This window comes from Salminus brasiliensis, chromosome 22, assembly GCF_030463535.1.
Source record: "Salminus brasiliensis chromosome 22, fSalBra1.hap2, whole genome shotgun sequence".
NCBI classification, from domain to species: Eukaryota; Metazoa; Chordata; class Actinopteri; order Characiformes; family Bryconidae; genus Salminus; species Salminus brasiliensis.
In genome coordinates this window covers 17,748,639-17,875,213 of record NC_132899.1, presented here as the reverse complement: position 1 = coordinate 17,875,213, position 126,575 = coordinate 17,748,639, and the positions used below count along the sequence as shown (strand labels likewise).

Here is a 126,575-nt window from a genome sequence, read left to right as displayed (position 1 = left end):
GATTAATTAATTCAACTGTGACAGCCCTACCTAAGCAGTTAGTAAAGTTGGTTCTCAGCTCTTCACAGTCTTCGGTGTGGCATAGTTCTATGCAGCTCTAGTTCCCCTCCAGAGTTCTCAGAAGTGATAATAAGTGCCCAAATATTGTAAAATGTTCTGTCAATGTAAAGTTGATTGGCTAAGGCCAATGAGAATGTGTACTACTGCATGAAGAGATTGTTCACAGCTCACATTTGTACTTTACTAACCTTCTACCCATCAGCTCAGTTTGGAACTAAGCCAGCAGAGCACTGATTTAAGCGAACTACTCTGATATCCATTTCTGCTTGGTCATATCATTCTGGAGAGAAACGGCGGCACCACTGATCAAACACAGTAAAACCTGTCGGAAACTATGTGCTATTTTCCAACGTTACATTTTAGAACATTTAAGCTGACACTTAAATGGGACGTCATAAATGCTGTGTTGGTTTTAGTGACGTCCTATCACTTTGACAGATGACTCAAGTTCTCTCTCCTCCTCTGCAGCTGTAAAAAGCTTAAAGCACTGTTTGTTTTAGATGTGTCGACATAAGCGCTCTGTAAAACATGGAAATGTAGGTCACTTTGCACCATAAAAGATGCACTTAACCTTAACGGAGAAGCTCATGACATTCAAATGATTGGGGCAACGTGGTATCACAAACCAGCAGGAGCGTGAAATGTGGTTGTTTTTAGCAGTCGCACCTTAAGCCTTATCCGGAGCATTATTGAGCCTGGCCTTTCCAGACATATGGAGGCCAGAGCAGACATAGATTGAGTTTTCCAGTATTGCTGTCCTCTGTGCCTCAGGGCTGTGTTACCTGGGATGTCCACCTGCATCGTTGCCGATTGAGTGCTACCTCAGTGTCCGCTCTGCTTATCAGCCTGTATTAACTCGGGACTCCTAGCAGGCAGGATTAAGTGATAATAGGGGACACGGCATGATTGTCAGTCTGATCACATCAGTTCGTTCCACCGGGGACAATAACACACACAAGGACACGGCCCTGTCCCTGTCACGTACTCCGAACTCCAGACTGAGGCGTGGCGTTTTCCTTTTTTAACACCAGCCGGTAGCCGTTACCTCAGACATAATGATTGAGCATGTGTTCTCGACTGTGGTCAAGGATTTATCAAAGAGCCTACAGCATGGAAAACTACATTTCCCTATTTTTATTGTTTGATGTAGTGTGTAAACAAGGTTTTAGGTGGTCTGGGTGGCTGAAATGTTGGTCATCCATGCTGGTAAGCTTAGTTCTTGGTGATTTATTTGAAGTAGTTGATAGATTAGCTGGTTATTCATATTATCAATTTAACCAAGCTGGTCGTCAAACTGGTCACACGGGTTGACTACTTTGATCAAGCTGGTCATACTGGTGGACCAGCATGGTGATGCTGGTCGTGCTGGTTGACCAGTGTGGTGATGCTGGTCATACTAGTTGAATAGCTTGGTCACATTGGTCGTGCTGGCAGACCAACTGACCTATCAAGCTCAAATGAAAGCATAACTCATGCTGGTCAAGAGGTAAGCAAACCAGCTTAAGCTGACATTCACTCCTCAGGTCATACTGGACCTGGGTGATTACATCACAGTATGCTTTTCCCAGAACCCAGTCCACCGCCAATCAGATGGTCCACAATTTTGCTTTAACCCAGCTCCTAACACATCTGTACCAGGAGCTTTTTTATGGCTTGGCACTGAGATAGGACCATCTAAGGGTACAGAGGAGTGGACTAAGAAAAATGTTCTTGGACATTGACCAACTTTCTTCTTTGTTACAGAGGGTGTAAAATGAGTCCTAATTAACTGGATTTGGAGCAGTGTGGTAAAAAGTGTTGAATATCATTTGAACTCAGATAGATCGTAGTTATTCATAATAATAATTGTAATAATTTTATAGCGTGGCACCACTGTCTTTCTTGTCGTCCACTTCTAATGATCAGATATCAAAGAAATATCCTACATCTCGGAAATTATCATGGTGTTATATTCATCAACTATCGCCCAGCCTTAGTTCATTCTCTTAAAAATAAAGGTGCTACATTCTTTGAGAGATACCATAGAAGAACCAAAGTAAAACTGATGTGTGTGCCAAGAACCTTTTAAAGGCTTAAAGAAGTCTGTGTAAGGGTTCTTTACAACATTAAAGGTTCTTCACATTCACATCTCTTTTAAATGGCTCTTTTACACCACCACCTCTTTTTGAACTGCTGTTGATGCAGCATCACCGGGCACCCAACATGTTCGGAGGAAATCACTGGGTCCCCAGCTCAGACACATCAGATACCAGACAACTGTGCTGGCCAACATTACACGGGGAGGGATCTAGGGGGAGAGAGCTATCTACCCACCCAGACAGAATGTGCTCTCTCAGGCTCTGGCTGCTGATGGCAAGCAGCATGACCTGTGTCAGCGCCTTCGATTGCTGAACAAGCCCCTAGCACCTCTAGCATATGAAACCAAAGCTGCTAAAACTAGCCATGTTGTAACATATGTTAGGTATTGATCGGTTTAGCCCCACCCTTGTACAGTAACGCTATAAGGAGAACTTCAGTTCGGACTGCGTTGTGAAGAAAGCATAAGGTAGAGGAGCCAATCTGAATAGAGGAAAACTGTAATCTACACAAAACTTATTAGTAGGGAACTTGGGGAAAACAAATAAACCCAAAAACAGTACCTGGAAGATTAAAATGTGCATAAACGGGTTCTTCATATAGCAGGAACAAAAAGTGAGGAGAGATTTAATTTGATATCGGGGGTCTATTGTGAGGAATCCAAATGCTTCATTGTAAACGGCTTCACAGATCAGCATCACGCCATTATGAGCTGCAAAAGCCAATGAAAAGCAGAACGATATGGCAGCAAATAAATGAATAATGTTATGAGGAGGGTGTCCGTTCTGTTCACAGATAACCGCTCAATAAGGCAGCAACGTTGAGAGAGAGAAAATGAGTGAGAGAGACCCGCCATGAAATAATGACTTCCTCCAAATAAAGGAGAGGAGCCAAGGAGAAGAGACAATGTAATCAGAGCGCACTGTCTGCTATGAGAGAGGAAATTATATCTAATTACTTCACCTCTGAACCCGGCGCCTGACAACATCGCCCACTGTTTTTCACAGAAAGCTTTTTTTTTCCCTGTGGCCTCCGTCGCACCACTCACCTTTACCATTTCACAGAAAAGTGCCACTTCCAACATTATTACCTGGCTTTTTTATCTTATTGTGTGCAGTAAATGTCAGGGTGTGTGTATCTGGGCCCAAAGATCTGCAGAGAGTGACTGTGCGGAGATGATTTCCTCCAGTGCTGGAGAAGGGCACAGGTAATAAGCCGGGATAATGATTTGACTCACTGATAATGTTGACAATGTACGAGCCCTCTTCTCCTAACTCTAACTAGAAGGTGAGACAGGGTTTCACTCTTACTCTCTCCCTCTTTCTCCAGACACCAATGAAGAGAGGGCTTGAGAAACTGAGAGCGTGAGAGAGAGAGAGAAATAGGGATAGAGGGGAAGAGAGCATGAGTGAGGGGATAGAGGGAGACAGAAAAAGAAGGAAAGGAACAAGAGACAAGAAAGAGAGAAATAAGAAAGGGGAGAAAGACAATGTGTTAGAGAGGTTAGGTGGATAGGAAGAGAGAAAGAAACAAGGGGGTGAGAGAGGGGGAGGGTAGGTAGAGAGAAAGATTGAGAGAAAAGGAGAGGGAGCGGAAAGGGGGAGTGAGATTGAGAGGAAAGGGGGACAGAAGAGAGAGAGATTAAGAGAAAAGGAGAGAGTGGATTGGTAGAGAGAGATTAAGACAAAAGGAGAGAGCAGATAGGTAGAGAGAGATTGAGAGGAAAGGAGAAAAAGAGAAAAGAGGAGCAGAAGAGCGTGAGAGAGATTAAGAGAAAAGGAGAGAGATAGAAAAGGAGAGAGAGAGCAGAAAGGGAGAGTGAGATTGAGAGGAAAGGAGATTTAGGAAAGGGGGAGAGAGAAGAGCTTGATAAAGGAGAGAGTGGATATGTAGAGAGACATTGAGAGGAAAGAGGGGATAGTTAGCGAGAGGAGAGGTTGAGAGAAAAGGAGAGTGAGCGGAAAGGGAGAGTGAGATTGAGAAGAAAGGAGATTTAGGAAAGGGGGAGAGAGAAGAGCTTGATAAGAAAGAAGAGAGCGGATTGGTAGAGAGAGATTGAGAGGAAATGAGAAAGGAAAGGGGGAGAGAGGGAGAAGAAAGGAGAAAAGCAGGGGAAGGATGGTGAGAGCGCAAGAGTGAGAGGGATGTGGCCGACAGAATACAGGAGAGAGAGATTTGGAAAATGTGAAGAAAGGGGAGAAAGATACTGTTAGATAGAAATAGAAAAGGGTGAGAGAGAGAGAGAGAGAGAGAGAGAGAGAGAGAGAGAGTGATGAAGGGGATGGAAGGAAATGAGAGAGATTTTAAAAAAGGAAAGAGGAGAGAGTGGAATCAGGGAAGTGTGTGAGAGAGAGAGAGAGATGGGGAGAGGAGATATAGGCAGTGAGAGAGAGAGAAGAGAAAGAAGAGAGTCTGAGAGAGCGAGAGACAGAGAGATGTTTTCCAAAAAAAGAAAAACTGAAGCGATGCTCTGCAGGCGACTGAGACGGAGAAAAACAAAATTACTTGGAACACGAAGAAACAAAAAGAAGCGGGAGACAGTGTTTATATGACTCACAGAAAGCCTTTCATATGTGTGATAAGAGCAGCTGCTGCTGCTTCATGCGCTAAGCCACAGAAGATCAGGCGACAATTACTGAACACTCTCAGCAAAGAGACCAGAAGAAGGAAAGAGCCGAGAAAAAGCCCAGAAACAGAGTGCAATAATAACAGAGAGAAATGCAACTGACATGCCACAACTCTTCTGCAATCATCCGGACTGGAGCCATGATGAAATTCCCACTTCGCAAAGCTCTGACTGAAACTCAGACTGGAGGAAAATAGAAGAAGCAAAGTGATGCAGTTAAGAGGAGCTCATGGGTGGGTCGTGGATGGTGGTGAAACCAAGTGTTGCTTCACCTCTACAGGCTGCATTTCATCCTTTAAACTGCACCACGTCTGAGCATGGGTCCACAGCCCAAGTTAGGCTGATTCTAAGAGCCTGTGAGTGACGAGGCCCTAAAAATGCATTCAAACATTTTCCTTTTTTTTCCCTTTTCAATATTAAAGTATCAATCTTTTCTCATTTATAGAATATTTTATTTAAAATGTAAAAAAAAATCTTGTTTGGCTAAAAGTAAACACTCAGTGCCTCTGTAGTGCCTGATTTGCCCCCCCCCCCCTCCTTAAAACAGGTGTTAATTGTGCTTCTGAGAAGTGAAGTGCAAGTTGGGAGAGATGCAGTATGTGTTTTACGAAGAAAGGTGGGTGTAATCTCTAAGTGGTAAAAATTAGCCTGTTATCTTAGTCCACAGTGAAACAGGCTGACATTAGTTATTTAATATCTTCACAAAACAAAATGTGTATGTTTACAGTCATACTTTTAGCTGACATTTAATCAATGCAGGTAAAATTTCTTAGCAGCTATTCAAACTAAATGAGTTGTCCCTGCTTCTGCTCTATGCCAGGACAGCCAGAAGCAGCTTCAGGCTCAGCAGCCCTGCCTTTCCATCCCCAGATCACAGCCCTACTCCCAAATGAAGAAGTAGGTGAGCAGCACTGTGTTGAACTCCTTGTCAGTTGGAATAGTTTCTTTTATTGCTACTTAATACAATCTTTAATCTGTAAAATATGATTATTAGCACATTTCTTATGGAGGGTATCAGTCATGCATCAAATGTTACATTTTCGTTGTGCCTGGGCAGGTAGGGTGGTGGGGCACAGTGTAATATCTTTTCATGAGGCCCAAAATCTCTGGCAGCACCCCTGTAACCCACAACCCACAACCTTGTAATTATTAACTCAGCGCTCTAACCGCTGAGCCACCACTGCTGTTAGAATACCCAATGCAAGGCTATGTATCAGGCTGTAATGCTTGCATATTAGAAAACACCTAGTTTATCTAATCAGTCCTTCATTACAGTAAGGTGAGCTGCTGGTGGAACTGCACAAACCCATACAGTGACTGGAGTTCACACAGGCGTCAGCAACCATTTGTGTTTAAGGTCATTTGTTCTAATGTTATGTAGTGTTTAAGTTGTAAAGGCTGTGCTGAGAGAAATAGTTTAAACCATATTCATGTCTGTTTAACATCCTTCTAAAGAGCTCTTTTCCCTAATAGGAAGGGCAGTTTGTCAGCATTAGCTCTTGACAGTGATGGGAGTGATAGCAGTGAGTATTCAGTAATTACTACAAATTATTCCATAACTGCTCTGACAATAATGTGAGAGTGAGGAAGTCTGGACCCACATCCTCACCCCTGCAGTATACGGGTTTAACAAAGAGGACTAATTGGTTGTAGTATAGAAGGATCTGAGTGATATGACCATTATGTGACCCATCCAGACATACACTAAATGGACAAAATTAAATAGACATATACTTTATTGATCCCGAAGGAACTTATTTACTAACAAATGATTGGGACACCTGCTCATTTATTGATTCTCAAATCCAGGGTATTAAAAAAATTTATCCTGCTTTTGTTGGAGTAACTGTCCAGGTATGAATTTTTACAAAGTATTGGGGTTTTGCTGTGAGGACTTGATTGCATTCAGCAACAAGAGCTTTAGTGATGTCATGTTGGATGATCACCACCCCACCTCATCTCTAACTCTTCAGCTCTTCCCAAATGTATTGGATGGAGCACCATTGTTCCAGAGATCACAGTTTCACTACTCCACAGCTCAATGCTGGGGGACTTTAGGTAGTTGAAGTCTGTAGTGTCTGTAGTGACTGTGAGCTATGAAAGAAGTTAATTCACAGCTAGAAAACACCATCAACTCAAATCTACAGATCAGATCTACATCCACTGTAGGTAGACTCTCCTGGTGTCCCGCAAGGCTTGGTAATGGGTCCTCGTCTCTTTTCTCTTCATACCCTCTCTCTTGCTGATGTAATGTCTCTCATGGCTTTTCCTACCACTGTTATGCTGATAATGCTCCACTAATCTTTTCCTTCCCAACCTCTCACAGCTCAACATGTCTGTATGACACTTCTTCGTGGATGGCAGTCCCTTATCCAAAGCTGAATGTTAGCAAGACCAGGCTACAGTACATCCCTGCAACTACAGGTCCTCAATACAATGTTGCCAAGTCATTCAGGAACACCATGGTAATTCTATCTAAAGAGGCATGAAGCCTTGGTGTAATTCTTAATGACTAGTTATCGGTTTTATAGGTTGCAAGTCTGACTTGGCCATGCAGGTTTCTCATCTACATCTGGAGGATGTCTCTCTGGGAGCTGGTTCAGTCAATTGTCATCTCAAGGCTTAATTACGACAACTCTCTCCTGGCTGGTCTTCATATGCGTGCCATCAGGCCGTTGACGCTGACTAAGAATGTAGTACCATGAGTCGTCTTCAAGTTTGCCAAGTGTTCACTTCACTGGCTCCCTGTGGCTGCTTGCATCAGATTCACCTCACATCTCTCAGCTTGATGGGATTGGTCAAAGCTTGACCCACCATTGGTCCCTTGCTGTCTTTGCAAAAGTGAATCCTGCACAATGTCTTGTGTGACACTTAATGTAATGTCTTTTTTTGTACATCGTATCATTCTGTCTGTGCCTCAGCTCTGACTCTGTTCTGGCAGTGTCTCAGCTTAAGGGTATCTTGTATAAATGCTGTGAATGTAACATTGGCAGTGTCAGTGATAAACCTTACCTTAGTTTGCTCTACTTTTTTAACCATGATGGTGAGTGTCAGTTTTTCTGACAACACATGTGACTCTTTACCCACTGAGCCAGATGTAGGAACAGAAGTGCACTGACATGCCTAAAAGTCACGGGACAGTAACCAGTATCGTGAAGGAACCCACCTCAATGTGGCATCGATTCCACAAGAAGATGTCTGAAAGGGTGTTGAGCTATGCTGTGTGGACAGCCACCCACAGTTCTGTAATATTTGTAGGTGCACGATCTTGGGTAAAAATGGACCTCTCCGCAACATCCCATAAATGTGCATTTGGCCTGCTGAAATAACCCATCATTTTGGGGGTACATGACATCCATGAAGTGTTGCAAATGGTCACAAAGAAGTGACATGTTTAGGAGGACCAGTGGACTCATGCCATGGGAATACATACATGTTGACAACTGGGGTCCATGGCTTCATATGGGTCTGTGCCACACATGCACCCTATTACCAGCCAGAAACACCTGGTGCCATGACTTATCAGATCGCACAACATGTTGCCAGTCACTTTAGGGTCCAGTTAGCAACCTCACCAGCCTTTGAACTGTGTTTAGTGTTGTGGTGTTAACAGAAGCAGTCTGGTGGGTCTTCTCCTCCCATATCCCACGCTGCACTGACCTGTGGGGTTTGTATGTGGGGCCTCCTGCATTGAATATGGATGTGATTTCTACTAGAGCTGCTTGCCTGCTTGCACAGACAATTCTAGCCAGACACCGCTGGTCACAATAATTCCCAGATGACAGCACAAATTATACAGATATGGGCATTCTCAAGCCATTCCGTGAGGTAACACTTTATAAACAATTGACATACTGCTATCCAGTGTCTATTTCCGTCACACCTGTTTCCTGAGAGTTTCCTCTCATTGTCGCTGTTCTAATTATTTTCATTATTTAGACGTGATCTAACTAAGCCAAAAATACAGCAATTTTACTGTGTTTTGTCAGCAACTGCTGTTGTGGAAAACACAACACATATGCAGGAATGTTACCAGATACTAATGTATAGATACTTGGAGGAGGGTCTGGGGCAGGCTTCCCTCAGGATACATGAAAAGCCATTAACATGTCTATTTGTCATGATTTTTTAGAGTAGCAAAAATATGGCTATTCTGTGTAGTTGGCACACAGTAGATTAGTCCCTTCATAGTTAGTATTACTGCACAATTTTTCTAAATTAATTAACTATTTATTTAGGAAGAGGGAAGTATATTAGTTCATGCATAGTTCAAGGGCTTACACTTAGCTAGTTATCCTAACTAGACAGACGATATTGTGGTCACGTCTTAGTGTGGTGTTATGGTGTAGCAAACTCTACAAGGCCTCATTCATCTTAGATAAATAACAAGACAGAGCATGTAGCATCTTGTAATCCACTGCTCAAATAGCCACCAATCTGTAGAAAAGACGGAGCACTTGTGGCAGTAGTAGGACATTGTGCTGGGACAGGAGACATGACTCAGAGGACAGCTGAAGCTCACAGGGGACTCATTGTTCCTACAAATGAAAGTAATTGCTAGCCCTGAGAGTGGCTGAACACACAGTATTCTGCTGCACGGCCTGCATGCTCATTTTAGCCCATTTAAACTCGGAAGGACAAGCAAGGCCTTTGTGACCCAGGTTGGCTCAGTTTATGTCTTCTGCCGTCAGCAGACACGAAAATTTCCAGACATAAGAAAGAAATGACAGCAGGGGAATGACTGCCCAGATGCCTGGATCTGAATTCCCTGTGAGTTTGATGTGCTGGTAGAAGTTCAAATAAAAAGAACATAAAGTTAGCTGCTGGAAAACAAAACAGAACAAAGGACAAGTTAAGTACATATTCAATGTCCTCACCACAGAAAAAAGCTTCTAAAACCTGAGGGAGAGAGAAAATTCTTATGTAGGAGCCTTCCTGTGATTGACCACGAGTGCATTTCACTTCACAGGAACTACACGGCCTACAGGTAAAATACAGGTCCACACAAGATGATGGCATTTTCAATTGGATTCTTTAAAGGTACTTTAGTGAATGTTCTCTAGCTTACACGGCTTTTCTCAGCAATCTAACACACACTATGTGTACAGAAGTATCCAGACACCCGTTCCACTTGATAGGGTAATAGAGCTCCATTCAAAACCTCTGAGTGACTTTTAGTGGCTTTTGCAATGTAGAGCTGGTAATTCTGCATCAATACCTGACTTACACTACAGGTGTCCAGTCTTATGCATTGACCAGATGTGCCCCTGGTTGTTCGGATTGAAAGCCTGCAGCCATTGTCTAGACATTCGTGCTCATTCGTACAAACTCTTCTTGGTATAGAAGTGGCATTTGGAAATCGCAGGCCTCAAACTCTGTGTCTGAGAAGAGTGGTGTTAGCTGGTGTTAGCTATAATCTGTTAGACACTTAGAATGTGGATCAAAATGACCTGCTGCTGTGAGAATAGTCAAGTGTTTTTACTGTCCAACAGTTCTTTGTAAAGGGCTCCCACGATTTTATCAGTCACCGCCAGTGTTAGTGCAGCTAACCAGAATTACCTGTATTTCCCTGAATCTTTGCTTTACTCAGTATTCAGTTACAACTAATGAAGATCTGCCTACTCCATTTGCTATGTGAAGTCTGTTGCTCAAACAGTTCAACACGTTATACAAATTTACAGCATTTACAGGCCTGTAACATTGCAGGTTCTGCTTCTCCCTTCATCCCATTAATGTGCGATAATTATCTCCCTTTTGAATAAAATCATTTCTAGTCTAAACTCTTGTTTAGCATGTTTGAGCAGCACAGCGCTTTTTTTTTTTTTTTGGACCAACACTGATACAGGGTGCTTACCAGCATTTTCATGTGCGTTAGTCAAACAGACATAAATAAGGGTGGAATGATGAGGCACTACAGAGTGTTTCATACAGACAGATAAGAGATTAGTGTAAACACAGACAAGAAGCCAGCCCGAGGTCCTGTAAAAGACGTTTTCTCAAGTATCCAATGCACATGTGCTGCTACCATAATTTTTACATCATTACACCATAAGTATTAAATATTATTTATTATGTTCCAAGTTCTTTACCCATCAGTTATCCACTGTAGATATACATACATAATAGTAATAAGGGTTTTCACCTACACATTTTTGTGCGATTCTTTGCATGAGTAAAATGGCAAAATAAGATCATTCTGATTTACTTCTGTCTGCCATCTCAACCAAATAGCCATATATATTATAAAATCCATTGCTATCCATGGCTATTGCTAGTCTAGAATCCATTTAATGGCTATTGCGATCGCTGCACATTTAAAAAAAATCTTGTAGTGAAGGCTTAGCCCCCCTAGCCCGTTAATCTCCAGTGAGGCCCTGTTATACTACAGCTTGCCTCAAGATGATTCACTGGTTTGTTTTACACATAGGCAAATGATCCATTCCTTGAGAAACACCAGCGAGTTGGACATTCTAGACAGCGCAGGACAGGTATTCATGTTCCTGTGGGCTTCAAGCATCATAAGAATGAATGATAGATCTGTGCCATCACTCAATCTCTCGCTTACCCTCTGTATTACCAGTAAGCCACACACTCATTAATATCTCTTAATGTTAGCGGGTAGACACCTTGATTTACAGTGAGCTCCTCTTGCCCAGAGAAAGCGATAAAGAGACACGGGGCATCCCTCACTCCGATCCTCTGCTGACACATCCAGCCCAGATATACGGCAGCCCTGAACACACACCCACACTCGCCCTGAGTTACACCACTGCTACTGACAGATTCATACCAGTGCTGAAAGGGAGAGGGAGAGAGGGAGAGAGGGAGTGAGAGAGAGACAGAGAGAAAGTGAAGAGAAGGAGAGGGAGAGTCAGAGAGAAAGAGAAAGACACAGAGAAAGATGAAGATTATAAAAATACATAGAACAAAAGAAAATGAGCCTGAGAAAGAGACCAATACAAAAATGAAGTTTTAGAAGAAGAAAGACAAAGTGAAAGACACCAATACAAAAAGACACAGAGAAACAAAGACAAAGAGACCAAGGCTAAATGATTGAGACAATCACTAAAAGAAGGCTAAAAGACAAGGCTAAAAGAAAGAAACTAGGAGAAAGAGCCTATGACAAAAAGAAAGACAGAGACACAGAGAGAGACAAAGACAAAAAGAAAGGGAGAGAAAGAAAAACAAAAATACAGACAGAGAGAAAGACAACAAACAGAAAGACAGAAGAGAGAGAGAGAGAGAGAGAGAGACAAAACGGTCCAGAATCGCAGGACACCTCCAACTGCCCAACAGTAAAGAGGTGGAGTTCACTCTCCACCGTTCAGAGAGTGCAATAGGAACGCTGTGGTCTGCTGGAGAGTGGACAGCACATTAGAAAAGAGTCTGGATGAATAACTAGCTGCTCTTATTCATCAAACCCTCTGAAACTGAAACAGTGCACCACGATCCGGATGTCTCCTGTCATTCTCCACCAACAGCCAGCACACATCCTCACTCTCTCTCTCTCTCTCTCTCTCTCTCTCTCTTTCTCTCTCTTACACACACACACACACGCACAGATCTACATCGAGTTATTCACACTGCTCCCCAGAGTGTGTTTACAGACATTAGTCAGCTGTGACAGCTCGCTCTGTCTCTGTCATTCTGGGCAATGCGCATACCTGAGTGGACTGACTGACTAAGTAGAGGGTGTAGGCACACATGCAGCGAGGTGAACGGGTCAGAAAAGGTGGGGGAGAGAAAGAAAGACCCCGAACTCTCCTAGAAACTCAATTGACCTTCTCTTTAAAAACATGAAGAAAAATGGAAGGCCTTGATTACTTTCAGGCATAACCAGACGTTAAAGCCTGGTCTAATTTATAAATTTCTCCATGGCTTTACATGTAGTCGCTTAGTGTCTAAAAAGAGCCCGTTCTGCCCAGTCACTGACTGCCTCATGCCTGGAACCCCTGGACATCATCGAGTTTCCTCCCTTGAGATGCTGGTGTGGGTCTTTCTGCCTTCCGTTTTGTCTTCAGTAAGTGAAAAACATATTCCGCTGAGTTAAAGTGGGACTCCTTTTGAGAACATTACATTATTTGCTATAAAAGGCTGTGTTGCTTTTACAGTATGTACAGTTGCAATCAATCTCAGAATTACTTTGCATAGCCAGGCATCTACAGGCAATATGCAGAATGAAATCAGAATGAAAAAGTGTATCAAATCGAACGCTTATTGTCACGCCAAATTACACAGCTGTAGAGATGAGTGAACAGCGTGCATCGTTCCTCATGGTAGAAAAATAATATAATACAAAAAATAACACTATACATATACACATATTATACACACTATACACACTATACAGGTTGATATAATCTGAAGGTTTACATTATTTACATTATTTGCAGTATGACTGAGCATAGGAGTTCCAGTAGGGAAGTTCAGGGAGATGGAGGTGTAACTGTGGGCCGATACACTATATATATATATATATATATATATATATATATATATATATATATATATATATATATATATATATATATATATATATGCTACATATATATGTATATTGAATGCTCGAATACACACACACACACACATATATATATATATATATATATACAGTGTACCAGTCCACAGTATATATTTAGCCACCATATATAAACCAAATGAGTATTAAATAACTGCAAAGATTTTAAAAACATGCATTTAATTAATTATTAATTATGCATTTATTAATATTTTCAGTTATTTATTACTCATTTGGTTTGTATTTGTTGCTGGAAAATTTTGGTGGCTACTTTTGGCTCATTTTTACGGGTGGGCGGGTCTTAGGAGAAGGCGTTCACCTTGAATCTCTATTGGTCAACTGATCTTGTCTGAAACGTAGCCACGCCCACGGCGTCACCTTGAAGTGTTTTCTAACATGGCGGGACGAACCGATACACGGCAGCAGATAAACTGAATCTCTGCTTTTAAAGTTTGTGGTGAAGCAAAGGGTTTTTAAATGTAGTCTGTGATGAGGATGCACCTCCTAAACTAAGAAACGGGCAGGTTCGCACGCACTCATTAGAAACTTGGTCAGTGGAGGGGGGAAATGGACAACAAGGTAGGTGATAGTGCTAAACTGGTGCTGATGGTGTTTCTCATGACAAAACCTCCATCCAAAGAAGCTTTAAAAGTTTCCCCGTAAAACACTGTGCTGTTGTATGAAGAAGAAGCTTCTTGTACTCCAGGAGCTCAGAGAGCCGCTTTCCAGTGCTGCTCAGAAGGGTCTGCCAGGCTCGGGTCTCAGTGAAAAGGGGCCTCTAGTTGATTGTGGTGGGAATAAGAAAGCCTGGTGGGTTTTCACTTTCTCTGTGTTTCTCTTTAAGTGTATCTTTATGTCACACATCTGTAAAACAGCTGTAGATGAAGCAAGTCATAAATGGAACAGGTGAAGTGGCAGACTGCTGCTGTTCACTTGATGAGGTTGTCTTGTTGTCTAGTTATTTCTCATGATCTCTGATTTACTGGGAATCATTCCTCCATGTGCGGCGTTCAGATGTTCAGCTCGATCTGGTTCTTCACTGAACATCATTTTTTAAAGGAAGTCCTATTTTGACCAGTCATTAAAACACTGCTATGACTGTTATTATTAGTCATCTTTCAGTGATGATAAATGGATGCATGGGTACTAGAGCTGGGCAATATGACGATATTTTATTTGACCGTGATAAATGTATTTTATAGTGATGACTGCTTTTCTAAGCGTTTGGAGGAGGCTGTTTAGGATGCTGCTTAACAAACGCTGATCACTACAAACAGTGTAATTAGATGAAGAGCAGCAGATGTTGAGTAAACCACTGGATTCAGTACGGGAGAGGATCTGAATAGTAGTTTTTAGAATCTGTCGCTACTGATTGTATGTCATGTCTGTGCTTACATTTATTGTGATACATATTGTGATATCGCCCAGCCCTAACAGGGGTACTGCTAAAAACTACCACTACAAACATCATTATTTCATCATTAATACGTTTACTCTTCTCACACACACACACACACTTCCAGTTATGTTCAGACACACCTGACTGAAGGGGGTTTTAGGACCTACAGTGATGTAGATGTATGAATGACAGGACAGGACAGTTTCATGTCTCCCTCATATGATCATGCCCATTCCTTAACCGATAGTGTCTAGCCCAAGAAATATTCTCAGAATTTCAGAATGCTGTCATATAGACAGTTTATCGATCTTAACAATATTCTCTGGGAAATGTTTTGCTGATTGTTAATGCCAAACTCTTATAAGTACAGCTTAGAGGACTGTCCCTAATTTACTGTCAGCAGCACATCCAAGCCAAAACATCTCCATTCTGAGCAAAACTGGTGGTGATGGGTTAGACTCTCAGAGTTCCGGTCAGCGTGTTTGGAGATAAGAGTTCTGAGCAGTGTCTACAGGCAGTAGGGTTGTGTGAACGACGCGCCGGTCAGCCGATCAGGAGGTGACTCGATTGACCTCACCTGGTCTCCGTTGAAAACAGTGGGAGGACTGGGTCCAGTTTACATATGTTCATGCAGATCAGAATACGGCCATGTTTACACCTCAGTAGGAAAAGTGTAGTCCAGTTAAGACCACTCCGAATATAATTACTGTCTGATTGAACGAGGTGAGTAAAATCCCTCCAGTAATCTGTTAAACTGAAGAATGATGGGCATGTAATCATCTGTATCCGATTCCACTCCCAGTCAGAAAGCTACTGGACCAGGAGCTGCTGCGGTACGAGTCCACTGCACGCGGCGAGGCGCAGGTGAAGGAAGGGGGGAGGGAATCGGACAGCTCACGTGCCTCTTCCTCTCGCCCCCCTCCTTTAATAAGTGACTGAAGTACATTTTCCTGAGTCTGAGTCCAACAGCGACAACTCCAACCAACAACTCCTCTCCCTCTGATCGGACTGATTGGGTACTCTACACATGCCCCTGCTTTTGGGTCGGATTGCTTGTAGCGTGCATGTGACGGGAGATTTTCAACAGATCGTCGAGTAGAGTCTCCAAATCAGAGCGAATTCAGTCCGATTAGAGAAAATCTTTGCAGGTGAACGCAGACAATGATACGCCTGCTCCACTGACCGTTCTGGACTGGACTGGGTGTTTGCTAGAGTGCCATTAACCATCATATAAACTAAAATAATCCTTTATTAGTCCCACAGTGGGGAAATTCTCAGTGTCACAGCAGAAAGGGATAAATAAATAAATAAATTACACTATAAACACAATATAAATAAGAATGAAAAAAGCAATAGCAATATTATTTACAGATTATTGCAACTGACTCTTAATTGCACGTGGGGGGGGGGGGGGGGGGGATTGCACATAGTATTTTAACAAATATCTTTTATAAATAACCGATCAAAGAATTTAGAGATCTACTTTAGTTGTCAGTGGAGGTTCTTTTTTTTTAATGCACCGGGTTGTTGATTTGGACACTATAATTGGACACTCTCTCTGTGGTAAGTTTGTTTCGACCTTATGAAGAGTTCCCATGAACAGCTCTCAAATACAAATGTCACATTTGCAATTAAATCCAGAGCCTTTATGTCCATAATTCCTCATGATATAATGAATAAGGAGGGAACAGAGAACACCTAGACAAGAAAGCATTTACCTTCGACTATGTAAAAAAGGCTGGAATGGTTGAACTGTGAATATGTGCGATATTTGAATTAAAGCTGAAAGTCACTTTAATCACGTCTCAGTTTATCTGCTTCATGCTATCAGATTCAGCTAAGAAAGCCTTAAATAACTGAAGCACTGAGTGCTGTAGACTAGCACTGCTGTATGTTCTGAAACTGTGCTTAGTTGCTTCTGTATTCAAGCCCATTTAGACAAGATCCTCATTCATATACCACCTGCGTAGAAGTGCGTAAAAGTGCCCCAAGAAAGTTCACAAACAGCTCTCGTCCACTGGTGGCCGCTTTCCTCCGTTATAGAGCTTCTTAAAAAGGCACGGATGCACATAAACTCCTGTAGAAACGACACCCTTCCCATTCTGCTATGATTATGTTCAGGCTTTGGGGAAGGGTTAGGGTAAGGTTACCCTATGATCAGGTTAGAATTGGGTGTAGGTCAGTAGACTAAGTACAGGCTCAGGTAATAACGCTGCACTGGTTGCTTTCTAACACTCTCTGTTGAAATCATTACATTTCTGCATGTCTGACTTGGGTCGGTAATTGGTGCATGTGCACGATGGTCAAATATCCTAAGCCTTCTGAGGAGGAGGCGGCCCCAAGTGGTCCAGCGGGATAAGGCACCGAGGCCGCCACCACCACAGGGTCGTGAGATCGAACCCCGCACCAGCAGCTCCAGGACGGCGCCGGCCAGGCACGATGGGCCGCCTGGCTGGCTGGGTCCACAGCCCGGAACAGCGTCGTTGGTTGGGTGCGCAGCATCAAGCATGTTGGCCTCAACCGTCACCAATGTATTGCATGCGACAGGGTCAAGATGCACAAACAGGTCGGGAACTAGTAACTAGATTGTAGAAGATGGGTAAAATATTTTAAATTTAATTAGAAAACAGCAAAATATTTTGCAAGAAAGCAATCACACTCTCAGCCTGACCTGGATTCAAACCAGCAACCCTCTAATCACAGTGACAGCACCTTAGCCCACTGCACCAACCAGACCAGCTCCCTCTCAGCCCTCTCGTAAGAGGGATTTGTACATGTGACTACATGGTTTTAAACAAACTAGCAATGGTGCAAGACATGCAGCCAAAAAAGTCACTGAACTTGCACTTGCCAATCTGGGGTAGTGGTAAAGCACTGGGCTATTGACGACAAGGTCGTGGGTTCGATACCTGGGCTTGGCAAGCTGCCACTGTTGGGCCCTTGAACATGGCTTTTGCTGTTTTCACTGCACATATGGGTTAAACGCAGAGGCCAAATTTCATCTGTCCAACACAGTGAACATGGTTGTCTTGTCTTGGGCTTTAGCCTGACATTCTTCTTGTGTTATGAATAGCTACATATTACACCAATTTAGAGTTGTTTTTTTTAAGTCAGTCCAAAAAATTGTAAAATATCAAGGATCCCATGAATATTCAACCGTTTTATTTTTTGTCCATCTTTAAAATACAATGAAGATTAATGATATGCACTGAAGAATGAATGGGTCATTCTTCCTCTTCTCTATGACATTACAGTGAGAGATGATTCCTGTGTAATAAGACCGTACACCATAGTACTACTACTCTCATTCACAGGTGCTTTCAAAATGAAACATGATCAAAATGTAGTTCATATTTGTATGTGACTTGCAAATGTAACTACAAATGCCCAAAATACTCTACAGGTCCAGCTACAACAAAGTGCAGCTGTGTACACTGTAAGCAAACAAAAAAAGAAAAGAAAAAAGGAATAAAAATAAAAGGGTCACTGAAGCTAGCTACACAACTTCAATGACTAGAGTTATAATAACAGGTTTTACACAGGAATCAGTTATCAAAACAAAACATTTCTTTTTCACAAACATTGTAAAAGACATGGTTTTCTTCATCAGTATCATCATCATCATCGTAGGTATTATACACAGAATGGGCCCTAAATAAATGACCTTTTATATTCTTTATTAAAAACATCAAAGAAGTGAATAATAATAATAACAATAATAATAATAATAATAAAAATAAACATGAGGGAAACATTAAAATAGCTAGATGAAGAACAACCGAGTGATTCACATTTGATTCACATGTTCAGATCCATGTAACGCAAACACATGAAGGGAAGGGGGCGCTGTACACTTTCTCGCCACCATCCTGGAGACAAGGTCATTATCAAACAGTTCTCCTTCAGGTCCTGTAATGCTCCTGTGCTTCTCCCAGAATCGGATGAGCTCGCTCTCAGCCTCTGGGACAAAGTGCACTGGCTGGGTGGGCGCTGGGAACAGCTGAGAACAGCCGCTTGTGGTGGGACGTCTAGGACAGCCGTACAGGAGCAGAATGGGGCTGGAGGAAACTGGCTTTCAGTGGAAGAAAAGTGTCCTTGTCCAACCGTCCTCTTCTCCATTCACAATATGTGAAACTTAGGAGTCCAAAAGTACGTTCTAAAGAGGGAAACGCATCTCTCATTTGAATCGCTATCGGGCCTTTCCAGAACAAAGAAGAACGGAAACAAGAAAATATACCAAAAACAATGAAAGCTTTTCTAGTAGCCTAGACCTTAGCAGTATATAGCAAGAGTACTATACAACAAAGGCACTGAGCCCCTGTATTACATACAATTCTAAAAGTCTCCAGATTCATCGCATAACATTACTGTTTGGGTAACTGGTGTTCCAGTTCTTGGACCATTTACATCACACCCGTGGTCTTTTGCATAACCCTCTTCATTAAGATACTTTCTATACATTGTGTCGCTACTTGTGGTGGGCTGGGGGTGGCTGTACACTCGGATCCGTTCTGTGATACCCAGCTGAATAAAGACTCTTTGTGACTTACAACTTACAGACTGTTTAAAGCATCTAGTGTACAGTTCATGCAAAAACTGTGCCAGAATAGCAGACAGGTGAAACAAGATTTTGCTAGCAAATAATGGATTTTTTTTTTAATCAAACATTAGCAGTTTCTCCCAAATCGTATCCAACCAACAGTACACCTTATGCAACCTAATAGCTTTCCTGTGCTGTGTATGGCAGACTTTTCTCGTTGCTGGCTTTTACGTAAAACAGCCAAATGGCTAGAAATGCGTTTAATTGTGATTAAGAAGCTCCTTAACAAACACAGACTGTTTACCTAGCAAGCAAACAAATGGGATTTGCACCCATATACAACACCATCAATAGTCCATAAATTACCTGTAAAAAGCTCTACCGCTAGTAACGCAACATGTATCATACACCTCCTCTGCTCTGACACCCCAGTGTGGGGACATATTCATTCACTGAAAGTACAAACCAGGCCAGAGGCACATCAGTGCCTGACCGGTTACTGTGAATGGGAGGTGGGAGTCAGTGAACCAGACCCTTTTATTGACTGCAATTCAGCAAAAGAGGGCAGAAGTGCCGCTGGTAGTCACTGTGAGGTCTCACAACTAGGGCCTGCAGAGTGCAGTCTGGAGCCATCGAATTAGCTAGACCGGACTACGAAGGGGTTGGAAGGAAGTCCAGCTTTTGACAGAGGAGAGCGGCAGTGAGCATGTGGAGAAGTACTGCGCTGGGTGCTGAAAACGTAGCTGAGGCGGTGTTGAAAGACTGGAGTACTGCTGAGCGGCGTATTGGAGCACGGGTGAAGCTGCACATGGGACTGGATAAGCGTAGTGTTGCAGTGGCCTATAGTGTTACAGTGTGTGTTGGTGGAAGGGAAGGAGGAAAAGCACTCTGCTACTTTATTAAATCCCATCACTGGGGGCCTCTCTTCAGACACGGAAGCTGCCGGTGGTCTGCAGCTGTGGATCAGAGCAGGACGCTCTTGCAAAGGAGCGGCCTGGCAAGATGAGGCCACGGGTCTCTCACACACATGTGCCTTGGTGAGCCGTGGGCAGAGCTTTGCGGTTTTTCAAGCCCTGATTCTTCTCTTTAAAGTCCATAGGCTTCTGCTGAGAGGTGTCGATCAACGCGCTGGCAATGGCAATACCTGCAAAACACACACAAAAAAGCAAGAGAAGGCAAAGGTTAGTGCGTTGCAGGATGGCCATCATTAAATAAAAAAAATTAAGAATTTTTATCTTTAAAACTGTAAAACTAAAAAACTGTATTTTATTATTGAGTCAACAAGATTTTTTTACAAAGCGCTTTTGCCCCCCGGGATGCATGCACACTCAGTAATGTTTGCATACAGGAAACCTGTCTATGTTGTGGTAGCAAACATAGTAGAATAAGTAAAGGTATTAATAGTGGGGGGAAACATTTGTCTTGTGTTATGTATGAGAAATGAAAGTAAAGTAATAAGTAGTGTGACTATTTTTCCAGGAAGCAATAAGCAAAGTAATCCCTTTAGTCCTAGAGAAGTAATTTGTAACGGATTACTTTTTTTTGAGTAGCACCCCAACTCCAGCACAAAGACACGCAAGAAAAATCGGACTAATAGGGGGAAAAAGCTTCCCTTCATGTATACGCTAAAAGAAAAGAAATAATCACATAAGAACAGACGAACAATTCCATCAAGCAGTTCCTGAGCCCTCAGCCTTCGGTTGTGGTTTCTGTAAAGAGCAAGTCCCTCTCTGCATGTTTCCAGTCTTTTTGTGCCGGGTGGGACATCCCTCACTCACTATCTCAGTGGTGTAGGGAGTTTGGCCCAGAGCCTTGCGCTGTGCTCCATGCCAGCATTCTGTCAGAGGAGGCTGTGGCAAGAACCATGGCCACAGCCCCCCAGTCATTCTTTACAGCACCATCTCACAAATCATCCCCAAAAACAAAACAGGCACTTGTTTTCTGCACTGACCTGGCAGAGCTCCCTCCGTGCTATTGAAGCAATACAATTATTGGAGGAGAACAATTCATTACTTCGGGACAGGCCAGCCAAAAGGAATTGAATTTAGCATGTCAAGACGAAGCCACTGCTGCTCCAGGTGAACAGGATTTACATTCAAGAATGAGCTGACTCGCCGACAGCCACTCTGGCCTGTTCCGATTTATAAGCCATCACACCTGGGCCAGAGCGGAGGCGATGTCAACAACGTGGTTTGCCAAGAAGCACGAACTACAAGCACTCATGTCATCAACCATAACATTTTATAACACAGATTAGTGTGTGTTCCAGATGCCGTGAGAACCCCAAAATCTCAGAGAAACGGTGCAATTGAGCACCTGGGGCTGCTCCTTTTTCATTCATCATAAATACCCTATTTTGACAAAAGTATTGGGACACCTACTAACTTATTGTTTCTTCTGAAATCAAGGGTGTTAAAAAAGAATGTATCTACTGTCCAGTGAAAGCTTTCTACTAAAATTCTTGAGCATTGCGGGGAGGATTTGATTGCATTCAGTGAAAAAAGAATTACTGAAGTCAGGATATTGGATGAACTGCTGATTGAACACCATCAATCCAGAGAACACAGTTCCACTGTGGGGCTTTATACCCCTCTAGCCCATGCTTGGCATTAGACGTGGTGTCAATAGGTTCACGTTTATCTGCTTCTGAGAATGCTATTTTATAGGCAATAGTTCTCTACAGGGGCTATTTGCACATCCGTATCACCTTAAAATGGCAGAATGCATTCATTAGAAGGGGTGTCCACAAACATTAGGGTAGGTCTGGGACTAGGCTTAATCCTTGTCCGGGAAAAGGACCCACAGTGTATTTCCTTTCATGCTTTCTGTGATTTTCAATACATTTTTTAGTGGTTCCCAATAATGGGAGGCAAACTGATGATAATGCTATAGCCAAAGTCATTTATGGGCTTGCAATTAATGTTGCTAATGCTCTGTTTAATTCACAAGGTTTTTAAAACCTCATTTAAATGTAGCATTTTTGGATCTGACCTTTCCCCAGCGAGTGGCTGAGTGCAAAAAAAAAAAAAAAAAGGTAAAAGAGTACAGTTCATTTTTATGTAAAGTGCTTCTACATGCTGACACTTTCTCCACAAAGTCTCCACAGAAACCCTGCCATTTGCTGCTGTACCTGCAGCAGTTAGAGCCGATAGCATGGGTTTATTTCTTCAATGCCACTGATGTCAGTTTTGCGAACATGACTTCAGTGTTACTGGCATGAGCAAAAAGCTTTTCTTTTTTTTTTTTATAAATAAAATGTGCTACCGGTAAGTGATCCCGCTCCACTGTGCTTTTGACAGAATGTCTCCAGTGTTACAAAGGGTTGTTTTTCAGGTCTTCTTGCTCACTGACATCCTAATTGAGAGCTAGGTGTATCACTCATTCACTCATTACCTCACCCTGATGTAAAACTAAATCATGTTTCCTCATTTCCACCCCACACACCTTTCCACACCTTAGTTCAGCAGACAAACGGACACTACTCAAAAGCTGTGACCCACCCCACCACTAGCCATGCAACCAGATCAGTGCACTACGCTGACATTGTTGAACTGCTGTACGGTTAACAATCACACTTGATGCAAACTACACTTTTCGCAAGTTCTTTGCAGCGGTGAGTGGTCCTGACAGAGCGAAGAGGAATTCACTCGGCTCTAAATTAAAGAGTGCGAGGTTCATGATCACACATCACAGTAGGTAGTGAGAGATGTGCAGGAGCAGCATGGTGGCAGTAGACATCACTGACGACTCTGCACTCGACTCCAACATCACTCAGGCTCTGCACTTGCTCTGTGCAGGGGTCGCTCTGTTTTAGCCTGACAGACATTACACCCACCAAGCTCTATTGCTTTGTAAGTTCCAAAAAGCACAGCACCTGAACTAAAATGGGTCTCTTTCAACTGTGACAGGAAAGAGACATCTGCAAAGCACTCGCGCTATTTTACCGTGCTTTTTTTCTCTTCTTAAAATAGTCTTTGTTGAATGTAAGTAGGTCCTCTTACTCTCCACTGCTTACTCTCCGCTCTCTGAAGTGCCTTTCACCAGAACTTTCCACGACGAATCACAACACGACAACAAGCAACTGTTCTTGCTATCTTTCAATATTAAAAGCTCATATCCTTTATATACTCTGTGCTGCTGTGCTTGACAAGCACAACTATTAGAAGAGACACACTGAAACAGAAGATTTTCCAGATCAGTCAGTTTCTGATGAGGAAGCCGAGCTTAAAGGGCTGAGGTTCCATAAAAGAGTGCGTTGATTGACAGACCTGCTGTGGGAGGTAGGGGTTGATGGGCTTTTCTCTGGCATGCACTGTCACTCTGCTAGCTCTTAGCAGATAACTCTATGAAAGCAGACCTTCAAAACAGTACCTTAAAAGCACAACATCGTCCAAATAGTGCACGCGGAAAGGCGGCAGCCGGTTCCATAAGAAAATCTAAAAGTACCGCTTGTTAGATTGATGCTAACAGTCTTTTAACAGAAAAGGCCTTTGTTAAATGGACAGAGATGGAAGCTCTGGATTGTAGACGGTGCAATATGGCTGAAAGAGAGTAAAGATCTGAGCCCCAGACAGGAACCAAACACCTCTATCCTGTCATTGATTGTTCTGATCCCACTCTGTATGCTTGTAGAGGTTATTGCACTTGGGAACCCAAAAACCCTCCCCATCAAATTCAAGGACACAGGCAAGCGGTTACAATATCCGCTAATGTATCTCTCAATTTACATACAATAATTAGCCACAAAGGCCGGGAGAGCTGCTCCGACCCAGACAGAGACTAAGACGGAGATTAGTCGTTGCGGTGTAAGAGAATATGACTAACAGAGACAGATCAGCTACACCAAATCACCACAGGGACGTGTATCCACTGGTCTGACTTCCTGCCTGAGCTCATGTTTCCCAGGGTGGGAAGCACCATAAAGAGTCATACGCTTCTAGCAGAAATGCATTTATCACCCCCCAATTCTCTCACAGTACAGAAAGATATTTAATATCTGACCTTTTAATCAAGTGCCTACAAATGTGGTCCTTTGTAGTGACCGTTATCGAGGTTGGACAAGTTTAACAAAAATCCTATTCAACCTAATGAGTAATGAGAAATTTATTTGCCATATTTGAGACACTGTTACTGCTGTTACAAGTGCTGTAAAATTCCTAGCCAAAGACTAAACAAAAAAGAACAATTTGAATGACTGCATTAAACATGAAAACTACTGAATAATAAAGGTAATGCCCTTACTGAGCAAATCTGCTCTCAAAAGGAAAAAACTGACAAATATTTAAAAATACTTAAATATATATTACACTCAGATTGACTATGAAATCCCACAGAAAACAGTTGATCATTAGAGGAAATAAATTCTATTATGTTCGGATACTTTGCACTGTTGCTTGTGAACTATGTTCATCAAGTCAACCCTGTGGCTACATGCAGCGTGCTTGTGCTAGCAGGGATTTTTCTTTCCATTTCTGTTGTTTCGCTCTGCTTTCAAGTGCTATCAAACCTTGAGCAGTGTACCCTCTCTTAACATTCTGCATTAAAATCACTGTTTAATATTTCTTGTGGAAATAGTAAAATAGTAAAATAGGCTGGTGTCTTTCAATGTTTATTTTTAAATCATAATTATTTCCTTTTTTAGCCATTTTCCAGAGCTTTAATAAATAACAACAGCATAAACTGGCTGAATACATACATGGTTACTGGACGTACTGTTCGATTATATACTTCAAGAAATTGAGCATCTGTAGTTAAAACATGCCAATCTCAGTGGCACAATAGCTCAGCTTTCTAGGTTCTCTCTAATATTTACATGTTTAGCAATTTTTAATTTCCAAACTTCTAATGACTGTAAAAATTATTACATTTCCAGGCTTTCTAGATTTCCCACGATGTGTAGGAACCATGATTGTGTTATTTTTTCCTGTATCTTGACACTTTTCTGGCTTTCCCTTGGTCTAACAGACATTTCAAAAGTCCTATTGAGCATTGTAATGTAACCAAATGCTCATGAAGAAGAAAACAGCAAGATGACTGCAGAATGAGTCAAGATTACAGCAGTCTCCTTCATCTTTCACAGGAACTCAACCTGATGCAGTACATCAAGTAGGCACTTGCTGTTTTTAGACATCATTTGTGACTCAATTGTTGCTGATCTTTCAGTGATGAAAAGGTCTCAGTGTTTGCACTGAATAACCATGAGGTGCTGGCCATGCTTTTAGCACCTTCAAGTCTTTGTCAGTGTCAACAGAGCACATGGTGGGAGGACGGCTCAGAGTGTGCTACTCAATGAGGTCACCGCAACAACGCATTCAGACAGAAAGAGTATATAAAACACATGAAACCTACGACCTCCAGACCCTGCAGAGAACACTTGGATGAATGTAGGAGGAAGGGCACATATGCTCCTGTTTGGGCAAGTCCTGTCACCACCATTTGAACAAAGTGGTACAGCGCGATGTTGACAAAGGCAGACTGACTTTTCCTGAAATTTCCAGCTAAGTCTTCAGGGCACCACGACCAGTCGGCTTTCGTTTTACACTTCTTTGGCCTCACTGGAACAGAATGTCACCTTAAAATATGATTTATATTACATAGAATGGATACAGCAGATTCTACAATTTTAGCTGTTTGCATGTTGCATAAGTTTCATTTGGTGGATCATATCAAAATAACATTACACTTTCTACAGATACAGGGCTGCTAAATTCTTTAGAACACAGAAGGCAATAGAAAGTCTCAATAATCTCCCCTGTTCTACAGACCCAGCCAAAACAACTCCAAGGTCAACAGAGTCTTATTTACTGAAACCGCCGTAATTGCAGCTTTACAGTAATTGCAGCTTTAATCCCAGTGTTCAAAGTAGTGCAACATTTAGATACTCATACCTGACTGTCCAGGTGGTGGAACCCCTGATGGTCCTCGTGGGAGGCACAAGAGCACAGTCAGTACCGCAGCTTTTCCCCCTGAACAGGGCTCCATGGCAACAGGTTTGGGAGGGCCCTTTAGAAAGACCAAAGAAAGAAGAAATGCATAAATAAAGCAACTGTGTAACTTCACCCCACAGGGCAACCTGATTCAGCTTGCAGTCACATAACTAACGTCATCCTTGCCAATATGGACTGTGAAGTGTGATGCTTCACAACTTTATGGCGGCTGTGTCACACAAGTCAACAGGAAATCAACCACACGTCATCATGCTCACTAACAAATCATCCAAACATGGCCCAAATGACAGTCCAGCAAATGCAGTCTAAGACAGTACACACAAGGGAGGTCAGATATCTGGTGTTAACCACTCTCAGTGAGCTCAGAGATGTAGTCATTGATTCCATAAGCATCATTCCTGTACGGCACCATGGCTATGACACTTGTTCAACCTCTCAGGGTCAAGTCAGGGTGCTGAAGGAACGATGAACACTGAAGCATAAAAGATTATCATCTTTCTTCTTCTTCTTCTTTTTTTTTGTTTTTTTTTATAAATGATACAATGTCTTTTCTCTTTTTGTTTTAACAGGCCCTTCATAGAGTAATATATAGTAATAGCTTACTTTTGGGAGAACAAAAACCCAGATTCACACATGCTCACTTTACTTTCATATCAATGTGATTATCACAATCAATCATATACATGGATTAACATGATGCTATTTATAACACAAGCATAGTTTATGCAGTCATGCAGTTATTCAAGTGATCAAGTTCATTACTTTTAAGGTCTTGGAGCTGCTTCTGATGCCCATGCCCAACAATTAGTCCACAGACATCTTTTCAGTTGTAGAGACAAGTGAAATATCCCTTTGCTTATATGCATGGGTTCTTACTCAGGATCTTCAATCTTTTTATGTGCTTTTTTGGTCTCCATACTACTCTGGTCTTAATCATTTAATTTGTTTGTCGAATGTTTCCCTTTCAATTTTTCACTGCTAATGAACCCACCTGTATGTAACTCCTCCTAGCAATAGTAAAGCTCCCAACACTTGGAGGGTACGGACAGAACACGACTCCTTGGCCACATGCGAATCCAGTCTCTGTATCTTTTTTTCGACACCAATTTGAACGAAGATGGTGGTCATTCTAGCTCCTGTGTCTCATTTGTACTTAGTCAGACAGGCATAGTCAGACACCAATCAGCAATAAACATGATCACTGTTGAATTAGACTATCCTAATTCCTGATACAGACAGTGAAACTGCTTATATCTGTGAAACCTATTTGAAAATAAGGGAGATGTTATAACCATAGTAGTTTCTGGTTAATAGTACTGATTTTTTTCTCTGGAAAAAAGAAACAAACTGTATGAGACAAAACCAGACTACAGATCTACAGATCTATAGTCAATGCTTCACCATTAGTGTGGTGCCACTCAATACTTTTCAGTTAGGGTAAAAAGGGTGGCTAGGTCATCTATTCAAGACTATGGTCAGCCTGTTTTTGAGTTAACAAAAAACCAAACCAAAAAAAAACAACAAGTAACTCACAAACAGGTCCCCGTGTTTTATCGACTTAAATGAAGAGGAAGACCTACACAAGTGTCACCCCATTTATCCTGTTGTGGTTACGACCATCATTTGAAGACCCTCTCCACCCATTAAAAGACTCTCGTCTCTGGTACTCTGTGCACTTGCTCAGCTCAGCAGCTCAGCAGCTCAGCTCACTATTAATAGAGAAATATATTTTTTCCAAGATCCTTCCAGCGTATGATGAATGTGAATGCAACCATTTGCTTAGACGGATATATGTAAAATGGTATAAGAAGAGAAGAGCATTTACACCACAAGATGGCAAAAGTCAAGAACAACCTTCAGCCAACCTTTTCAAGATTCCTGCTCTCAACTACAGGTCTCTACAATCTGATCTGATCTACCCTGAATATAATCACCACAATTACCTCAGCACAAATCTGTCATCGTAATTAGCTCTCCCGCTCCGGAGTTTCTTGCTGATGACGGGAGTGCCATTAATGACATGTTTCAGGGCCTACGTAACACTGACCTCAGCAGGGTAATATTAGTGCAACACATCAAAATGGAACAATATGCTAATGATGTGCTATGTGAAATGATAAATGTAAAGTCCAGCAACTAAGTTCTGCAGTAAGGATTACATTTTCAGTGGCTACAATGGAGTACAGCAGAGTTTGGTTCTCTGTAGTAAACTACAGTAACCTGCATATCCAGTCTCCATAATTCTAAAAACTGTAGTACATACAATTTAGTGAAATATTCCATCAAATAGAGAGCTCTGCACAGTAGCAATAGTGTATTTAAACATTTAATTAAAAGAAAAATGATCAGTTTGAGAACATAAATGTTAAAGTTCTGACAAACATCAGTCTTTTCCGGCTATGCGCAGAAACGATCCGTCAATCATTGACAGGTACAGGCATGCCATGCGAAGCATCTTTTTAATCTTGGTGATTTTATTATATACAAAACTGCTGTACTGCTCACAAATATAACAAAGGACTATGAATAGAAAAACAAACCAAGATACTAAATCTACAACTACTGGTTTGAAAAATGTGTGAAATACATAATCTCATATAACAAGCCATTTCATAATCTCAAAAAATCATTCGCTCAGATATTTTTTTTTTACTTTCAGTGCCAAGTTGTTTTTGTTTACTGTGCATTAGGCAATAGAGAACACACCACATGAGCATGAATCATTTCTTCCATTTTCATCAATAGTAAATTAATGAGGTCACGAAAACTAATACTTATACTAATACTAATAGTGCTTACTTACAAAATTCTGAAAACGTGACGGCACTTGTTTTCTATAGTACAGAAGATACCAATACTATGATCTCTCTGAAACTGACAGAGGCAGTTAACATGCAACTACGTGTGTCGGTAAGGACAGGTGAAGCAACAGGTCTACACTCTATAAGCATCTAAGCACATCAAAAAGAGACCGCTCATAACCTGAAATGTTCCTGTTACTGTTGGTGAATTGAGTTTCAGAAAGGCAAACATTAGCTTGTTTAGGCTAACGCTGCGATGGCTCATAACCAGTGACATTAGCACACAGAGTGTGCAGCAACCTTCTGGGTTTTCTTAACACTAGAGTAAAAGCTAGTGGTCATGGGCAGAAGGAAGCTGATAGATTCAAAGCAACGTGGCATCAGCGTGTGCACAAGTGGGCATACCTCCATGCACTTCTGTTTCTCTCTCTCTTTCTGACAGACACTTTTGTAAGACTACTTATTCTGTTAGATGGCCCAGGCATGGAGGGGCTTGTGAAAGGTCAAATTAAGCCTGTGCTGACAGTGACGTCCATCAGGCCCAGCGGACAGAGGCTGTTATCAGAGCAATATCTGTCTCTTTGAGAGGAAAAGAGGCCACTTGCGCTGCACTTAAAAGTTCAAAGCCATTGTTTCGGAGAGATGGGGGGTGGCAGGGGGCGTCTGGCTTTCCTTTCAGCCTCTCCGCTGCTGTGTGTACAGAATCTCTCTCTATTTTCCTCTGTGAACTCTCATTCGCTCTTTATTGCAGTATGTAGCATTTGCAGAAAGAGACGTGATTTCCCTGACAAAAACCCACAGTCACTCAGTGGTCGTCCCTGGATATTCTTCCCGGTCCTGAAATTCCTGGGTAAGAGCCTTGCAGAGTACCCAGACGTAACAGACGCAACACCATCCCCACCATAGAGTAAGACTGGCTGTTTTTACTGTTGATAATGGCAGTTATGTGGTTCTGGGTTTGTGATAAAATCCTTGGTTGTGTCTTCTAGACTGTAGGGGGTCTGCCTCAACAGGCTCAAAAAAAAAGAAATCCAAATCTCAGTTCTAATAATAAATAACCTGCAAGGGCTTGAAAGGAGATGACAGCTTTGGCAGCTGTCAGTTCTGGAACCTGCTCTTTAGCCGGCTCCAGTGTAGATTCTCTTCCCTTTTAAACGAGGTGCCGTACCTCATTATTCCACTAAACGTACCCATCATGTAGGCTGTTTGAAATCTCCCGGCTAATTACCACAAATCTTCAAATCTACACTTGGATGTCAATTTCTGCCTGTCGCCTTTGTCTGAGCCCAGTAGGTATGCATAATTTAAAGATCTATTTAAATTTCATACCCTGACCAAATCTTTCAGAACGTACACTTGCATTGTTCAGAGAAGGGGGAGGGCATCCACTTCCAACAGACTAATGTACATTTTAATTGGAGTGGGAAAAAAAAAAAAAAAAAAAAAAAAAAAAAAAAAAAAAAACAGAACAACCTTAAATACAAAACTACTCATTTAAATGTTTCACCAGAAGCAGCTCCAAGACCTTAAAAGTAATGAACTTGATCACTTGAATAACTGCATGAACTGCATAAACTGTTATAAATTGAATCATGTTAATCCATGTATATGAATGTTTGTAATTATCACAATGATACGAATGAACTCTACAGTCTACAGTCTCTACAGTCTTATGAACGCTTATGTTTTTTAACAGACCAAAATGAGCATCCTCAATTTAAAGCAGCCTTGGAGAGCCAGTGGCACTCCCCTTTTCAACTGAGAGTGGGCATTAACAAAGATGTTTCCTTTGTCATCCAATTGAAATAATGTCCATTTGTAATGAATAAGTACACTGTTTTTCTAATAATCCAAAACAAAAGGTATATACATGTAAAAACGTTAAGGTTTAAAATGGCTTGATTTCAGGGGGGGTGGGACTGTTAAGTATAAATATGTAGGCTGTTGATACAAGCCCCTCTAATTTGGCTCTTATAAGGACAAGGACCCAGAAACTGCAATAATGAGCTTATAATATAAACACCAGATATGTGTAGATTGCACAGTCTGCACAGGCCAGATTCATTTGCATGAACAGTTCGATGCGCCGGAGCGATCATGTACCGACGGAACTTTCCATTAAAAACAAATGGGACATGAAATACCTGATGTCCGACACGAATACGTGGAAGTTACTGGCCTGGCTCTGCCACACTATTTAAATATATTTAACTTCATATATAAACAGTCATGTATTTAATTTACCAACAGTTTCAAACATGGACTTTCCCTCATATTTCCCTCACATTATTTTTAGTTTTCTTTCTGCAGAACTATACTGAAAATATTATCTGAAGCTTAAAAACTTTAATAAAGGTTCAGAATATGTACTTTCATCATTTTTTCCCCACATAAATTAGAAATAATAACTTTAATTTGTTGTAACTGGGAAGATCTTTGACTCTAAAGGGTTAACTGTGAGAGAAGCAGAATTCAATTCTGCCCTCCTGCAGCAGCTATGACAAAAAAAAAAAAAGGATCAATGAATTTCCTTTCTCAGACATATAAATCAATATGAAAATACACTTTTGGGTATTAGGTACACAATCACTCCCTCCCCCTCTCCCAGAAATACTATTTAATGGACTACGGAAAAGGTTATGGGCTATGACTACCTCAACGGCTCCGAAATTTGACATTTAATGTTGACGACATCTCTAAAAGTTTAAAATGGTTTGAAGCTGGAATCAACATCCTATGACAGAAGAGCAGCTAAACCTACGAGTGGAAAAATCATCTCAATAAATTCCCTCACACAATTTCCCTAAACAAATCTCATTATCTTGTTATGGGTTAGGAGTCATGGCTTCCCTGTAGAAACTAGTTAATGAGGCCGTTCAAATTGGATCCAACAAGTACATCCGCTTTTGTGCATTGGCTCATATCACTCGTGGTCTCAAATTCTATGTGATATTCCTCGCATTCACATTAGCCTAGCTCCATACAGACTAGGAGTAATCCAATTGGAGCCCATTTAAGGGAGCAATGCAATGACACAACTAATGAAGAGCGATAAAGACAAGGGAGAACATTACAAGCAGGGAAATGCATCATGTTTCAAACAAGGCTGTACGGACACAGGACACCTAGAATAAATGTGAATCATAGGAGAAGTGTGCAAAACCCTCACAGAGAGAGCTCTCTACCTTGTAGGTGATGTCAGCATTACTGCTATGGATTAGCTGTATTTACATTCGCATCTGGAAGGAAATGTCAGTTAGGGTTGATTTGTAAGAACTGTAAGTGTAGGAATTATTACAGTACATTACTGTACCAATATGACATTGTACACTGCATGTCCAAATGTTTGTGGACACCCCTTCTAATGAATGCATTCAGCTGCTTTAAGTTGCATCTATCCATGCTTAATGGATGTGCAAATCCATTCCCACAGCTTGTAGAGAAGAACTGCCAAAAGAATAGGGCTCTCTGGAGCAGATAAACATGAACCTATTGTCACCATGCTGCCTAATGCCAGGCATTGGCTAGAGGAGTATAAAGCCCCCCAAGCATTGAGCTGTGGAGCTGCGGAACAGTATTCTCTAGAATGATGGCGCTCTATCCAATACGTTTGGAATGGGTTGTGAATGAGGTAGGGTGGAGATCAGCTAACATCTAGATCTCACCAACGCTTTTGTCCTGGACAGTAGAGGCACTTTTTAATACCCTTGATTTTAAAATAAACAATGAACAAGCAAGTGTCCCAATACTTTTGTCTTTATGCCATATTTCTCCCACCATGTTCACTGCTCCTAGTGCATGACCTTACACTCTCTTTTCTTTTGTTTACCCACTTTCATCCTCCAGACGCCTCGTTTCTGTTTCTCATTCCTTCAGCTGCAGCTCTGCTTCCTTCACGTCCTTATTTTATTTGTCTTCTTATTACCCTTCTATTTGGTCTCCCTCTCTTGCCATTTCTACTGGCCAATTTGTCTCTCCCTCAACTCAAAATATGCACCTCTGTTACTGGTTACTGCTTAGATGATGCCAATAAGCTTCTGCTGGTATACGCGCTAAAGAGAGAAGGGAAATAGGAAAGCAAATAAAGTCATAAAGCAGTGGTAGGGCACATATATAGGCTGTATTTCCTAAGGCTTTTAAATAGCCATAGTGTTTCTCATTTACATGGCTAATAGGAGAAACCCACAGGGGAGGGAGCGGAGCGACGTGCCTCAGCTTTATATAAGCACTGCACTACAGATAAGGGTATACTACAAAACACACACACACATATTTTGATGGTCCTGGTGACAGCTTCCATCCATCACACTCCATGTCCGTTAGTAGCTCCATATGTTGTGTGCCGGTCATGGCGACGGAGCAACATCTGTGTCACCAGCACCATTCTCCAAATGCTTGCCTCTCTCTGGCTCGGTGCTGCATAGCTGCTGACCTCCACACATAAGTAGATTTACACACTACAGTTTTCATACAGAATGTGTCTAATTGATTAGACGTTCACAAGAATGCAGCACCAATCGTGAAGCATCATCTGGACAGTAGAAGACAGAACAACTCACTAGAGGTGCACATTCAGAATCGGCCAATATTTGTTCCCGGAACATATGATCAGCTATCGCCCAGTTTATTTTTATTCTGGTCTGTCTGTGAGCCCTGCACATCTGCGTATACGTTAGGCCTACCCAACAGTATATGCTTCATATCAGTAGATATATACGTTTCATATCAGTATGTTCACCCAGGTGTGAGGGAAAAGGAACAAAAAAATGATCATCTTTGGAGCCTGTTGCTTTAATAAAAAATGTCCGATTACAAAAACAAAACAAAACAAAAAATCTAAAGGCTCATCCTGTCCTGGACAGCAATTAAAAAACAGCTGCTTAAAAACTAAGCTTTTCAGCTCAACCGAAACACAAACAATCCATGACACAGCTGGCAGCATCTTATTCCGAGCTACAGTCTCAGTAATAGCTGAAAATAATGGCAGTGCATAGAGCTTAGTGTGCCTTGTATTGTCCTCTCTTTGATTAGCAAGTAATGGTAAACAGTTGAAGACCTCCAGATGCTGTCTCATTAACCTTTATAGAGCAGAATTACACTCATTTCCCATCTTTCACCTTCGGCTGCTGCCAGATCCAAGAAAACTGGGGCCAACAGCTGGATCTGCCTCCACAGCCCCCGGTGAATGCCAGCGCTGATTATTCTGGGTAAGACACCGGCTGGTAAAGCGGTTTAACTTAAGATATGACGATTCAAGCAGGTCTGGGTACGAGGGCACAGCCATCTACAGGCCATCTAAATATGCTCTGATGTAGCTGCAGCTCAAACAATGCCTCAGCACAAAGCAAATATTAAATGCTATGAACAATAATTGGTATAATGAGTAGAAAAGCTACAGGAATATGGAAATAATAAGCGGGTAGGGCAACCAGTCAGTAGAGGTAAGAAAGAAAGAAGATGGCGATGACCGCTAACGTAAGAACATTTTCTGCTTATTCATTTGCTGTGAATGGGTTTGCAGCTTGGCAACCTGACATGAAATTAACATGTTACAGTTAACAGGTTCACAACATAGTGTTACAATTTAACTTTCAACTAAGCTTTAAACAAAAAAAAAATAAAGACATAAAGACATACTGAAGATAATGTGAATCGCACACACACCCTACCATCCCAAGTCTGATCATTACTACATCTTCAAAGTAGAATGTATACTGTCTGTCCATTAGATCCTAGCACACACATTTTTTTCCACACAACAACAAACAGCAGAACGTTTTACACTCTGGAAGATGGTCTTGGTCTTTTTTGGCCTCCCACACAAAAAAAAAACGATAAGTACAGAAACTAGTCCCCCCCATCATTCTTTTACATGTAAAAAATCACAAAGACAAGTGACTGCAACATTAAAATGTTGGTGCTTTGTGATAATACAATATTTAATAATACAATACACAAGTATCTGCTGCATAATTTGCTATGCAAAATCAATTCATGCCAAAAATTCTTCTTTTAATGTAGTATAATTAAAGGCCACTCTAAAAGCACTCCCTATGGTGCCATAAGGGCACATAGCGCTTGGGCCCCATTGACTGCCACTTCGGATGTAATCGGAGGATGAACACTCAATTCTCATAGTGGTTACAAAAGTCCATAATACTGCATTTGTTTACACAAATTAACATCACTCGAAAGAGTGAATTTAACGGAAAGGCTACGACTGCATTTCTGATTACCGTTCTAAAACGTGGCTGCAGCACCTCTGTTTATTATACTTTTGTTTACTATTTTTGTCTTTGACATTGAATATATATTGAATATATACGGAATACCTGACAATGAGATACTGTTCAAAATATAAAGATCAGCCACTTTTAGGCTTGGGTTCTACAAAGTGAGCGCCTTTTTTAGGCCTAAACTTTTGGAACACCTTGAGACCTTGAGTCCCCCCCCCCTTCAGATATCTATGGGCATGCAAAAGTTCAGCCCATTTCGTCTATCTGGGGCCACACAGCTTCCTAACAACGAGATTCTTTTACTCTCTGATTTGTGAAATGAAAAGCTTGTTAATTACAAAAGCTTTTGTTACAGCAGAAACTAAACTGCACTGCTAGTGTCCTCCAGGATAGGAGCTGTAGACCCTCTGGATTCAATAAAACATGAGATGAACTTCATACTCCCCACTAAGGACAACTGATTAACACTCAGCCAACAAAGTAGCAAACCCATAGTGGACAGTGGCCGTCACAGTAACAGTCTTGTGAATTCTGAATTGGTATTAAGTGTATATGTGTGAATAGCTCATCAGCTATTCTCTGTGTGAGCTCTGTGTCTTGAACATTAGCGTGAAACACTGTGGTTTTCAAGCCGTTGATAGGACAGACGCCAGAGTTGAAAGTGTGGGCTTTGAAACATGTTTGTTTGCTGAGGGTCTCCTGAGCTGGGTCAGTTTGTCTGTGGCAGCAGCTGTTTGGCCAATTTGTGACGGTGGAAATAGAGCCTCTGAAACGCTGGTGAGGGAACGGTAGGAATCCAATCTCCCAAGAATTTTCTAGTTGGAAACATTTCCATATATGAAGGTGATAATGTTGAAGTTTTGAAACCGAATAACAGTGTTTCTGGCAGAGAAAATGTTTGAGCAACCTGTCTTCTTGGTTTACCCTAAAAGTTACCCAGGGGAATTGGGAAACCTCGTAAATCAGAACTCCTAAATCTGTCATTTTTTATATTATAATGAGTCGGCTGTGCTAAAACAATAGCACTAGTATGCTATGAGTGGGTAAAATCTGAGGTTAAAAATAGAAAATAGCTTTTTCACTGGTAACAGTCAGCTTTTAGGAATCATTTCATAGGTCTTAAGAGACTCTTCATGTAAGACTGTGGGTTCTGTTGCCTAAAAAGAGAGGCAGGGGCGGATGAGAGTGGAGCTGAAGTTTGTTTAAAGAGAGCTGTGTTTAACAGCATTCAGCTGAAGGCTTGAAGAGTATGTTGTTCGCTCCTCTCTTGTTCTCTGCCGTGCCCTCCACCAGCCCATAATGCATGCTGAGTGCCGCTGCACTTTCTGCTAATGGATTGAGAAGTGGTACTTCTTTAGCTGCTTGACGTGCATTTTCAACGTCTGTGCTGTGCAGCAGGTAAGCCTGCTCCCACAGATGTTTGTATTTGCGTGTTTGGCCGCTATATGAAGGAAAGTCCTGGAGCTTGTAGAACATGTACCTTATGGCAACGAGAGAGCAACACTGATGTTTATTCACATAAGGAGTGTTTTTTTGACAGCCTGCGGTGGGCATGGCATGAATTTATGTACACGGGTGTGAGCAAACTGGAGTGCAACAAGTGTGAAGTTTCAGACACAGGAATGCTTACCTCAATTCCACCCTGCAGCAGATCCACCTGGTCTCCCCCTACGTCCAGTGCCATAGCAACTGATGCAAAGGGGCGACTCGCCATTTGCTGTCTTTCTCTCATCAGTTGCTGAAGAATAGATGCAGGGGTGGGGGGGGAGAGAGAGAGAGACTTGGTTATTCCTAAATAAGTCTTGCTTTTAGTTAATTTGCTTTATTCTCTCAAAAAAGAAAAAGAAAAGAAAAAAAAAACAGACCTACAAACCAAGTCTAACATAGGAGAGAACAAAATGACATTGTCCTCCTAAAGTGCTGCAACTGATCATTTCAGTCAGGATGGAAAAATCAAAGCAGAGCCTCATGGTTGGAGGCACAGCGTGCTAGACACTGACAAAATGACGGATTTAAGCAAAGGGAGGAGATGTATGAGGACAGAGCGGGATAGAGGTGAAAGAAGCGAAAATAATAGAAAAGAGGAAATAGAAAGACAGTAGCAGGGCAAGGGACAGGTCACTGACAATAAAATTACCCCCCCCCCACACACACAGACAGAAACAGACAGTTGAATAATTAATTTCTCCCCCCCCCCCCCCCAAAAAAAAAAAAAATAGTTTAGAGGTCCTAGTCAAATGTCTGCAGAGCAGAGACTGGAACCAATTTTGCTTTGTCATAGCATGCAAGACAAGCAATCATTCCGCCATTGATTCTGTGGGCATCAGTATTCCTGTTTTGTGCTTTAATTAATGATGTATTTTGCTTAATTTCTCCATTTGAAGGATTTGCTAATGTCGTACCGGCACAGAACTCGCAGCTTTAACAGAAAACTGCGTCCATGTCTCATTAAACAGAACCACAATTTCTGTCTCTCACTGCTTTTGAGCCCTAAATCAAAATATCTGTGCTCAACAAAGCACACAGAACTGCAGAACAGAAGTCGAAAATCAATGACAAAGGATCATCTGCTTTAAGAACATAATGTGCCTGGAAGTAAGTGAGTGCTGCCATGTGTGTGTATGTGTAAGTATCTACAACAGATTTATGGTAAAAATTCCCCAATTTATATTTAAACAATAAATAAAAACTGGGGAAAGCTAGCTAAATCACAATCAATTACTACAAATTCACAAAATGCTCCCACATTATATTCAAATACAAAGAATAAGGTCAATACAATACTAAAACATTCATAATTTATAGAACATATATTTTATTATTTTATTAAGTGATGTTACATGGCACAGTACACTAAAGCTAAAAACTATTTTACACAATCACTAATGGGGGAAAAAAACAGTTTATCCAACAAGAACAAAATGCTGGATGCTGGTCAGGCTATATTTAGTGTGGGCCAACAATATTAGTTTCAGCTATATTAGCTTATTATATACAACTCAAACAATTATTATTATTTTTTATTCTTACAGAATACATAATTTGTGTTCTTAAAGAAAGGAGGAAAGGAGTCTCTATTTCTAGTCATGCTCCTGACGTTTTTGTTTTGTTGTTAGCTTGTTTGCTTTTTGCAAACAAACTGAATAAATTAACAAATATATATAAAAATATCATTTTTTTAATTTGGTAATTAATCCATATTAACTGGAAACTACTAGATTTTTTGCAGCCCTAATCACAACAAACAGATTCCATTATCATATTGCCTACCTCTGATTCAAATACTAAGGAAAAGCTTTAATCTTTAAAATCTTTAGATCGTCCTCACACATATAAGAGAAACACAGTGAATACACAGGCAGCCAGACAGTGACTCTGAAATTCCTTATAAAACAGCACTGTACTTAAGGAGATGTGGAGGAGACTTCCTCCATCGAGCTTTTCTCCTTTTGGCATGGTTGAGCTGCAGGTGATGCTTCCATCATCTTGTGGTTAATCGATGTGTACAACAGTGAAGTACAGAGTCATTGTTACTCACAGCCAATCAATATCTAAATGCAGGCTGATCTGGGAGCCAAGGACATGGATGATTGCTATTGGATTTGTGATGAGGAGGACTATGCCGCATTAAGCACTAATTGTTTCACAGATTAGCAACCAAAGCAAACTGTTGTGCTTCAGTCCCACCCCTGGTTTCGTACCAATCCCCCTGCTTGTAAACATACACACAAATGGTGATCCACACAACCGAGCTAAGTGCTGCAGAGAGAGTGGCGAAGAAAGTCATGAATTCCACAGACCGCTTCATTTCTGCATTAACAAAAAAAGGCAATCATGCCCATTCAGCCCGTGTGCCGCACATCAGACAAAGGGAAGTCAATAGCAAAGCCTTGTGCTGGCTGCTTAATAAGAAATTAAATACCAGCTGTTGGGGAGCATTTAGTTGCCCCCCCCCCCCCCCCCATCACTTCTACAAAGTAGTACCACAATGAAATATTACAGCTCAATGATGTGCACAAAGCACTTGATTGTTTGTAACAGCAATTTGCTTGGAGACAAATATGTTAAATCACCAAGTCCTTGTTGTGAAGGATGGAGGATGGCAGCCAGAAATCAATGCAAGCTCAAAGCAAGCCAATGTGATTTATCAGGCCTGCCTGAAGGTATCAATAGTTAAAGCATTAACACTCAGCAGTATCAATCATAGGACACCACATCTTAAACTGATGGGGAATGGGTTAAGACTGCATACAACAGTAGACAGACCCAACAGGCAGCATCACTCAACAAACACCAGCAAGTTCAACACCGCATTCCTAACTCAACCAACACCAGCAAGTTCAACAGCACATTCTCAACTCAACCAACACCAGCAAGTTCAACACCGCATTCCTAACTCAACCAACACCAGCAAGTTCAACAGCACATTCTCAACTCAACCAACACCAGCAAGTTCAACAGCACATTCCTAACTCAACCAACACCAGCAAGTTCAACAGCGCATTCCCAACTCAACCAACACCAGCAAGTTCAACAGCGCATTCCCAACTCAACCAACACCAGCAAGTTCAACAGCGCATTCCCAACTCAACCAACACCAGCAAGTTCAACAGCGCATTCCCAACTCAACCAACACCAGCAAGTTCAACAGCGCATTCCCAACTCAACCAACACCAGCAAGTTCAACAGCGCATTCCCAACTCAACCAACACCAGCAAGTTCAACAGCGCATTCCCAACTCAACCAACACCAGCAAGTTCAACAGCGCATTCTCAACTCAACCAACACCAGCAAGTTCAACAGCGCATTCCCAACTCAACCAACACCAGCAAGTTCAACAGCACATTCCTAACTCAACCAACACCAGCAAGTTCAACAGCGCATTCCCAACTCAACCAACACCAGCAAGTTCAACAGCGCATTCCCAACTCAACCAACACCAGCAAGTTCAACAGCGCATTCCCAACTCAACCAACACCAGCAAGTTCAACAGCGCATTCCCAACTCAACCAACACCAGCAAGTTCAACAGCGCATTCCCAACTCAACCAACACCAGCAAGTTCAACAGCGCATTCCCAACTCAACCAACACCAGCAAGTTCAACAGCGCATTCCCAACTCAACCAACACCAGCAAGTTCAACAGCGCATTCTCAACTCAACCAACACCAGCAAGTTCAACAGCGCATTCCCAACTCAACAAACACCAGCAAGTTCAACAGCACATTCCCAACTCAACCAACACCAGCAAGTTCAACAGCGCATTCCCAACTCAACCAACACCAGCAAGTTCAACAGCGCATTCCCAACTCAACCAACACCAGCAAGTTCAACAGCGCGTTCCCAACTCAACCAACACCAGCAAGTTCAACAGCGCATTCCCAACTCAACCAACACCAGCAAGTTCAACAGCGCATTCTCAACTCAACCAACACCAGCAAGTTCAACAGCGCATTCCCAACTCAACCAACACCAGCAAGTTCAACAGCGCATTCTCAACTCAACAAACACCAGCAAGTTCAACAGCACATTCCCAACTTAACCAACACCAGCAAGTTCAACAGCGCATTCTCAACTCAACCAACACCAGCAAGTTCAACAGCGCATTCCCAACTCAACCAACACCAGCAAGTTCAACAGCACATTCCCAACTCAACCAACACCAGCAAGTTCAACACTCTTTCAACATAATCCAAACCAGCAAATTCGCACAATCACACTGCAGACATAATGTTTTAGGTTGTGCAACAATGTGAATACAAAATTTTTTCTTCAGTAAAACTTCATTCACAATACTATCAGCACAATCAATCCATGTATCTAATCTTTCCTTACATTGGTAACTATGAGTCTTGCTAGTCACAGAGCAAGTGAAGAAAATTTAAATAAATGTAAATAGGAGGTTATGTCCTTCACCCTCTGCTTTTTAGCTACACACTGCCACCTATGAAAGCATCTTTTCCCCACAAAAGAAAGGAGTCTCCTCAATGACTTCAACTCAAAGGAATTCCATTTGCTTCCCAGTAATTAATCATCCATTATCTTTCTATTAATCACCACTGGGGGACTGCTACCGCTGATCCCACCGAGACCATATTCATTATGAAATTATCAAAGCTACACACACTGCGCATTTCACAGCTTCTCTTAAATAGTATGATCACAGCTGCTCAACATGAGGGATGCCTCCCCATGCAGTGTGTGTGTGAGCGAGTACAGAAGCAGAGGCCCTGAGCGATGCTGAAAGGCTTCTCAATCACAGGTCACCAGTCCATAACCTGACCAAACGTACAGATTGAGGTAGGGGTCCAGCTGCTGTGGCTTTAATGAACGGCCTGCCAGCTGTACCCCCTGGTTTAGAGCCAGAGAGGGGGTGACCATTCAGAAAACGAATGAGGCTGGACAGGAAGGCGTTATCGGTGACCCTGCAGAGCTGCTCGATATCATCATGACTGTGTGCACTCATCAAACACAGATGACATTTACACACAACAGAGCCCCTGCTGGGTGACCAAACCTGTGAAGATTTAAGAGTTCATCTCTAATACCACATCTGAAATTAGCTTTAAGCTTACCAATAAGCTTCACGCTTTCATTCATCAATATTGATCAGTGTGTGCATGCGTGTTTGTGTGCATGTTCACAGGTGAGAGTGAGAGATGGAGAGAGATGATGAGAGAGTGAGAGAGATAGAAAATGATAAAAACAAAGAAAGAGAGAGAGTGTGTGGTGGCACACACTCATTTGCGCTAATAGATAATCTCTCAGCAACAGCCTGGCTTTGTTGACAGCCAAAAAACACCATCTGCAATTTATCCATCTTTCTCCATCACCTGCCATTACTCATCAGGCCCATTGCCTTTAGCACATCAACCAGATCTTCATAACGGTCCGGACTCCGGACAAAGCTAGCCCAATCACTGCTGAAACTGCTGAGACACCTACGCTGCTCTCACCATGACATCCAGCTCCATCCTTACACAGACTGGAATTCTTTAGAGCAAAACTGGAGCCAAGAAGACATGCCTTGCAGTGACAAGTTTGTCACCCTTTTTTTTATTTTGGCTCAAACAGGCTGCGCTGTGAAAGGTTGCAATGGCAACACTTTCTCAATCACGCACACTGAAAAGCAAACGTGCAGACTAACAAACACTGTAGTTCAGACCAGGGTAGGGTTCAGGTCAAATCCGTGTTGTTATTTGTTTGTTGAATCACATTTAAAACCTTCCCTGAGGGCTGCAGTGTGAAAAACTTCACTGATGTGAAATTGAGATTGATCGTCCATCGATTTTTCTGCAGGCTTCATGTTAAGCCCACAAAAAGCTCTCCAGAATTAGAACTTTGCTGTTACACATTTGACAAGAACTATAAATCCAACGGATTTCTTGGCCACAAATGGTGAACCTTATTTAGACGCTTTGCCCTTTCCAAAAATGGGGAGAAACAGCATAGAATGTTTCAGTAATCTTAAAAATAAACAACCAAATACATATATAAAAATCAACCAACCAACCAACAAAAAAACAACCAAAGTTACCTTCTAATTACACAGGCAATACACATATACTGCATTATTCTACACGCATCTCGTAGCACAGGCTTGATCATGAATCAAAAGAAACAAAGAACCCACCCATGCACTGGACAAACTGCCTTATGAAAACTAAGCTTAAACAATTAAAAGTTTTTCCAACCGCACTCCACGCCAAGTTGGATCCTGGCCAAAGCATGAAAATGGATGTGCATGGAATGTGGCAACCAGACTTGATTAATTTGGTGTAAAAGTGAATTCCAGGATGGATGGAGGCGCTTTGTTAGCCAGAACAAGAGGCTTTAAATCGTAGTGTTCCTTGGAGAAGATCCCCCTTCTCAATCCAGCAATCACATTGCTATCTCACGCAGCACAGATGGGTAGAGAATATACACCTCTCTTTCCTGTAGCAGGACTCATTATCCAAGAGTGGAAACAAAATGGCAAGATTATGGACAGAGGCAGGAAAACCTAAACTGTGTCTCTTTGATGTGTCAAACTAGAAATTAATAATCGCTGCTAAATCGTTATAAATACGAAGCTCACTCTGATCGAAACATCAGGAAGCACAGGAGGAAAACACTAATGGACTAAAAGCCACCACAGAGGTTAAACTTTACCTCAGCAAAGTCAAGTATTCAGCTTATTAAATTGGATCTATTTTTTAGGCCCTACAGCTATTACAAATACAAGCCATGGTAAACATGCAATTATTTATGTTTTACTGACTCTCTTTTGTGCTTGGACCCCGGGAATCGCTATTTGCAATGTAATTTAGAGACAGTTACAACTGTCCACATGCTTCAACGTGTTCCACATTCACTTCAGATAAACACTAAATATTAGGGGGGGGGTTCTTGGTTGTTAACTATGTCAATTTCCATATTAACTGTTCTTTTTTTACTGAAAGCTTCAGAAGAATGAAATGTGATGCTTTTCCCATCTCTTTGGTCTGATCAGCTTAAAAAAATATATATATACAGTCATGCCCGAAAGTATTCATACCCCTGGCAAAGTTTGACTTAAATTTACTTTTATTTAACCAGAAGTTATATTTTTGCCTTGAAACGACACAGGCATCTCCCAGGAGATAACACGATGATGTACAAGAGGCATCATTGTGGGAAAAAGTATTTCTCAGCTTTTATACACATTTGAACAAAAAGTGGCATGTCCAAAATTATTCATACCCTTTGAAAACTGTCACAGTATATGGGAAAATCCAAAGTTCTATACCATTCCAAATAGTCCAAGCTGTTTTAAAGCATCCTAATTACCCTGATTCATTGGGAACAGCTGTTTTAATAAACTCAACAGGAGAAAAACAGCAGCTCTCTGCAGTTGGTTTGTGGACAGTCATGGCTAAGACAAAGGAGCTCACTAAGGACCTGCGGCTGTGCATTGTGGCCGCTCACAAGTCAGGAAAGGGCTACAAAGCCATATCAAAATGTTTTCAAGTTCCAGTGGCTACAGTGCAAAGTATTATTAAAAAATACAAGAAGTTCCGCACTGTGGAAAATCTCAGAAGATGTGGTCGGAAGCCAAAAGTGACACCTGTGCTGGCCAGGAGAATAGTGAGAGAGGTGAAGAAAAATCCAAGGATCACCACCAAGGCCATCCTGGTGAATCTGGACTCTGCTGGTGGCGACATCTCAAGGCAGACAGTTCAACGGACACTGCACACTGCTGGGTTCCACGGACGCAGGCCAAGGAGGACACCACTTCTCCAGAAAAGGCACACAAAAGCCCGCTTGACCTTTGCAAATGCTCATCTGGACAAAGAAGAAGACTTCTGGTGTTCTGTTTTATGGTCAGATGAAACAAAAATTGAATTGTTTGGCCACAATGATGTGTGCACCATTTGGCGTGAAAAAGGAGAAGCCTTCAACCCTAAGAACACCATTCCCACTGTCAAACATGGTGGTGGGAACCTAATGTTTTGGGGGTGTTTTTCAGCCAATGGACCAGGGAACTTGATCGCAGTAAATGGCACCATGAAAAAAGAGCAATACATCAAGATTCTCAACAACAACATCAGGCAGTCTGCAGAGAAACTTGGCCTTGGGAACCGGTGGACATTTCAGCACGACAACGACCCAAAACACACAGCCAAAGTGGTGAAGAAATGGTTAGCAGACAAAAACATTAATGTTTTGCAGTGGTCCAGCCAGAGTCCTGACTTGAATCCAATTGAGAATCTGTGGAGGGAGCTAAAGATCAGGGTGATGGCAAGGAGACCCTCGAACCTCAAAGAGTTGGAGCTCATCACTAAAGATGAATGGGCAAAAATACCAGTGGAGACATGCAAAAAGCTGGTCAGCAATTACAGGAAGCGTTTGATTGCTGTAATAGCCAATAAAGGCTTTTCTATTAATTATTGAGAAGGGTATGAATAATTTTGGACATGCCACTTTTTGTTCAAATGTGTATAAAAGCTGAGAAATATTTTTTCCCACAATGATGCCTCATCATCGTGTTATCTCCTGGGAGATGCCTGTGTCATTTCCAGGCAAAAATATAATTTCTGGTTAAATAAAAGTAAATTTAAGTCAAACTTTGACAGGGGTATGAATACTTTCGGGCATGACTGTATGTATATATATATATATATATATATATATATATATATATATATATAAATAATGGACTGAACTGTGCTGTGTTTGGTTTGCGGAATAGGATGCATTTACCAGCACACCCAACTCATCACATTTACACAGTTCACATGAATGGCATGTAAGTTAGCAAATTACACCAAAAGGCAACAGGTCGGCATGTATGTATACCGCTGCAAACGCCAAACAAGTCCTGGATTGACCCTGCAACTGTTACGCATTGCTACCACCAAAATCATCCTTTGCAATGACCTGAAAACGTTCATTACGTCAGATTTTTCCAAAGGAACGTCAGAAGTCAATGATATAATTAGCCATTCAACAGACTGATTACAAAATGGGCTTGGATGGTTATTTAACAAAGAACCGCTGACTGACTGTGGTGAAGTCAGAGAGGACAGGTCAATCTCATTGGCTCAGAATTGTATTTGTTATTGATCGGGTAGTAGTGTTACCACGTCCGTATGTATGCTCTGCATTGATTGGTCACACTATGCTGTACTGCAGCGCTCAGGATTTCGGAGTCTGTGTGGAACTGTGCATTAATGAACTGAATGAGTCAACCACAAGAGCCTTGGAGCAGAGTTTTAAAATCCAGCAAGAGCATTTGTCATAAATGTTCCCTGGCAAATGTGTGTTGAATGAACTGGATGAAGTGACTCAGTGTGTTCCGAGTACGTGGACACAGCCATATGTGAGATGCTCATTAGTGGCAGGAACAATTTATTTATTTATTTTTTTTTTTTTTACTAACAGATCAGATCAGCTCTACTGGACCACTGGAGATTGTGATGATGCATCTCTACAGCTTTGCTTCTACACCCTACCTTTACTGTGAAGGTCTTTTCTACAGTCTTCTGGAATCACATCGTAATAACCAACTGAAATAACAGTGCAATGGACAGGATCAGGACAAAGCTGAAATCTTAAGCTTCTGATAACATCAACAGTCCAAAACCAGTTGTGTCTGATATTAAAATATTAGTGAAGGATGACATGCTACATTGTTTTCTCCTGCACATACAAACTCAAACACAGCGAACTGACGCCAAGCAGACAGTACAGAGTTTACACAGGAAGCATAAACCATGAAGTCTAATTAATACTGAAAAGGATAGAGCGCTTTGCTCTCTTGGCCCGAGGTTTGCTGATGTCCTTGAGAGTAAAGCCTCTAATAACGTATGGTCCCATCACAGAGATAGGCTATTGCCCAGAAAACTTTATTTAACTGCTTCATTTTTCACAACAGCATCTTCTTGGAAAAAGGAAAAGCATGCCCTCAGCACCTTCCTTTTCTCACTGTTCAGTATCTAAGCAAACAAAGACAGAGGTTGGGGAGACTGAGATTTACTGCCACTTTTGAGCGTTTGTCCTAAACAATGTCACGATACATGGCTTAAAACTCAATATTCCCAATTTGTTTTGAATGAGGAAAAACGAAGACTGTGTCCATGAGTTTGATAACAAACTTGAGCTGGGAGGCAGGAGGTGGCGCAGTATTAAAGTGCTGGAGCAGTGTTAAGAGTGTGATGGATAACACTGAATTATACCCTGAATGGGGTGTGGGTTAAGTTCTGGAGTTCTGACTGCACTGACAGGCATAATTAATATTGAGTTTCCACTAATTTACCCATACTAGCCAAATATGTCACACCTAAAACACAAATTACTGACTTTGTTTTTACTTGTAATGGACAGACGTTTCTGAAAACATGTTCATATGGCAGTCTTTAGAGACAGCACCAACTTTACAGTCTACTCTTGCTCACTTCTATTACACAAACAGACAGGATTGTTCAATATGAACACAAAACATCATTATGGTTAAAATACCAAAGATATGTTAACGCTTCCCCTAAATGTACCCCTCAGAATGAAGGTAATATGAAAAAAATATGTACCTATGAAGAACATTTTGGTAAGCTGAACAGGAAGCATCACTGTGCTAAAAATTCAAATCTGCTGAAGAGAGAGAGTACCACGCTAGGCTAAAAGCTAAGCCGGCTAGTCTCTTTCCCTAGCTAACCGCACTGAAAAGACACAGAGCTGACAGCAACACTATCCGCACACTAGGACCTCGAAGAACCCACTGTAAAAGGAAAAATAACAGTAAGTCACATTTATGTACACGTTAAAAAAAAATCATGAAAAAATGCATTCCATGGCAACTTCTATTTTTAGCCATTTAAAATGATCCCTGTTGACATTATTACCAGTATTTGTAGCTCCTTACAGTTTGTACTGGTCACAAAATGTCAATACAGGTGGCCCTCTACTATAATCCATGTGTACATCAAGTTATCTCTGCGGACCTCTGTCAGAATTTTCTGCTTGGTAGCTGAAAGTTCATATTAAGTATTTCCACACTGATCTTGCTTTGAGGCTTCACATGTAGCTGTACCACCCCAGTTGCCCGGCACATCAAGTGAGGTGATGACACTGGCCTTTCACACATTCCAAACAGCCATTTCTCTGTTCGCTCTAAGCTCATCCTGCTCTCTCTGTGCCTCCTGAACCCACACAGCCGAGGAACGCCAGTGATTCCATACACATTCCTCTCATATGCAGAGCAATGACATTGTCCAGTACTCATGTATGTGCTTAATGCAACCTAATGTGAAGTGTTGGCGTGTCATACAGATCAGGCTTCGCACAGTAATGACAGAAATGTCAGCGTCCCTTCTAGCCGCTTCACCAAGTCATTCATCTGTGGTTGCTCTGTGGTGACATTTGATGTAGATGTCTTTCCTCCAGCCCACCCCTGAAAAAGCAGCATTACCCACCTATGCTCAAAGCAAAAACCCCCAACAGCTGGTTCAAAGAGGTCAGTTGTGGCCCCTGAACATGCACGCACATGCACGCACAGCATATTGCTGCCATAAACCATGAATATAGATGGAGCAATGGCTCAATTATACATCTGCCCAATGGACTGACACTTGCACTGAAAGCTGCAGCACAATTGAAGCAATTACGCTGGACAAAGCTTGTGTGGTTCGTAGGTCCTCACAATTTAAAACCTTGTCCTGGCAATGACATTGGGTAATTTTAAATAACCCTTAATTTACCTATTAGTTCCTCTACATTTCCTTTAACATGTCAAGAATAAGAAGCAGGTCTGAGACAATGCTATTTAATTCTTCTTAAATCCGTTAAATTTTAATCACTTCATCTTTTTGGGATTTCAGCAGGCTGAGAGACCATAGGGCAAAACAGCAGGAGCCCAGTCCTCTCAATTCAACCAATCAGCAAGTACAACAAAAGACAAGAGTAATGCTCCTAGCTAAAGATTTCCACGTCTGCTACTCCGTGGAGAACATAAAAGATAAAGGCTTTTAATTGCGCATGATTGCGGCTTTCTTTTCCTCTGCCTTTTATGTAGCTTTAACAAACCTGGCTGTTAAGATGTCACTTTCTATAAAAGAGAGATTAATATTTGACCAACAAAGACAACAGATGCGTCATTTATAAAGGATCGATTGATGGTTCAAAGCAGCAAAGTAATGATCTTTGGCAGAGAGATATGATTTGCCAGTCTGAATGAAAAATGATTTCATTAGCATCACAAAACCATTAAAACATTAAACCCAAAAAAAAAACAAAAAACAGGACACTGGAGGCCTGAAATGTGGAGGGTTTAAATATAGGCTGTATCTATATATTAAATTAAGCATTTTCCCCTATTATATATTGAAAGTGTGTTACAGATAAGTGTGCTACAGACTGGACAACTACTGTCATTATTTTTATATTATAGCATCTAGTTGTAGCATTGCTATTTACATAACTGAAACATAATTAATGAGGCTTCCCCAAAGACCTCAAAGATGCAGGTCATTAATTGGTAAATCGGTAAAAGCATTCCAGAGTCCCATCTGTAATGTATGGTCTTTGCTGCCTAGTAGTGGACAATGAGTGTGTGCACTGCAGCCATGCCCTGAGCTTCCTAAAACACATTAGCAGAGTTCTGAATACCTAAAAATCAAGATATACTATAGAACAATATTCCACAAGGACTAGAATAAATGTACATCCATTTTAAATAGGTGCTACTTTCTAAATTCCTGAATCTGGCACGAACAACACGTCTTGCTTGACAAAACGTTTCCTGAAATGTAAGAATATTGATATGGAAATGTATGCAGACACGCACAGCACTCAGTATGCTAAACCAAAGTGATGAACAGAACACCATTGTGTTCATGTGCTTCACAAATGTACATTCTTCTGTTCAATTAAGATCAGCAATAATGAATGCACTGCTTTATCGCAGAACTACACTTTATAAAGAAACCTGAATCTGACCTGAACCTGAACATTAAATCAATGTAAGCAGACAGAAAGGACATTATACATTGTGTAGACAATGAACAGGACTGGAATTATGCAACACTACACACATTTGGGCTATTTGTTGTGTTCTAAAAATAGAAAGTATCTTCAAGTAACTAAAGTAAATGAAAGGAAAATTGTGCTACACAAAACATGCACTGTCCACAGTTAACTGTACTACTCCTACTACTTACTGAAACAGGAGTACTAAAAGGTGTATTCTTTCTGTACTCCAAATCCATCCTTGATGAAAAACTTAAATGGGATAATTACCACTTACAAATCACATAATTAAATGATTAAAATGTACATTAGCAAGAACTGGATGTCCTCAGTGAGAGTAACAGGAATTGCTCCGATACATAAAAGCCAGCTAACCTGGAGCTGATGCTGCACTCAGTCTAATGTACCGCTCAACTAAACAGACGGCCAAATGATGTTGCTTTCTGAGTTTCCTAGAAAAGCATCTTCTGACAGTTCCGGAGTATTGTTGTGCATTCAGTTGCTTTCTAAAGTCTCCTCCGTTTGATCCTACAGCCTTAAACACTGTAGGGAAGAACCTTTGCATAATGGAAGTTCTAAACATATCTTTTCCTCCAGCTCGCATCTTTCATTACGTCAGCCAGGACAAACAGGGCACAGAGGATGCATCTGCAAGCCAAGAGGAAACCACTGAAAATTGCTGTGGCCAAGAACTAAATACCAAGTGCCATGCTAAGAACAAGACAATAAATAAGTGCTAGTTACCAGCAGAGGGAGGGAAAGAGGGGGAAAAAAAAAGTGAGTCAGTGAAAATAGGTCTTCACTAAAACACTGCCTCATTTCTCTACAGCAAACTCCTAAGGCCAAATCACCAACACAACCTTGACGAATGCTTTGTGGGGAAATGATAGGCACTTCATTCTACCTCCTTCTTGATCAAAACTTAGACAAACAGAAGGAAGAAAATAAATCTTTGGAAGCAATTATTTTCCTGGAGTGTCTCCCTTAAACTTTTCAATCATTGCAAATTAAAAGATAAAACTCCCCCCCCCACACACACACACACCACCACCACCCCGCTTTTTTCCCTGAGGGTGCTGGAGGGCAGAAACAAACAGATGATCTGAATTGGGGAAGTGGAGTGTTGAAGTGAGTGGAATGCTAATAGCTGAAGCCCATCTGCCCACATTAGGCCTTATTGGCTTTAATTCTTCAGATGAATATGGTTCTGGATCACTGCAGTCATCGCTCATGTTTATTTTCATATGTCAATTACCGGAAGAGCGACGAGATCAACCTCTCTGATTACCAATGTCAGCTCCCCCCTACCAAACGGACAAACACAGCACACAGGCTATGATACAGTTATTAACGAACTGGAGTTCATGACATTGACTACTGCAGCTGTAATTTACATTATTGGAGCTTGCGGCTGGTAACCACAGTACATCTGTTTGTCCCTGAAGGCCTCTTAAACCCAGACCCTTCGCTGAAGCCACCTTTATCGCACCAAGTAAAGTATTCCAGATAATGGAAAGCCTGTGATACATCAGAGTTCCAGTTTTCAGTGTGCAAAGAAAAAAGAGAAAACAAAACTGCAGACATCTGCTACTATTTTCCCTTTCCAGCCAACTCTGCTTTAGATAAGTACAGTCAAAGCTAATTGGTTCATAAGGATTTCTAATCAGGAAGATGAGAACTGCATTTTGAGGTCACAGGACTGTAGTTTTTTTTTTTTTTTTACTGCATGGCCAAGTTTAGAGAGGACAACCAAGTTCATACTAGGGATGTCTTGGTCCATTCCAGAGGAACCACGTCTGAGCCGACCAAGGTACATCTGACAGGACTGGGTCAGCTAGATTAAGCCCATATTCACACCACCTGTGGCAGCAAGGTAACATACCATGCTGTACACAAGGTGTGGCTCATCAAATCATGGACCTATAGGAAAGTGCTTGATTATCATTCAGTTCTTGCAGTGAGTGGCAAGTCACCTTATATTACAGCAACATAAATATCATAGCATAAAGTCGCTGTCATGCAAAAAAATTGCATCTCCAAAAGGGTAACTTTACAGGAACCATCTGAAACTAATGGAAGTTAGTGTAAAAAGGTTAAAATGTAAGGAGAAATGTGGCAAAATATGGTAGATGGCTCACTCTCCCCTCATTACCCTTAAATCCAGTGTTGGCCAGCATAAGCATCTGTTAGCTGGTGTAGTGGAGCTGCAGTGTTGGGACATCCCCAGCTGGTACCATAACTAACAAGATGTTTTGGAACGAGGACTCATTCCCCGCATTTGAGAGTTATTATGAAAGCGAAGAGGAAAAAAGGTAACCTACCTCCCGTCGTCTTGATGCCCAGCAGGTCTGTTTGATCTTCCACACCACTGCAGCTACCAGCAAGAGAGACAGGAAACAACTGTGGAAGAAAAAAAATAAAAAAGAAGGGCTCAGTCTTCACACAGGTACACTACAGATTTACAGTCCCTCTACATCAATGCAACATTCATCAAAACAGCCAGTGTGAAGCCAAACAAGGTTTTTCCACTCTTTACAAATCTTCCTACCAAGCCACTGCAACCTCACTGGTTTCTGCCACGTGACTCCAGTAAAAACGAGTTACTTTTTAAGACAATGGATTCACATCTGCCCTCTGCCTGTACGCTGGTGTACTTATCTCCGAAAAGAGCTGTGAAGAAAGTGTCGAGATGGCAATTCAACACGTAAAAAACAAATAACTCCGGGGCAGCCTTAATGAATAGCTTTTAATTTAAAGTGTTGTTTCACAATGGCCAGAAATCTCTCATAGCTATTCTATGTGATGATATGAAAAACACTGCATATTAATTAAAAAGAGTCAAAGAACATGTCTTATTTGCATTCGTTCAGCAAACTAATCAGTATTCATCCAACAATGATGATGGGCTTTGAGACTACACTTTACCGCTGTAGAGAGAGGGCTTGGGTTCATGGCAGCAATAAATATTCACATGTACTCAATCTGCATAGGGGGAGGGGAGGCATTCATCACAAGTGTAAGACCTTACATCAAACATGAAAGACTGTCTGTATTTATTTATTTTCTTTCTTTCTCTCTCTCCCTCTCTATGAACGATCACTCCGGATTCACCCTGATTCTTTTAATTAAGAAATGTGTCATGTCTGCTGGATGTCTAAACAGGGAGCTTTGCTGGGAGGGACACAGTGTCCCACGAAAAACAAATATGTCTGCATCATGTAAGATTCTTCAAAGTGCAAGACGAATGAAGCGTTTCGTATTTAATGTCATTTCCCCTCTTCCTTCTTACATTTGTCACACAGCTCTGGAAAGCTGAATGTTTTTCCTGAAGTGCAGTAGCTATTCTGCTAACTAATGGTGTGTTCAGCTGTAGTCCTTTATTAGGCATGCACAATTTGTTGCTAACAAAAGATGCAAAGCGTAGAGGAAATAAATGGAAATAAAGGAAATAAAACGCTGGATATTGATAAGCATCCGCTTCTTAAATTAAAAAAGATACATTTGCTTGTTTACAACACAGCAAGAAGCAGGTGCGCGACATGTTTTCCCTTTCCTTAAAAGCCATGCCTGCGATAACAATAAAAAAACTTAACAAAAAGTCAAAAACGCAACACAGGGCAAATTCATTAATATTTGAAGTGACCCAACAGTAAACTTGGACATTCACAGAGACTCCTGAAACTCTAGGAATTTCTGTGTGCCCAAGATCAAGCAAAGCAATCTATGGGTCTCGGTCAAGAGTCAAGCCAGGTGATGCACTTCAAAAAGCAACTCCTCAAAAGCATGCCAACAGTGAACTTGAGAACTGCAGGCAAATTGGTTTTTGGCATCTGTATTTGTGGAGATATGTGAGCATTCGTAAACATCTCGAAGTGAAATTAATTCATGGTTCACACAGGGGGGAAAAAAAAAAGAAAAAAGAAAAAAAAAAAAAAAAAAGCTGAATGATGAAATCCCTTTAATGCTTTCAAACGCACACCATCTTGGGCTCGTTTGAAGATAATGCCGAACTGGAGACGAAGGGGAGAAGAGAGAAAACTTGAATGGCTCGATTAAGTAGCAGTGCGAGAGAAATCCCGCTTCAGATCGGTCTCTTTCATCCCCAGCGTTTCAGACAGTAAACAGGATTTAATCCCCTCCACAGTTCCACCTGGAATCAGAATTAATAAGAGAAATAAAGCAATTAAAAGGTTCTCTCCCTTCTTGCTGCAGCGGTTGGGGAGAGTCAAGTAAATAAGTGTGGGGAATCGAGGAAATTAAACAAGGGGGAAAAGGTCCACGAGATTGCATGAAGCAAGGGAGCGTGCAATTTTGCTGGAATGAGCTTGGGGACATTAGGAGAAGATGACTACGAGCTGCCCGTTTGCCTGGGATAAAAGGTGGGAGTGAAACCTGGCTGCCTGCAGGTAAACAAGGCGTAAACAGTGTCCTATGTGCAGTTTAAGAATCATTTTTATTGATCCAGAAACAAACCAAGCGCTGGTGCCCAGCACTCTCACAAGGCATCCTCCACCCACCAATCACATCTGCTTCTGCACGGGCTTCGAGCCACAAACATGAATCTTGGAAAGAAGAGGAGCCGCAATGACTGGAGTAAAGTCAAGTGTTATTCCGCTAATTAGCAGCAATTAGGCAGATAAGCTGCTTTTCACTGAAGCCATTTCCTCACGCACTTAAAGGAACCTTTCAGGGCTCCAGGGCGAAAGGGAGGATTTCACACAGAGGAAATATTTACAAAGAGTTTTTTCACCATTTCTCTGGTACTTTTTTCCAATTATTTTTTTAATTCTACTCGTAGGAGAGGTCAATTTTCTATGAAGTGGAAAACTTATTGAATTTACACTTATATTATAAGGTTATAAGGGCCATAGAACATTGATGTTAGCATAGATATCAAATAAGACAAAAAAAGACATAAATAAAATGCTTTTTAGAAAAGAATCTGTTTAGCAACCCGCCACCTGCTAGCGGTTAATATTTGGCTGCCCTATACTAGATTTATTTGCAAGCCAGAAAAAGAATACCCACAAAAATGCACTTCAAGTTGTTTCCATGTACTGTACTACAACTCCTCTTTAACTAGATTCCTATGAGTGCTTTCCTCTCTGACTGCTCATAACAGGCCAAAGAGGCCAATTGATTCCAAAAGACTCCAGTAAGCTAGGCTGAGCCCACAGACTGTCACTCCAGTCCAGTCCAGTCCAGTCAAAATAATTACTCCCAACTAGTGAGTCATGGGAGTAGGACCACACTTCAAATATCATTTTAGCCTCATGGCTGGATCAGTGGGAGGGTGATCTCTGGATAGAAGCATTGGCCATGTATAAACGTTAAGGAAATGACAGGGAGGTTTCTATAAAGAGATGCAGAGCAACGCTGCTTAAAAGGACACCGCAAAAAAACCCTGTTTACCATGTCAGGAGAGTGCTCCTGTTGAGCTCTGAAGCCCTAATAGCACGAGCCAGACGGCAAACGCCGCAAATGGATTCCAGAAACCGAACCAAATGCATTTACTTGTAATAATGACAAAGTGACTGTTAAAAAGCCATTCAAGCCAGGAAACATGGAGTTAGCTCTCACTTCTGTTAAACGTTGGGCAATTTCAGGTTCTGCAATGTCTAATTCTTAATTAATGGCACATTTCCGTTGGAAATGATTTAAGGCTCAAGTGCAGCCCTTTACAGAGAGCAGTATGGCTAGATTTGAGATTTTAAATGACCTCTATCAAAACAAAGGTTTTGGTCATCTGCCAGGCTTAAAAAGGGCATCTTTTAATGTGATCTTTGGAGGCAGCATATTTATTACTATACTGTCAACTATTTCTGGCTGTGTTGACCTGGAGGGAAGAGAAATGTAGAGATCAGGTGCTGATGGTGAAGCAGAAAGGTGATGGCTGACAGAAACAAAGAATAATCCTGCTTGCTCATCACTACTGACATCACTTATTTCTTCCCTCTGCTAATATCATCTTCTGTGTTTAGGTAATGTGGAACTCCGGGGCAGCTGCAGGGAGAGATTTGACCATCGCAATAGATACATTGTTTCATTAATAACAATAACAGATGGACAACAATAACAGATGGACAAACAGTCAAACAGTGCCATCAGCCAAGCGCTTTCTACATGGTGAGGCTGCATTCAGATTGCACTTGCTCTAAAATCATATCAGAACAAGTCATTAATGTGGAACTCAAGACAGCTGGTTTCGTAACCAGTCGAAAGCTAACCGCTACACACACACACACAATCTTCATGCTGCAATGGGTACAAAGTGTAGAGGACGTCAATGCAAAAAACAAGGGTAGGACAGCAAAGACTTTTTTGTGCCTGCTTGCAATGTACAACATCACCTGTGAAATATGACACAAATAATGCTAACCGTGTGTGTGTTTGTGTGTATGTATGTGTGTGTGTGTATTTTGTATGGTTGTGGTATGCTGTAATCAATATTGCTGGGACTCTGGTTAAGAGGATGCACTGACTAATATTAGTCCATTTACTTTGCTGCCAAAGAAAGCCTCAGCACAAGCAAAGTATATTAACAAGGACTTTCCACCACTGATGATGCTACTGTGCTGGAATGCTCTGCCTGAATATGTCTGCCCAAGAAATAGTGATACAGAAGCTTTTACTATAAATGATGTCACTGCCTACATTTCTGTATTGTAAGCTTTTCTTCCACACTATTTTCTTCCACACTATTTCCACACTATTTATCCAAGGGGTCCATTTTCAGACTGATCATCCTCTGATCACAGTCACTACTGGGCTTGTCAGCTTTCAGAAGCATAATGAAACATAACGAGCAAAAGGTGCAAAAGGGACTCATCAGTCAAATCTGAAATAAACACATGTTTGACAGACCCTCTTAGCAATAAAATCAACAACAACAGAGATCAAGTATGTTTGAAAACAGCTGTAAGCCACGTGTTCAGCAAAATAATTGTTAAAACTGACTATTTTTTATTTATTTATTTATTTATTTTTTAAATAGGCATGTAGACATGCTGTCATAGACCAAGCAAGAGCAACTGACCCAGTTTACACCTGGTTACTTCATGTGGCTAATATTTGGATTGTATGCTGATAAGATTTTAGCCACACAAATTCACACTCTGTAGTTAAATGTATCTCCAGGTTGGTCAGACTGAAATTTGATTGGTTTGTGAGATGGAATATGTAAATTTGCTCATTGTGTGGCGGTTGTTACTGGTGTTTTGATTTGCTTGTGGAATGTGTCTTGGAGAGATGCATGCGTTTAGGCATCTGTTTTACTAGTTTTATTAGTCTTGGGTGTGTTTACACTTGCATTTTTATGCAGCTTGGCCTTATCCAGATATAACACTGACACTCAAGACACATGAAGTGACCAGGTTTAAACGGGTTCATTAACACAGGGAGGATAAAGAAAAACAAATCCAAGCTCATCCTGTAAGAAATTCAGCCTTAACTGCAGTACACAGCCGCAAAATGCAGATGTTTCGATGATGCAGAAGATATTAATGCACTTGTCTGCATGTGATTATTTGCTGAACCAGTGAGCTATATCATAGAAGAGGGGCTGCAACAACACACAGTATAGGGTCACATTTAGCAAGCAGAAGTCTGTATTCTATTCCACCTTAAATGTTACAGGTGCCAGAATGTAACTGCTGCACCATTAAGGTTCATAAGGTGAAACAGAAAGTTGGAATAAGAAGCTGATCAACAACCTGATTTCTACCCACATCTGTACGTTAGTGTTGATTGCATTTTGTCCGATTTTAACATTTAACAATTACTTTGTAGCATAGTTGACAGATGGCCGTGCAGGATCCGTGTCAGTCCCATGGTTGATTCACCTCAAGGTATTATGCAGTCTCTAGAAATTATAACTTTTTGACAGTGTTGGACACCCGTAGGCACAGTCAAGACACCCTTTGACAGTGACCACCACCACTGTAATAAAATAATCAGTGTTAAATGTTCTACATCAGTGGTTTTAATGTTATAGCTGAACGGTGACTACTAATGAACAGTGCGTAATGTTTCCTATTGATGAGGGGTAAGTGTTTGATAGTCCAGTTTACATTAATCCTGTTTATCAAACCCGGTTTCTGACTTGTCTGACCCAAATCAATAGTCGTATAAGCAACCTTTAGAGTATTGTAAACTGTAAGCTGTAAGCAAGTGCAGTGTAAAACTGCTGAATTATCTGCTAGAGCAGATGCCCTAGTTTGTATGTCACGGACACAACCGTATATTAGATTAGGAGAAATGGCTTGGTAGATTGTTGAGAACACCAGTCACAAGTCCCAGCCAAACGCCTCAGCACCTACTCGATAATCTGAGCAGACAAGTCATGTGACATATCAAGACTATGGGGAAATCGGTGAAGGCAGGCTGCTGATAACTCCTTTCACATTGATTTAACAAATCAACAGACCTTTAAGACTTGCCTTGCCTTCATCATTGACACAGGGAAGGACTGTTAGACAAGAGCAGGGGTGTCAAACTGGCTTCCGTCCGAGCCACAGCTCTGCAGAAATTAGCGTTTCTATTTTAATAACTTATGAATGCCCTGAATAAGTGTGTTCAATGAGGTTAAACTCCAGTGTTTGCAGTGGGCTGTTTTCTTGGGCTGGAGTCTTACATGTGGACAAGTGGTGAAAAAAATGGACTCACCTGAAAAACGTCACAAAGAACTGCACCAGGTCCATGATGCTGTTGTGCTGAGAGAAGGCAATCTGTAAGGGGATGTCAAAAGAAAGAAAGAACAACAACAAAAAAAGAGGATCAGGAGATGGAAGGAACATTTTTGGTCACTTGCATAATCATAGAAAAGCTATGATCCAGGACCTGACATCATTTTATGATTTCCTTAACCCACCACTGAATCCTGCTGTGTTTTTCTGCCCTATAGTATACCAACCTGATTTTCCTCAGGTAAATGACCTACATGTTAAAATGATTTCCAGTGGGCTTGTGGTCTACTCCCTCACTGCTCTGCACAGATCAGCTAGAGAATATGTGACACTGCAAGATAAAAAGCTCCCAATTCTGTTGGTTCTAATGGACTGGAATGTGTCAGTTCATGACTGGAAGGCAGATTTAAAATGACTGATGGCCTGGATTAGATTTCCATTGACTGCAGGAGTAAAGAACAAAAGTCCAAACCCCACATGTTATCTCCAGGTTATGTCTGGCAGCAATTTCTATGTTTGTGCGATGCTATTCGATCCATCCAGTGCAAACGGGTCAGTTAAAAGCAGCTTCGGGACGAGATTGCTTACTGGCTGAAATGATCCCTTCAGATGGCTTAGATGTTTTAGTGCACACGACACCAGAGGATCAACAATAAGCAGTGCAGAGTCATTAATTCCGCATCAGCACACTTAAAAGACGTCTGGCAAGCACCGTGTCAGAGTGCACTGTCACAGCATCCCGAGAGGCAGGCTACTGAATTGCCTGGGTAAATACCCAGCAAAAATAAATGGATTAATGTTCCAAATGTACGCGTCTGTAAGTCACCCTGAAGTAGTGAATGAATAATGCAACAATGGCACTGTGGGCAGACCTTCTGAAGAGACCATTCATTTCATTAGGTGCTTGGCTCCGTCACAGAAGCTGAGCCGAGGCAGATCCAGTGGGAGCGCTGAAGAAAGTTTTAACACTCCATTAGGGCTGAACCATCTCCCCAGCAAACAGACTTCTGCGAGAGGCAGAGCTTAAAAAGAGCAGCTATATTCCAGGCCCTCTATCACTCTGTAAGGACACAGTTCCCAAGGTGACTGTGGTCTGGTGGTGGTGGGGAACGTAACTGAGACAGTTTCTGCGTGTATGAGAATTCTCCTGCTCCATTAAACGTCATTTAAAGGTGCCTCTGGTGGAAACGGCCAAGTGACTGCTGTCATACTAACAATGAAGTACATGCTATCCGAAATGAATAAGAATGGTTTAACCATTCAATCCTACACCTGCTCTATTCACTTAGTCCTTTCCAGGACCTTTCATCAGTATGTTCTAAATAAATGGCAAGCAGTGGTTACAAGGAAGGTTATATGCATGAACATAGATCACAGGTTCTGAATTTAAAATGACACAATGTAGCCTATTACACTAAAATCTTCTCAACCTTTTTTGTCATAATTCCCAGTTCTACATAAGGGGCACAATGAAGGTACTGAGCCAGCAATGGAACAATAATGTACACACCACAGAAGAAGCAATGAGACAGTTATGTGTGGGAGGACTGTTCTGAAATACTCAATTCTACTACAAGCCCATTAATGTTCAATCTAAAAATGACACACCCTGTCTACAGCATTATTGGTCACATGGAGGCATGCTTCAGGGAGAGTACAGACAAATTTAAAGAATACCTAGCTTTATTATTCAGCTATTAGTCATAATCCATAGATAATTCTCTATTATTTGTTAACTTTTAGCACATTTTGTGGAGTCCCACAGGGTTCTGTTTTAGGGTTTGTCAAACTGATGCACATTTTGACGGTAAATGTAGTTATGAGAATGAAGAACTGAAGTAGGGGCGACTTAGAGGATTTAACAGCATATAGCAAAGAGATGAAAATGCCAGTTTTGGCTGAGGAGGAAAAACATACTGTGACGATCTGTTCAGCATCTGTCAACAATTAATCCATATTTGTTCACATATTAGAAATAATAGATGAAGGAACCTTCTTAAATTGTGCAAGCCAGTTTAAGATGCATTTTAAAAATAAGCAGAAAAGCCTATATGAAATATATTGTGCACAGCACAACGACAAAGGCTATGACCTAATGTATGCAATGATTTGCGTACAGCACAATTTACACATAGGTATATACAATACTGTGCAAACGTAGAGTTTAAGTAAGTGATTTTTTATTATGTTAAACACCAATATTAGAACAAACACTAAAGACATTATGCAAAAAGTAGTGATTTTAATGTACATAACTGTGTTTGACTTTTTGAAACCTCCCCTTGTAATAGCCTAGTGTTATCATCATGTGGTTTGGTAAATCAGTGTTTAAGTGATGTTAAATCAGGTGAGCTGGTGAGGGGAATTGAACAAATCCACACTCTGGCTGGGGGCATTCAAAAGAAATCCGAAACTAAACTGTGTTCTTCAAACTACTTCACATGATCTCAACTACTACTAACAAATTCTTGCTACTTTTACTGTAATGATGTTTACTTGCATCTGACCTAATGCAAGATTTACAAGCAGGAACTCACATTGCAGATATAAATGGTTGTTAACAATGTGCCTAAATCTTTTGCACAATATTGTAGGTAGTGCATATTTTATGCAGCGGAGACTGTAATTGCATTACAATCGAGTGAATTTTAACTTTAAATTGACTTTTCATTGAACTTTCTTTTTTTTCTGTTTCCTATTGAAGACATACTGATGGTAATTAGAACAATTATAATAATAATAATAATAATAATAATAATAATAATTATCTCATAATAAGCCAAAATAGCAGCAGTAAGCATTTTAGGGATTGGAGAGATTAACAAAAGGCTTTGTGTTCCACCTTTTTTTAAGGTTTCTGTTTAAACCTAAGGCAAACCTAAGGCTAAGGGCTCATTATAAAAGCCAGATCATCTGTTTATGTCAGTCAGTTTCAATTATATCTTCAGTGCACACTCTCGCGCTTGCTGAACCCTCACCAGTTCAACATTGTCCTAAACCCCTCCTGGGGAAAAGTTATTTTATGTAAAGCATTACTTGGAACAAAAACAGGACCTTTATCAAGACTTCTCATAATAATTTATGATTCATTTATCTTGCAAGGGCATTCAGATCTTAGCTTGAACACAAGGGGGTGGGGTGGAGGTCTTCCTAAACCTTAAAACCTGTTTTGTTTTCCTATTCTTATTAAACAACTCTGGCATTACAACATACTGGAAAAAGGCAAAATTTTCAACCTGAAGCAATCATACTGAAAAGATAAAATATTCCCAGAACCTAGCAACTACAGGTGGTATAGAGCGAGAGCATAATCATTAGCGCACAGGCTGACCTCATCTCAGCAGAATGAGCAGTGTTGAGCGGTAAGCGGTGGCTACAGTCTGCTCGCTGCAGTGTAGTAAATGCTTCGTCAGATTGGGTTTCCCGCACAACCCGGAGCACTCTGCCTCTCCAGATTCCATTTGGCATATTTTCTGTGAGGTCAGGTTCTCATACGTAAATGCCTGCGCTCATATTTGCGATCTCAATTTCCTCCCGTCAGCTAATAAATGCTGATCGGACACTGTGATCATAAACACACGCTCGGAACGAGCTCATAGTGTTACAGAGGCCATTTGATTTAACGATGCCCTTTTTCTCCATGGTAAATAAGCAACTCTGCTTTTGGAAAATCTAATAGAAAACTATTACTGGATGAATGGAGGGGAAAGCAGCAGAAATGAAGGGCTGAAAAGGGGTCTGTAAATAAATTAACCTTATCTCATACTCATCTCACATGGGCTACAGGCATGGAAACATGAATATTGATCAATATTAGTTTGTGGTTTCATTAGTGGAGAGTGTCTATAGTAACGTGCAGCGAATGACACAGACCTTTATAGAACACACCCTATTACCAGCAAAGCTCCAAAAGCAAATGTTCTGAAGAATCATGAAGGGAATCTTCAAAAAATACAGCACTAACTAGACAGAATCCTCCTATTTATGATTGTGTGCTTTACAAAACAGCTGTACAACAGTAATTTGCTCAACAGTAATTTAAGCTACTTGAGTTTAAGGATGAACATTTATGATCTTCCATGTGAGAGACACATAAATCTCTTCTTCTCTTTATGCAACAAATAAAACAAAGAAGCAGGAAAAAGAAGGTTTTAATACTTGGCTGATCCAGTGTGCTCATTATAGTGGGTTCTAAGGCAAATTTGTTTAATATTGTTAAGCTACTGACACAATGTTGGGCTTATTGAGCACAAAGCCTTAGATTAGTCAAAACAGGGTGCTGAAGAAAGAATTAAACAGATGACAAATCATGTGCACTCGAAATTACAATAGTAGCTTGTAACAGTCAGGACTTCCTTGTATGTAAATGCAGTCCTTTAAAAGATCATGACCTCCTGGCCTGCCTAACCACATGCTTTCATTAAGGGCCGAAAATGTGTCAACAAAGAAGAGCATGAAACGCATGCAAAATAGCTGCGTAATGCTAGCCAGCGACCCAAATGAGCTGCTACAAAATTTTAAACAGTATAAGTGGACGAGTTCTGGACACCAATGTCTGGCCTCCTTGTAGCAACAACAGATACAACTAATGAACCTCTCTTAATGAATTAAAGGGCTGCTGAAGTTAATAAATTATTGAAAATGGTCATTTTATAGAACTCATGATTACAACTTGGATATTAAGTTAATCAAATCCCTAATCTATAGGCATGAACTAACTGCACTTTACCAATTCCATTACACCAAGTTCAGGTATCAACTGATAAGTAGCAGCCTTAGCTGAATCAACATATGCACAGGATTGGACACAACCACTAACAGGTGAAGTAAACAACATTTATATTTTGCTAAAATGGCATCTGTCAAGGGGTGGACAGGTGGACAGGGGGACATACATATTAGACAGCAAGTTCAGCCAGCTCTTAAAGTGGACGTATTGGAAGCAGGAAAAAATAGCATGATTGTGATGGCTAGATGACTAGGTAAGAGTCTATGAATCTGATGTCATCTCTTTGGTCACCATTATAGTTTGTTTCAGTTAATGGCTTTTATTTTTTTGTCCCCTTCCCCCCCTCCCTCACAAACTGCAATTTTTTTTCATGGATCTACAGACTATATAGTGCCTATAAAAGTATTGAGCCTCTTGGGTGTTTTCCCCTTTATAGTTTTTCTGTGTCGTTTTTTTTATATATAAAAATATAAAAAATATTAAATAGTTTTTTTTTACAAGAATGTTAGAGAATAAAACTCTCTAATAAACATAAATAATGTAAAATAAATGATCATCCATCTTTTACAATGCCTGACCTAATTCTGCAGAGCTCCAGGCAATTGGTACTAGTAGTCTACAATTAGTGACCTGAGTGCAGTGAATGTGTCTCAAGTGATTGTAGTATAAAGACATCTGTCTAGAAGGTCCAGTCACTGGTTAATCATTATTTCTGGCTACAAAAACACTATGAGGACAAAATAACACTCCACGCGACTGAAGAGTATAAGAGTACAAAAAAAAATCACTGAACATCCCCTAAAATTAAGTCAACCTATAATAAACGGATGGCGTATGGCACACATGTAAATCTGCGTAGAGCCTGGTAATTTCACACACTGGTGGCCCCTCTTGCACCACTTTGCTGTGTTTACATTTTACCTCTACAAGTGAGGTATGTGACGATAGTTAGGAAATTATAGACAAGATAGTTTGTTTTTTACCTTAAAATAACCATTTTTAGAGTAAGAGAGTAAAAAAGTATATGACAAAAAGTAGAAGTGAAAAAAGGTTAAGCAGGATAATGACCTGTGTTATAACAATATTATATAATATAAATGTTCTATAGTGAACCATAACTAAATCAAATCGGTTTGATCATCGCTGCTAACCAATGGTTTACTGTAAAAGCTGGCATGACTCCAAGAACACCACCTTGCAACCCATTTTCTACATCCAAGAGTAACTCAGTCCAACCTGAAAATGATACCCTGGGTTAGTGTCTGTATGTCAAAACAAAGCTTGTCTGAAGCTTCATCACTGCAGGGTGATGATGTTGAGGCCAGAGTGACGGAAGGTGGGTTCACAATGCCAGATCACATCTGCATCTGCATCCACGCGGCCCAGTCCTAACCCTGCTCCTGTAGAGCTCAGCCCCCATGGGCCCCAATGCCACCTAGCTCTGATGTCAGCCCGCCCTGGGCACCACACTCAGCCCGACATGGGCAGGACAGCGAGCGATGTCGAGAGAGGGAGTCAGAAAGGATGAGACTCTAGTGCGGTCACTCCCCTCAGGGCTCAGCACTGGACAGAACACACTGTCTTCTCCCCAAGTCTTCGTGCTCACGGTACGCTACAGTGGTTTTAGTTATTTACGCCACAGTAAGAGACGGACCTCGGAAGAAGAGGCTGCGTTTAGTTAGAGGGACAGATGTCGAAGTGTGTGCTGACTTGCAAAGAAAAGAGGTGAGCGGATCTGTTTTCTGGACGACAGGGGCAAACCAGATAATGAGCAAATAAGTCTCACTTACTGATGCGAAGATCTTGTTTGTTTATTTATTTATTTACTTATTTTTCACTCTTCTAAAGCCAACCTGACAGCAAACACTGATACTGCCTTTAAACCCAATTTCCTATATGTGCATTTGCTTATGTATGCCTGCAGGCAATAGACAGCGAATATATATCATAGAGAGAGTAATGCACATCGGTGTAAATTCAACTTTAATGTTTTCTAGCAATCCCATCCGTCTCTAAACATCACTCTGAGACTGCCATTACGTAGCAGTCATCTAGGCATCTGGCGATGTAATATACTCCCACATAAGCGCAGATTCAATTTTATGGATCATAAGACTAAGGAATGAATATTTTGGAGAATTGTTATAAAACCGTCCCAGTGCATATCTAAATAATTGATTTCCACATTACAAAGCCATGGATCTTTTTAAGAGTGTTTTCTTTTGTCTAACTGCATTTTAAAGTGTAGTGATCAATGATCTCCACTTCCAGGAGAGAATGATTGCTGAATTCCATTTCAGCCTTTTCATTTGACACTGGTGCACAGACTCAACGCAGCGTTAACATACGTCTTTCCTAAGGATTCTGTTCTCAAACAACTGCAGAGGATTTTTTTTTTTTTTGAAAACATAATTTCCGTATCAATATGAAACTATAGGAATTGAGACTCAGCTTGACATTTCCCATGAGAATTAAATGTAAAAATTTCGGCTTTAAGTATTTCATTCAGAGGGATAGGAGTGCCTTTTTCATATCTATCTGGCACAAAGATGTTAGCGGCACATCCTTTCTGCAAGTTCTATACATCCCATTCCCAAACTGTGTGTCCAATGTTGCAGGTGTGTTATCACGCTGAAAGAATTCACCGCCTCGAAGGCGGAATAACACAGCCAATAAAAAAACAATCTGGTCTGTAACAAAGTTTAGGTAGGTGGCACCTATCAAGCTAATGCCTGAGCCCAGGGTTTTGCAGTATAACACTCCCCTCAATGACTCCCCTTGTCTTCCTCCCACAGTGCATATTTGTGCCATTCATTACCCAACTGAACAGCAAAGCAGAATGCAATGCAGTGTGTTGTGACACATTTCTCCCGTATCTACCTTTAAAAATGGTTATGGCTTGCGCTATATTCATTGGTCAGTGGTCACAATGTTTTGGCTGCAGGATGTTTTCGGTGGTTTTAGGTTATACAATTTAAATAAGTATAATTAAAACAATACAAATACTTTTTTTCATAAATCCTAAAAGATAAAAGTAGTTGCCTAAAACAAGTATGAATCCAAAGCTAAAAGAGCATAATGTGTGCCCATACCTGTATTTTGATTGGCCAGGAGAAGTTGCTGACATAGACATAGAAGGTGATGTTGGGATTGCTGCGAAAGCTGAACTTCTCACAGGAGAAGCTGTCCCTGTGTTCTTTAATGTTGGTCTTGGACACAATTGGGACTTCTTCTCCAGAAATGGTACCCGCTGTTGGGAGAACAGTTTGAGATACAGGTGTTTATTTCACAGAGGACAATTAGGTAAAATACAACATTCATTCAGCATCAGGTTAGAAGAGTGAAGGGACAACGATGTTTGACGGTACTTTACACTTTCCAAAATGTGATAATCAGCCTATATTTAATTAAACAAAACTGCTCATTTTGTAAATCATTAAATATTCAAAAAATGTCTGAATACAGTTTGAAAACATCACTTGAGTTTATCAGGCTTCGTTTTCTTCGCTATTTTTTATATGAATATAGATTTCTTCTTCTTTGTGGGCATCAATGCTCATTTCCAGAGTGCTAAGCAGCTTCTGAGTCCATGACCACAATGGTCCTAATGATGGCTGACAAGGACTGAGACCTTGCTTAAAGTTATCTGAGAGCTAAAATGTCTTAGGGTCATTCATAACAACCAAAAAATCTAAATTATTAGTGTGGTGTATGCAAATGTTTGGACACCCTTAGCATTGCATTGGCTCGGATTTTCTTTGACAAGGTCTGATCTGCAAATCATATCAGAGGTCCCTAACTGTAATCAGGGGCTTTTAGAAATGATCCAAACCTTGTGCAAACACTCAAACATTATTTAAGCAACTGTATAACTGTATAATTTAAAAAAAAAAGTAATGTAAAGCAAATGGATTTACTTAAAATACTGTGTTTTATATTTGATTAGCTACAGAGGCTGTGTTCACTACTTCTCAGTAAAAAAAAAATAAAAAAAAAAGACTAACTGTGCTTTGGCCAAGGGCACCCCGAATTTGATATTATATTATAATATACATTATTACATTACATATGTGCATATATAATACAGTATACATATTTGAACAGTGACGATTTAGTAATGCTGTCTCTGTACACCATCTTAATGGATTTAAAATGAAGCAATCAAAAATGTGACTTAAGTGTACACTTTCAGCTTTAATTCAAGAGGGAGAAAAAGACAGAGTGAGAACGACAGAGAGTGAGAGAGTGCGAGAGTGAGAAAGATTTTGTTCCCCTTCCTTTCTGTTCTTTAATTTCTTTAACCACGCATTCCCACTATAAAACAAAGCCCTCAAAATGACAACCCAAGTGCTCCTCTGTGGGAGCGTTTATCTTAATTGAAATCATTCAGTACTCCTGAAGACGTCTCAGCCCCAGAATTCTGAGCTGTGGGCCAGACTATTGTAAGGAGCCCTTCTCAGGGGAGAGTGTCTTTAAACAGGGAGACGATGTTCCAAATATTAATGGCGGAGCACTGAAAGGTCGAGGGGGATAGGGTGAACCTGTTAAACAGGAGTGAAAATGTCAAAGTCACCACAAAAAAAGTGACTGGTGACTTTTTGGATGATAGAGGATCAGATATAAATAATAAGAGCAAACACGGAGCAGCCGTGTCCTCGCCCTGGCAAAGCTGCAAAATACACAACACATCTACTAAAGATGTGACACGTAAAATGGTTAAGACAAAGGTAAGGGGGGGGGCACAAACAGACAGGGGAACATGTAAAGCATGAAGATGTAATTACCTGTTGATCCAACAGACCAAGTGATGTTGAGGTTGAAGTTGTTTGAAGCATTGATGGACATGTCCAAATTTTTGTTGGTCTTAAATTGGAAGAAAAGACATTAAGGGAAAAATAAATGACTATCATCATACAATGGCTGTTTTGGGCTTTTAAGGAAACTTCATGCATACATTCCATTCATATCAGAGTGCTGCTTATGTTGATTGACAGCGGCATTATAGAATAGGAAAATGCAGGAGAATACTTTCATTTACAACTAATGAAATCAACACAAATGGGTTTTGTTATAAGCTGCTCACTTGCGCTCTCTCTCTCTTGCTCAAACGAGAACAAAACACACTTATATATTACAGCAACTACAGGCAGCTTAAAATACTGTGCAAGATTAATGAACAATGACTAACCTGTTCGGGAGTGGCCATGAAGTTAATGGCAGTGTAATAATGGTCATCCTCTTGAAGCAGACTGAAGGTGAACTGGTAGTCAATTAGCAGGTTGTCTGTTCAAAAGGTTCAGAAGATACTTGAGTTAAATATTTTACAACCTAAAGCAATCAAGTCCCATCAATTATTATACATTGAATAATATTCAATCATAATTCATTCATTAGAAAGCATGATACTAATGCATAGTAGCTCACCTCAAAAACGAGGTCACCGTGGCACCCCATTGATTAAAAATATGGCATTATGAAAGAGTGTGCGTATATTTCTACACACACCTCATGAAGGATACTTTAAAGTGCTACATGAGTCATCAGTCACCTTAACTGTACTAACTTTAGCCCTTCTGTGCTGAATGCGCAACGGCTGTAAAAAGCATGCCTTCCGATTGAACTTTACAAATGTCTGAGGTTTGACACTTCTGCTTACATAAAAGAGCATCTCACAGATAGAAAAAATAAGCCCTCAAACAGCTAGGAAATCATTCCAAATCCAGCGACTCTGTATTCTCTGTATTGTTGCGGTCTACAGCAGTGTCCTAACAGGCCGTGGGCAGAGCTCCATCAGAATACAGAGCACATCCTCTTTACTATCTGGACTGCTGCTGTGACTGGGCTAGTAATGAGTAATTACCTGTCCAATAAAGTGAAGGACACATAGACACCCCATTAACAGGCTATTATGATAGGAATATTCAAGGCCATTGCTGTTTTAGCTCAAAAGCCATCTTTGTGCACCACTCCGTAAAAGCATGCGAGGCACAGTGGTTATTTAGGGACAACCCAAACATTAGTTATAAAATTTCACAAACAAACAAAATGAGGCTTCAGCTTAAATGTATTTGAATCATTAATCTCACTTGAATCCACAAAGTCCTTTCATTTTTGTCAATTAGGAATGCATAATAATCAAAATATGGTTATTTGAGCACTTCAACATACTACAATATCAAACTGCTTTTGAGGGAGAGATTTAGCACTACTGACGCTTACAAAAATAAGCTCTACTATCCGAGAAAAGGCCTTAAGCGGCTGAGTCGCATTGCTGCAATGTGTCAATCACTTGATTGTCAATTTACTAACTTTTCGAATTGCGAGTGAGACTGTATATGAGAGTGATGCATAATTGAGCATTCGGCGAAGAGTGAAAATGGACCCTTTTCACATTTCTGGGTTCTCAATTTCGGTGGTTACTGTTAGCAGATCTTCTGGTTTCTGGTTGAACCAAAATAAGTGGCTCGCTTCAGCTTTAAAGCATTTTGCACCTGGTTTTCATAAATTTCCGACCAAGCACATGCTGAAATTTCAAAGGAACCAGATAATATAAAGGCTAGAGCGTCCCAATTTTCGAGTAAATGCCAGTGTTCTGTCGAGTTATGCTCTTTCAATGATACATGCTACTTTGGTAATGCGCAGGCCCGCAATTTTTATGTGTTCCATGTTACCTTTTTTCTTGGGAACATTATACCATCCTAACTTACTGTTTTTATTCGCTTGAGCTTCCCAAAGTGCACATGGCAAACCAAATTACATACAAAATACCTGCTACAGTGATTTAGGCTCAACTAATGCCCCTAAATTGAAGTATCCTGCCTGTACTTCTGCTTTGAGCCTACTGAATTACCCCACTTGTTTTATTTATGTAGCTTTACCTATAAATATATACTATGGTCGCATGCTTTGCAGAGAGCTGATTCACGCGCAGAGGTGGCGCTGTACTCTGCTGTTTCTCTTGGAGTAACTTTCAAAAGCCCAAGACTGGAAAATCCTTTTATGCAAGGACATGTTTGGAACACTGCTTGGAACAGATGATAAACAACCATGACAAGGAGGAGAAGGAAGGAAGTAAATGTAGCTTTAGCCATAAATATGAATCTCTACTACCTCCTGTAAATTAATCTGTTAATTAGCCTTACACATTGTGATTAGATAATATTTTTGTGTTTTAATACTGGTGTATTGAGTTAGAATCACGCCATCCTAATTTGATGTAAATGGAACAATTTGAATGCAATTTAATGGCTTCCACAGATGCTATCTAATATGATCTCCGAAACTGAATTTCATGCTGGACAAACGGTTACACTGGAAATTTTTAAATATTAAAAAGTAATAAAAAGTATAAATTGGTCGACATCAGTGCTTACGATATGTGCAAGGTCACTGAGGTAACATGTAAAGCATCTTGTTGGTTCGGATTCTTTACATATTTAGTGTCAACAAGTGCAAGCCGATTAACAATCCATCAAAAGAACCTTTAACTGTACATCAAATGTCCACTAGTGTGACATTCCCAAAATTGCATCCTGTCCATCTCAAATGTGCAGCCCCGACAGCCTGTCATTAGCCGCTTCCACACCTAAACAGTTTCCACAAGTAGTGCAGTGCTGGCACACCACAGCTGCAGATGTATAGGTCACCTTTATAGACCACACTCAGGTCACCAGAGCTACTCTGACCCCAGCTAATCTATGGACGTCCATAGCTTGGCCAGTAAAGATTTTTCCATCAGGGCTAGACTGAGTTATGCCATGTACTGTTGACATCCAGAGAGCTTCCCCAGTGTGTGTGGGGGGTGGGGTGGAGGATATTAAGTAAACTAACAAATGAGCTGTTCTCCTCTACACTGAAGTAGTTCTGGACATTGTGTCGAGTCAGAAAGCTGTGCCAGCCAAAGATTAAGCAGCTTCTGTGACCAATGGCTATAATTTAAGCAACAAAGAGTTAAGAGGGAAGAGGGAGAGAGAAAGTGAGAGAGACAGACAGAAAGCAAGAGCGCAAGCAAGAGTGAGGGAAGTGCCTCTGAGCGCCGCTGCCTCTGCCAAACCTTCTACCCGCGTGTCTTTAATTAGCTCAATCACTCACTTCACTCACTTCCACAGGCCTATTTCACAACTCGCTCTCCAGCCCACTCTCTCCAGCAGTACAGCAGTACAACATACTCTGAGGCAAGTGCAGCAGAGGCAGAGGCAGACATGGGCACACCAGCTCTCCTCTAATCAGAGTAATTGAACCGGTCGCTCAGAGCCTACGCACTCCATCTAAAAGATATACTAGGAGTGGAGTGGCAGGAGAGTGATTGATAAATTGATGGGTTTGTTTAATGTGGATTGATGATAGCTTGGGGATAATGCTGGCAGCTTTTGCAGACTGAGTGAAATCTGATGTCCTAAATGCTCCTGACTGCATTAAGACTGGATGGGCTCCATGATGACGGCCGATAGAGAATGTAAAAAGCATACACGCACACGCGATTCTCACTTATGACAAACCGCAACACTGCCACCTAGTGCTACACCTCTGTGCCCTTCACACACACACACAATCTTTGCATAAGTGTATGTGTGTGCACTTACTCTATCATCACACATCCTGCGTGATGTACGCTGAGTATCCCTCAGCACCTCTACCTACACTTCCCGCTCCCAGGCTCTGCTGAGATGATCTGATCAACCATTTTAGAAAGGCTCGCTCTTTTACAGTTACAGTTAAGCTACAACACGGGCTGCACTCCTTAAAGCAACACTCTGGCATTTTTCTATCTACTCTGTAGATTTGGAATCTGCAGCACAGAGCTGATTAGCATTGACAGTTATTTTAATGCATTTTGCTATCTTCAGAAAGGGACATGAAACCGTGTTGACTGAAACCCACCTATAACAAAAGCCAATGGGCAGATACTGAATGTGGTAATGTTTATGCCCAACGAATCCTTCATCCTCCAGTATAATGATGCTCTAAATCTGTATAATTAGTTCTTTGGGAGACAGGACTAGTTTTCCAGAGGGAAGAATCTGTTGTAATAGGTTATCAACACAGAGGTGTGGGTGGGAGTTCCTGTCTGATTGCACATGAATACTGAAATAAAATAAAAAATTAACAAAAAAAAAAACTCCAAATACGAGCAGACTTGCTCCTGTTGGACTGTAAAAACTTGGGTAAACCATTCTCTCATGTTCGTCTCACCTTAAAGAGGTCAGAATGCAACAGCTGTAGTTTTCATCATTATGTAGTTATGTATACTATATGGAACAACCATATTTGGAGCCCTCCTCATCCATTGTTTCTTCATAAATTAATGGTATTATTGGTAAAAAAAAATAACTGTAACTGTATCTACTTCTCAGGGAAGATTTCTACTAGATTTTGAAGCATTACTGTGAGGATTTGTTTGCATTCAGCGGCAGATGGTGTTTGTGAGGCCAGAACGTTGGATAATCACCACCCCACCTCATCCCCAAAGCACTGGATGGTGCACCATTATTCCAGAGAACACAGTTCCACTGCTCCACAGGTCAATGCTGGGGTGCTTTATACCCCTTTAGCCCATGGCTGGCATTCGACATGGTGCCTATAGGCCTCACACAATTCAGAAACTACCCAATGGCTTTTAATGTAAACCTCAAGTAAATGGTTTTGTGGAAGCATGTTGAAAATTACTGTTCATGATGATCATCTGTACAAAACCGGTTCAATAGATTAGTCTGAAAAACGCTGCATTCTGTCACTAATAAAAAGATGTTAAAATACTCAGTGAACTGTGTAACAAGAATCAGTTTAAAAGATCGAAATCTTTTTGCTGTTATTCACATGGATTACTTTTCAAGGTAAAGGACAGCATACTCACAGTAACAGGTTCCTCTCAGAGGGTTGCCAAGGTAACGATTCTCTGAATCACATCTGCAAAAGAAATTTAAATGGAGCATTTAAATGACAGTACAACACAATGGCATTCAAAGTGGGAGTAAACCATTAGGTCTGCAGAGTCGCGCCTCGCTTCACCTTAAAAGCACCGTATGTGTTCGTGTCTGATCTGTTCTGGCTGTTTCATTCATGACTATTCAATAAAAGGCAAAAAAAATGACACCAGTAATGGACAATTTCAGGACTGGTGAACAGAAGCCCTTAGAACTATTTCACATCATTCATGGTTCAATAATAGCAACGCATTCATACTTGGCATCAGTGAAAACACTGAACAGTGCAACGCACTGGTTTTATAGCTTGGGAATTAAACAACCTTAAAATAATCAACATTTATATATTATATAAATTATTAGAAGAGCCAGTGTCACTATTAATAATGCATTAATTAATGTATTAAATAATGCATTAAATCCTGTCTGTGAAGCACGTTGTCAAAAAAGATATATAAATTCTGTATGAAGTCACACTTATTTATTTGCAAAAAGTATATTAGGTAAGTTTCAGGCATCACATTCAAGTCTTAGGAGTCTGAATTCGGAACTTATATAATAAGAAATAAGAAAAATAAAATTGTAAAAAACATTTAGTTTTAAAATATAAAGCATAAGTAATACCATTAAAATGTATTCCGGATATGATTAGAACAGCAATTTCTACATTAAACACTGCTATATTTACAGCTGACATGAATAACTGACGCATTCAATATTTTATGAGTAGGAAATTTACAGAACAAAAGTGTTAACATACACAAATACATCATCTCAAAATAGACCTAAAGCAAAATGCATCACTGCGCTGAGGACTGTTAGGTCATGCCAAGCACAACAGGAAGGCAATAGGTTGGTTTTGGGATGCATAATTAGCTGCTACTGCGATATGAGTTTCTGTAATTAACACATCATTAAGAGCTGTTTAATGCCTGAATGCATTAAATAACTCATGTGCGACATTAAGAGTAATTAGAGAGAGTGTAAAATTAGGATTCTTTACAATAAGACATACAATGTAAGAAGTTGTAATAGCTACTTTCACAAACAGCAACAAAAAGAGAAATAGACAAAAAATAGACATTAAAATGTACATTTGTTGTTGTAGACCTACAGTCGTATGCAAAGGTATTGGCACCCTTGGTCAAAAGATACTTTTGTTGGAAGTGGTAAATACAGATTCTGTAGCTAATCAACAATAAAACTTACTGCATTTGAAATTTGCCCAATTAGATACAGATAGCACAGTCTTCTTTGCTGATCGTGTATTATTTTCATCAGTCCATGGCACTTGTTTCCAAAACTCATCTGCTTTATCCGGGTGTTCTGTAGCATACTTTAAACATTGAGTTTTTTAACACATTCCCAGTTAAAGTTTCCTTTTATTTACTTTTTCCATGAAGATATTGGTGCTGGCAACACTGCACATCTGAGGGGTTTTGATTAGACTGTCTTACCAGCATACAAGCCGCTCTCTCAGAGTTTCCTTGATCTCATCCTGACCTCCACAGTTCCCCTGAACAGCAGTTTCTAACACTGCACACTGCAGGCTGAAATCAGCTTAGCTATCTTCTTAAAGGCCTTTAAGTATCAAGTATTTTATGTTCTATGTTTTATGTTTAGACAGTAGATTAGAGCAGCATAGGAGAGGTTAGATTTATGTTTAATTACACAGCTAGACCCAATCATAATTGTTCACTTGTTATTGCAACATCTGTAATCAACAGCTGTATCCAACATACTTTTTTACCATTTATATGTTGTATATCATACAGTCTTCGTTTGGGGTACTGCTGCACAAAATAAAAGTCTTTTATAAAGCTAGCTAGCGTACAAAGCTAAGTGCATGGGAGCTCCTAGAAGATTGAACTGTGTGCCTCTTTCTTCCTGGTCAAATAAAAGTGTTTAGTTCAAACTGTTACAAAATCAGAAGTTAGCCTATACAATTGTTCTACTCTAAAAACGATAGCATAGGTTATATCTAGTCGTTAGCAGAGAAGTCTCAAGTATTTGGGGTTTTTTTTCCAAGTCAAGTTCAAAGCTATATAAATCTTAACTTCAGTCAGTGATAAAGAAAAACAAGTGCAAACTGGTCTTCTGGTCTTCTTCTGGAAGCATGAAACATCCCCAGCAAATAGTCCCTGGAGTGAGTCTGTGGCCTACCATTCCAGTGTTTGGCCCAGCAAATGCTGTCTTATGTAATACAGGTCTATTGTGATGTTCCTTTATTTTCCTGCCTTCATTAAAGTGAGTCAGGAGACGCACTTGATTCCTCCACCTCGTCCTCACACCGGCTAAACAATTAACACCACTTTGCCTCCTGAACGCTCTCACACTAAGCAGATTACACATCCTTCTGCTCTACTGAGCAAAGAACCAGAAGCCTGATTAGAGTCTGTAGCCTCTGATGAGCAAAGTCACTGTCAGTGCAACCACCTTGCTCTTTCTTTCATAGAGGAGGAGGAGGAGGAGGAAGAGAGGGGGGATCTAAGCATCTTCTGCCAGTAGGGAGCCTATCTCACTTGGCTTTATTTGGCTGTAAATCCCATCTCAACTGCAGGCTGAATTAGCGTGTAAATGTTATGAGCGACCTTAATGGTAAATGCAGTCATATTAAGGCTACTGAGCAATGTGAAGCAGAGGACTTATTAAAGCTCCTCTTGCTTTGTGCTCTCACTTAAGATACTTTCATTTTTGCTGTTTGTTGATTGCATGGGACATCAGGGACTGGACTGGAAAGCTTAAAACCAGAATAATTGCTCTTAAATGTAAGGAATAATGCAATGCGGAAATTAAATCAATTACCGCTACCGAAGCAATTCAAACATAATATTACAATTTGAACCTTGTTATGCAATAATACAAACAATGCAATACCTTTGCCAGCAATGCAGAACTCTTACTACTGATCATGTCATCCCATAGCATATCACAAAGTAAACAAAATAGAACTAAATAGAATAGAAACTAAAGTGCTATTGCATGGTGAACGTTAAGAAACTGTACCTGAATACTGACCTACTATTTTAATAAATGAATGTTCAGAATGATCATTTCAAATTAATGCATAAAAGGTAATTGTACTCTACAAAAAACCTAATTAATTCCAAAAAAGACAGAGAAAGAGAGGATAATGAAAGAGAATGTTAAGTGCATGATTACATTAATCAACTCCATCAGGCAAAATCTGGGCCAGAAGACCGTGCACAGCCACTACTCTCCAAAAAGAACACTGCTGTGTTGTTTACTCAAGACCACATGGATAAGTCAGAATCCTATTGGAGGACAGGTGAATACTAAATTGCCCTTTCTGATTTTAATGAACAGGGTTATGTTTGGTGAAAACTAAACAATACATTTTAATATAAGAATGAGGATAGCAGTATCATGGGTTGGGGATGCTCTGGGACTAAGATGGCTGGTCATTATTGATGGACCTATGAATTCTGAATAGTATCCAATAATTCTTCAGAAGAATGTCCAGGTATCGGTCAGTTAACTGAAGCTTGGTTGCGAGTGGGTCATGCAGACTCGAGCTGGGACGTTGCCATCAAAAATAAACTTTCTCCATTCAGCTCCTCTATTGTCTGAGGCTGGGAGGGATGTAGAGATGTGTACTGGCCTGTGCAACCATCCCATGCTTAGCTATTCCACATAATAGTGAAGTTGGTGCATGCAAAAAAAAAAAAAAATAAATATAAATAAATATAAATAAATAAATAGAAATTGTACATCCAGTTTTTTGTTTGTTTTTTAGCAGCTTGCAAACTCATCTTGTGAGACTCGCCTGCCCCTTTACACCACGCATAAACAACATCTGTGGTTATTATATATCACTTTCTTGCCAAACGAGGGGGTTCTTGGCCACGTTAAGTGAAGAAATGCACCACACTCTTTAACTGCAGGACTATACATTAACAATGACAGACTGATATTAATGCAAGGCATCACTATGAGCTCCTTGTGGATAAACTTAGTCGGCTGACTGAGCCAGGGAGTCTACGTCAGCCAGATCCAAGAGGTGACTTGCAGTAACAAAAATACCTTTTTGAAGGAGTTTTGGGAATGTAATGTCAATGACACAGGATTAAATAATAAAACAGGAACTTGTGTCTCATAAAACTGCTGCTTATAGAACCAAAAGGTGTTATTTACTTCCTAAGAAAAAAAATGATTCATGGATGGACAGAAACTTGCAGCCAAAAAGTGTCATTTCTTTTAAAAATTACTAAAGCAATATACAAAACATTCCACAGAGTACTTCAACAGACTGTTCTGATATTACACAATAAATCACACTCAAAAGACTATAATTCACCCAAAGCAATACCATTTCTGTGTCCAAACGCTGTTACTCAAACACTTCTATACAATCACTGTCTCAGTAAAAAAAGGGTCTAACAAATGCTTTGGTTTTATCAAACCAATGCAGGGGCATCATTAACCAGGTCACTTGGAAATATGAAGTCCCCATTTAGTTATATAAGCACAATAAAAATGGTACACATTATTTATGCAGTTTAAACCAACATATTAATTTTTGCACTCTCTATTTTTTGTGGGGCACAATATATCCAGTAAAGATGTACAGTCTGGCAAATGCCCTGAAATTCTCATTTGTCTTTCTTCTCCCTCTCAGAGCGTGATAAATCTGGGAGGACAAGGTAGAGTGTACTTTGACTACGGTACAGAGGACAGAGGACAAACAGCACTGCTGGCGTTTGAAAGCCTGAACACATCATTCCCCTTGCCTTTCATTTAGATGGCATTTCACAAATGAAGATACACATACACACACATACTGACCTACACCAGAGCAATGAAACATAATGCACTCTACTTCATGTACCTTAATTTAATCTCTACTGAGTGCACACCCACACAGCAAACACTGGCTAACTCGCCTTCTTTCTGTGCTGCTATAATAATCCCCAATCAGGACACAATTGCCAGCTAAAACACACACATGCACAGCACATGCTCTGTAAGTCCCTATTAGACACTTTTTCCCTCCCTCATTGAAACTATTTTTGGCAACGCATTTCTGCGCTAGCCACTACCTCATGTGCAGAGCAATCAGCTCCTTTTCACTGGCGGCTTGGGTAACTGCTGCTAATGGGAACTTTTAGAATTACGTTTGCACCCCACCACACAATGTCAGCACACACAAAGGAGGCGCAGCCAGCGGTCACTGCACCACATCAAGTTTTAATCAAGTGTTTTGAACTGCATCTTATTTGTATGTGGTTGAATCGGCCCCTGCGATTCATTACGGGCCTCGTTACGGGGGGGGGAGGCCAACGGCATCTGGCTGCTCTGAGTGATGGGAGGGAGAGGAAAGAGAGCAGTAAACTGGCATCGCTCTCCTCTCGGTTACTTTCACGCTCATTTTTTCTCCTGATGAACACCAATGCATAAATACACTGGCAGCACATCGCCTGAGGGCAAAGCTGACACAAAACACAAAGACTAATGTACGCACAACTAATAAAGAAATAACTGCATTAATAAATCAAATAAAAAAAAAAAGAATGAGGTTTTTCATTCAACAGTGCTGTAGACAATATAATTTACACGCACGCACAACCATAACTACACAGCAGGTAGAAGGCTGTCCAGAATAAAAAACACAGTGCTGGGAAGGCACTCGAGGTCTTGAGGAAGCTGCTTTTTAAAGAAATGTACCGTGTAACATGTACACCCCCATCCATACCCACACACCCAACTGTTCTTTCCATTAGCAATATTAAAAGTGTTGAGGAACATGCTGCGATTCTGTGCTCAGAGTCAGCTCTTTAACCACACAATGCACTGTGTCAGCACTATAGACTGACCTCATGGGTCATAGCTAACCATGTGAGTGCAGATAAAGGCAGAATCTAAATCATGGATGCCGGAGATAGGGACAGGTGGTGTGTGTATGTGTGTATAGTGGAGCTTAATAAGTTGTACCTGGACAAGATAGTTTTAGAATTCTGGTTGGATATTTGATCGCTCTTCAACAGAACTGGGAGAATTAAATCTTTTGGGTTCCTGCCACTGACCTGACCTTTAGGCAAAGCCCACATTTGTTAGGGTTGGGGCCCTTTTAAAAGCTTAATGTGAGCCTGTTACATTCATCCAACAACCATGTTTGATGTGTGTTTGGGGTCATACCCCTTTGGGAATCCCCATTGTGTCCAAGTTTAAGTCCAACTATCTAGCTGATGGTTTGAGGTAATGTTGAAGAATTCTGAGGTAGTCCTCTTTCTTCATTATTCCATTACCATACCGCCACCAAAACAGTCTCATCCTACAATACTACCGCCACCATGCTTAACAAGTGGTACAGCATTCTTAGGCTTGAATGTTTGAATGCTTAAATGATACTGGAACTTTCAGCCCCACTGAATTAATAATTCAAGTTGGTGTATGTATATGTTTGACCCTGTAGGTATAATTTCTATCCAGTGTAGATTTTAGAAATCCCAAAGAAAGTCCATCAAATCTTCCCTATTAAAGATGTAGGTTGAATTTATTCAGCCCCAGAAAAAGAATAGTTCAAAGAAATAACTGAAAGCCTTGCATTCTGCATTCTGCCATGTTCATGATGAGTAGATGTGTGAGATACTTACAGGTTACACTGGTCTCCTTTGATCCCTTTGGTGGTGCAGAAACATTTCCCCGTCAGGACTTGGCACACATTGGCATGGCCATTGCATTTACAGGCTAGAAAAGATGAGACAACATTGAGACACTGTTTAGCTGATCTGAACACCCAGCACCTCGGACGCAATTAAACTAATTAAACCTGCAGATGGCTGGCTTCTCTGCAAGTACAGAAGAAAATGAGCAGACAAGCTACTTCAGCAGTCACTACTCTGACATACATCTGTAAAGAGATCTAACGGCATGAGGCGTTATTATGCATTACAGCCAATAAGCTTAATTGGTTAGACAAATTGACTTAAGACAACACCATCCGTCAATCTTCCAGTGCCACAGCGGTCTCTGAAACATTAAGCCCACATATACTGTACGCTACAAGCCTGACTGCTCAGTTACATTCACGTGTTACAAGGGAACTATGGAACAATCAGTAGAAGTACTGATGCTTTAGCAGACCTGACCGTTTATGCTCCTAGATGTATCCAAATCTATGAGCACATATGAATGCGTCTCCAATCCAACTGGGTTTAACATAGCTCTGGAAGAAATCTGTTGTGTGTCATATTTGAGGAATGGGGAGTGCGATTTGTGCCCACTGCATAAACGTAGCTTTAAAGACAAGGCAAAACATGACATTTTGATTTATATGAGCTGTACTGTAAGCTAGAGAGAACACTTGAGTATGACCGAGAGTCTGTCTTGGAGCCTGGGTTTCTGTGGCTAAAGAGGAGAGTAAGAGATGAGTGAAGAAAGCTGCTCTGGCCCCAGGCAATACAACTGCCCAGATGGAAATAAAAATAACAAACACGGACACATTAACAATTCCCCACTCTCAAACCCCTGACCTTCACCTCAGAGGCCAGGGGATGCTGGGGATGAAAACACATCCCTGTGGCTCTCATTTAATTTCGCTCAACCTAAGCATGCATGTTAGCTTAGTGCTATTATGTAAAACATTCTAGACTCAGCAAGCATGCAAGAACAAAATCTGAATTAAGAAGATTCATGTATTTATGTATGTAGTTGTACAACATACGAATCACTAAGACCAAGCCTGAGTGTGTGATGTACTCTAGGACACTGAACACTGGTGTGATGACTGATGCATCTGCAATTAACAATTCCGGCACTGAACACTCCTGACTGAAGAAAGGGTGAATGTTTGAGGCTGAGCCTCATAATGCACCATCATGATCCTACTACTCTGGGCTTTGTTATGTTGGTGAGGAAAATTGCAAAGCATTTTCATGTGGCAGATTGTTATAGTTTTAGTCCTTTCTGAGCAGTGGACTATAACTGTCTCCAAGTGAGCAGAGTATTCTTCACATGCTCAGGTCTTGCCTCTGCACCAAACTTTGATGTACTTTAGCGTTCTAACAGTCAGTGCATTACTTTTCCTACCCTGTCATTACATACAATATTGTCATATGAACAATGTTCTCTTCTTGTCCATCAGTACAACTAATACTGTTTTGCTGGTCTAGCCATTTCCCTGTGGCCAAGAAATCTTCAGAGACAAACAATGTAACTTACAGATTTATGGCACTGCAGAGTGAAAGGCGTCTCAGACAGAACAGATGTTACCAGCTAACAATTTGGTCTCTTGAAAAGAAAAAAAGTGCAGACATTCTGTGTCCCAGTATTCCTGATTAGTTAAAGGTCTTTTTGTTGCAACTTGAAACCAATTTTGGAATTCGGTCATAAAGTTCTCAGATATAATCTCATCATGCTTTATTTACATGCTTTATTTAGATTACATTTACGTACAGCGTACGGCATACAGTCCCCCATCATACCCCCATCATAAAAGGGTAAGGATTGAAAAACTCCTTAAATGAAGAACCCTTTTTGATTTAGGATAAGATAAGATAGGATAAGATAATCCTTTATTAGTCGCACAGTGGGGAAATTCACAGTGTCACAGCAGCAAAGAGATAGCAAGACACTCAGATGCAAAACGTAGATAAATTACCAATACATACACAATATAAATAGGAAAAAACAATTTACTATTATTATAGTAAAAACTATTATTTACAGAATGTGCAAATTTGCTTTGCAAATGTACAATCACAATATAAATGTGACACTGAGGAGATTCGTCGAAATGGTTGAAAATCCTAAAGAACGCAAAAAAATTGTCATGTGTGGTTTCACATGTCTACATACCCTATGGGTTTCACCCTAGAATGAACCAAGCAGCTTTTTGGTGGGCTCATGAATAATTTGATGAGCTCTGCTATGGCTGCCTGGTTTACAACAAGCACCATGATAGCTCATACAGAATTAACATATGTACCCATATAAGCATAGTCAGATCTTTGATTTGATCATAACATCAGGAGGCAAAGTCGTGGTCACATGGTCTGGTTCGCATGGCAAAGTGACATATTCTCCTATATACAGCAGAGTCTGGCAGTGATGTGTATGCTCATCATTGTTACAGACATCGTGTGAGAAACTGTTTTAAAAAAAAAAAAAAAAAAAAAACTCACTACAGAAGTGCCATGTTCTCTTGTTCTGCATTTTACTGCATGCTGCCATCTTGGACCAGGGTAAGAACGCTGCTATATGCTACATTTTAACAGTGTAAATATAAGGAGTCCAGACTGTTACGTAACAATTCCTGAGGTTTCACTTATAAGGGATTTGCATTTGAATGGGAAAGCAAACGTCCGAGATTCACAGTATCAAACATCCATGTACTAAACTTCCATTACTCAGCTATGCAAAGTAAAACATTTAAAACATCATAAAATATCTAATCTGGAACGCACTGGAGTCAAACTAAGTTAAACATGTGGGCCGAATGCATCATTATACCCCAAATAAAGACATGTAGGTTGGCCTGCTGTGGAAATAAGCACAGATCTTGGCTAAAAAGGTTCTGACAGAGGACCTGGTTCACCACAGGGTCACAGAGCACCGCTTTAAACGAACAGAACCAGAGGCTAGAATACACCTCTCGCTTCTACCACACCCCATGCTGCTCTAGTTACACCACCTACAGGCAAAATCCCAGACACATGTAAATGTGCGTTTGTATGAGAGTTTCCTATTACAGAATTAGCCTTTTGGCCTTTCCCATCACTTGCTGCACTGGTTTCTAAACGGCCTCTACATGAAACACTTTCTGTGTGTAATTAGCAGCTGTGGTTCTATCAGTGTGCATAACATCAATCTGCATCTGCTGCTGACTCTAATCAGAGGGTCACAATGTCCTCTGTTGGTTGAAAGGGTTACATCACTGACCTTGGCACTTTCCTCCATTGGTGGGGTCTCCGTGATAACCAGCCATGCAGGTCTCGCAGTGTGGGCCGGTGGTGAGGTTCCGACACTGCTCGCACACACTGCCATTCACACATGTGCTGTGGCCATTACACTGACATGCTGCAACAGAGAGGAAGAGATCAGCCCTGTACGCAGCAGACATTTAGTCCACATGAATGTAAGAAACTGTGTGTGTGTGTGTCCATGCTCACCAGGGCACTGGATGAAAGCCCACTCATAGCCTCTGTCTTTTGGGCAGAGACCAGTATCCAGCACCATATCTTGGCTGTTTTTAGGGGGGTTCTTCATGGGGCCACGATAGGAGCCCTCCACGCATTGCCCTCTGCCCGTGTTACTGGGGTCTCCACACCAACCACAGTCCGGCTGCTCCAGACACTGACCACACGTCCGGAAACCAGAACAGTTTTGAGCTGAGAGAGAGAAAAGAGATGCCATGTGTGAGATCAGAATGAACAATGAAAAATGGATCTTTGGAATTAACTACTTAATCTTTGTTAGAGACGTCACTTCGCCGGTGCCTTGCAGAATCTCACACTTTGTCTCTATCTTTGTTTTGTAGATCAGTCTGTTACAGCTGTAGGGATGCTGCTCAGCTACACATAGACCCCATTTACACCTGACCACTTCATGGTACTAGTATCTACATTGTATTCTGATAAGATTTTAGCCACATGCATTCACACTAGTCAAATGCGTCTCCGGTTAGTCAGACTGAAACTCGACTGCTGTGTGGGAAGAAAACACGTGAATCTGCTTGTTGCACCGCAATTATTACTGGCTGTACTAGGAGAGGTTCTGGCTGTTGAATGCATCTTGGACTGGCAGATGCATTTACACTGGTGACTCAAATGCGTCTCAGTCCACCTCCAAAAGTGGTTCAGTGATCAGATTTGTTTCAGCTTTTAATGGATCTTTTAAATGGGCATGTGGCTTAGCCTTATCCAGACACAACCCTGATACTCAAATCCCATGTCGTGACCAGGTGTTAACAAGGTGACAGAGATGGGGAAACATTTTGTTGAGAAAATAATTTCTGCATGCCACAAAGAAAGAAACCCTGACGGGCACAGACACTCGCAAGTCACACACTGTTTCTCATCAAACTGAAAAGCGGGCGTACATGCTGAGTACAACCAAAACAGCACCACCCTCTCCAGCTGATTCCTCATCTAAAATCACGACCACATGCAAGTCCAGCAGACAACAGCTGATTCATATGGTGGTGGCAGCACAGAGAGAGAGAGAGAGAGAGAGAGAGAGAGAGAAAGAGCGAGAGAGTGTGTGCAAGCAAAAAAGACAGAGAGGAGACACCAAACAATCTGACAAACAAGGACAAAAGGCACAACCATTTGTGCACACAACCTTCAGCACCATAAGGATGACAATGTGCATTTGTCCTTGTTGTTTTCAATCACCTCTTTCATTCCTCTGTACGTTCCATAAGGCCCAGAAGCACCAAATCAACTGTAAATACAATGGCCTCAGATGCCAGATCCAATGGTATGCAAACCTTTGGGCACCCCTGGTCAAAATATCTATTCCTGTGAACGGCTAAGCATGTACAAGATGACCAAAAAAAGTGTCCAAAAGCATAGTTACGCATTGAGTTAATATTTAAGCAATACTATTGTTCTATTTCCATCTATTGCCCAATTAAAATAACAAATAATTGTTAAGCATCACAGCAAACCTTTAGAGTAGGCAGCTTAGAGTCTTTCCGTTCTTGTTTGTGGGATTTTTGCACATTCTTCCTTCTTTGAAAACTTCTGATGCTACATTATGTGGAGAGGACACGGGTGATGATTCATCCATGAAAGATTATATTTGAGCAGGTGTTGCTGCACAGTAGAACAGTGCATCGCCACTCCTGCCTAGGGTCTGTTTAATGTTCCTGTTTAAAGGTCTTCTGCAGCCAAACAGTGGTTCCATTTAGCCTTTGGAGCAATCCTACATGCAGTACTCTCAAAACATTTCTTGGTCTTCGAGAACTCCACTATTCCTGTTAACTGCCATGTCTGAATTACATGACCACATTTCAGAGTGCTAGGCACCTGCTTAGAGGAGCCCACAGCTGCTGATTGTTGGAACAAGGTTTAAGGAGTCACCTGGTCCTTCCTATCAATGACTGAACAAGCCATGGCGCAGACAAGTTAGTGAAGACCCAAGACAAGAAAAAAAGCTTTCACTTTTGCTTGGTGCTCCTTATGTGCGCATGTATAGCTAAAGCATTCACAGCATTTTTTTTAATCAATATCGGATTTAGATTTTACTAATGGTATTAAAATTAAATAACGGCCACCCTGAGACTACAAAAACACTCTTACTATATTTAAAAATGCTGAGAGTATGCGCTTTCATCATATAGTGCATTTGTCCCAATCGCAGTCTGCCGAGCTGTCCGTCCAGCCTGCCTCACCCAGGCATGCCCCAACAAAGACAAAGTGCCTTCTAGGCTCCAGGAGAAAAGTGACACACAGGAACAAATATTAAAAGGGGCAGTGACAGAGCCCTGAGTTGAGAAGAGTGGTGGAAATGGTAAATAACCATCACTCTGAAGAGACAGAGATACATTTTGGTGACAAAAATGTTTCCTCTCAGTCAGACAGATTTACAGACTCACACCACCCACTTCTGGCTGAGAGATTTTAATTCATTTTCCATCAGAGTGAGCATAATAGCACTTCTATCAGTGAATGGAAGGACTGTCATGCACACACACAAGCCCAGTGTCATTGTGCCTGCCACCAAATTGTCTCTCTGTCAGCGAGAGTAAGAGACGAGACGACATCGGGAGCTCAACTTGAGCAACCCTTGACGACAGAGAACCTCCAACATCTCATAACATCTGAATGTTTACCTGGATTACTTTTCAATTGTGAGTGAACAGTGGACAACCGTTTAGTCAAACTTACTGACTCGACTGAAGAAGACACCTTCAGTAAAGTGTAATTTGCATAGAAAATAATAAACAAGGCCTCACAGTATTCCAATACTCCAGCAACACTTTCAAGGCCCATCTTTCTGGGAGATCCCTTGAGAATGCTTCTCCAATTAAATAAAAGCATTTATTCTCATGGATAGCTTTTATCCAGGTGAACCAGCGCATGCCATGAAAGCACATTCTTAGAAGGCCAGAAGGGAAATTTAAACGTTTAAGCAGATAAATTAAAACACTAATTGAACATTATGGGCAGATCTGAAGCCAGCCGGTTTCACTAATGAGAAGCAGCAGAGGAGTTTTCGTCTGAGATAGAGACCTCTTCAGAAGTATGTCTTGGTGACACTGACAGATTGCAGTCTTTGTACAGAGCGAGGACTAGGTGGATAATGGCCTAGTCTTTGAGCTTATATCAGCTCACGTTTTGATTTAAATCACGATACTGGGTTTACAATTAAAAAACCGTGAACAGTATATCATCTGCAGATATACTGATAATAATTAGACACCTTGCAACACTTAACATCCAGTGGTTTCTCACCTTGTTTGGCTGGAAAGGAACATGGAAACTCCTGAGCAGTGAGGGGGAAACAACCCTCCTGTGGAATATGGAGTCAACAACTACGCAAATGCAATATAACGTGATGTAGTTAAATACGGGTGCAGAACTCTCAAAGCTGTTAGGAATGTCCATAGGCATAGTTTGACAGTCCACCATTAGAAAACTACAGAGAAAGGAATCAAGAGTCCAAGGAAATGAACTCCACTTCAGTACTAACGAAACGTACGTTTTGGTAACATTACCTAGTTTCAGTAACGTTACCTTAATTCTGAATTTGCAGGAACCATTTCTTTTCTCTACCAGTACATTATTGCCTGTTACACTGGCTGAAACCGAGCCAAAACAAAAGCCCAAAGAATGGCTGGAGTTGGAGAGGTGTGTTTTTTTGTTGTTGTTTGTTTGTTTTTTCATAAAAAACTCAATTTTTCCATCTTTGCTCACTGTGGCGAAATATTCTTCAGTATTTTAAAGCATTCAAAGTAAATTCATGCAAAGTATATATTTAAGTAAATGTATCAGTTTAGTAGGAAACTAATATAACTTCTTATTTATATGTTCCTTAAGAAACCTCAAATGTTGAATTTTGGGGTGAGAATGGAGCATTTTCTTCTGATGACTCTTTAATGAAGAGCATATTTGTTCAAGGTCAACACACAGCAAAATAGTGCACCACCATTCCGGAGTCTGTTAAATCTACCTGAAGGTCTTTTGCAGTCAAGTGGACAGTTTTGATTTTTATATTTGACTGATTGATTTGTTTATTTATTGTGATCAGTCAATCTTCTACTTCAATTCAATATTCACAGCAACAAAGTTTGACCAGGAGTGCCCAAACGTTTGCCACTGTAGGTGTCCTGACAGCAGGAACCCTGGAAGAAACCAGCCAGTTACCGCCACAAAAGTGCAGCTGTGACTCCAAATCAAGCCTCCCAGGTGCAGACACAGATCAGCGTGAGCTCCAGAGTGGCATCTGTCATTGTCTGGCCTGTACTCCTGATCATGATGTCTCTCCTGTGCAAAGCTCCTGATGCACTGCTCATTTCAGCACAGCACTGAGGCCATCACTCTTCCCTCTCTAATACATTTACAGCCAGTCTCACTTCAGGCTCCATCAAACACTCAAAACACCCTGCACAGGCAGCAGCTGTAGATTGCCATCTCACCCGCTTCAACAGGAAAAGGGAAAAAAAAAAAAAAAAAAAAAAAAATTCACATCCTGACTTTTAGAAGTACTTATACTTTCTATTCTCTTTTTGACTGCTGCTGTCCTGCATAAATTCTATTTCTCAAATACTGACTGACATCCCTGGCAAAAAGGAAAAAAATCTAGCTCAGCATTCCGACCCATCTCTCTTTATCGAGGATGTACGCGAAATAAGATGAAACACTCACACACACAGTCTCCTGTCTGCCATTCCAGGCACTGGCCGTATGGGAATGAGATGACGTAGGCGTTGGAGTCCACGCAGCGCTTTGTGCTGCCACACCACATACACTCTGTGGCTTGGCTGGTGCAGTTCTCACAGGTGACATGCAGAGAGCAGGGAGTCTTACAGGGACGAGCATTCCGACTCTCTGTAGGAACAAAATTGTGAATAAATGATAAGGAAGTCAAGATAAAAAAAAGCGTATCCACGTTAATAGAATTACAATGTAACTGTGAAGTGGACTAGCTTGTACTTAATTTATAATCATAACTACATTAGAAACAGATGACGTGTAACACTCAACATTAGTAAACTCTTGACCAGAGTTTTGTTTCATCTGAATGCTTCCCAGCATTCCCTGCCAGACGTAGAATCTACACTATAATCTTTCCAAGCATTGTTTCAAGTGCATCTGCGCAGGTAATTAGTTGGTGATGTGTGGCCTGCAATTCACTGCAGTCTCCTTTATTATATACAATTTAAATCTAACTATACATTATAATGATAGTATAAAGGCAATGGTTAAATAAAGCGGCACACAAGTCAGAGCAAACTAACAATGACATTGTGGCAAACACTATGAGAACAAAAGTATTGGGACACCTGCTCATTTAGCGATTCTTCCAACATTAAGGGTATGAAAAAAGAAAAGAAAATAACTCAGAACTTTGGATGATCATCCCAACTCACCCACTGACCTCATCCCAACTCGTTCCAAAAGTATTGGACAGAGCACAGGCATTCCGGAGAGCACAGTTCCACTGCTCGGCAGCTCAATGCAGAGAGGTTTTATACCCTCTAGCCCACGCCTGGCATTAGTCATGGTGCCAAAAGGTTCATGTCTATCTGCTCCAGAGAGTTCTATTCTATTGGCAATACTTCTCTACATGGACTATGTGTGAACATCTGTATCAGCAATGGGTGCAACTTGAAGTAGCTGAATGTATTCATTAGGGTGTCAGCAAATATTTGTGTAGTTCGTACAGCTCAAAAGAATGGGGTATAAGTATTAATTACTTGTTAGCTTCACCAGCTTAAGAACCCCAGTGCACCAATTCTGGACACCAATATAGTCAAAATAAGCCAAAGCATGAAGAGCAAACACTGAAAACACTGACCGACTCCTTTCTCGCAGATAAGTCCGTCAGCATTGGCATTGCAAGGGTTGGCCCTGAGGCCAGAGACCTGCGCTTTCTCCAGGTAGGCACAGAAGCCTGAGTCATTGGGCTCCCCTGGCAGCCACTGCAGAGAGGTGTTTGTGAAGGGAGAGTTGTCCTCCCAACCCCAGTAGGACACATTAATCTTCCTCAGGCCCACCCAGGGGGACAACTTCTGCAGAAACAAACAATATCAGGGGGTCAGGAGCCATCATGGACAGTGTACTGACCTAGACTGAGGAAATCGAACAGGTGTACAGTGATGCATGGATTTCTCACTTAGACATGCTAGGAATGTAAAGACATAGCATGATGCTATTCATTGCTAATTCATATTCCGCTACCGTGTAAACAGTGTAAAAAAAATTAAAAAAAATAAAAAATCACAGGGATTCACAGACCTTCTCCTGCTGCTGGTACTTCTGTAGCTCCTCCAGTATAAAGTCCACCTGTTTGGCAGTAGAGAGGGAGGCGATGATGCCCCCCAGGTTTTTACAGTAATGCCGGGCATTGTCATAGCTCTCTCTGCTGGAGTTGATACGTAGGCAGGCCTCCCCAACATGACTCCAGCCGTCTCCACACAGCTTGACTGCAGAGGGCCAGAAAAGACACACAGGTGAAGCTCTGGGGCATATTTTTACACAAAGTTAATCTTTTCAGTTCACCCAGTCATATGTTTCCTTTCCCTGTGCTTCTCGAGGAGCTCAGGGCATAACACTCCACATTATGAAAATATGAACATTAAAGGCAATTAAAACTGTCAAAATAAAAACAAACCCAAAAGGACCTGACTCTTATTCAAGCCAAGTGGCCAATAAAATGCATTCACATTGCAATAAATTCTGAGAGTACAAACAGACTGAAAGATTGTATAATTTTAAATCGGTAAGAGGGAAAAATGAAGGAACACTAGAGAAACAAGTTCAACTTTCCTCAATCTAATTGCCTCTTTAGTCAGGAGTTTGGCTCCCAAGCACCACTGAAGAGGTTTGTACTGAGGAAATCAGAGAGCCAGAGCAGACATAAGCAGCTCTGAACACAAAGCTAGTCATCACTCTACCAGGCCCAACTATCCTACTGAAGCAGAAACACTATTCAAGTTGTTAGTCAGCAGAGACCCAGTTTTCATAAAAAGAGCAAAACAAGCTCTCGACCCACTTCCCTGCGAGAACAGCAAGAGAAGTGCATGCAAGTGTGTGTGTGTGTGTGTGTGTGTGTGTATATGTGTGTGTAAGAGAGAGAGAGAGAGAGAGAGAGAGAGAGAGAGAAGCACTGTCATGAGCATCAAAACCAGATAATACAGAACACCAACAATTCCTATGGGGCCAGAGAGGTATGATTTCTAAATTATGCATCAGACAGAGGCATCATTTCTTCATATCAAACGAAATATTCCAAAAAGATGTTCCCAGGTCTACGATATGGCCTACCTACCAGGAATTTTGGCAAACATAGACTACTCAATTAAACTAAGCACAGTCTACATTCTACTTCAAGTAGTAGATTTGACATGTCCATTGTTGGGGACCCTAAATAGCAATAAAATAGATCACAGGCCCAGTTCACACTTGGAACTAATATGCATCTTGGTACTAATATTCCCAAAACCAAAACCTATTCACACCTGGCATTTAAAAAATGACTCATGTGAACTCACTGAATTTTCACTGGAAGTAGTTATGGGAGTTAATTAGTGATTTGAGATTAGGCACTTAGCGTTCACACTACAAGAATAATGTGGTCATATGCATCTCTGACCTTCCCGAAGTGGTCTGAGTGATTATAATGCGTCCCTGAGACATATTGAACCCTGTTCACACCTGTACAGTGTGCTTGCCACCTACAATCCGATCACCCGGGACACATGTTAATGCCAGGTGTGAACAAGGCCATAGTCTTCTCCAGCATCAGGCAATGAGATAACAGTTCAATAAATGGCTCCAAGCTAAGACAACCCAAAAAGTGATAGTGGAACATAATTCCGACACACTTACCAGGCAGGGCATGGCATTCGTGCTGCTGGTGATCCCATTGGCAGTTGAGGTTTAAGGAGCAGCTCTTGCAGTTTGCCAGCTTGCTGCATATCTGCTCATTTCTGATGGAACATTCAGTGAAGTTTTTCACAATCTGCCAAAAAATATAACAGAAGCTAAATGAAAAGGTGAGCCAACTCTGCACATAACAAGTTGCCAGTTAATTGATATTTACTTACTGAATAACTATATCTCATGGTGAAAACTGACTAACAAGCACATAGTTAAAAGGCTAGACACCCTGTAATTCAGGACCTGGCCTGTGATAACATAAGACAAGTCTTAGGACAAGAATGGTCTTTGGCTCCATCTACAGGACTACTTACAGCAGTGCAGTTGCTGAGGGCTGAGATGCATTTCTTGTCGTCGCACCACTGACAGCCATTAGTGTTAGCAGTACAACTGGTGCAGTCAGAAAAGCGGTGACACCTCTCATCCACCGGAGCTGCAGGCAAAACAAACGGAGTGAGACAATGCCAGAGGAAGAGTTAGGATATGATGGCAATACAAAGTGAGAGAACATGGGTTTGGAAAATGCTTAATGTCACACTGCTGTTTGAAAGACACCCAGACATCCTTAAATAACTTCAGAGAGGAGCGGCAAGTAAACTTCCACAGGCACTGCTCAATACCTCAGAAGTTAAAACAAGGTGATACAGAAACATTCAGCACTTGGAATGCCCTCCTTCCCTCTACATTTACGTCCAATAAGCTGCCTTCAAGCTGCCAGCCTTACATAAGGCATCAAAGCAGCCCTCCTACCTCTTTCTCCCTCTCAGACAGCCCTTTATTCAATAATTAAGGGACTCTCTCCATGTCCTTGTTTGACTACAGAAAGAGACTCCGCATTTCCCCTCTCCTGAATTTAAAGGTATTTCTCCTCCTTAGAGTACTAAAATTGACCTCAGTTTAAGACCACAGGTTGGAATTGAAAAGCAAGCAATTAGCAGCGGTTAGCATTGCCACTGAACAACCAGAGGGCAGAAAAGTAAATGTGTACCCAAGTGGTGCCCGAGTGCTTATGCTTGGCTGAATTGTCTGGCTGCCTTTTGACAGGCAGCACAAGATCAAACAGGAACGAGAATGACAGAGAGCTCTGATTAAGAGCGAGACACGGACATGCAGTTGCTCTGAGCAAAGAAACAGTCAAACGAAATGCAAAATGCAGGAGTGGGTATACAGCCATGGCCAAAAATATTTAGGCACGCCCTGAACCTCTCACAGAAAATGCAAAACATCTGTCAGGACACTGTTGTAATATGTTTGATATTTACATATATTACATAATTTCCAATTATTCCTTCCAATTCTGAAGAATTCAGAAAAAGTGCCGATTCTGAAGTTATGTATGCAATGATCGACTTTCTCAGCGTTTTTGTGTTATTCCAATGCACTAAAGAAATTAACTAAATATAAATATTTGAATACAAGGCGTTGCTTTGAATGGAATTTGCAACACATTTCGGTGGGAAAAGTGTTGCATTTTCTGAAAGAAGTACAAGGGTGACGAGATTTTGGCCATGACTGTATAATCCTGCATCCCAAAAGAAACAGCAGCAGCACCTACCAGGTTTGGCAGGGCAGAAGGTAGCTGGTATGGTGTTGCCTGCAAAGCTAGGCTCCCAGGACACACAGCGAGCCCGCCTCCACACACAGCGCACCCCTGGACCTGCAGCCTCACAGCGCTCCTGCCCTGGAAACGCCTCACAGCTAGGTGGCCTATAGATCAGTACGTCATTTAACAGCACACTGGAGAAACCGCCAAACACGTACATAGACCTGGGAGCAGAAGCAGAGAAAGAGAGACACGGTTAGTGAGTGGATGTGTGAAAAGTAAAGAACTACAATAGAAATTCTTCTAGATGAAGTTTTACTCTACTTTTGTTTTCATTTATTATTTTAGTAACTATATATGTGTGTATGTATGTGTATATATATATATATATACATACACACACACACACACACACACACACACACATACGTATACATATATACATATACATTTATTATATATATATATATATATATATATATATATATATATATATATATATATATATATATATATATATATATATATACACACACACACACACAAAATTTCACTGAAAAAGTAAGTGAATCTATGTGTTAATGACTTCAAAAGCTAAGGAAAAAATGTGTTTCAATTAAGGAGACTGCACTCGAAGTGTGGGTTTCACAGGTGCTTTACCTAATACATAAAGGCACCCAAATCCTGACAAATCTGTTCTTCTCAAGAAAGCTTTGTTAGTGTGAACCATGCTTTGATGCTAACTATTTCCAGAAGACATGTACATCAATTCACAGATAGACAAACTGTCTACAAATTGCTACTGCTGCCATTCTCTCCCTAGACTCTACAAACTGCAAAAATCTTTGTATGTGTGTCCAATATTAGACACCACGGACAGCATGAAGGAAACTACTGCAGTCTGAAAAACACATCTCTATAATTATGATGAGAATCATCAGTCCACATTTTATTAGTAATGAATGTAGAAATCTGGGTACTTCCAAGGAGTTCACTTATTTTTTCTTGCAACTATACAAAAGCAAAGAGAAAGACCAAGACGAATACAAAATTGTGTGCGAGTGTGTGCCCCTTAGCACTTTGGTACAAACCCATTACTGGTGACAGCAGTATGTCCAAAGCGATTAACATCTCTGTGCAGGTTTGGTCTGGGGAGAACCTTCCATTCATCACATGCTGTGAAAAATGGAAAGGAACAACACGTCTAAAAACTGCTCAAAACATCATAAAACCAATTAAAAAGGGGGAAGCAGTGAAAACCCACAATTGCAGCTAACCAAATACATACCTATGTCATAGGCCAGGAAGTCAGCAGAGAAGCACTTTGCTCCATTGCTAAGCGATGTATCATTATGAGTGTTTCCTCCAAAGATCAGCAGAGTGCCTCCCAGCAGCACGGCTGAGTGAAGGTACCGTGGATAACCACTCTCCTTCAGAATAGTCCTGAAAAAGAAAATATAAACTCCTCTTACAACTATCAACAAAACATTAAAAACCAGTAGACTATACTAAAAACTAATGTAAACGCAGTCCATCTCCTAAAAAGTAGGTGCCAAAACTGAAGCACAAAGCTAACAGTCAGGTCCAAGTATCTGGACAGTGCCAATTTTTGTAATTTTGTACACCACCACAGTGGATTTAAACATAAAGTAATAAAGATACTGTTACTGCTAGAAACCATCTTAAAAAGCCTGCCCATTTTTGGAATGAGATTCTTTGAAGATGAAACTTGAGGATGAAGAAGGAAGGAAAGGGATCATGTTCTAAAGCATACTACGTTCTCTGTCAAACATGATGGAGGCACTGCTGTGGCACGGGCATGTACAGCTGCCAAAAACAGTGGGTCACTGTTTATTGATGATGTGACTGCTGATAAAAGAACAAATTCTAATGTGTTCAGAGTTTTACTTTCTGTGCATATTCAGTTAAATGCTACAGAACTGCATGTACAATTATGTAAAATGTACTGTTTTTTTATCTACTGAGGTGTTGCACAGAGGCAAAACTACAAAAACAAAAGTCACTGTCAACTGTCACTGTAACTATGGACCAAACGATACCACAGCAAAATTGAAAAAATTCTGGAAACTGCCTAGATTCTTTGACATTTTTGCTGTGATGGTCCAGATTTACAAAGATAGTATAAGCGCCGTGCAGGAGTTGTCACTCACCATGTGCGAGAGTGTACCTCATACCGGTACAGGTCATCCACAAGACTATACTTGTTAGCAGGCAGGGATTTGTAGCCTCCATGGACATACACACTCTTACTGCCACCGTCATACACACTGCTGTGACCATAGCCCCCCTGAACTGTGGCTCCTTTTGTCTCAGGAACTAGCCATGTGTTTGTTCCTGTGGTAAGAGTGGGAAAAGCATGACACACACTTTAATATAAGACAGGAAGTATAATACAGACTGTGTGTGACACATCTAAAACAACCAAAGAAATGACATCATTGTTTGTTTTGGGATGACTTAGCTTCTTGCTGATGCTTACATTAGAATGATGATAAAGACTTGTCCTCAGAGGTTCAAGTGATAACATGCTGTTTGAGAACTAACATAATATTGCCTCATAAATGAGCTCACTGCTTATATCTGACTCTTTCCATCACCCAGAAATCTTGTTACACCATTAGGGAACATCACTGAGACTGGATTTACAGGATACTTATAGATATCATCAAGTATTGGAATTTTCCTTTCCCATCTATTCATAGTAGAGCTTTGTAATTTTATATATATTACTGACACGCCAGTAGCACTTATATAGTAAACGCTCATAGTAACATCTAGAGGCATGTAAATGGTAAAAAACTGATTGAAAGCTTTCAAACCCACTTCCAGAGCATGTTTAGAAAGAGAGAGAGAGAGAGCTCTCATTGGAAGAACTCACAGAGCTACACTGCCATCTACTGATCGTCTAATGTACCCGTAGTCAATCCTCACTTAACTCAGAACCATCACAAAAGTGATTTATGGTAACCCCTAACAGTGGTTACAATAAATCAGCCTAATATCACACCTACAAGTCAAAGCTGTTCATTGATTCCAGCCTCTGAGTGGAGAACACATCACTCAACTCCAGCATAAAATCCAAAGTGGATATGGACCTCTGACTAACACTATTAATTATGTGTACTCATTTTCCAGCTAGTCAGCCCACACTCTGTCTCATACTCACTGATGTTGTACTCCTGCACGTTGCTGATATAGCTGTAGATGGACGAGTAACCAAAGATGACAACCATCACCACTTCTCCAGTGTCCAGCTCAGCTATGTGCGCTGAATGGCCCTCCACTGCATAAACCTGCCCATGAGCTGGAGTGCTGGGTATTCGCCGAGACCATGACTTGCTTGGTATGTTGAACACCCATAACTCATCAGTTACATTCCCAGAGCCCATCTCCAACTTTCCCCCAAACATGTAGAGATCATCCTGCACAGAGAATGAAAGTGGAACAAGGAGAAGAGAGACACAAACAAGGGGACTGTTAGGAATATAAGCATGTGAACACTCGGTAGTTGGACGAGTCTCTGGTTCGGACTGAAATTTCATCTCTGTGTGGGACAGAAAATCAGAATATACCATTTTTACTGGTATTACTGGTGTTTAAGTTGTACTGGGAGGGATTTTGGTAGGTGGATGTGTCTTTTGGGAGACGAATGTGTTTACACTGCTGGTCTTATCCACATCTAATCCTGATCCTCAAGACGCATTAAGTGACCTGGTGTAAACAGGGTCAAAATGGAGGAGCTACCTGGAGCCTTTGAAAACTACAGAAGAGCTCTTCAGGAGCAACTCAGCATCATGAGCGAACATTGACATGATTAATCACAAGGGCTAGAGCCTTTTAAAAGTGTCTGAAAGTTACCAGTTTTTAGACTTTTTGGATTTAGAGTTTTTTTTTTTTTTTTTTAAATACGGCACTGTGAGACATTTAAACTTACTTGTCATACTGACTTCAGCTCACAGCTAATTGCGCAAATTGTGCTGCAGTTTAAAAAGGCCTAATTTAGCCTCAAGCCCTTTTGTAAAGAGTTTTGTTACCTGATAGAGTGTGAGGGAGTGGCCGTATCTCGACAGAGGACCACTACTGCTGGCCACAGTGTTCCATGTGCCAGTATACAGGTTATAACTGCAAAAAAGAAAGAGAAAGATCTACAAACAGCTCTGCAAAACACAACACGTGGATACCAGTGATATCTAAAAGGATTCTAGTATGTGCCTACATAATCCAGTTTCCACAACTAGAGAGGACAGTGAATCATCTAAAGCAATAAATTTAATTTTTTGTTTTAATATTCTGCACTGGACAAGTTTTATTTGTAGCCACTCTTCACCTTTTTGAAGATTACAATTTGCTTGTCTAATGCCCCTCGTACAAATCATGAAATGGTTCCAAATGACCAACATTTCCAATGTTGATTTGCGCAGTCGTTGTTAAAACGCCGCCTTAATAAGCAAAGATTTGGACCCTAGACAGTTTTTCCAAAAACTCTTAATCAACTCTTAATACTACTTCGGACAAACAAAATACGGTGGTAAAAATACCATAGATTCCCTCCGTAGTGAAATCTCATGTCAATATGCAAAGGTTCACCATACTCACTTCAGAATCATCTGGAAGTTGCTATAGTTAAAGGTGTAGCCACCAACCACCCACATGACCTTCTCTTGAACCACTGCCTTATGGGATGCCCTGCCTAGTGATGTCCCAAAAGGCTTGACAGTGGGCATGACCCAATATGACTCTGTGGACGGCACTGTGAGAGAGCAATCCGGACCTAAGAGACACAGAGAAACAGTGAGACAAAGCATTAAGGGGGCTTACCACCTGGCACCACAGGATACAGCTTTTTGCCAACTTCCCCTCATTGCCATGAAGGGATGAATAACATGTTTACACAATCTCTGCAACTGATTCATCTTTTTCCACATCCTCTCCCACAGGGCCGTAGCAGGACTAAGCTGTAGATGCCCCTCTTTACTGATCCTTGCGGGACCAACTGATGTCACAGCTTTACAGAATTAATTGGGCCTTCTCCACATAGTTATCATCATGAGACAGCGTGATGAGCCTGCAGGGTAGAGAAGGATGCTGCAGTGTTGCAGAGATTGGGAAACACATGCACTGCCACTGCATGACCAGGAGGGGGAGACAGTATATACGGTAAGCTGTTTACTATCCCACTGCTCTGTGGGGAGGCACAACTGAATAGCTTTCCCCACATTCTTAGTGTACTAGACAATACTTAAGGAAAGGAGAGAAAACTGCGAGAGACTGCAGTACCTTGCCAGCTGTCATTGCACACACACAGCTTTTCCCCAGTGAGGTCACAGTAGCCGTGGTCCGGACTGCCACAGTTGTTTCTGCAGTAAGGGATGTCGCAGGCCTCGCCCTTCCAGTATTTATCACACTCGCAGTACACGCGGCTCGCTGCAGAGTTGGAGGTGGTGCACTTTCCATGGCCTGAGCAGTTATTTGGGCATGAGTTTATCCTTTTGGAAGACATACAGAAAAAAGGGCAGATTACTTTGTGTTTTTAAAGTAAATAAACTAATGACGTATGTAAGGCCCAAGGCATTTTTAGAGGTAGAAATTCAAAGGGAAAAATGCTGACATACAAAAGAGTGGCATGCAAAGGTTTTAGAACCCCTGGTCAAATATCTGTAACAGTGAATAGCTAAGTCAGTAAAAGCTGGCCTGACTTCCAAAGGTTAAGGATGACTTAATATATTTAACTGCCCTTTTGAGGTCTACATGATTGATGATGATATGAGCATGAACATTATTTATTTATTAAATAATTATTATTATGCCAGGGGACTGTGAAGGATATATCAGCTTGCGTCACTGCAGAATCCAAACATCACACAGGTGGTGTGATGTTTGCTTCCACAACTTGCTGATATTTAATTGATTCCATTCATCTTTTACCAGTGAAATGTTCCCTTTCCATTGTCCTAGGCAGCTGCTTAGAAGACCCCATGGCTGCTAAATATTGAAACAAGATTTGAGGGGGCAGAGTATTTGGAATGTGAATCATCTGGTCTTTTGTAGTGATGACTGTGACCAAGCCATAGCCCTAACATGCTAAAACATTAGGGTGCCCAAACTTTTGCATGTTGCTTCTTGTTTTTTTAATTCATGCTATTGTTTTTGTTTAATAACATTTATATTATTTTATTCATGATGTGGTTGCACTAGAAAGGGGAACCATACTCACGAGTAAAAAATCTCAAATCCAGTCAGGTTGTAGGCTGCGTCACTGAAAAAGTGCAGGAGTGCATAACCAGAGTAGGTCTCCACTTCAGGTACTGTCTCATTTCCAGGGACCTCTGGGACAATGAGACCACTGCAGGCCAGTTACAATTAAATACATTAGTCAACCAGATATAAAGTTTCATCCTATATTACAGTCGCAGTATAGCACCATTTATCATGCGCAGAGTTCGGGATCAATAGCTCTATTCATTACTTTAACATGAAGCATAGAGCAGAAAACACTGACTCAGCTGTAAAGAGATGAATGCCTCACCTGAACACAGCTACTAAAGGAGCATAAATGGAGTCTCCGTCGTAGACGTACATGTGGTCCCAGCTACATTCTGTTGCGAAATGGTTAAAGCGTAACCTCAGGACTGTGTTTGGGCTGCAAAACAAAAGCAATGGCTTAATTTTTCAAGCTTCCTTCTTACTGACTAATCTGTTCTTAGAATGTATTACAACAGACATGTTTCTGCCAAGTCCAGAGACTGTGGCTCAGAACGTGGCCCGCCACACCTTTCCTGACAACAGTGTGAATAATAACAGCCTGTCGGGGCTATTGTAGCATTTCTAAATAACTGGTGGACAGAAGCTGGACAGTACAGTCAAAACTTACAAGATGAAACAGGACACAGAAGGACACTTACTTGCCCTCAATCAGCCAGGTGCACTTGGTTTTGTATTTGTAGTTGATGGGGCCATCTGTTAGATACCCTGAAGGCTCTGTCAACCTGAAAGACAAAATCCCAGTTCACGGTCAAGCATAACTCAAACAAACCAGGCAGATAAACACACTAACATGTCATGATATGAAGAATGCAGAGACGAGAACACACAGAGTGCAAAGTACCACAGAAACCCTTAACAGAGTAACAGACACCCCTTAGACTATTAGAAAGTGCCATAAAGTGTTGCCTGGAATGATGCAAAAGCAGAACCACTCATTTGGCTAATAGGATGTGTAAGTTTTCTTAAACCTTTTAAGTTTTCTTGAACCTCCAGAGGACACCAAGCCTATATATATCAAAGTTTATTCTAACAACTGTACGTCCAAACTGTATGTCCATTTTGAAAAGTGTATTTGTAATGCAAGTGCTCGTTTCTCTGGTTATTCATGACCAGATGGACCCAAGTGTGTGTGGGAGCAATTCTAGGATGATTCACCGCAGCACAGACAGAAGACAAGACGCAGCCAATCCGCTTACGTCCCCCCTACGCTGCACCAGTGAGAGACATGGAGCCTGCAGAGTGACAGTGCTTGGTTCTGTGTTGCATCACCATGGAACACTCAACCTGCCTGTGCCATGGGCTGCACGGCCCAAAGCAAGCAGGCTGCATTGTTTGTCCAGAGAGAGCCTATTGTTTGTTGATGTCAGCTTAAGAGGGCGAATCTTGATGAACAATGACCTCAATATTCTGGAGACACACTCTTAATTGAACGCATTTAATGCCGCTCAGAGAGCCACAGACTCCTCCAGGCAAATTCGAAAAGGAAATCAATCAGTGTGACATTGGGAAGACCTCTTGTCCCTAAATTAATTCTAAACTGCTGTGCTGAAAGTTGTAAAAGACACCTTGAAATGGTTGGGGAGGGCTCAACATTTCGCTCTCCGTGTTGTTCATAAATTAGCATCTAAAAGCTTGACCACTTTCACAGTTCAGCTGAGCGAGTCATGAAATATTCAGAAACTCCATATTCAACAGGTGCCTAGGCATAATACATCATATGGAGCACTCAGCGTTTTGAAAACAGCAATAAATAACTTACAACAAGGAAAATAATTAGACATGTTAGACTGTCCATGAGAAGCTTGGAGAAAACCTTATTTTATAATTAGAATAGGTATTTTTCAATTTCAGTAAGAGAAAATAGTGTAATGGAGACAGGGGCACTGCCAGGGATTTTAGGCCCCGAGGAAAAAAATTACATTAGGCCCAACGACTCTGACAATTCTGCCAAAATACTCAACTGATACATTTTTTAGCCCCCCCCAAATCAGTCTCACTCCCCCCCATAAAAACAGCACCCCTGGATGGGAAAAACTAGGGATGTCCCAATCTGGTTATTTTGCCCCCTGTTTCGATCAGGGTCTCGTAATGCTGAGAATCAGCCGATACTGATCCGTTTTGTGTGTATGTATAAATAATATAGCCACACAGTCCATTCAGCTCGCAGTCCCTTTAAAACACTGCAGTAAAGACACTTTGCGTGTGTGCAGTGGTACACACTCTGGACTGATCTCGGTTTGTCGACTACTGGATTGGGTATTAAAATAGCAGATACCCGTTCCCTTCAAATCTGCCTGGAATTCCCGGTCGACTGAATGGCATTGGGTCATCAGTCCACACAACTTCTTTCCAAAATGCATCAAGCTTTTTTAGACGTTCCTTTGAAAACATCTGATGCTGCCTTTTTGAGTGCAAATGCAGGAAAGTCGTTTTCTGATGATTCTTTAATTAAGGTCATATTAGTGCAGGGGCTGCTGTACAGTACAACTTCAGAGCCTGCCAGATCTTCCTGAAGATTTTTTTGCAGTCAAATAGGGTTTCTGATTTGCCTTTCTAGCAATCCTACGTGCAGATCTTTTAGAAAGTTTTCTTGGCCTTCCAGAGCTCAGCTTGACCTGAACCGTTCCAGTTAATCTGCACTTCTTAAATTACACTACGCGGAAAGCTGAGGAAACAGCTACCTGAAATGCTTTGCCTTTTTTTTAATAACCCTCTGCTACTTTGTGAACATCAATTATTGGCAGCTCCTGGCAGCTGCTTAGAGAAACCCAGGGCTGCTTAGAGAAGCCCATGGCTGCTGATTGTCGGGACAGGGGTTTAAGGACCTTTAAAAGGTGCATCACCAAGCTATTCCTATTCCTAAAGATTATAAAACGCCATAGCTCTAACAAACAATTAAGCATCAAGGCTTTGGACAAACTTATGAGAGCTCATTTCTCTTGCTACTAATCCCATTTAAAATGTTGAAAATGTTGATCTTCTACTCACTTAACTTCTCACAGTAACACAAATGTTGACCAGGTACACAAACTTTTGCATTCCACTGTAAATAGTGACAACCTCTTTATATTATCCAATGAAAATATAAAAACAGGTTTGCTTTCACTCACTGATTTAAAAGTGTGGCCAATTAACATGTAGCCTTGACGTCTCTTTGCTCCATATTCCTGATCTCTATTATCAAGCGGAGAGCAATTTTAAGAGCAGTGAAAGACCATAATCAAGGCTTGCCGCTTCCTCTTGCCTGCACAAAGGGAGGACACACCATTCTGGTCCAGTTGTGAGAGAGCACTCATAGAAAAAGACTTTCTTGGAATGTGGGTAGACAGACAGTGGCCATGGGAGCGGGAATAGTGAAGAGAACTTTAGGTGAGTCGATGGTTCAATTATTCACCAAGTCTTCATGAATGTTTTATAGAGCACTTTTACTGCAGATATATCCACCGGGCAAGCCCTATATCTAGCCAAGCAGCTCTGGCGCTGTCATAGGATGAGGTTTGCATAGCTAAGCTCCAGGGCAAGTTTCAGGCACTCAAGCCAGGAGGTACACAAAGACTGGTATTCTAACATATGCCCAGGGCTATGATACAAGCCAGCTCTCGTGCTCAGTGTTGACAATCTCTGGAAAAAGGTCAAGACAGCAAACTGGTGTGGCTACAACCCCAGTGTGCACTTAGGGTGGGAGGTCATGTTTGCAAGGCCTGAAATGCAGATACGTTGGTAAGTCTTATACGGTATATATATAGGTCATATATAGGTAATGAATCGGGTTGTGGATAACTCAGAATTTGCAAATTTGCAAAGCTAGTGGATAACAAAGTCCCCAAAGTCCCCCAAAAAAATCCCAAAGGTCAGACAGGTGTCAAGATTTATTATCAGTGTATTAATCTGAGGATGATAGCATGGTTCTACATATCAAGACAGACTAGCTTTTGCACTACAAATGTAATATGGTCATTTTGCATAGCTGCCCACTTGAAAATGTGCTCATCATCATAAAGTGTTTCGGAGATGCATATGACCTGGTGGAGGCCCTATTATAGCATGGGCACACATGGCTGCCACTGAAACTAGATGTGACTGCTGATAGAAGCAGCAGGATGATTACTGAAGTGTATTGTGACAAGATTTAGTGCTGCAAAACCAATAGGACAGCACTTTACTGTACAAATTAATCTCAACCCAATTTAGCATGCTTTTCACTTATAAAGACAAAACTGGCAGAAAGGGGAACCCATCCTTATCTGGGTTATAGCTTAATTACCTTATTCACTGTCTAACTGTATTAGTTTATTGTATTGTATTATTATATTGTGTGCCAATAATACATCATATAATAATAAATCTGTGTAACCATAAACCAACACCTGTTGCATTGTTTATTACTCTAACCTGCAGTTAAGGCATGACTTATAGTTCTTTAATGATCTTTGGGTATTCATGTTCGAACTGCTTAAATAAATACCAAACCAAATTAAATCAAATCAAAAATAAATAAATAAATGAATGAATAAATAAAAAGAAAAAACTCAAACAGCAGTTTCATCTAGGGCAGATTCATTCACATGTAAATTCACAACACACCTTAATGCAAAACGAGGCAAGGCACCATACTTGATTTTTCGTTGGAATGGTTGTTATGACTGTTGGCCTCTGCCTCTGTGAAGTGAAAGAGGGAGTGTCCTTAAAGCATGAATCAGAGTCTGGACTCAAGTTTGTTTCAAAACAACACAACCAAGAAAGAAAAAGAAAAAAAAAACACCCTCCTGCATCCAGTGACCAAGCCTGAAGTTCTGTTGATCTGACATCACTCAACACTACACTGGCTTCCATTTGCACAAAACCAAACTCTGCAGAGAGAACCTTTACGTGACCCCCGGAGGGATAATCTGGACAGATCTGGGGCACTAAACTGTGTAACGCTTTGTGAAAATGTAGCATTAGACGACAAAAAGAAAAAAACACTTGATTTGAATGAAATGGAGCTCCTCCATATGACAAAGCACAACGTCTGCGGTGCTCATTTTAATCAGACTTTTTAAACAAAGGACGCCAAATTCCTGTAGATCTGACTGTGCTTATGAACCCCACCAGACACAAGTGAGTAAAGATCAGTCTAAAAATAGCACAGTGATCATGACAACTGGCCTAGCTTAACCCAAATACCAGTTTGGCTTGCCTCAGTCGCTAGTCAGCAGTCTAGTCCATGGTCGATTACTCAACACCTCAGACCTCAAATAAACAAACTGCAGCATTGATCAGAAGTATGTACGTACTCATTTAAGAGAATGTCATAGTACATAAACAAATGCTAACTTGTAATGTACATACCAGGCAGCTAGTCTGGCAAATTTACTAAAATATTTAGTAAAAATGCAATAGCTGTGACAGATGTGGAAAAATGCTATAAAGTACAATGATTTTTATTCAACATTTACTGCAACATCTCTTATCAGGCCTAAGTAAACTGTTTCTAATGAAACCTGTAATTGGTTAGTGCTGATAATATCCACACTTTGCACAAGAAAACGTATTGTTCATTACAATAACATAAATGTCTTAACATTACATTAAAATCTCCTCATATTTTCACCTCCATGTATTACATATTTAGTTCATACAACAAAACAAATTGTCAAAAGTCAATTTACCAAATCTTCACAGGTTCTATATGACTCTACATAAAATTTAATGTGAATGAATGATGTGAAAAACAGGTCCAGGCACAGCCTTTCACAGACAAGCAGTTCTACAGTATCCAAAAGCTTATAAATGATTCTTAAAATGATGTTTAAAAGGTAAATGCTGTCATCCAAAGCATTCAAACATCTCACAACCAAGAGGGGGAAAAAACATTTTTCAAATGACTTCATACTCAAAATTACTAGAGGCAACACTTACTACCGACCATGAAACAAAACTGTCCTCTAAAGTGTTCCAGTAGTCTGTAATATTGAGGTGTCACAGCATTAGAATGACTGCACAGGTAACAAAAATAGAATATAGGGGACGAGACAACACAAAGCAAAAACATGGTCAACTTGTCTATGGGTAACATTTGAGCTTTGAAATAATAAACACATTTACATCATTGCATGACCACTTCAGAATTTTCCACAGCAGTGTTATAAGAGGCTGTAATCACACAACTGAGAAGCAAGCAGGCAAAAAACACCATTAAACACTGGGATCACAGACCACAGTATTTTCTACCACTCTCAAACAAGCAGTCTCTAAACCCTTTTGATCTAATTATTATTAAATGCATCAAGAAATACATTTACCTTAAAGATAAGAGAGAGAACATGGGCCAGTGTAAAACAGTGACTACTAAGTTCCTGCAAGCCATCATGCAAGCCATCTACAAGTTCTGCCTGTCAATCACTTGAATGTTCATAATTTACTGTAATGGGAAGTGATGGTAAAGGTAAAAAAAAAAAAAAGTAAAAGTGCACTGTACAATGTACTGCAAAATGTGTCCACCGCATTTGAACACACACACACACACACACACACACACACACACACACACACACACACACACACACACACACACACACACACACACACACAGAACTAGGGCTAGGGTCAGTGAACACACACACAGAGAGCAGTGGGCAGCCAACTCCAGCGCCTGGGGAGCAGAGAGGGTGAAGGGTCTTGCTCAAGGGCCCAACAGTGGCAGCTTGCCGAGCCCAGGTATCAAACCCACAACCCTGTCATCAATAGCCCAGAGCTCTAACCGCTGAGCCACCACTGCCCCTAAAAGCATATAAATGGATGAATAGATGTCTGGGGAAAAGATAGAGATATTTTCCTTCTGCACAACTGTCTATAGATTCCTTTACTCCAGTCAAGGAAAAATTCATATAGTCATTAACCTGTCCAAGTGTGAAAATGAGACTTCAACAAAATCCAACACTTCTGTTATCAGTTCCTTCAGACAATGAGCTCCAAAGAGGACAGAACCGAATTCATTCATGCCTCAATTTTTAAAAACTGCTCCTTCTTTGTCATTAATTAGGTGTCATTCACCATACAGCCTGCTTGCCACCGAAACCCCTAAACTATCAATATGAGGTCCAGTGTGTCCCAGACATGCAAAATGACCAGAACAGACTTTTGCGTTTTCATGACATCTATTGAGAAGCAGTGGTCAGAACAGTGAAACAACAAAAGCACGTCCACATGAAACAAAGTGGCTTCTCATTAAGATCTCTCACACCTTGCTACGAAAGGCGCATTGCTGTCAAGTAAGTGTAGGCAACTGCCTGCTACTAGCTTCAGGTAACAAAATTTTGTTTCCAGACTAATCAGAGCAATAAAAATCAGGTGCAGGAAAGTGTGTACACATAGCATAGTAGATGGGGAACAGGAGGTAGTAGGAACAGTCTATGATGAAATAAGCAGTAAAATATCAGTGGCTGCATCCCATTTGCACACTATTACTAGAAGATAAATACTATATACTAGTCTTAAAACAGCAGGCTAGACAGGTCAGTATACAAAATATTAGCATACTAACTCGTTGGTTATGCCACCACTGTTCTCCTGGCACAGTAGCCACTGCACTTAAATTGCTGTCTGATGATTCTTTCCTAATTTGTCCAGACGCGAGTTGCTCCTCCCTTTCCATATTGCATTGCATTGTGAGAGAAGTTTCCATCACAACCATACCCAAAAAGCTGACGAGCTCCAGAGAGGTGGGCCAAAGCAGCGTTAGGAGTCTTGCCCAAGGACTCCTAGTTTAGCATAGTCACCAAGACGAGGAATCAAATCCAAGGCTCCCACAAGGTGAGGTACCTCACCAGCAGGTACTGGTGTTATGCATTGCGCCACACCAACCACATTTCCATACAGCAACCACTATTACATACTACATACTGAAAAACTAGTTGCTATTACTAATTAGTAAGCAAGTGGGACCCACCCAATGTTTCATGTGATTCCACACACATACCCTAAAACTGTCCAACAACGCAGACATGACGTCCTCGTCCGAAATTCTCAATAGCAGAAATGTATGTAAGGTGTTTTACTTGCAAAACAGCGAGTTATATGTTATAAAGAATAAAGGAAAGAAAGATAGATTAATGAACTTGAGAACAACTACAGTCACTACCGTGATGCTCATAAATCTAATTCTCACAATATCAGGTGATTCCAAACTTTCCAACAACTTGGAGCTCGTGCTTGTAAGATTTGCATTATGTTCATCACTTTTTGTCCACTGCTCAAATGTTTAACCCATACTGCGCACACGGAACCGTGTCAGTGCAAACAGGCGTACCGTTACACCACTTTTCAAAACACTGTATTGACAAAAAGTCCTCTTGACAAAAAGGGCTGCTCGCCGATTTAGAGCGCAAGATTCCTTGGTTATGGATTGTGCTCATTGGTTCAAGAAACATGTGGCCTTACTTTGGCATCACACAACCAGTGGTGTTTTATTATATCCCCAATGCTGCCAGCACTATAAAATTCAAGAACAAGAGGGAAAATAAAATAAGAAGAATGGGTAAGAGTGATGGATGCTGGCCAAAATTACCCATAGTGGTCAGCCAGCGCACTGGCCAACGTAATTAATGACAACTGCTTTTTATTTAGAAGAGCAGCATGAATGAAAACAGATACGGCCAGTTAAGGACATCTCCAGCAAGAAGAGATTATTTATGAAAACAGATTTTTTCATATGATGTTAAAAATAGATGTACTTCCTGCATCATTACATCGTGAATCTGTTGACCACTCAGTCAAGCCACCCATCAGATCAGACATTCAGGAGGAATAAGAGTAGGTCCTTGGCTTTCTTATGTTCACATCTTTAAATCTTGGATACTGAGTTCTGAGATATCTATCTATCTATATATATATACATATATATATATATATAAATAATTTTATATTGCACTCCCTGTGCTCTTGTTTAGTGGAAATCCCATCTGAAACAACTCAATATTTCTTCCGTGTTGTGTATACACTATAGCTGAATCACAAATGGCTCTCTACTTACTACATAGTGCACAACACTGTCATAAAACTGTTGCTACTTCTCTCAGCAAACTTAACATTATACAGATCCTATCCAAGCAATTTCTTAGAAAAACCTGTACACCTAAACATTTATTCCATTATCTAATCCGCTAATGGATAAAATCACATATGGACCAACAGCTTCAGGTAACGTTCCCATCAACTATCAGAATTGCAAAACATGTTATCTCAGTGATTTTGAGGGCAGCATGATTGTTGGTGCCAGAGGAGCTAGTTTTAGTATTTCTAGAACTGCTGATCTGCATTTTTAGCACAACAATCTCTGGAGTTTATTCAGAGCAAAGTAATAAAGAAGAAAAGAAAAAAAAACAGTAAGCACCAGATCTGCAGACAGAAATGTTAATAAGGTCAACAGAGAATGGCAAGCTGACAGAAAAACTACGGTAACGATAGCCACTCAATTTATACAAATAAAAATCTCAGAATGCACACGTTGATCCTTGATCTGGATGGGCTTCAACAGCAGACGACCACATTAGGTTGCAATTCTATTAGCTAAGAACAGAAAACTTAGGCTGCAGTGGGCACGGGTTCACGAAAACTAGACAGCTAAAGACTGTAAAAAACATAGCCTGATTATAAGGGCAGAAGGGCCATACAAACGGTCCAGGATGGTGCTAATGTAGTAATAGGTAAAGGTTTTATTGAGCCTGTGAATATCAATCATTCAAAAGAATGTTTACTACGTCTTGTGGACTCTATACCACACACAATAAAAGCTGAATTAAGAACAAAATAAGGACCTAAACATGAATACGGATTTACACAACTGAGCATGTTAACTGTCTCTATTCACTATTTCACCAACAACCAGGAAAAACCTGACAAACCTGAAGCAAGAATAGCGCTGGCGAAATATTACTCATAACTATTATGCAAGACAAAAAGGCGTTACTGGGAAATCAAGTGCATGATCTGGACACACTTTATCCTGATTATCCGGAGGGTGGTGTTTTCATTTTACAAAAAATAAAATGTTCTTGAATGCACACCCAATGCAGCATGTTTCCTAACTGTTACCTGGTAGAAATGAGTACCTGGTAGCCTGTGCCGAGTTTTTGGGCTTAGCTACTAAAGTCGTACACACTTGACCTCTCGTAACACACACTAACCATCTGCTCGAGACCAGACAGAAGCAGAACAGTTTTACAAATAAGCTAAGCTCCTATTCTCAATGTTCGCACTAGTCTTAAGTCTAAATTAAGTAGTGTGCTCATAAACCTGCTCAAATTCATTAGCAAAAGATTGCAACACCTCTTGCTGGAGGCTTCTGTTGCTTCTTCCTGAACAGCATAGCTGGCACTACTAAACACATCTGAAGATCACACTGTGGGCTAAATGAAAACAACAAACACACTACCACATTTAAAGTACTTACTATTAGCCTAAAGTCACTACATTAATCACATTATCTGTTTTACAATGGCCCCAATTAAGAATGAAACCTGTTGCCTTTTTAAATAACACTTAGGAAACACAAACAAACTTTTACATAAATTCAAGGTTCTTTAAACCTTTATAACATTCTTTAAACTCGCATTTCTTTCCTCTGCTAGACACCTCCACTTTCCACTTCACAGCAGACAATAATCGCCTGTCTAAATTTACTTTAGCGGCCCACAGTGTTATATTGTAAGTGACTGGCTAGACGATTTTACTCCTCACGTCTAGCCATAATAATATGACACCAAAGAACTGAACAATCTATGTATTACCATTTATCTAATATATAAATATATAATGAATTTTTTATTTGATCACTCTCCACTTCCTCTCCATTTTCACTCTTATGCTTGCATTAACTTTCCAAAATCAGCAAAGTATACCCTGATCGGCTGCAGACTAACCTTGCCTGCTGTGCGACAGCCTGTTAGTGTTGTCCATTTTGATCTACATTGGAAAACATGTGATGGAAGTTGCTTAAAGTTCAACAACTTACATTTGTCACTGTTGCTGATGGAACATTTATCACAATAAAAATCTATAAATAAAATTATATTTTGATGTGGGAGCTGTGGGGTGAAATTTTTGTGTACATGTCTACAGATGCGGACAGAACACAAATTAATAAACAGATAAATACTGGGACTATGTTCATTTGGATTAGTATTAAAGAGACAAGGCCCATACACAAAGAAAAAACTAACAGTGTAATAACCCATCATCACAAACACTCATCTGGAGAACCAAAAAAATACATAAACAAATATTAGTCTAATGTAAACATCTCTCTGATGCCAATATTTTAAAATCAATCATCTGCCAATACTGATGTTATTCTGATATCATCACAAATCCCCACTAGAAATGTTATTTCTGTCACTATCCCGGTGCAAATTATTCACCCAGAAGTGCCAAGCTGTAAGTCTTTACATTTGGATTTGATCTATAAGAAAGAAAAAATATTTTATTTTTATTTTTTTTTACAAAATTCTTCATATCAGACGAGCTCTAAACTAGAGCTGGGCGATATGGTAAAAATACCGCATCATAACATCAGACATTTTGACAATACACTGTATTCATCACGATACATGTAATTACAGGCTAAATACATCAGTAACGACAGATTCTTAAAAAAATACTCTCCCCTTCTGAATACAGTGATTTATATTCACCATCTGCTGCATTTCTTCCAATTAAATCAGACCAATTACACTGTTGGTAATGAAACTTGTAGTTGATCTGTGTTCTTGAAGCACTAACAAGATCCTCAATGTGCTTAGAAAAGCATCGTTTATTACAATCACAAATTTATCATGATCCAAAAAAATATATATAATCATCATACTGTCCAGCCCTATCTAAACCCCATCCCCTGAACTCAGACACAGTTATTTACACAAGTCAAACTCTGCCAAAGCCCTACATACTTCATTTAATTCAGCAATTTAGAGCGCAAACAAATACACTGCAGTAAGACAATCAAACACACTGAAATCAACACAAAGCAAGGGTCACACAATGTGAAAACAATTAGCCAACACATTTCAAGCATACTATTTGTTTCCCTTTACAGTTTATCACAGATTTTACTAATACGTGCTTGCTGAACACCACTTTCACTTTGTATTTGTGAACTCAAAAACCTTCCTAAATCCTAAAAACCCAGTTAACCCAGTAAAACCCAGTAAAACCCTCAGGATCTTATTCTTGAGCAGAGCTGCTCCTTTATATGGGCATAGTGAACCAGGAGAGATACAGCGTTAACCGTGACCTTGTTGTAAGAGCAAGCTGGCTACTGCTGGGTATATGTGAGATTAGTGATAAAAAGGCCTGACTGTATTTTCTAATGTACTGTCAAATATGTCAAATTCTATTATTTCTCATGAACCAGTGCTTTCACCCTACCTCTGAGTTCATGTTTTAACTAAGGGTAATGTTCACTTGCCTACTCCTTAACTCCCTCAAACGTCTGCCGGCTCATTTCTGACAGTCTAAGGAAATGCCGATGCCAGTTTTGAGTATTGCTCAGGATAAGAGAATACCTCTAAAGTTTTCCAGCTGGAATTAATGTGTCCGTGCGAAGTCTAGGTATTAACAACAAGCCTAAAACACAAGAACTGAACCCATACCATAAAGTGCCACACCACCAAAGCTATTCTAGAGTTTGGGAGCTGATAGCTGATGGGTAAAACAGCACACGCTGAAGCAACCGAGGGCTGAAGTTCCCCTTCCGTGGACTAGAAGATGAACTATGGAGAACTTCTCACCACATTACAGTTCAGCTTTCACCAGAGAGGAAACAAAAGGGTGTGCAGTGCATCAGTACTCATTCTTATACTCACTTGAATCTTCCCTGACAGTGTTGACACTGGTCCCCAACCCATCCTCGGTCACAGACGCAGGATCCGTTGACACATTTCCCAGACAGACAGTTCTTCTCACAGGTTTTAGAGGGGGAGGCATCCGTGAGGAGCACCAGGTAGAACATTGCACACAGCAATAAATATCTGTTCATGCCCTGCAGTCCAACGCAGGTACGAGTGTCCCGTCTGAGGGCAATCAGCTCAGTCCTGAACATTTTCGCAGCATCCATTTTACTGCGTGTTTACTCCGAGGGCCTTTCTCTGACGGGCTTCGTCCCGGCTTCCTTGGTGCCCAGATTGTTTCAATTAGCAGAGGGGGGATATCCACTGGGAGATCATGGACAGTCCGAGAATGACATGAGCCTCGCTCGCTCAGAAAGCCGATTCCTGCTCTACCTGAAATGTAATCACTCAGGTCGTGGCAAAACACCCGTGTGTGTCAATAAAATCCATCGTAAATAAAGCGCGGATCCACGAGATCACCTCCTCTGCTCAGATAACTGCTGGTTTGCCTCATTGTTGTCTGTTGGAACAAGGGGATGAATTCCCTGCGTTAGTTAGCTGAAGCTACCTTCTGCAGTTACGGGTGGGAAATTCCCCAAAGCTTACAATACAGCCAAAATACCGACAGGGACACATTGCTCCAAACTATATGTGTGTGTCAGAGTGGGAGCACAAGTGTAACCTTCACAGCAATGTAAAATTATCCTCATTCAGCTGTTACAGAAGACCCTCAGCAGCCATTTTAAAGCGTAAACAACTGGCTAGCTAACATTAACGCTATACGACCACAGGGGTAGCTAGCTAGCTAGCGCGCTAGCGTCTCAAGGTTTAACAGCGAGTCTCGCTTTTCAACATCACCACGAACTCCACAGATATCCCTACAAGGTGTAGATTTACCAGTTCCAACAATCATCTCTTTCGCTGGAGAGGCCGGAACCGGGCAAGGCTGTGCTCCCAGCAGCAGCAGTGAATAACATGGATGTTGTTTCTGGTGCTCTCCGTTAAGGGATTTGGCAAACCTGGACAATTAATCGACTCGCGCATCGTCTCTTTCTCCACTGGACCGCGGGATTCAAAGCTGACTCTTCGGCTTTTGGCAGCATTACTGTCTCTTTTAGTCCACTCGGTCAAACCCACGCAGTGTGTCAGTAGTCTGGTCCCACGACCACCCCCGGACCCGGGCTGAACTAGCCTCTGCTAACGGGTTTAGCAGGGGGCTGCTGCTGCTGCTGCTGCTGCTGGGCGCTCCTCAGGTTGGAGCAAACTCAACGCAGGCACGGCTGCGCATGCGCACCATATTTAAAGAGACACTGAGGGGCCGGGATGGTGCTCTGCTCAGCGCAGCGCTTGGTACGGAGCAAAAAGGACGACTGAGGGGGTATTAATTAAGGGGGAACTGAGGGGTAAATTAACCAGATTTTACTTCCCAGTTTTGTAAGTTTCAGAGGTTAAATAGTAAAAAAAGTCACTCAGGGAGGAGGATTTCTTCACAGGAGCAGTGATGGGAACCATGGTCTTCTTGTTTTTTTAAAAACCACCAGTGAACATCCTCAGCTCTTCTGAGTTTGTAAAATAGTGGAAAATCTGAAAATCTAATTCAGCTCTCCCCAGGCCATGTGAACCTGCACCATATATGGATTAAAAACAGACTATATGAAAATATTTGATAATGTCTTGATTGATTGTTATTATGAAACACACTATATGTTTCTCTGAACACAGTGTTGATATTATTAGTGCTTAAAGAACACATTTCATTACAAAAGGCATAATTAGCTCTGTTAATTGAACTGATTGAAGTGTAGCATATTTTGAATATAAAGAGTCATTGTACTAAATACAGGTAGTATTTACAAAGCAGTTTTTAAAAGCGGATAAAGATGCATTTTGTCTGTTTTTCTGCTAAAGATGCATTTTGTCTGTTTTGTCTGCTAAAGATGCATTTTGTCTGTTTTTCTGCTAAAGATGCATTTTGTCTGTTTTGTCTGCTAAAGATACATTTTGTCTGTTTTTTCTGCTAAAGATGCATTTTGTCTTTTTTTCTGCTAAAGATACATTTTGTCTGTTTTGTCTGCTAAAGATGCATTTTGTCTTTTTGTCTGCTAAAGATACATTTTGTCTGTTTTGTCTGCTAAAGATACATTTTGTCGGTTTTTTCTGCTAAAGATGCATTTTGTCTTTTTGTCTGCTAAAGATACATTTTGTCTTTTTGTCTGCTAAAGATACATTTTGTCTGTTTTGTCTGCTAAAGATGTATTTTCTCTGATAATGGTGCATTTAGTCTATTTTTGTATGGCTTTTGTCTGTTAATTGTATATTATTTCTATTTTTGTCTGCTAATGGTGCATTTTATATGATTTTGTCTACTAATTATATATTATTTCTATTTTTGTCTACTAACTATATATTATTTCTATTTTTGTCTGTTAATGGTGCATTTTATTTGTTTTGTCTGCTTATGGTTCATTTTATCTGTTTTGTCTGCTAATGGTTCATTTTGTCATATATTGTGATCAATATTGTGTATCATGAAAAATGTCTTCTAATATTGTGATATAATGTCTTTGCCATATTGTCCAACCCTAGTTTCACCATTTCTAAAAAGTATTATAAAGTGATGTTAAAGGTATCAAGCCGTGTATCCATTGTTCCTTTGTATAATAATTTGCTCTGAGGGAATCGTTCACATGACGATGTTCACATCTTAACCATTTAGCAACTGGTTTAAAGTCAACTGGTTTAATTATCTGTTCATATGGAAAAAACTACACTCGATTGCTGTGAATATTAGAAGCAAGAGCATTAGTGAAGTCAGGTACTGGTGCTGGTACTGTAGTTCTGGATGAAAGACACCACTCCCCCAAAAGTATCTGATGGAGCTCCATCACTCCACATTTCTAATGCCCCACAGTCCAGTGCTGGGGGCTTTATACTTCTCCCGATTCTTGGGATTGGGTTAGGCTCATGTGCTTATGTGTTGCTGCTCCAGACTGTCCTATTCTTTAGACAATGCTTTTCTATTGAGATTAGACAAGTCAGGTGTAAAAAGCAGATCTTAAAGCAGTTGAGGGGTCATGCCTTTGGACAAATACAACCCAGTTGCCCAGACATGGATTAAGCCTAGTCTTGGACTAAACTGCATTTTTTTTTTTACATCTTCTTATGATTTGGTTTGTTTGGTCTGTTACTACAATCTATTTACAATTGCTTTTCTTTACATTTATTTATTTATTTGTTTATTTATTGCCATTGTTTCTTTAATTATTAATTCTTCAGCTTCAGTATTTTTAAGGGTAATACAATATAATTATTTTTTGCACAACATAATCATAGTTTATTATTGTTTATTGTATGTTATTATTATTATCATTATTATTGTTATTATTATTATTATTATTATTATTATTATGTATTTGATTTATAAAACTATTATATAACATTATTAAAATTATTATGCCAATTTAATGTTTGGACCCAGTGATCTGCGTCTGTTTTGCTCATTGTACTATGTATATAAAGGTGAAATGTACCCATCTTCCAAAGTTTCGGTTGGCTTTGGATAATAACACCCTTTACCCTCTCCACTGTGAACCACCCACTACAAGAGACTAGAGCCATAATTGCAGCCACAATGCTGGATGACAGCATGGGCGCACAGAGCCCTTTTTTTCTTCTCCTGCTGGTCGTCTTGCTGCTATGCTATTATTAGAATCATAACCATGCAACAGTGACATATGGTACCACCTCAACACTCAAATTCTTTGGGATGGGTGTATTTCTATTATGCCTGGAACTAAAAGAAGAAACAAATGTAGACATGTAGAAAGGCCTCTCCAATGGCTGAGCTGGTCATGATTTGAAAGTATGGGATGGCAGAAATCGTCAGTTGTCAGTATAAACAGATTAATAAAAAGATCAACTTAAAGAGTACATGTACATAGGGTTCATTAGATTGCAACACAGTTTTGATCAAAGCCTTCATTTCAGATGTATCCCAATAATACATTTTTTCACCTGTCTGTTTGACATTTATGTGTTTTTCCAAACCAAACATATAATTTGTGATTCACTTTACCTGGCTGTTGTCCAACCTATCTTTATCCCACTGAAATAAACAGGTTGTTTGTTATTGTGCTTTTAACATTGGTCTTTGTTCTGACTGACTGTGTACATTTGCATATTCAAAAATCATATTCAAAATTCCATATATAGTCTAGGGTAGTATTACCATACCGTATCTTGCCTTTTAGTTTTACATAACAACTCTTTCTTTGTAGAAATGGTAGAATCCCGATACAGTTGCAAGTACTATTGATACAGAGTGTTTTTGTATGCATCTTTTGTACACAAGTGTTTCGTGTACATAAAAAGGAAAAGTCTGTCTACAGTGAAAATTGGTAAATACAAACAAATAAACAGCCTGTGTTTGATTGTTCATTAGTCTAGACTAAACTATCCAGTCTAAGGTCATCTCTGCATATTCATCACCCTGTTATTGCTGAACAAGTGTTACAAGAAATTAGGGATATTATATATATATATATATATATATATATATATATATATATATATATATATATATATATATATTCTAAAATTAGACTTCTCATTATAAATGGTCAGAGTTGTTTGTCATGTTGCTTCTGTACACCACCTCAGCAGATTTGAAAAGAGCAGTCAAGATGGGATTAAAGTGTAGACATGCAGCTTTAATTCAGGGGGTTAACATTAATATTGCATAAAGCATTTGATCATTACAGCCATTTTGTATTTTTATAGGCTCCAAAGTAATTGGACAATTCACTGTAAAGCAGTGGCACGGCCAAGTGTGGCCGGGTCCTTTATTATTCAACTACACATTTAGAACATAAAAGCTCTGTAGTTGATTTTAAGTGTTAAAATGGTATGGGAACGTGATATGCAGTCCAAATAGGTGTCAAAAACAAGTGAAGGAGGCCGTTATCAGGCTGGAAAAGCAAAGCAAACCTTTCGGGAGATAACAGAAACAAACTGTTACATTTTTAAAAAGGAGGAATTTACTGGGGAACTCAGCAACACCAAACCTGGAAATTCACCAAAGACAGCTAAAGTGCACTATACTGAAAAAAGTAATGGGACACCTGCTCATTCACTGTTTCTTCTGAAATCACAAGTTTATCTTGCTTTTGTTGGAGTAACTGACTCTACTGTCCAGAGAAGGCTTTCTACTAGATTTGGAGCCTTGCTGTGAGGATTTGATTGCAGTCAGCGACAAGCACATTGGTAAGGTTCAGATGTTGGTTGATCATCACCCCCACCTCATCCTCAAGTCATCCCATTCAAAAGTACTGAATGCAGCACCATCATTCCAGAGAACACAGGTCCACTGCTTCACTGCTGTTTTACCCCTCAGCTGTCATTAGGCATGATGCCAATAAATTCAGGTTTATCTGTCCCAGAGAGTCCTATTCCTCTACAGGCATTTGCACACCTGTGTAAGTAATGTAGTTGACAGCATTCATTAGAAGGGGTGTCCACAAACATTTGGACTTTCCAAATATATGAAACAGTGATGCGAGTCAATTCCTGAACTGATTCCTGAGTTGATTCAAAAAGTTATTTAAACCTTTTTTAAATTCTGGAAATGTGAAAGACCCAACCATCATTTTGAACAGTGATTTGAATTTGATCTGAATCTTTAGGACAGTGATTCAACTCTTTTGAAACAGATTTGAATCCTTTGAGCAGTGATTTGTAAGTATGTGGTAAGTGAGGGGATACATGGCATTCTCAGCTCCAGTATCCTGAACATGTGAAATCCTAATAGCCTGTTTCTGTTTTTTTATTCAGACCTAGATACTCGTTTTAGTAAACCTACTTACTTTTTTGGTTTGTGTAGTTTTTCACATTTAAATGTTCATCTAAAATGAATCAACCTAAACTGTTTATTGTACTGAACAGTTAAATGGTTTTCATGATTTCTATTTCCATCAAATTACAGACTGATGCTCAGCTCTTTTAGCCCTTCACACGAACCAAAGCTGATTGGAAGCTGCCTGATTAAAAACAGAACTTAAAATTTAGAGCAACTAGTTTTGAAAATGTAGTAAGTAAAAAGTACAGATTAAAAATGACAGTTTTTATATTTGAATATGCATTTAAAATTTCAAACTTCAGCTTTACAGCAATAATGTCAGTCTGAGCAGACCTCCTGAATAAGTGATGTTTTAGATATATGATGTGATATATTGGTTTATAGGATGTGTAATGCAGTAACACCACAGCAGTCGGAGATACTAGAGACTCAGATACACTATTAAGTGACTAATCTTTGCTCATGTTAACCTTCTGCTCTGTATTTTGTATTTTTATTATTCAGGTAAACCTTCCAGTGCTGTCTCTGCACTGCAGATTTTTCAGTGCCGGTCTGACTGCTCTCCTGATGCACAGCCCTGTGACTGCACTGGCCTGTTCTGCCTGTCAGTCAGAGCAGCTCAGGGTTGCAACACGTGTGTCCTGCAGGATTAACATGCCCTATCACGTGCTTGTACAGAGAGATGATTTTAATCTCACTGCTCAACATTTGTGTTATGTCCTGCATAAACATGGAACTTCAGGCTCTGTAGTGCCACCCAGTGGCAAACACAGCCTTTTCTGCTCACATCAACTCTCTGAAACAAAAAAAAAACAAAACAATGGACGGTCACACACACACACACACACACACAGCCCACATGGCTTTTCCAAAACACAATAATGTGCTTGTAAAGTTTCATTCATTTAAAAAAAATATTTAAGAATTTAAATATATCAGAATCTGAGTAGATTAATAATTTGGCAGCCAATCCTTTCCTCATTTCCTAGATTTCAGATTAGGGTGGTTCTTAAATCCAGTCATATGCTAGATTTTCCTTTTTAGAAGACAGTGCCATTAAAGCATGAACAGAAACTAAGAGTAGCTTGTGTTAGAAAAGTGTGATGCCATTAATGCCGGATTAACAGAGATTAGCATGTAAACACACACAATATTACACATACCCGGTTTATAGACATATTCATGCAGTTCTATGGAACCTCTCTCGATCGCTTAAGGAAATAAAAGGAGTATGCTATTATGCTAATCTCTTTAAGTGATGTGAAAGTGAAATATTTTTGGGGGTCATGTGTGAACTGCTGTCTGCCTGTCTGTGTGTACAAAAACACAAAAACATGATAATGTAATAATGTAAATGATGTAAATGGGACTTGCAAAGATCATCAAGCCAACAACTTGAAATACTGTTGTTTGTTTTTTGCCATACTAAACATTATAAACACTATAAAAGTAATTAAAAACTAGAATGTTAGATTGTGAGCTTATTAAAGTCTTGCATATCCTCATCTCTAGCTAAAAGCGTATGGCTGTATTATCATTGAATTGAATTGAATTGGGTCGGTATTAACGGATGGTGGGGAAATAATTCATATATCCATCTCGATGCGGAGGTGGATGATGATTGATTCACATATGTCAGAAATCAATGTTTTAATGTTAACTGAGAATGTAATGTTGATGAAGTTATGTCGAACTGCATTAAGTGCCAAGAATTTGCATCTGTATTTAGTCGATGGGAACCAAGGCTTTAGTGCTATGCTGGCCTCTCTGGAGCCAAGAAACAGCGTTACACCCCCAAAGACATTTTACTGAGACCCCCACACTCTACAACCACCGATAAAATCACCATGTAAAGGAATCACTGATGAAAATGGATGGGATAGCTGTAACACGGCACCTGGACATCCAGTGCCACAGAATCTCATGTTACTGTAACTAAGCATTTACTCCCAGATGAGTGGCAGCTAGGTCTCGCAGTTCAAACATGAGCAGTGAATGAGAGCCACACAGGTGCAGATATGGCTGAGCTGTTAAAGAGTGTAGCAGAGTCAGTATCAATATTACATATCTAACAGTGTGTAACAATACATTTATTCCATCATTCAGGTTTATTCTGAAAAAACACATATAATAATGATAACAATAAAAAAAAATAATAGTAATATAAATATATTGTTTAATTATTATATTAAAATAATAGTATTAAAGTATTAATCTTCACTTTAAAATATGTTTTGTACATTTTATACGGTTTTCTTTGTTAATGGGGATGTTTTTTTTGCCATGTTGAATGATTCTTTTAATAAGGGGTAAATTAACCAAAATATATATTTATTTTTTCTTAAAGTTTAAAAGACATGAATAATTTACACATTTTAATTTATTTAACTATTTTCATAAAAATATTAAGCAATGTCATGTCCGAGAATCCAGAGAATCCGTCCAGCCTGTCATCCTGAGACAATTGCCCTTTTCAGAAAGTATCACTTGATATTAGTGACATCACAGCCCTCATACTGTTTTATCTTCAAGGCACTGAAGGTACCTGCTCTATGTTCCACATTTAATAATATCAATTTCACTTAATATACCTTACTTTGTCCCCATACTTATTAAATATGAAGTTAATTAAAATAATTTAAGAAAATCTGAATTTGTAACAAGTCATCTCAAATAATTCAACAGGTCTGTAACTGTAGGTCAACCAGATGTTCATCAAATGTGAACTTTAGGTTTAACTGAGCTGAAGTACACTTTACACTTGAGTTCACTTTATGTTATAAGACTTTGGATCTTTTTGCCATGTCCAGAAGGTCATGCTGCGGTCAGAACCTGCAGGGCATTTCTATGAGCTGAGCAGCTTGAGATAGAAATTTTAAATTCTTCAGCTTTTTCAAAAACGTGTGTCTTTTTGCATCAATAATGGAACATCTGACCTAACTACTTTACTTTCTTACCTTCTTGTCCACCCTGCCACATTCTGCTCCACCCTTCCATGGCCTTGTCCACCCAGTCATCTTCATGTTTTCTTATATAAATCAGTAATTCTTCACAGGGAAACAAACCATTCTGACTGCTGTATCTTACCTAACAGTGGCTCAGGTAAGTGTTTTTGTTCAGAGATGCTTGGTGTTATTATTGTTTGGGGGAATGGGGGTCCCAGTGGAGGGACATGAGATCACAAAGTAAGACTTAGATTTAGTGACTGAGAATGCTCCAACATGGTTGTTGCTGCTGCACTGGGTAAATTCCTACATGTGGAAATGCTACACGCCGAACCTGGCCTCTCAGTGAGGGCTCGAGTTGCCCACTGTGTCAAGGCTACTAGGGAGGGTCAGACATATAACTGCGTTTTCCACCGCAGCCCCACTGTAGAACCTTCCATTTGACCCCCAACCACACCACTTCCATTTATGATGATCCTCTAAATCAAAATTGGAATCGAGGCATGAGGTGCCTAGAGATTCCCACCCATAGTATTGACTGATCCTCAATGTTATGGCACTAAGATTGGAATCAGTCAGATTGCATATATTTCCAGCATGATCAGACTAGTTGGTGAAGTTACCAGACCGTATTTGTATTGGCTTTGCAAGACAAACTTTGTTGCTCGGTCTTTTCTGGTCATTAACGAACAAGTTGTAGAGCAGAGCACACTAGTTGGGGCTGTGGCAGGTGAAGTCACGGTTTTCGCTCACCTGATTATGGACAGTTTATTAAATAAGCTTAGTTCTCATCAGCACAGTAGAGGATAAGTAGTGATAGCCAATAGAGAGGATGTTAGCATCCCAGCCAAGCAGTGAAAGTGAGTAGAGAGAGAGATAGCTTCCCACTGGTGGAGCGAGAGCGACCACAAATACTATAGACTCGGCTTTAGAGAAGTAGTATTCTGGGTATGATTGGTGCACTCATGTAAATAAAACATATTTGGGTTGACATGCATCGTTGTATGTGTGTGTGTCTGAGCTTGGGCTGAGATCACAGAGCCATTGGCCTATCTTTCAGTGTGCATTTCATATAAACTATCCTCCACAGTGCGATCCAGTGTGGGAGTTCCTGCAGGCCGTAGTGTATGAGCTTCAAGGTCACGACTCAATAAGACTTCTGCTTTGAATCCGAACAGTGATATCCATACACAACCAGCTCCCAGAATCACATTCAACACTTTGTTTTTTCACTCCAAGCGCTGATCAGAGTTAGGATGAAATCGTAAAGGTGGTAAATCAAAACTGAGATGTCACCAGCACCATGAGGCAGATCTGAATCTGAAATAATAAATAAAAAGAAGCAAAAACAGCTCAAAGCTCATCAGTGCTGCTAACATCATCATGACCATTCAAAGCTCAGCTGGTTCTTGGCCATGAAAATAACAGCAGTTAAGACTCACCGCAAACGGCTTGGAGATCACAGAAAATAATACCTCTTGCTCTGGGTAAGGATGTCAGCCAACCCATAACCCATTGCTATAAAACAATAACCACCATGAAGAAGTGTGGAAGAACTCTGGAGGCCTCTCTGGAGGCTTTTTAATACAGTGAACCTGAGGCTCATCACTGCTCACTTCATTGTTACTTGACAACATCTGGGCTTACTATCTGATTAGACCTATCTGATTAGACTATCTGATTAGACCTGATCAATATATAGCACTAAATGAAGCCACCCCCACAGGCTATAAATATGTACATAAATATGTGCCCTAGATTATCAGGCAGAGGAGGTGGAGTATGTATAATCTATCAGAATACACTAGAGATTATTCAAAAACACTGTAACACCTTCACTTCTTTTGAGCTTATCTACATTAATATATCAAATCCAGCCACAAATAAAAATGTTTTCTCACTGATTAATATTTATAGGCCTCCAGGGCCCTACTCTGAATTTTTAAAAGAATTTAGTGACTTTGCTGCAGACTTGGCAGTGTGCAGCAACAAAGTTATAATAGTAGGAGATTTTAATATTCACTTTGAAAAAGCAGACGATCCATTAAAAAAGGCGTTTGTATCAATCTTAGATTCTGTTGGCATTACACAAAACGTAACTGGACCCACACATTACTGTAATCATACCCTAGATTTAGTCCAGACCCTGGGTGCTAGCATTGATCAGCTAAATATTCTACCTCAAAGCTCAGTAATATCAGACCATTATCTAATCTCCTTTGAGCTACATCTAAGGCAAAATGTTAATTCGTCTCCCCAACACTGTCTAAAGCGCACAATAACACCAATGACAGCTGTACAGTATACTAAAAATCTCCCACCCCTATTGACCTTAGCTTACACTCCATCAGACCAAACGGAGCTAGAATGATCTAGAAAATACCCTTCGATCAACCTTAAACAAAGTAGCACCGTTTAAAAATAAAATGATGAGGCAAAAAAAGCTCACACCGTGGTACAGTGATCATACTCGTACCTTAAAACAAACAGTGCGAAGAAATTCTCCCAATTATAATCAGACCTCTTTTAACAATTGTAAATTCATCCCTTAGCCTTGGGCATGTACCCCAAACCCTTAAAATAGCAGTTATAAAACCTTTAATCAAGAAACCAAATCTTGATCCTAGCATATCATCTAATTATAGACCCATCTCAAACTTAACATTCGTATCTAAGATATTACAAAAAGCTGTGGCCCAACAACTCTGCTTATACCTGAGTAAAAATTACATGTATGAGAAATTCCAGTCTGGATTTAGACCCAATCACAGCACAGAGACAGCCCTAGTGAAGATCACGAATGATCTCCTTCTTGCCTCTGATCAAGGCTACGTATCTTTATTAGTCATACTAGACCTTAGTGCAGCCTTTGATACAATAGATCATTCTATATTACTAGAAAGATTAGAGAAAATGGTTGGAATCACAGGGACAGCCCTATCGTGGTTCCAATCATATCTAACGGGACGCTATCAATTTGTAAAGATAAAAGATTTATCTTCAAACTACGCAGAAGTAAGATATGGAGTTCCGCAAGGCTCAATTTTAGGACCACTATTATTTACATTATACATGTTACCACTGGGCTCAGTTATAAGCAGACATGGCGTTAATTTCCATTTCTATGCAGATGACACACAGCTCTATATTTCAGCCAAACCTGACGATAAATTTAGACTACAGAAAATGGAGGACTGTGTAAAGGATATAAAACTCTGGATGTCACATAACTTCCTTCTTCTTAACAGTGACAAAACCGAATTTCTCCTTTTAGGTCCAAAAGACTTAGAAATAAGAAATAAACTATCAGACTTAATGTTAGACTTGGCCGATGCTTCCATCATTCCTGGTTTAGCAGCTAAAAATCTTGGCGTCACATTCGACTCAGATTTATCATTTGAGCAACATATAGCTAATATTAGTAGAACAACCTTTATGCAGCTTAGGAACATCTCCAAACTAAGAAACTTCTTATCACTACAAGATGCAGAAAAGCTAGTACATGCTTTTATTACCTCAAGGCTAGATTATTGTAACGTAAACTTCAACCTCAATAAACTTCAGCTGGTGCAAAATGCTGCAGCCAGGGTCCTTACTAAAACTAGAAAATTTGACCATATCAGTCCAGTTCTATCAGCACTTCATTGGCTCCCAGTTAAATTCCGTATCGAATACAAAATTGTTCTTTTTACATATAAGGCCCTAATGGCCTCGCTCCTGAGTACCTGCAGGATCTTATAGTATATTACGAACCATCAAGACTACTTAGATCTCAGGGTGCTGGCCTCTTACTCGTTCCCAAAATTCAGAAAACCTCAGCAGGGGGAAGAGCCTTTTCTTATAAAGCCCCCCAACTCTGGAATAACCTTCCAGATAATGTTTGGGACTCAGACACAGTCTCAATCTTTAAATCTAAGCTGAAACCTTATATGTTTAGTTTAGCTTTTGGTAATTAATGTTTCTTAGATAAGGGCTGCAGGTCCAGGGGTTCGCGGACCCAGGGAATTGTAGTACACTGAGATGCTGGAGCTGTCGTCTCGCTGCTTACACGCGATCACTCAGGTTTGTTGACGGTGGAGCAGATAGATGCTGGTGTTCTCAGGGTGCGCCCGTGTCCGTGTTACCTTATGGCTCTCTCCTTTCAATTATGCTGTGATAATCAGACCTGCCGGAGTCTTCAGACATACCCTAATGCTGATGCTCAACATTCTCTGCTCTCCATAAAATTCCTCTTATAACTAACTTTTCTCTTTTTACCTTCTTCGAGTAAATGGCCACCCAGCCCGACCTGCTGGAAGATTGCCCGCTGAGGTCCCTTCTACCTGCGTCTAACCAGCTGCCACCTACCAGTCCGGCCAGCGGGTCCCCCCCAACCCGACACCACCCATGGCTCACCCGCCTGCCGCTGCTGCCTGTTTGGTGGCCGTGCTGAAACCTAGATGGACTCGTGCCTGTCTGCCACTATTAATATCACCACTATTAACTTTCTGTTGTATCTGCTTTGGTAATTTTTATCATTAATGTTTAAATAGTTCTGACCAGAGGAGGATGGGTCCCCCTTGTGAGTCTTGGTTCCTCCCAAGGTTTCTTCCTCCAGCTCTGAGGGAGTTTTTCCTTGCCACTGTCGCCGTTGGCTTGCTCACGGGGGGTCTTTGATCCTTCATGTTATTTCTTCTTTCTTCTCTGTCTCTGTCCTTTATTAAGTACTAATTATGTAAAGCTGCTTTGTGACAGCAACAGTTGTAAAAAGCGCTATACAAATAAATTTGACTTGACTATCTGTAAAGTGTAATAATGTAAAGCATGTAAAAAAAAAATGAGATGAGACTTAGCCAGCATCTTTAGTCATTGTAATCTCTACTGGCACAATCAGCTCGGTTGTGACTGTCATCTCCACCAGAGCTTTCAGAGTCAGGCTGGGTGGGTTTCCCATGTGATTTATCTTTTTTCGCTGCTGTTCTGCTGAGATGCAGGGCTGTGAGGACTGTGAAATGTTCTGGAAGGTCCAACGTTCCTCCTTGAACTCTTGAACTCTTCAGCTCAGCTCTTCATTGTAAACTGACCATGTTTAGTCCTGGTCACTTCTCGCACATGAGCACCAAAGAGCAGAGCTGTGCAGGGTGTGGGGAAAACAGATCTCACACAGACCTACAAATCTAAATATGTAAAAGACTGTCTACTCTAAAATAGAGTCAGTAAAATCAAAGTACACGTTTTAGTTTACTACCTTTTCCCAGATTATCCACCTGGATTCTGACATAAACTCTCCATGATACTCAACATCTGCCAGCAACACAAATAGCTAAATACTCCACCCATACTCAAAGTTAAATAAAGGTACAGTAAAATGACAGAACTGACATGCTGATATGTGGTAACTTGTGATGATTACATTTATATATTCCATTTTCTACAAAGAAACTGATAAAATTAAGATTACGTGGACCGGTTACGACCTGGGCAATGATCCAATGTGACACATTATTAATAATGGCCTCTGTGTATCAAAGGCTGGAGTAAAATAAACAATATTTGTGAGATATTGTAACATATGGGTGGAGGGAGACTACAGAGAGAGAGAGACTTTATTAGGACTATAGCAGTCCTCATGGTACGACAGATACAATACAGGTGAATTCATAGTCCAGGTCAGAGAACAAGGCAGAGGGTCAAAACCAGTGACTTCACCAAGAGCGCACAAAACCGAGGTGCTTAAGAGTCCTAATCAGTCCAATCATGAACAGCACCTGTGTGCTGGAGTTGAGCCCTTGCAGGCTCTAGCGCATGATCTGAGCAGGAGCTTCCCACTGAGGCCAGCAGAGGGAGACGTTACGGATATAATCCTAATCTGATGGATGGATAGTTGAAAATGAGAACAGTGGGAATTTACCTTTTGTATCAAGCAAGTTGTAGCAAGATGTGTTTTACTATTTTACATTACATTGCATATATTGCGATGTGATTACTGCACTTTCACACATCGCAATGCCGATGC

The 126,575-nt window shown here is 40.6% G+C and overlaps 1 protein-coding gene across 1 annotated transcript; it reads right to left on the bottom strand.

Annotated features, from left to right (window-relative positions):
* Positions 1–17,819: 17,819 nt before the first annotated feature.
* atrnl1b (attractin-like 1b) lies at positions 17,820–113,040 on the bottom strand. The gene is made up of 29 exons (XM_072666941.1): positions 111,758–113,040; positions 99,554–99,637; positions 99,178–99,291; positions 98,866–98,994; positions 97,929–98,137; positions 97,248–97,422; positions 96,686–96,773; positions 95,818–96,073; positions 94,802–94,985; positions 93,919–94,073; positions 93,722–93,806; positions 92,643–92,854; positions 91,402–91,520; positions 91,037–91,169; positions 89,444–89,631; positions 89,004–89,217; positions 87,851–88,033; positions 83,150–83,368; positions 82,920–83,057; positions 79,634–79,727; positions 72,950–73,002; positions 68,285–68,379; positions 67,881–67,959; positions 66,189–66,346; positions 58,348–58,409; positions 52,005–52,083; positions 36,834–36,941; positions 26,107–26,221; positions 17,820–20,363 (listed from the first exon to the last, which is right to left on the bottom strand). The coding sequence occupies exons 1-29, from the start codon at positions 112,006–112,008 to the stop codon at positions 20,239–20,241; spliced, it is 4,104 nt and encodes a 1,367-aa protein (XP_072523042.1). The 5' UTR covers positions 112,009–113,040; the 3' UTR covers positions 17,820–20,238.
* Between the last annotated feature and the right edge of the window lie 13,535 nt (positions 113,041–126,575).

Excerpts from the sequence above, each read along its gene's own strand:
- atrnl1b (XM_072666941.1), bottom strand. The coding sequence starts at position 112,008 with ATGGATGCTGCGAAAATGTTCAGGACTGAGCTGATTGCCCTCAGACGG. Across the intron at positions 96,074-96,685 it reads ACTCCCTCACACTCTATCAG|GATGATCTCTACATGTTTGG; the intron begins GTAACAAAACTC and ends TTCTCTGTGCAG. Across the intron at positions 94,986-95,817 it reads CGTGCAGGAGTACAACATCA|GAACAAACACATGGCTAGTT; the intron begins GTGAGTATGAGA and ends CTCTTACCACAG.